General features: G+C 40.7%; 3 protein-coding genes across 5 annotated transcripts in view; 1 reads left to right on the forward strand and 2 right to left on the reverse strand.

Moving 5' to 3' along the window:
• Positions 1–227: 227 nt before the first annotated feature.
• On the reverse strand, positions 228–75,373 carry ebf1a (EBF transcription factor 1a). Of its 2 annotated transcripts, XM_044127974.1 has the most exons (17): positions 74,126–75,373; positions 73,081–73,237; positions 71,771–71,834; positions 71,064–71,119; positions 68,084–68,157; positions 66,555–66,623; positions 33,675–33,756; positions 31,835–31,976; positions 28,328–28,458; positions 26,383–26,509; positions 15,936–16,024; positions 11,432–11,497; positions 9,224–9,386; positions 7,869–8,048; positions 4,313–4,510; positions 4,076–4,144; positions 228–2,873 (listed from the first exon to the last, which is right to left on the reverse strand). In XM_044127974.1, the coding sequence occupies exons 1-16, from the start codon at positions 74,257–74,259 to the stop codon at positions 4,077–4,079; spliced, it is 1,800 nt and encodes a 599-aa protein (XP_043983909.1). In that variant the 5' UTR covers positions 74,260–75,373; the 3' UTR covers positions 228–2,873; position 4,076. The 2 variants fall into 2 exon arrangements, with proteins under 2 accessions (XP_043983909.1, XP_043983911.1); XM_044127976.1 differs by lacking the exon at positions 4,076–4,144 and having other exon boundaries at positions 229–2,873; positions 74,126–75,370.
• A 7,435-nt stretch (positions 75,374–82,808) lies between these two features.
• Positions 82,809–86,009, reverse strand: il12ba (interleukin 12Ba). Its single transcript, XM_044127977.1, has 8 exons — positions 85,947–86,009; positions 85,510–85,597; positions 84,671–84,958; positions 84,275–84,380; positions 83,802–84,043; positions 83,529–83,701; positions 83,291–83,412; positions 82,809–82,975 (listed from the first exon to the last, which is right to left on the reverse strand). Exons 2-8 carry the CDS (start codon positions 85,595–85,597, stop codon positions 82,930–82,932), a joined length of 1,065 nt encoding a protein of 354 aa, XP_043983912.1. The 5' UTR covers positions 85,947–86,009; the 3' UTR covers positions 82,809–82,929.
• A 50,533-nt stretch (positions 86,010–136,542) lies between these two features.
• adrb2a (adrenoceptor beta 2, surface a) overlaps positions 136,543–144,179 on the forward strand; it is a 13,220-nt gene continuing 5,583 nt past the window's right edge. The window contains exons 1-2 of one of the 2 annotated variants that reach the window (XR_006371781.1): positions 136,543–136,703; positions 136,976–138,301. Coding sequence is in view for 1 of the 2 variants with exons in the window: in XM_044127978.1 (XP_043983913.1) it covers positions 136,976–138,226 (1,251 nt within the window). In the remaining variant the exon portion in view is untranslated. Of the gene's footprint in view, positions 136,704–136,975; positions 141,797–144,179 lie in introns of those variants that run through there. The other variant, XM_044127978.1, reaches the window with a different exon arrangement.

Raw genomic sequence — 144,179 nt, forward strand, 5'->3', positions numbered from 1 at the left:
TGTATTTGCAGTCAAAGACAAACAGAGGAAAAAAAATAGACACCAGCTATTTGGTTTGCATCATTTTTTTGTTTTTTATGTTCTTGTTTGTTACCTAAATACAAAACTTTGTCACCCACTACTGATATTCATGTCCAGGATGGAACTTTGCTTACAAAGATGCCATTGTATGACAACAGACCTCTGTAGATTATCTGAAACAGACCAGCTCCCTCCCTCCCCCCACAAAACCCTCCCCTCCAACCTCCCCGACGTGCCCCGGCCCGGGCAGGAACATAAGCGCCTGAAAAACACTTGTCTGTCAGCAGGCGCCGCCGCTAAAACGATCCTCTCTAGTCACTTTAACAAAACCAGGCCCCTAGAAAAGAAAAGCGAAGAGAGAAAAGCCCCCATTCGCCCCCCCCCCCGAACCCCCGTCCGGCAACAGCTTGAAGACACACGGCAGAGACAAAGAGGAAATGACGGAAATGGCTGACAGGGGGCGGGGGGTGTGCTGCCGTTCTTTTTGACTTAACCATGAGGCCGGCGCAGGTCGGATATTAAAATTGTGCTGTGACAGTGCTCGTCTAAAAGTTCAAAAAGTACTACTTTGTGTTGTGAAAAGAAAAAAATAAAAGAAAATAAAAAATCACCGTAGTGCTGTCGAAATCGTTTCCCAATTGGAAAGAAAAAAAAAAAGCTACACAATTGGAAAAAAAAAAAAAAAGAGAAAAGAACCAATTTCTTTCAACGCTAATGTGCAGCAAGCATGGAGGCGTCAGTCTGCTCCGACTGCCTTTTTCAAAGCATGCCATCGCCGTAGCATTTTAGTACATCGGGGTGTGTGAGATCGTTGAGTTATGGCTCTTTGTATTCTAGTCTGGCTTCAGCACTGAACAGAGCGGGTTTGTGCTTTGTCCCCAAAGTTCTCGTGAATTCTTCTGTGGCAACACACAACTGTGGTGAAGGGTAGAAAACTGTACATGTGATTGAACGAAGAAAAAGGGTTTGCATTGTTAAGGCATCTAGACTGCTGGTAAGGATTACAGTGGCAGAAAAAAGGAGTATATAGATAGTAGATGTAAGCAGGCATAAATAACATAAAAGAAGGAACAAAGGGAGGAAGAAAGAGAACACAACAAAAGAATAAACCAAACGTTTCCTTAAGTCTCTTGGCTTCCACACGCACGCATACCAACACACACACACACACACACCCACACACACAAGGCAGTCACTCAAGAGATGAACCCATGCATATTATCAGATCAAGAACAGTATCCATCTAAAAGCCTCAAAGGTTCAAACAAAAAGATATAGATTTACAGTATATATTAATGTGTTTATATTCTTAAAAAAATCTACCTCAACCAAATACTCTGTAAAGATGCTACTTTTTTGCCGTACAATAAACATTTTCATAAGGAAAAAAAAAAAAAGAACAGATTTTTCTTTTATTAACTTACAAATAATACAAAAATAGACAATGACATGTTTTGAATGAGAGAAAAAAAAAAGTTTCTCAATGCAAAAAACCCCCAAAACACAGTCAAAAAAATCAATTAAAACAGTCACATTTAAATAGTGGGAGACAACAGTAACAAAGCAAAAGACTGTGACATATGTTCAATTACTTTCATTAAACATACACAACACAACTAAACGATGGTGAAAGTTAATGTACATACACAGGATAAATACATTATTTATAGAATATTTTACAGGACTCCCCCTTTTTTCTTCGAATCCAAATTTGTGTTTTGCAGATGAGATATTGACAACACAGAAAAAAGAAAAAAAAATCTTTTGTCTGTACTGAGAAGCTGCCATAAGACGTTTTGATGCTCACATTCCAAACTATAGCTATCGCGAAAGGAAACGAGATGCCAGATTTTTATTTATTTTTTTTTAAAAAAAGGAACAAAAGTCAACTTTTTATTTAATATATACAAAAATATATCACATATATCACGCTTGTTTTTTTTTTGTTGTTTTTTTTTTTTTTGTTAAATTTGATAATTGCTAGGCTCCTTCAGTAACAGTGCTGGCTGGACGTGCACATCCTTCGGCTTTTCAAGTCTTTACTAACGTCTCCAACCAAAAAGAAAAACAAAACAAACAAACAAGCAAAAAAAAAAAAAAACAAAGACAAAATCTTCACCTTTTCCTTCACATGATAAAGCAGAGAAAAGCATATTGCAAACAGCTCAATCCTCACAGTTTTATCAAAAAATCCATACAAACACAATGTGGAAGGGAACATAAAACACAAAAGGCAGGTTGGGGTGTTTTTAAAGGACAACTCTTTAGATTTGTGAGAGAATTAGCAGCAAATATTGAGGGTGGAATTGGTTCTCTTCTACGATTTTCTTTGCGCTTTGTGTTGCAGACCCGTGCGAGTCAAAGAGAGAACTTCATGGACGGTACAGGCCGCAAAACGGTGAGGGGTGAGGGTTGGGAGGTGTGGTTTCCATAATCAAACCCAAAGCTTCCAGCTATAAACATCAAGATAAATAAATGCTCTTTTCATGAGGTCAGTGTCACACTGTGGGCAAGCGATCAGTCTCTTTACACTCCATCCGACATGGTGTCAGAGATGCTACACTAATTCGACCAAAACAAGGTGGAAAAAAACAAAAACAAAAATAAAGAAACATCACAAAGGCTCAATATGTCCCCTTTATCTTCTTCCATATCCCATTCCGATGAAATCCCATTGGAAAGGCCTGAGTTTTATAGTCCAGCGTCTTATCTTTGCTTCCTTCACTGAAGCTCTGGAGAGCAGCAGAGGCTCGCCAGGCACCGCTACTGTCCCTTTTCCTCTCAGCGCTCTCCTCCAAAATCTGCAGCTTCCCACATCCTCTACATGGGTGGAACAATCATCCCAGGGATTGCTGCTTGGCAAGAGAGAGAGAAGGGAAAAAAAAAAATAAAGCAGGAGAAAAGTGGGGTAAAGGGAGGAAGAAAGGGAGAGAGGGGTCAGTCACATTATTGCTGGGTTTCATCTGTCATCAAAACAGTCACAAAACAGAAAGTCGCTCTGGCATCTGGCGAACAAAGAATTTTTTTTTTGCCTCATTATCTCTCCATTTCCAGGCCAAAGAATGCAAACATTTCTTTCTCCGCCGAGCCGCTAACTTGGCGTACGTCGACAACGCGGTCCGGCTATTCGCGGGCCCTTCTGAGCTGTTAGCAGCTAATCATTAGCAGTTAAATCGTGTAAGACCCCTCTGTGTTTCGGAGAGCACCATGAACATGAATGTGACTACAGAGGTGATGAAATTAAGTTTCAAGGAAAAATAATATTTGAGTTTATCAGTCTCATTCTGACACCTTCCTCTAAGTTCCCTTTCCCCATTCCTCTTCCCCCCCGCCCCCCCACACAGAAGCCATCAGAGGGAGGAATTTTTCATACAACATATTGGCTTCGTATTGATTCCCCACGCTCTCTTCAATCCACCAATTCCCTGGTTCTTCCATAAGAGTCTCTGGCTTGTTGGGATTAACAGAACTGTGTGTGTGTGTGTGTGTGCGATCAGCACGCGGTTGTCATTGGGTCTCGGGTCACTGTGGTCAGCGCTCATCAACGCTGCCAGAGGAAGCGAGGAAGTGCTTAGCTTGGGGCTCTGATAAAGATTCCCATCCATCATCTCTACCTCTCTCTCTCTCTTTCAGGATCTCAACGCTGTACAACATCCTGCCCAGACGAATAGACAGTGTGCTGCATTCAGTGGAAATGGGAGAACAGAATGACCTGCAGTGGCATTACAACCTCACCACTCTCCCCTGCCCCTCCCTTGAGAGACACCCACTGGGGGCACAGGCAGGAAGCAGGAAGCAGGAAGCGAAAACAGGAAATACAACACATATGGTGTGGCACAGTCACGAATCAAGACTGGCTAAAAAAGCAGGGGAAAAAAAAAATAAATTAAATAACGGCCATGAGACATGTTGCAAATGACCAGTTGTTGTACGTCATCATTAAAAGCACCAAATTCAAGAAATGGGAAAAATGTACACTTCTGACCAGAAATGTAAGAATGTAGAATAAAAAAAAAATATGGAGAGGAAGAAATGAAATAGAAGAATAACATACTTCAGGAGAAGGCCAGGCCCTGCAGAGAGCTGGCTGATGAGTACTTGCTAGAATCCACAAAAGACTGATCTAAAGAGGGGAGAAATAGAAGGAGGTTGCAAGAAAGGCAAAGAAAGGGACAACAAAGGGTCAAGAGGAGAAAGAAAGGAAGGGTAAGATGAAGAAGTAAAACTGTTATTAGAGATGCACAGCAAAAGGCAGTTCCTCTCTTGCTAGTGGCTTTGTTTATCAGCTTACCTTGCAGGCTGTTAGCGTTAGCGCTGGTGCAGGTAGGAGGAGGCGAGTTCTGGGGCCGAACGACGGGGGCGAAGGCGCTCTTCTGCTTGACGGCGGCGGAGACCATGTTGGCCGGAGAGAAAGAGAAAATGCCGGAGGAGCTGCTGCAGTTGGACGCCAGGCTGGTTGACGACGCCATGGTCGGGCTGGATGGGACGACTGAGAGAGGAGAAACGGGCAGGAAGGCGTGTTTATGTGGGACCGTAGAGGGGGAAGGGTGGGGAAGGGCAGACAGGATGGAGAGATGAAGACAGAGACGGGGGTTAGAGAGAAGGCCGAGGGCAGAGGACGGGCAAACGGGATGAACAGAAAGGGACTGGTCAATGGATGATGGCAGGAGGGATAACGTTATGAACTCAGATCAACTGACTCAGATTGTTTTTACCAGGCTTGTATTTTACTGTGCAGTAACTTGGGTGGTGGGATGTTTGTGTTAAACGTGACAGAAAACAACCTGGAGCTCCTTTCCTTCTCTTCTAATCAGCCTGTTTGGATGACTCATCCGCAGCTCAAAGGTTGGCATCTCCTTAACATTTACTTTTGGAGATATTCACTTTATTATCATGTTTAATCCAGAAGGTCTGTGAGATTTCCACCCAAATCCAAGAGTCAGTTTGGTTTCAGCACTTACAAAATACAAGAGAATAGCATCAGCTCCCTGGAAAAATAGATCTATTGAGACTTTTGGTATCTTTACGGCAGTTGAAGCAGAGTTATACGTGCTTTGTTTGGGTCAAGTTCTGCCCCGGTGGCCCTGGCAGCATTTCAGGTTGAAAAGTCCAAAGTTTTTGTTAAATGTTGGGATTTGCATGAGGACAACACATGCAAATCCCAACATTTGCATGTGTTGTGTTTTTTTTTTTTTGTTTGTGTTTTTTTTTGTTTGTTTATTTTCAACATTGACATTGGTTGAATGTCTTTGAATTTGTGCCAAATTTAACTCTAATAAGGTCCTGGTTGGGTTTGATAATGTAACCACTTTTTAAAACCAATTTTTTAATCTGCATGCTAGCTATTTTTATTATCCATTATGAAGCATCCTGATCTCTCCTAAAAACACAAGTTGACATCATCACTTGCAATTACATAATTGTAATGAAAACAATAGGAGACTGGAATAACATTGTGATGTGGCCAAAAAAAAAATGGATAAACCATCCTAAGTATATTTAGACACATATATAAGCCTTCATCTGTGTATCTGATTTCATTTTTAATTTCACAATTCAAACTTTGCTCCTTCAGTGGGAACTTGTATAGATGACCAAAAATATTTAGTGAGTTGGTTAGTTTTTGTTTTCAGAAATGTATATATATATATTTTTTTTTTTTCTGACTGGTCAATCAGTAGAGGCGTCATGTATGAGTGATTCATTTCCAGCTTGATTGTGGAGGTGTAAGCTGACTGCAGCTAGGAGGGACTGCTCTGTGAAGACTGGGCTGCCTGTGAGTGCTTCGGCATCTGCTGTTCAATGAGCAGAGAAAGAAAAATGACAGGTGGTTTTATGTCAGAAAAGATTACCGGGTTTGTCACTCATTGTTCTTTTGAAAATGTGTCGCTTGAAGGGTTTTATTAATCACATCAAAGTGCCTAAGATAGCAAAGCTGCTATGAAGTCCTTAAATAATTAGGAATATCAAACATTTCATTTAGCAAGAAATTTATTAACGGCTAAAAGAAAATAAGAAAATCACTTTAGAGATCATATAGTTTATATACAAATTAAAGAGCTGTCATTCATACAAAGTGTCCAAAGTTTCTGAATAGAGGTCATCAATGGAAACAAACTTCTTTGTTATTGACCAGAGTGCATTTTATTTGCTGCAAGTTAGCCAAAATTAGCAGTAATACCTTCACTACAGCTGGTTTAAACCAATTATTCAGACCTCTTTAGACTTAAACACTGACTTAAAAAAAGTCACCCATGTAATGTTTAAATACAAACTTTTTATTAGTAGACCAGGAGCCATTCAGATATCTCAGAAGTCATGTTGGTTTAATTGTAAGAAGATATAAAAAATTGAACAGCAGAGCAGGTTTGAACAAAGCTTCAAGAACTTTTGTGAAACTGGAATTAAACTGAGTTATATTTACAAGAATACCCAAACATTAGCAACAAATAAAAATACCGCCTCTACCTGCCCCATCCATTCAATTCTGCCAGGTTTGTCTTTTTGCTGCTAATACACTAAGAGCATTTTCCCCCTCAGTGATTTTACAATCAACTGAGTCGTATTTCACCTGCCCTCTGATACCTGCGTCTGCTTTTATTGTTGTTATTATCCAACACTTAGTTTTTATGGCTCTTCCTGACAAATCCTTTGCAATAAAGTCATAATCCATTTATGAAGGGGCCTAACTAATCAATTAATGAAAATTGGACCTACAAAGGCAGGCCGAGGGGCCATTGATTGAAAGTGTCTGTGTGGGGCCGATGAGCCTGTTAAAATACTTGTTAACACTCAGGAATCAAAGAGCTGAAATGGAATTGCTTCTCTAGCAATTAGTTTATTGATTTAATCAAGGGTCTTTAATGTAGGGGGTGAAAGTGTGTGCACCGAAGTGGGCCGGATATGTGTGTGTGTATTTTGAAGGGGGGGGGGGGTGCTAGGTGATATGCTCTCCTGGCCAATAAAGCAGGGATTTGTGTTTGACTCTGCTCTTAAGGAAACAGATGACCCAGCTGAACTGTAATACTTCAGAGTCAACTCTTGAGCTCACTTTTGTTTCTCAGTCTGTCTCAAAAACGTATTCTGTTATGTTGGAAATGACTGATTGGGTAGAAACCTCAATAATAATAATAATAATAATAATAATAATAATAATAAAATCCATCTTGACTCTTAGTTTTTATTAAAAAGTGGAAATGATTGAGAATCAAAAGGGGGCAGAAGGTCATGCTGGACATGGAAATTATTTTTTCCCTCTTCACTGCTTTGCTTAGTAAATACTTAAAATGGGGCAAGTTTGTATTTCTGTTGCATTACTGAAGCTTCTTGCACAATAATTTTGGGAGTCCAAAGGGCTATAACTAGCTGTACAAACATGATCAATCTTTATTTTTCTTCTGTTTCTCTTCTGTTTATGTCATACTAAAATACAAGAATTGTTTTCCCATCTCAATACTAATCTTTCTGCCACAACAATTTTGTGAGTCGGGTTTGGATTTGAATCAGACAACCATTTTGGATTCTTGTTTCTTTCCTTTTCTTGTCTTATCTTTATATATTGAATATTAAAACTCAACTCAGTATTTTATGTTGCAGTTTTTTGTTTGTTTGTTTAGTTTTTGCTACAGATTTGGGGGCTTATCCGGGATTTTTACCTATGACAGTTTTACCTAGACTTAACTAGTCAGCAGTCTAATCATGACCAGGTTGGTTTATTTTTCATTTTTAAAATAATTACTGAAGTTTTTGCCTCAACAATCTTTTGGGGGGGCAGTGAGGCGGAAGGATGGGGGTAGGTCAGTCTTTTCCCCCCTCTCTATATTGAAAGATATGATGCATTTACTCACTAGCATAGGGCGAGTTGCCTGCTGATCCATTGAGGAAGTTGGGTGAAGTGCCCAGGGTTGCCATGCCAGAATTAGCGTAGCCATTCATGCTAGTGGAGACAGAGCTGTAGCTGCCCTGCTGAGGAGTGGAGCTGGGGACATAACCATGAGGGGACACACTGCTTGTACTTCTACTGAAACCTAGGGACACGGAGAAAAAAAAAAGGAAAGACAGAAAGATTTGTGTTAGATGGTAAAGCAGATGGAGGGAAAATAGAGAAAGATTTCATGCAAGCCTGCCAAGTACTCAACTCCGTACAAGTCTGATGGATGCAGCAATATGAGCCAACAAGATTTCTTAAAAAAACAAAAAAACTCTTACACATATGGCAAAGCGAAAGCAATGAACAGAGTGGAAGAAGAATGATATTAGAAATCCGACAACTGAAACAAGAGGCCTTTAACCCCGCTGGCTCCCCTCCAGTTTTAGATGCATTGACAAGGCAATTAACACTAAAGTGCTTCCACAGCCTTGCTGTAATTTATAAAGAATGAAGCCTGTATTTCTGATAGGCTGGAGAGCTCCTTCACTTGAAGGAGTGAGTACAAGGTGGACAGTATTGTAAGGAAGACGATAAATAGACTTCTCAGGTTCAACATGCTGACGCCGGAGGAAAAACAGCTGGAAGTGAAAGTATTTTTTTCCCCCTTTTTTATTACCGTCTTTTTTTTTTTTTTCCATTGCGCTACTCTTCCATAATTAGCATCCGTTCTCCCCATTCTCACCTCACATGATACAAGCTACGGTCTACGAGATAAGCAGCCGACCTTCCTTGTTTGCCTCATACCTGCAGATGTTTCCAGATGAAGACGGAGGGCAGAAGAAGCTCTTTGGAATTATTGAGACACATTCCAGAGGCTGGTCCATCCGCTCTCCTCTCGCTCCCCTGATACATGTGATGAATCACCACTGACTGCACCCACATCTCTCTCTGTCAGACAAGGACCGACCCCAGTCTGATATACACACCCTAAGGGCCCACTCATTTTTCTCTATCGTACTCCATCCATGACTCTCTTTTTCTCCATTCCTCACTCTTTCACAGCCATTCTTTGCTCCTTTCGAGTTTTCCCCCCATCGTTCCCACTGCCACCCGCCATCCCCGCTCTCCTTCCCCTGTCCAGCATTTTAAAGGTTTTCTTCGATGCTGCACGCTCTTAAATCAACCCCCTTCTATATTTCCCACATGAAAAATAAAATTTCCATTGCACTACTCATTTTTACTATCCGTCTCAGAAAGAGGAAAATAAATTAGACTCCTGTCACTTTTCCCTCCGTGTTGGACTTTAACCATTTCCCGCTGCGCTCTGCTCACCCTGATTGGCCGTTTGTGCCACCTCCGACCCGGTGAAGGAGTTTACAGCCATCATGCCGGCGTGGACGGAGCTGCTGCCCAGACTGGCGAGCTGGTTGTGCCCCCGCGGCACTGTCGTGTAGAGGGCCTCTGCGATGTCCGCCGCTCGTTTTAGAATCATCTCCTAACCAGCAGGAAGAAAACAAGCCAGCTCTGGTTACTAATAGAAAAGGAATTAGACAATTATTATGGTGGTAATTAGAAAGTGTACCCTCTTTTAATTATAGAATCTTAAATCTCAGCGCGTAATAGAAATAAATCAGTTTCTGCCAGTATATGAAATGTTTTTAATCTAACCTCAAATGTAAAAAAAAAAAAAAAAAAAAAAAAATCACACGTCATCTATTTAAAAAAAAAACCCCACCAACTTCACTTTTGAATTTAGAATACTTTGGTATACAGCAAAATAAACCCAAATTATCACACATTCATCAGCGTGCTTAAAGGCTAGTGAGGGATATTTGTGCTGATATGTTGAGTTTCTATTTCTATAATCAGAACTGTCAGTCATACATCAACATTAGTTTTATTTGACCAATGGACATTCTTCCGGAAGTCTTTTGTTTATTAATATTCAACGTTATTTGTTTAGGCTCGTTGTGATTTTACTGTCATTAGCTTTGACAAGTGAGACATTTAGAGTTTGAGATGTAGCACTTGTGTTTTTAGCAATTTCTGCGAGCGTTCTGTGAGTTTAGGATGAATTTCCTGGAAAACTCGGCAACCGTTTTAAATGTTTTCCCACAAATCCAATACTTCTCATATTCTCATATTTCTGATGTTGAAGCTGCAACATCATGTCTAGTTTTTGCCACATGCTTTTATATTTTAGCTTGATTCTTGTTCATATTTAATGGTTCTTTATGACAGTACCGAATCTGCTGTGTGTTTCTGTGCATGCATGTTTAAATCAGCAAAAAATTTGAGCCATGTAAAGAGCAGATGATTTTTATGGAGCCCTCATACGGCATGGAAAATTCAAAGTATCAAAACAAACGGGGAAAAAAAGACAACTTTTTCACAAATTCATCATACTACCACAATAACTTGACTTTCTTGAAAGCAACAGAAAGATGAGTTTTCCTCCCTGTTTTGTAAATTTCATATTTTACTACTCCTGTCTATTTTCTCTTTCATTACTCTGCCTACCATCTAAAGTTAGTTTTCACTTTACTTCTTTTCACCTAGTCTGTGGTAAAAGAGATGAAATATTCCTATTTGCAGCGTGATATCACAGTACAATAACCTCACTATATCACAGCGTTAACACAAAATCCTTTAAAAAGTCTAACATGTTATAATAACTTCCATTGAAAACGCAAAGCAGCAACAATTTCTGTTTCTGGTAAAGTGCAACATACGGATTATTGCAGTTCTCATGCCAATACCTATAATCTTTGTTCACTGTTACTTTGTTTTCTATGCACTGACTTAAGCAAAAATAAATCAGTGCATATTTTCCACTTCAGTGGGAAAATCCCCTGAAGTGCTTGCTGTGGAGAACAATCTGCCTTCTAGCTGTATAGCAAACGGTAGTTGGTAGTTTAGTCAGGATATGTGTGTAGGTAACTAGAGCCTGCAGTTGTCTGTCTTACGGCACTGGAGTAGCAAGTCGTCCACTCTTAATAGTCCAGGCCATGACTCTCCATCAGACAGGGCAAAGAAACAGGTGGGGGAAGGGAGGGTTAGCATTTCTCTCTGCTAACCCTAAATCTCTTCAAAAGTTTCTTTGGCATCTGATTCACAGGAAATTAAACAAGAGAAACTGTGTGAATATCAACATTCTTGCAGTTTAAGGTTCTTTTAATGAACCATTAAAGTAAGGAAGAGGCTGGTGTTTTCTTTGGCTGTATGGAGTAAAGAGTAACGCAGCGCTGCCTTTTCTCCCACTGTCACTTTGCTGGCTGCGGAAGGCAACCGAATCTTTCCATGCTTCCAAGACAAACAAATTAGCACATCAGGAAATATTTTCAGTTGCGGAAAAGATGGGAATTCATGTCAAGGAAGCTGAACGAGCACCGTAATTAGATCGTATTGTATTTCAATTTTAAGTGTAAACACAAGAATGCCATGAAACCACGACACATTTCCCTTAGGTTATCATTCCATGAAAACCTCAGATCGTCGTATGGCTTCTTGTGTTTTTTGTGTTAAGTGTGGTTGTTTCACCTGGTTATTGTGAGGCATCCCATACAAGGCTTCCACCAGGTCGGCGGCTCTCTTTAAAATCACCTCCTACATTCAAACAAATAGGGAAAGAGAGAAACAGAGAGAGAGAAGGAGAGAGAGAGAGAGAGAGGAAGGGGATTGATCAGGAGCGTGACGGCTCAAAGAGTTCAGTCACTTTTATTACGTTTCACTTCTTACATTATGCTGTGAATGCAGAACAGAGAGTGGCAAAGAGAGGGGGAGGGGGAAGAAGCAGACAGAGGCAGGGTGAGGAAGAGAAATGGGCCTATCCCAGCACTTTGTTACCAGCCAGGGCAGTTTGGGAGAGGAGAGGGAAGATACTGTTATCAGTGAATAAAACATGAGCCTATATCTCTCTATCAGTCAACCATCTTCTGCATCTACACCCCTCCTTTTTTTTTTTTTTTGTCACTGATGGACCGTGACTCCGGTGCGCATGATCACGCATCAATTTCATTTAACACAACATATCATCAGGTTGACGGCTACACAACCACCCCCAGTCAGTGGCAACACTCTCGTCTCCTGGCCCGTATTAACCCCGGTAATGATCCGAGTGAATGGCCCCCACATCCACTTTGTGTGATAAATGTAGAACATCATTGCTCAGGTGAAAACCGCCGAGCGGAATTTCCCACATCAAACATTTATCCTAACGCAGTGTTACCGCTCCCCCCCCTCCACCCGCACCACCTCCAGCCCCCTTCTCTCTTCTCTCCGTCTCTATTCCTTTCCCCTCCCTGAGTGGATGAGTGCGTGACTCTAGGCAGTCGTTATATATGTGTGTGCATGTGATGGAGACACCTACAGCCCTACAAAACCCTTTTTAAAAGTTAATGTGCCGGGGCCAGGATATATGCTGGAGGTGCGACAACCAGAAAATTGCAGCCCCCGCCCCTCCGCCCTCCCCCCTCCCTCTAGTTTCTTTCTCTCCCTCTTTCTTTTCCACACACACGCTGTGCGTTATACTCTCCTGAGTGTATCCCTCGCTGTGAACAAGCCCCGAAGCATGTGTGCTCTCTGTTCCGTGACACACCGCCTTTCAATCAGACCTCATATCAAACTCCCCCTCCCCTCCACCCACCACTCCCACACACACACACACACACACACACACGCCTACGCGCAGCCACACACATGTGGAAGCTGTCGAGCACGCCCGAGACATGACGAGAGGGTCAGCAAAGCAATAAAGATTGTAGAGCGCTGTCCGAGGTGCTAAATTCACTCAATAATGGGAGCGCTGCCTCTGTGTTAACCTCCCATTACTAGCACTATCTTGGGGGGAGGCGGCAGGGTGGGGGAGGAGGGGGAGACCAGAGAGGAGGCCTGCTTCAGGTGATTGAGAGATGTAGAGGCCCTAGGAAGGTAAGTGGTTCTTTAGTATGTATGCGCCGCTCTTCGCCTTTCCTTTCTCTCTGCTTTGCCTCCACGCCACACGCCTCCCAGGGATTGCTAGATAGGTAGATGGACGGATGGAGGCGAAAGAGAGGGATGAGGCAGAGGAGAAGAAGAGGGGGAAATGAGGGAAGTGTGAGGCATTAGGACCCAACCAGATCTGCAGCTGGAGTGTTAACAGTGTTCCGGGAGGACACGTGAGCGCTCGGTCACTTAACGTCTGTGCATTCAGCCCCAACCCCTCCACCCCCCTGCGCGCCCTCCCTTCCCCACCTGTGTCTCCAAACTACTTTCTTTCGTCTCCCTCTTCTATTAATCACTCTCTCGTGGTCCTGCGCCCCGTCTGTGCCCATCAGCCTCTCGTTAGCCGGGGATCTGTCCAGTGACTAAACGCGATTAGGCCGAGCTCCAGAGTCGTTCTGATAAACAGATAAATGTGGTTAGCTCTGCCGCTGTAAGGGGAGACCATTTCCTGGGCGCAAGGGTCTCTTCCCGTAAAGTCAGGCCCACAGAGACGTCAACAGGAAGGGGAACCTGATCCAGAGCAGAGCCTGGCCCCCGTCTGGAGGGCCGGTCACTCATTAGCAACACCCAGACGCCCACAGCCTCTGCTGAACTCCATGCAGTCCAGCTACCTAGTCACTCTCACAGTCTGTCTATTACCTCCACCAGAGTCTGTGTGTATGGACCTGGTTTTTGTAAACCTGTGGGGATCTATTCTGTCTACAATGTGGGGCAGTGGGGACATTTTCTTGGTCCCCATGAGGGGAAGTGATATTTTTGGATTAGGCTTAGGGCTAAGGTGTGACTTAACTTTTGTTTAGGGTTAGGTATGTGATGGTAGGGTTGGGGTAAAAGTTAGGCTGTAGAAAATGACTGGAGTCAATGTAAAGTCCACACAAGATATGAAAACACCACTGCATGTATGTTTGTGTGCGTGTGTGTGTGGGTGTGTGTGTGAGGTGTCTGGTTGGTTGCTCCCCTTTTCACATGTTCAGAGTAAGGTTCTTCATCCATTTACAATCTGACAAAGGAGGTTTTACAAAGTAACCGTGCCTATTTATTTTAAAAAAATCTACAGATTTTAACACTTCGTACAGCTCTAATCAATGAGTGCGTTAAACAATGGGACAGTTTAGATCAAAGTATATAAATGACTCAATTTAAGTCCAAGCTTAAATGCACTTGAGAATTTGCGAAAAGACTTGAAAACTGATCTTTTAAGACACCCTGTGCACAAGAATGAACAGATCTTTTAATCGTTTTAATTAGACTAAAGTAAAAAATTTTAACTTCTATGAATACTTTGTCGAGACATCGTGACTGTATGTAGATCCAGAAGTTGCCAGCATGTTCCCCTCTCCTGCCCAACTGAGATGATTGAGGCCAACAATTGGGAGAAGTGTGGTCAACAAAGTGTTATTACCTCAATAAAGGCGCAAATCAATAGCTCTGAAATGAACAAGCGGGCCTGCCAGCTACCGCTGTTCATTTAGAAAGGAAAGAGACACCACCAAGTGAGGGAGAACGAGCCGGAGTGGGAAGAGGAGACGGATGGATACAAAGACATTTAGAGAGATATTGGGGGGTTGATAGGCTAAAGACCAGAACTCAATGGGACAAGTCGCGTATCCACCAGACACTCCGCCAGGATCAGCAAGTTCTTTATCTTCCCTCTGCATCTACCTGAGCTCTTCATCCCTATACCTCGTGGCCACTTCTCTCCACCTGGTGCACACGTGCGCGTGTGCACTTCTTTTAGTGTGCGCTGCTCCTGTGGATGTGTGCTGAAAGTAATAAAGTCCACCCGGGGTTGACTTCGATCCACTGACCCAGCAGGAGGTAGGACTGGACAGCTATGATGGATCACCTAACCTGCTTCTGCCTCAGCCTCCTTTCCTCCCTCTATTCCTCTTTTCCTCCCTGCATCTACCCCTCTTTGGCAGTTTAAATGACCTTACACTCGGTGGAAGAATAGATGGAGCTGCTTTTTATTTGTTGTTCCTGTTAATTATCTCCTTCTGCGAAAAAAATCTCCATAAACAGTGCCCGGCAAAAGCATTCAGAGCTGTTTCACTTTTTGCATTTTGTCCTGTTAGAAGTATATTATTTCCATTTTATATGACAGACTAACACTAAGTGGTTCATAGATGAGAAGTTGAAGGAAAACGATACATAGTTTTCAAAAACAAAAAAACTTACAATCAAAATCTATAAAAATATGGCCTATGATATGACCTCGACTGAAACACCTTTCTCTGAAATCACAGTTGACATTTTTGCTCACTCTTTAAACTCAGTCTGATTGGTCACCATTTGACTTAAGTCTGTACTTTGATTGGACCATTCAAACACAACCATCCATCCAATCCCACTTTTTTATTGTGGGGTTGCTGGCTCCTATCTCAAGTGGCCATTGGGCCACAGGTGATGTAAACCTCAACTAAGTGATCAGTTCATCACTGAGAAATTCAGGACAAACAACTACGCACACACAATAAGAGAAATTCATAATGACCAATTGACCCAGCAGTCACATTTCGAACTGTGGGAAGAGTTTGTTTACTAATATTCTCAGAATTTCACTGAGATTTAACAACTGGCTTTTAACTGAGAACAAATTACAAATTGGTGGGACTTTAAATATCCAAATGCTCCAAAGGGCTGTTTATTAAAAGGTCTGAGGGCGAAGTGGTCTGAACAAAAATGCATGGCATCCTTTTTAAAACTTTAGATTTCTGTGCAACCTTAACTTCTCTATGCACTACTCTGTGTTGTTCTCTCACAGAAAATCCCAATAAAATACATTTCAATTTATGAAAAAACTTCAAGGGGTAAGAATAGCTATGAAAGGAATTCCTCCATGACATCTTGTGCACTGTGTAGTCTGTCATGCAGCCTCGACTCTCTCCGAAGAACGAACTGCGCGTGAGGACACAGCGCCGTTTGCTATTTCTATGAAACTCAAGAAGTTTTCGATAGATCTCATGTCTTCCAGTTATACCACGTCAAGCTCCTGTGGAATCATTTCACTGGGCAAGCAGTAGAAGGATGGTAACACGAGAAGAGTGGAGAGGCGCCGTACCTTGGGTAATCGCTCCTGGTCTCCAGGGTGTCTGGGGATGACCTTCTGTAATCTCTGGAAGCCGTAGTCTATTGTTGGCTCGTTTAGTGCTGAAATACAAACAAAACAACAATACAGAAATAAAGCTTTACGTCTATGACTCTTGACAAGAAAAAAAAAAAAAAACACACAAGGTTAAGCCGAGAAACATGACAGGACGTTGTCCCGGACTCCTGACTTAATCGAGGGTGAACACGAAACCAAACGTGGCACAAACGTAGGTATCCTCCGTAGGCTCTGGTGTGTGTCTTTGTTAGCCTGTGATGTAATGAATCTCTCTCTGTCTCCCGCTTTGGTGGCTAATAAAAAGACTGTCAGGAATCATGCGGGGGTGAATACATTTGTGTGCAGACGTGCGTGCGCGCGTGAGAATCTTGTGGTCTTGTGTTGATCAGCGACTAATATAAGCAATTACAGAGCTTGGTTCCAATATAACAAAGGCTTGATCGCTCCGAGGAACAAGCTAAACACACACACACACGCACGCACACACAACACACACAGCGTGAGCTCATCCTGTCGGCAGGGAGAAAGCACTCTCTCTGCATGCTGTGGTCGTGCAACGGTAATTGAATATGAGAAGATTTACCATGAATATTTAAACATTAGAATAAATACAATGAAGATCTGAGGCGTACAGTACAAACACTTCAGAGGAGGACTGCTGGATAAGTGCTCTCTCCACATAATTCATTCCTAATGTACTGTCTCTGCCTTCCTCCCTGTCTCCCTGTGCTTCTGAACCATCTCCTCTCTCTCCTGATCTGCCTTGGAAGTCAACCTGAGGTCTTGACTACTTTTCAGGGGAGCGTCCCTCCCTTCGAGGTTGCTGCGTCTCCGCAGAGCGCTCCCAGTCGCCCGAGTGCGCTTGGGCTCGTATTTGTGCCAGGAGACAAAGAAAAGCTACTATTATTCGCTGGGAATTGCCTTGGTGCGTTTGTCCCATCCGTCTGTTTTCCCTGTGGGTCGCAGCTTGGATGTTTCCTGAGGGCTGATGCCTCACATCTGAGCAGCCAGGCTGACTAGGCGGCCCCAAGAAAAAAAAAAGAAAAAAAAAGGGCCCCCAGAGGGTATGAGTACAAGCTGTCCTGCTGGACCTCTAGTGATTTCACCATTGCTTCACTCCTGTACACCCACCCACACACACACACACACACACAAACACTCTTGAACCAAAGACAGGAGCAAGAGTAGGTGATGCTCTCCTTTGGCAACACAAACATATTTGGACAGCTCTCCCTGTGGACTGCTCCCAGTAATCCATAAGAGTGAATGAAAGGAAAGGTGAATAGCTAGAAGCAAAGACGCCAGAGGGAAGAAAGAGTAAAAGTCCCGGTGCCAGGGGCAGGCTCAACTTCCCAAGAAGGACGCGCATTAGAGGCTGGATGATCCGACGGATGAAACAAAACACAATGACACGATCGCATGCAACAAATACGGCGTGAATTATTGCTGGGGACAAATATTTGACATTACTTCCCCCATTGTCTGATCTCCGCAAAGCCTAAAGGAGGATTTTCCCTGGATTAGGACCCACCAGAGTCGGAGGAGAAAAGAGTGGGGGGGGGTCAGGGGGTAGGGTTGTTCCGGCAAAATCCTCTGTTTCGTCTCAAAGGCTTTTGTTTTTATGATGAATTTTTTTTATCAGTTCTGCTCAATGTGCCAAATGAGCCTCGAGTGAACAATAGCATAAAAAACCCTAGGACATACAGGATACCCCCATTACAAATAAAGACAATTTTGGTAATTGAGAGAGGAAACGATATTGTCTCTGCTCGTTTTCAAGGGCCATAAACCAGAGGAGGTGCTTGTGTGTGGGGGGGTGCGGGGGGAGCGTCGCACTTCGCTAACTACATTTGCTCCATCTCTTTAGGGATTATTTGTTGCCTCTTTTATGCCCTTACAGGTGCATCTGCATGAATTGGAATATCTTTGAAAAGTTCATTTTTCTTATGAATTTAGTTCATAGAGTGATAGTCTTTTATCAATTTGTTGCACAGAAAGTGATTTAGATCAAGTTACTATTTCTGTTCATTTTAATGGCCAAAAATTTAACTCCTCAAAATATTTGAAGATTACATTGGTTGAATAAAAACGAGTTTTAATGCTTATAACACTGCTGACTCGACCATTTTCCAGCTAGCATTTTGTAAGCACCCCTCATAAGGAAGGCATCCCTAAAAAAGGCATTGCTGAAGAAACTAGCTTTACTTCACACGCTCCTTGAACGCAAACAGAAATGTCTTGCTCATATCTTTACTGTGGCAAGCCTTTATTGACATACTCTCCCAAATAACTTCTGATTAAAATCTAAATGCTCACAGTTTCCAACCTCGATGTCTACAAGTCGCCTGTAAAACATCTGTTTCACAAACTTGAAGTTATTTATCACACGGCCTCCTGCTTTGTGACTTTTCACAGAAAAAACTATATATATCACTGGTTTCTTCCTGTACCATGAAACGCTCACTAAGAAAACTCCTTCATATATACAGTAATGACTTAATACCAATAACAATGTACTGGTTTAAGGTTTAAGTTTTTGCTTCTCAAACCCTGTACCTCATTTGGTCACTCTTCTTCACCTCCCCCTCTTAAAAATTATTCAATAAAAAAAAAAAAAAAAAATCGCCCAACAAAGCTGCACTTTTAGTTCAGCGGCTTGATTTTATTGTGTGACTTTATTTGCCGTTTACTTTAGTCTTTTCTGGTGTTTATAGTGTAAAATCGTTCTCTCTTTTGTTGTATAGTATGGCGTAATATTGTTTTTGTGCCTCTTTTCCAGCTCTTTAAATGCTAATGAGAATTGGTTCTCAATCGATCCGGTCAGATAGGTGAAAGATTTCTTTGTTTATTTTTTAATTTTTTATTATTTTGGACAATGAACTTAATTAACTTTTCAGTTATAATCTTGCAGAGATGAATGTAAAATCTATGTTCAGTATCTTACATTTAACAGCAGAAGTTAGTGCTAGAGAAATAAAAACAACTCCTATGCTTGGGGAAAAAAAAAAAAAAAAAAAGGAGTTGTGGGCTTCTGCACTCCGGGATTCAAAGCTCCCACTCTCCCGTACAGGTATATTTATAATCCTTAGCTGTCGCTCTCCAGAAGAGCAAATCAAAGCCAGTAAAACATAACTGCCATAAATAAATGAATAGATGAGCAACAGCCCTGGACTGGAGGGATTCACCTAGCAATCACCCACATCAGATCAGATCAATGCTCATGGAAATTTCATGAAGCCTAGAATCCACATCGCTTCATATTTCACTATAATAACCCACAGAGCCGCAGGGGGAGTGCGTACGAAGAGGTGAGGGTGGGAAGGGGGGGAAGGAAGGGAAGGAAATAAAGCTAGGGTGTTGGGGGTGGGGGGCGGACTGGAGAGGGAGGCATTGAGGGTGAATGTTGGGTGCGTAAGAAGAAGGTAGGAGGATAATTGAGAAATCAGAACAGTCCAGTCGTCCTGGAAGCTGAAAAGTCAGCGCCCGGCTGCCCCGTCTCCGCGGCTTGTGTCACAGCGCTGTGTGTGCCGGGAGGTGAGTGGGTAGGGTAGTTGCAGGGTTAGGTAATTGGCTCTGAGGCTTGATGTTAACACCTTAACAGGCCCTCAGACGGCAGGGTAAGGAGCTGATCATATCACAACCGTCTGTTTCTCCCTCTCTCCTCCCTCCCTCACTCCCTTCCTCTTTCTTCGCTCCCTGTCCTTCCCTCCCCTCTGCAGTCTCCCGTGCTCAGGTGTGATCTCATAAGCGCTGCTTGGCGATCGATGCCGCCAGTGGCAGGGGGTTCAATAGCCCTGAATTACGGCTTCATTTCTGCCCCTATCCCCTCCCTCCCTTCCCTCCTTTCCTCCTCCTCACACAGATGAGAGCTGCCCACTAACACCCCCATCCCACCTCCCCCTTTGCCTTCCTTCTCACTCACACACACACACACACACATAAGAAACACCCCCCACCAACTACTCACAATCCAGATCAATACCTTACAATCTAATTTTTATCCATTTTTCCATAAACCCTGAGATTGCGTTTATTTGCAGAATCCGACAAGCTAAATAAAGCATCGCTTGAACATGTCAGGGAGACTAATGCGTGGCTGGAAATTCATACAGAGAAAACAGATGAGTGGAGCTTTTCGCTCCTAAAGGAAGGGAGAGGCTGAGCCCAATGGAGAGAGAGAGAGAAAGAGGGGTTGGGTGGGGAGGTGGGAAAAAAATGGAGATTCTACAAATCAATGGAGGTGAGGACGCTGCTAGAACGTAAGCCCTAATTATCTGTTGCAAAAAGTGCATGTCGACAGTTAACAATACCTGACAGCTAGGAGCCTCACAGGGAGAATGCAAATTTTGAAAAAAAAATAAAAAATAAAAATCCAGATAGAAACTGTGCGCTTGAATTAAGACATAAGAAAAAAAAAAAAAGTAAGAAACCGTTCCCTCTGGTGAAGGCTGCTCATTTTCAGCAGGGTGTGAAATAATCTACATCCAAATTCATTTACATCATCATCATCATGGAGCAGATGTTCCCATAATAAGAAGGCAGCATGCTAAAGAGGGAAGACAAGCCACATGGTGCAGAAAATTAATCTCAATCTCAAATAGAGGTGTGAGTTTTGTTGCAGTTAGGGACCGGGAATGTATGCGGCTCCCTCGGCTGGCCCGGTTTCCAGCAGCTGTAAGACTAGGCCGGTTTAATCAACAGCAGGCATCCGCCCAAGCTCAATAAAAGGCAGCATTCTCAAATAGGAGCGGGACAAGTAATTGACCACCTCACGGTCGAACCCGGCTTTTATTGCCAGATGACATGAGCGTCGTCAATGCGCTCGTACGCGTCTGCGGGCGGCGTCGTGAGTTTATGTGCGAGTGTGTTTATCTGCGGGATGTTATCTTTAGCCATGCATAAAAAAAATAAAAAAATAAATAAACAAATAAAATCCTGCATATTTTCTGCTGGAAAAGTTGCATCGAATTAATCCCAGCTTTCCTTGGTTGGATTATAAAGTGAAACCTTGCATTAACAGTGCTTTGGAAAAGCATTCATGCCACTAGGACTTTTCCAATGTTACAATAACAAGCTTTATTATGCTTCCTTGAACTAGTTAGAGCAGGTCGCTGAGTGATACGGAACATGTTCATTATAATGTTTTCATAAAACCGTTCTCAGATAATACAATTTTAATTCTGCCTTTCGGAATTAGCTGTTTTGGGGCATCCTGTCACTTTAAATTCAAGCAAGCTGCCGCTGGCCACGCCCACTCAACATGTACATTTGCACGTTACAGCATCTTTGACCCCGAGTCGGCTCCAGGGGCAGAAGAAGAGAAGCCTCCAGGACAACAATCAGGGACGCAGCAAGTTGTTTCTGAATTGCAAATCAACAACAAAACACTTGTCTTTTCCAGCAGCCATTGTAACCGGCACACAGAAAGCTGGGTTCACCTGCGGTTTCTCGGTAATGAGACGGTGCCTGCTGATTGTGACCCAATAATCGTTCGTTCGTTTTCCAGACACCAACAAACATCTAAATATTTTACTGTTAAAATTTAGAAAATGGGAAAATGTGGCGTATATTTATATTCACCACTCTTTAATCTGATGCCACTAAATAAAACCCGGTGTAACAAATTGCCTTCAGAAGTCAGGTGGGAACAACTCTTGATAGCACAAAAGTCTTGTTTTCCAAAAGCCACATAGGTACTCAAGGATTCATCTGGTCAGACTAAAGTCAACTGTGTTTACACCGTGCCTGCAGGTAAACATGGTGATGGCAGCATCATACTGAGATGAAGCTTTTCCTCAGCAGGCAAGTGATGAGAAAAATGAAGGCGCTAAACTCATGGCAATTCTTGAAGAAATCCCATTTAAAGGCTGTAGGAAACTTGAGTCTCAGTCAGAGGTTCACTTTTAATGAGGAAAGCCGCCCTAGAAATATACCGCAAGTTACAATGGAAAGCTTAAGATCAAAGCATTTTCATGAGGTGGTGTGGCCCAGTCAAATCCTTAACCTAAATTCAGCGGAGAGTCTGTGGTAAGATTTGAAAATCTTGTCACAGACTCAATATCCAGTGAAAGGAATGTTGTGAAAGAAAAATTAGGGGGATGCATTTCATAAGCATAGGCACTACTTTGTGTTGGCCTTTCCTGTAAATTTCCAATAAAATACAGAAATGTTCGCTATTATAAGGAGACAAAATGCAGAAAAGTTCAAGGACTATGAATGCTTTCGCAAGACACTCAGACCTAGCGTGATTTCCAAGCCTCTGAGCACATCTTCATGCTTGCATCACACCCCTTGGCATTATCTGTGCTTCCCAACAGAACATGCAGTGTTCTAAAATGACAGGCAACTGACTGCCTGAGCTTCCTCTACTCCTAAAACTAATTTAGAGCTCAGAAGGCAGAAGCTCCGCAGAGACAGGGAAAGGATGTCAGCGGCAGCTGGTTTAAATTCTCTTCTTGACTTTTGTCTTTTTCCGCTCGCTGTCCCCCGCTCCTCCTGGCTGCAAGCTGACTGATGTTTCCACCACACCTAATCTGCACTCATTGCTGAAAAACCACCCCTAATGTTTGCGCGCGCGTGCGCGCGGGGACGTGCGTCACCGGCAGCCCTTAATGTGAGCCAGCAGAGCCTTTTAATATCAGCAGAAGCCGAGGTGGAAGCGGCACACAGACAAGGTTGCATACTGAGGAGGGAGGGGGATTGCCTTTTCAACGACACGGGCGATTCATCAACTCTCCCAATCTGAGGCCGGCATTCCAGCCCCGCACACAAGAACGTGTGGACATGTGGGTCCTGCTGGTGGAGCATCATCGCCTTATATTGCATGGAGAAAAGAAAAGGGAGAGCTTCCTTGATGAATGTTGTGACGACCCAGTGAAGAGGTGATACATAAGCCAATGTGGAGATGCATCCGTACCCAGAGGAGGAGGATGTAAATGGAGGCAGGGGGGGGAGGGCAAGCAATGACCTGATAATAAGAGAGGGGGATTAGGGAGAGCTCTCAGCCCCAGAGGTGGGTAAGGCAGAGGGCAGAGAGTGGAACAGAAGAGGGATAAAGGGATAAAACGATAGAGGAAGAGTAGGGATTGAAAAAAAAAACAACAACATTCTTCTATTCTTATCAGTGGATAGCTTAATTGCCTTTGATGATTCTAATTGAAGCTTTTGGAAGACTAATGACAGAGGAGTCCTCAGAGACGACAGGAAACACATTACTGTAATAGCTTCTCAGCGATTCTCCTCTGCACCCAAAGTTCCCTCAGTTGTCCCGTCTATCCAGAACGACAGTCCAATTTTTGTCCAGCTGGTGGCTCTAGCTGCGTGCTGGAGTATCGATAATCATGCAGCGGAAGGTGTGCGGCAGAGAGAAAACACAAAGAAAGGGTTATGAGGGTAGCATGTTTGCAAAGCAGCAGTAGCAGCAGTATTGGGTATGTGTTGACTTAATTAGGTCTGTGAGCTGCTCGCTTTCCTCTCCTCAGCAGAAGTTGATTAGCAATGCCAGCTGTCCCCAATGTAATTCAGAGCGTGCGTGCGCGTGGAATATACGAGTGCGTGCAAGTCTGATGCTGCTGGGCTGCGTTGATGTGTGTTTATGTGTGCGCCGTGGCTGCCAGCTGCCACACGGTGCTGCCAATCCTCTATGATTAGTACCCACTGGCAACTGGGCTCAAACTGGTGCCAAACAGACCCAGGAGGGTAACGTAGCCCACGGTAATCCTCCTCTCTCTCTCTCGTCCGCTTCTCCTCCCCTCCTTCTCTCGCATCATTTTTATTTATTTATTTTTTGTTTCTCTCACCCCGTCGACCATTTCTGGCTCTCGCTCGCGACGCTAAACGAGAGCAGGCTCCTTCTCCCCTCGTGGGAAGTGGAACAATACAGAAGGTTGGGAGGGGGAAAGGTACAAATACCAGCTGAGGATGCACAGCAGTGGCTAAAAAGGAAGTGTGAGAAAAAAAAGTGGGGCTGGGATCCATGCCTCGCCACGGTTGACTGTGCCCTTGTGAAGATGTTGTTGTTGTTGCTTGGCAAGCAGCTCTGTGGCGTCCGTGCTCGGCTCCGGGCGGATAACCTTGCAGCCTCTCACCTGTTGAGAGTCCTCTGTGAACCTCCGCGGAGGCCAAGAGGGCGCTGAGAGCGCGCAAAATGCGGGGGAAAGATGAATTCGCTCAATGACACGTTTTTCGAAAAACCGAACGCGACACTGTGATTGGACTGAAGATGGCGAGAAGCAATGCAGGATTTATCCGTTTGGAGGTGGACCAAGGAACTGGCTGTTGATCAAAAACCGGTGACCGGCTGGTCAGTGCCCAAAAATCTGATGTCTTTGATTCAGTGCATAGAGCATATGTGCCAGGTTGCACTTCTAAGCACACTCTTTAATGTGGAAGCTGATGCAGAGGTTTAACAGTATTTTCACTGTCATCAAGCTGTTTAAAAAGAACAGAGATGAAAAAGGAAACCTAATCTTCGACGACATATGGACACAAGTCTATAGATTTGTAAATATATTACACTCTTTTGGAAGTTAGGGCAACAATCTGCATCATCGAGAATCCTTTTTTACTAATGGTACTGATGCTAACTGCAGTAACCCCTAATATGAGACGATAAAGACAGTTTAAAATGTCAACGCCATAAATCATTTGCCTTTGTTTTAAAACAATAGTAACCCCCGCCCCCCACCCTTTTTTTTTTTTTTTTTTTTACAATGGCGGCTCTTTCACACACGTTGTCACCTCCACACTAGATTTATGGGAGGAGGGCTAGAGGAAAAAAAAAAAAAAAAAAAAACTCTTTAAAATGCCTATATTGTAATTCTTAAAGACAAGTATCTGCAAAAAGGAAAAACTGTACAGAAGGGTCAAAGCTTTAAAAGAAACAAGAGATCGGAAATTGGTCACAAAATTGTGATTGGATAATCTCTGGCATTTATGAGTCCCACATGCCTGGCAAACCAAAAGGCCGAAGGCGCACACAGACACTCCTGTATGCACTTCCTGTATACCCACACTGCTCTGTGTGTTTGGCAGCCTGTAAGGCAGGGGTGTCAAAGTCAAATGGACGGAGGGCCAAATAAAAAATTTAGCTACAAGCCGAGGGCCGGACTGATCGAATGTTCATTGAGATTTTTTTAAATGACGCATTTGGTCTAGTGCAGCGGACCGGGGAGTGCGCGTTGTGAGGATCGAACGGGGTGCGGCAGAGGATCGAACGGGGGCGGGTAGCGTTGTGAGGATCGAGGGTGCGCGCGTTGTGAGGATCTGTGAGGATCGAACGGGGGGGGGGGGGGGGGGGGTGGGGTGCGCGCGTTGTGAGGATCGAGGGTGCGCGCGTTGTGAGGATCGAACGGGGGGGTGCGCGGCTTGCTGCGGGCCGGTTCTAATATCATCCCAGGGGCCGTAGAAAATCTTCTCGCGGGCCGGATGTGGCCCGCGGGCCTTGACTCTGACATATGTGCTGTAAGGTGTTGGACAGCTCTGGCATGGCAAAGGCTGCACACCCATCTGCCCCCTCCCACCCGCCCCATTCTTAGTAATGCAGTTACTTTTCAGCAGGCGTGTGCCTGGAGTACATATGTGCAAAGACAGCAGAGCATCCGACAGCAGCCTTTACCATAAATCCACGTAGTTGTGACTGATGGTTGTGGATAGTTGGTGTTTTTGCTCTGTAATTAGGACACAAGATGTAGAGAAATGCATGGCCCCTCGCACGCTCTCGCTCAGTTATGATTTTGTCAGATGTTGGCAATTCCAGTTGGGGCTTAGTGCCTAAGTCTATCAGTGGTTGAGATTACAGACAGATTTATGTGATTCGCGGGCTCCCCAGAGGACCTGGGGCCTCGCACTGGTTAATCACTGCTTCACATTCGCTCCTTTCCGCCGTTCGCTTACCCGCACTGCTATATTTTTCAACGCAACACCGGAGCTTTTGGCATCCCTGCCGACAAAAAAAAAAAAAAAAACGGCGTGAAACGCTTCAGTTTTTACTGAATCCCACCTTCGACGGGGTTAATTCTTGATAATCCCACTAATCAAAAGGTTAACCCTCCCCTCTGACCTTCACTTGCTTCATAAAAGAGGGAAAATTCCTTTTCTCGTCAGATCAGCAGGCTTTTTTTTTTCTTTTCACTGACTTATCGAGTCGCGTTATTGAACTTTGAATTGTCTAGCATGCATGTTTTTTTTTCTTTCTCAGTGCATAAAATGCACAACCTCAACAGTTTCAGCAGATACGGCCAAAAGAAGTGTGTCTAAAATAAGCCAGCGTGGGAACACGGCTCATCTGATTACGCCTCGTCGTTCCGCCACGAGTTAAATCACGGATGCAGGACGTGGCGTTGGGTCGACCGCGGTGTTGCACTGCAGCTTGGTGTCGTTGACGCGAGTGCTTCAGTGGTACCTGTGTAGATGAAGCGTCCAGGTGTGCCTTTGCAGAACTGTTTGGATTTGTAGGACAGCGTGACTTCCACCACCCCTGGGATGTGCCTGGGCGGGGTTTGCACACGGATGGCGTGGGGAGTGATCAACTGCAGAGAGGGCAGAAGGGAGGCGGATTAAATGAAATGAAACTTCATATCTTACCAGCCGCTCCTGGGAGTACTCTTGGATTGTCTGAGCCCCTCTTGTTTTGCAGCTTTGACTGTTTTTTTTTTTTTTCTCGGTATAATAAGCCTGAAAATGATGTGTTAGCGCCAAAGCCCTCAGGTGGCCTTGTAGCCCAAGGCAATGTCACTGTGAAGCTTAGGATGGTTATCAGCACTGACATGGGCTATGTAATAAGGATTCAAAAGCTGTTATCTGTTTATGAATAAAACACACTTTTCCTCGGCTCGCACCTATTGAACAGCATAAGTAAGTATATGCTTGTCCCCACTGGCCCCGTCTCTGTGTCTGGCAGCTGAAGCCATCTAGCCGCCGTTAGCCACATGAAAGCACAAAAAGGCTCACTTAGTGCGGCTCGCGTCGCATGCACGTGTGCATCCTGAAGGGTCTTTTGAAGAAAAGCGGTATCATGACAAAGCGCAGATGAGACCTCATTGAGAGCTAGTTCTCTGCAGCGAGCTAGCACTCAAACGCTAGGAGCGCTCAAAAGCTATCAGTGCCGCTGCCAGCACTTTAAGTGTGTGGATGCATGTGTGCGTCGCTCTTAACTGTCCCTTTCATTCCTCACTTAGCTAGGCTTTCATTCCACCATTGTCTGCGCGCCCCTCCCCAAACTCACCCCCTCAGCGAGACAATATAGGAGCTTTTTATAGAATTATTCCTTTACCAAAGAGAAAGCTGTTTAGCTGCACTGCCTTGCTGACCTTCGGTTTTTTTTTTGCACATACACTGCATTTACATTTTAGTCATGTGGCAGATGCTCCTTACAAAGGGATTCGTCCTGCACGGCGTGCACAAGTATTTCAAGGAAGTGTTCGTTCAAACGCAGCCTAATAGATGGCAGGTAAGGAAGGAAGTGAACGGAGAGCGGCACAGATTGCTCAGATTTTAAAATGCATGTGAAAAGTACTTACGGTCTGACGTTACTTATTGCTTTTAATTACTTATTAATCATCTTGTTAGCGTTTCTTGATTGATTCTTTCAATTTCCATGTTGTCTGTGTTCGTTTTTCTCCCACATAGTCAAAGACAGCGACAAACAAAGGGTTATTTTTTTTTAGTAGTGCGTCAGCAGAATGACTGCATGTAAAATTATCACGATTAGCAAATAAAGAACTTTGACACAGCTAAAATTACTGGCTTGCAAACTCAAGCGCTCATTTAAAAATGTTTTCTGTGAAATACACCAAAACAGGGTAAACTTACTAATGCATAATGTCCATCATCTTTTTCTGCAATATTTCAAACTACTTGATTTCTATCTACTTCTTCAGGTCATATTTTGATAATCTCTTGGGATTAAGGTAAAATAGATTTGGATATTGTGGGAGCTGATTCCATGTTTGCCTATCCGCTTATTGTTTTCCTCTTAAATGAGTTAATCTCCAACTAAAGAGGGCTACAAGAAATTGTCTGGTTGAGAAATAAAAATCCATTAGCAACAAACTAATAAACAATAGAAAACCTTCCACCCCCACCCCCATTTTTAGAAGGAAGTCGTTAGTTAATATATAAATGTTTGTCAACTTAAACAGTGATGGATAAATCTCATACTTGCTATAAGATTAATCTTAACACTTTTCCTATAAAATAACTGTAAATAGCAGTCCCTAACGTGGCATGCTGCGTAAATCTGCCAAGTAAATATTCTCAAATAAAATCAAAAAAATGTTTCAGTGTGGTATTATTCAAGTGCAATCTATTTTTGTAATCACAGGTGAAGTGTGAAGTAGGTAACTCACCTCACTCCAGACAAGCATTGTTCCAAAAATGACTTGGAGGCCATCGAAGAAGTTGTCTCCGATGATGATGACCGTTGCGCCCCCCGTTGTCCAGCCTTCACTGGGACTGATGGCTTTGATGCTGGGGGTTGCTGGAATAATTAAAAAGAAATAAATAAATAAAAATCCCACATCGCAGATTAGATTCTAACCGACCGAAAATAAAAGATCAGCAAGGTTTCTGCCACCGGTGCCATGCGTTGTCCTTCTCTCTTTCGCACACGCTCAGACACACACAGATCACCCCTCGGCCCTCTCCCAGGGGTCGGGGCGTGGATGTGGAATTCTAATCAGAGTGATTATACGCGCCCCGTTATTAAACCTCACCTCTGCCCCGCGTGTGAGGGCAGCGGTGGCGCGCTTGTTTTATGACACGTGGCAAAGCGTGCAGGCGTGTAAATGTCAGGTGTGCTCAGCGTCTGATCAAAGGGCACGCGACCGGGGAGCAGAGCAGAGCCAACAGTAGCTGTGCCCCCTGCATACCTCTGCCTTCATTAACCAAACACTTAGCGCTCGCTCAGCTGTCTGTACAACATAACTGTGTGTCAGTTTCCATCTCCTGGCCTGTGGAGCCTCTCTGAACACACGCTTATGTGGGCATAAATGTTGCCGATTCGTAAGGGTGGGCGAGTTTTCCCCTCATAGGAACATGCACAAAAGTATTCAGACTTTCTCGAGCTGTGTCACATTTAGTTCTAATGAAAGTAGAAACAAATGTATTTTTATGAATATTTTAGGCACAAAGTTATGCATAATTGTAGACTGGAAGGAAAATGATACATGGTTTCACCTTTTCAGGAAAGAAAAAAAAAGAGAAAAGTTTCACCTGAATATAAGTCTAACTATGAATCTGTGGAGACCTTTGAGGTTTAAAGGAACAAAGCAGCCCTACTAAGACATGATCGTTCTGCTAAGCTAACAGGCTTAGCAACGAGAGCAACTAAGAAGCCCACGGTATCCCTGAAGGAAATTCAAATACCAACAGCACCGGAGGGAGAATTTGTTGACAGGATCACACATCCTTCAAGGAAGAATGACATGAAGAAGGCTATTGTTGAAAGAAATCCATGCAGGAGACAAAACAAACACATTACAGAAGGTACTCTGGTTAAAGTAGACCAGATGTCTTCATGTGGCGATGGCATCACGCTGTGGGACGCTTTTCTTCAGCAGGGGGACGGGAAAGCAGGAGTTGGTGGAAAAATGGCTGGAGCAAAGCACAAGGCAATGCTTTAATAAAACCTTGTAGAGAATGCAGAAGTCGTGACACTGTGGGAAAAGATTCACCTTCCAGCAAGAGAACAACTCAAAACAGGAGCCAAAGTTATCCGTTGGCAAGTCAAAGTCCAGACCTCTATTAAATTGTGTCAAGACTTAAAACAGTGGTGATCGCAGACTCGTTCAGATCCACAGAGCTTGGCATTTTGCAAAGAATATTGGGCTTTTATTTCAGCCTGTAGATCTGCAGAAACATGCAGACAAAACAGCTGCGAAATGAACTGACTGTAACCATAAGCATGCCACTCTTTTTTACTTCTGAAAACATTTCTCTTCCACTTCACAACTACGCACTAGTTGGCGTTGCTCCATCAAGTATCCCCCCCCAAAAACTGAAGTTTTTGGTTGTGACATTACAAAATGCTACATCTGCAAAGTACTGTACCGTCGCAAAAGTTTCACTAACTGCTTCTTTATTTGCTTTCGGACCTTATCTGTCCATGCTCTGGACTTGGAGATTACTGAATGTGATTGAAGAAAAGAACAGCACTGAGAGGAGGTGGAAAAAGAAAAAAAAAGCATGTTTATATAATCTAAATCTCCTCTCCTTAACAGATATGCAGCTTGTCAGACATGTTGTAATTCTGCAAAGCGGCATAATCCACTTTAGACTAGGCTGACTTTTTTTTTTTTTTTCTCCCCTCACAGCCCTGCCTTTGCTCTTTGCCTGACTCCCTGTTCTGTTGATCCTCCCCAACAAGCTGGAGTGATATTTAGCCCCCTGATACGCCCGCAGAGATCAGCGTTCGCCGAGCAGCAATCTGTGGCCGTAATCACGGCCCTGAGATGCCTCCCCTTTCACAGCCGCTGATATTATGTGCCCTCGGTGTGCATGTGTGTGTGCGATTTCTTTTTTATGTGTGTGTGCGTGGATTAACCAGATGGTGGAACGTGAATCCATGTGATAGGATTATACTTTGGGGTGTTCCTCTGTGCCATCTGTTCGACTCTATGGGCTGCTCATCTATTACCGCTCGAAATGGGCCCCAAAGTCACGGATCCGCCGCACATATGCGGCACTGGGATCGCGCCGCCTTGTAACTTTTCATCTCGTCTTTCTGATACACTCCTGCCTCTTCCTGTCATGGAAACTGCGAGCCACCTTTCCTACACCTCTCTGTTCTGTACTTTCGCTCCTTTTTCTCTTCCTTCAGACTCCTCTCAACGGGAGGAACAGGCACAAAAAAAAAACACAAGAAAAAAATAAAAAATAAATCAGAGGCGAGGTAATTCCCAAACAAATCTCTCTTAACAGAGGCGACATCTGTTACGGTGCGCATTCCGCGTTCGGTGCGAGATCCGACGCCTGCAATATGTCTCGTCTTTGTGAACTTTTCTAATCAACTGTGAGACCGGGCACGGGAGGGGGGCCAAGTGGTCCACTTTGTCTCTGGAGGACAGTCATCAGAAAGACTTAACCGTGGCATTCAATCTTAACTCAATCTACTCCAGGCGGTCATTTAAATCCCTTCTTAGTTTTGTCGTCATTATCGTCCCTGAGGTTGACTTTCCTCAAAGAAGAAGAAAAAAAAAAAAAATGTTTCTCTTATTTAATGTCTGGGAAATCGAAATGAGAAAATAACTGGATTAGGGACTTGGGAATCAGTGCAGCCTCCTAAATCATACGCACATGTCATTATGAAGTATTAAAGGTTTGGGTTTGACTGAGTGCGGGCGGGTGTGTGTGTGTGTGTGTGTGCTGGCTTTTTTTCTCTCTTTTTTTTTTTTTTTGTTATGTGTGTGCTTGCTTGAAAACCTGAGGGATGGAGAGTGATGGAGGGCTAGAGGATAAAAGCAGGTCTCCAAGGAAATAAAGCTAGTGTTGGCTTTAAGCAGAACAGACCTCATAAGACACATAGTGCTTATCTGAGGCAGAGTAGAAGGCCCAGAGGCGCAGACCTGAGGGGAGCAGGCCACATGGGAGAGACAAGAGACTCTCGCGTGTTTCCACTCGTTCCTTAGCTCCAGTTAGAAGAGAGGAAAGTGAAATCCAGGAGGAAACAGGATGAAGATAAGAAAGAAAGCACATGTTTAAGCCGTTGAGGAGACGAGAGGGGAGAAAGGGAAGTGGAAGTTGAAAGTGGAGCTAGATTTTTATTTTTTTTTTAAGGGGAGGAAGAGGATGAGAGAGGAGGAAAAGGAAAGAAAGAAGGGAAAGGCAAAGGATTTTTTTTATTTTCTTTTAAATACCGTGTTCCAGGTAGGACGGAGTTCCTTCTGAGGGGTCCAAACGTCGAGCCCGCCGACCGTGTTTGGAGTTGTTGTGCACAAACATGTTGTCAGACACGGCCAGGACGTGGCCCTCGACGCTCACCGTAGTAGACACAACCACCTGAGAGAAGGGAGGCCAAGGAAAACAAGAGAACCACTGAAAACCTTTGAAAGTAGCTCATTATAACTTTAAAATTATCTATAGGATCAATTGCAGACTGCATGAAGATTCCCCCCACCCCCTGAAATTTAGGTTTTTAAACAAGTAGTGCTAATAACCAATTAATAACAATAGAAAGGCTGTGTCCACTTCGAGCTGTCAGATGATGCATTCACGGTTAATATTTGTATCTTACTGGAACGTATTTCATTAAAAGCTCAAATATATCTTTATTTAGTTAAAACAATATATGTTTAACTTATACATAAGATAAAACAAAAAAAATGCCACCAATCATGTTGCCATTAGTTTTTTTTTGGGTATTTGGAAATCTTCTGAAGAGCCCGGCTGCCCCATCTTCACGCTGAATCCCGCTCAGCTGTGTCAACCCAAATGTTCTGGCATGATTTCCCTCAAGTTTCACATGTTTTGTCTTTCTACCTATTTATAAAAGAAAAAAACACCTAAATGTTTATCAGCCCAACTCTCTATAGACTGAAGTTATTACACCGCTTTGGGAAACAATTTATACACCTTGAAGTTTTCACGTTTGTCACATTGCAACCACTTCCACTTTTATGAGGGTTTTGATGAGATGGACAAACACAAACTAGTGGACTTGTGAAGAGGCAGGGAAATCAAACACAGTTTTCAACATTTTTACAACAAACGCTCGGAAAAGAGTGGCATGAACTAATAGTTACTTTGTCAGGCTAACTTTTGCTGCGACGTAAGCTGCATGTTTGTCATGTATTACAAGTTTTGACATGGAGAGATTGGGGTTTGCCCATTCTTATTTGCAAAATAGCTTAAAATCAGCCAGATTGGATTGAAAGACTTTATGAACATCAGTCTTCAAGTCTTACTTTAACTTTACACTTAGGTTTAAACCTGGACTTATTGGCCACTTTAACACATGAGGATGCTTTTGGATGCTGAACTCTATCAAGATTTATTCCAGTATCGTTCTGTATTTAGCTCCCTCCATCCGTCTGTCCGTCCATAACAGGACTTCTTTGGACATTCATTTTAACAAACACTTTCTTCTTGCCATTCTTCCATAAAGGTTATGTTTTTGGAGTCTATGGCAAACGGTTGTCCCGACTCGCATGTCTTATGGTTTTCATAACAATGTTCTTTCACAAATGTTCTCTGATGAATCCTCTATGGCCAAAAGAGTGCAGTTGTATTTATAACAAAACTAAATAACAATAAAACCAATAATAAAGGTTTTTTTTACTAATTGGGAGACTTTTAGCTGCAATTTGTGCTCGGGATTTCACAAAATCATGCCTGATATTTAAAATTGAAAATATTGTTTTTCTTCCACCGTGCAATATTGTCCAAAATTTAATCGATCCCACTAAAATGCACCAATGTTTCTGATTGTGAAGGGGGAAGAAAAGAAAAAGATGTAGAACCTTTCAAGGTGTATATATATATAAAAAAAGAACTTGAAAATAAGCTGTTTAAATTGTTCATCATGCATTTTGAACTTTCCTCGGAAGAGACACTTTGCATGCCTCGCTTTGCAGCCTTCTGTTGGAGGATAGTGTTTTACGGTGTTCTACAACAGGACATCAAATGCTTCTTGTGTCTGCCACACAGTCACTGTGAGGCGCGTTGCAGCTTGAGTGAGGGAAGAAAGCGGTCGGTCACCTGAAAACGCCTCATGTCTCGAGGGTTCCCTGCGTTCTTCAGGCAGTTCTGGTTGCACTTCAGGAAGAACTTGAGGAAGAACCTGCGCGGACATGAGGAGAGAGACAGAGAGAGGGGGAAAGATCAGACTACCTGCGGGTCCTTAAAGGAGATGCCACTGATAAATGACAAAACACAGATAAAACTCGAGGCAGAGGGGGCTCTCGCTCCATCTGACACTCCTCCGTCAGCTGCTGGTGACAAGCGCAGTTATTCCTCAGTAAAACCTTCGCAGAGGCAGTGACTTAGTCTCAACCTTGTGTATCAATCGCCGAGCGTCTGTCACGCCTCGCCGTAAACTCACCGGGCCAGATGTATCCCCCCCCCTCCACACACACACACACACCCCATCACCCCCACCGGTCCTCAGGCTTTGCACAGCAGTATGACGGAGGTTGAGCTGTAGCTACTCTGCAGCACACAGTGTTGCCGCTCCTGCCTCTCTCAATCTCAGTGTGAGAGACCACATCAACAGCACCTGCCATGCATTATTAGATGAGAGGAGTCTGGTGTGGAAGCAGAAACACACCAGGTGGTGTTTTGTCTTTACCATTCCCTAATGTTGAGTGACAATTCTGTAAGATTGAGATCTTGGTTAATCATTTCAGGTCTTTTTTGCACATTTTGACATTCATGATGGAAAAAAAAAAAAAAAAGAAAGAAAAAAAATAGAAAATCAAATGAACCGCAAAAATAAACAGCGCTGTGTACAAATAAACAGGAACCCTAATAAGAAGGAATAATATGTAAAACCACATTATATTTTTATCTTCTTTTTAGGTAGCTCAAAGAAGTGCTGACAGCTGAAACTGCTTACAATACAGATCTCCAGCAGCCAGAGAGAGAATCACTCCTTTGCTCAGCTTTTCTTTCATATGTCTTATTTTCTCCCCTCTGTTCATTTGTTATGGCTACGATTCTGCACTGGGCAGCGTGTTTGGAGCCAAGCTACTCAGATATAATCGAGCTGCTGCAACACACAGACACACACACACACACACCTATACGCACAACAGATTTGGAGTCACAGGACTTGGATAGGCCATCTCCAAAAAAAAAAAAAAAAAAAAAAAAAAGCAGAGTTGTCTTATTTTGAGAGGCAGGCGGTGTGCATTCAAATCAAATCACCGAAATCATGACTTTCAATTTTTAACTTGACACTTTTGGTGGTGAGTGCCTCTGTGATGGAGAAAAGGAGCAATGCTATGATGTAATAACAAAAGATTACTTAATGCTTTGTGTTTTTTCACCCCTTTTTCTTTCCTTTGGCTTTTTTTTTATTTATTTTTTTTATTATTATTATTTCTGTTGTGATTTATAATCGTACTTGCACAAGAGGCCAAATCTGAATGAGACAGAATGGGTGTTAGAGAGAAGAACACAGAAAGTGAAAGAAATCATGAAAGATAGACAGAAGGACGAAGCAGACAGTACGTGAAATCCGAAAGGAGAGACAGACCACCCTCCTGTATATTTTAGAAGCTGTGGGCCAATATCTCAATAATTCATGAAGTGGAGAGATGTTTTTTTTTTTTTTTTTTTTTTTTTTTTTCCCTCCAGCATGCTGTTAGACCCCACGGACTGAGGGTCTCCCAACTTTCTTATCTCCTCAAGGTCAGAGAGCAGCCTAACAGACAGCTGTGGACCACATCCACTTGTCAAGACATTATTTGATGTAATTATGATTCCGCTTTTTCTTGGCAATTACTCATGCTCCTATGCCCAGGCATCCATGATGGATGGAAAGATGGATAAGAAGAGGGAAGAAAGTTAGGGTCACCACAGTCAGAGGTGATGGAATCAGAGGGTTAAATTTGGAAGAGGAGTTGGGATGAGACCCATGAGAGGATAAGGAAACACACCATCAATTCAGGGTTTTTACCATCAAAGTTCTGGTATAAAAGATTGAGATCTTGGTTAATCATTTCAGGTCTTTTTTGCACATTTAATTTGACATTTATCCTGGACAATTCAACTGAAAACAAATCAGAGAGAAAACATATTAAATAGCTACTTTAGCTAGCACACATATACAATCTGTAAATCTTATCTGCCATTATTTATCTTGTATTATAAACTCACTAATACATATATGATCCATTTCCTAACATTCTTGTATAATCTGTATAATCTGTGCTTAAAGCTCCCAAATTTATATTTATATTTAGTCTTGTACACCTGTAAATAAGTATTTATATCCTGTATAGCACTTCCATAGATAAACACACTTGGTTGATAACAAAACAATAAAGAATTCTTTTACTCTGTTCTTATTCTTCAGAATGACAAATACTTAACTGATTTGTTTTATTTAATTTCAACATTAAGTCCTGAAAATACTTGTCCACGCTTTCCTGCCTTAAGAGAGAACATCACTTATTCACAACCCTTTATAGTTGTGTAAACACAGATTTTCTGTCAGATTGCCTGGACTGATGGATTAAAAAAAAAAAAAAAAAAATAACCATTCTTTTGTTTATTTTTACGTTCAAATCAAATCACCAAATCATGCTTTAATTTTAAATACACTTTGAGATCATCAGAAACGTATGGAGTCAATAAAAGCAATCTGCAAAACAAAAATTAAATATAAGGATAATATATATATATATATATATATATATATAAATACAAAAAGCGCATTTTATGCTCTTCAGTGGTAATTGTTGATTTTCACACTTTCATCAACATAACAAGGCAAATAATTAAAAAAATGAACCCCCCTGTGGTGCAAAAAGAAATATTTTACACAAAACTTTTAGAGCCAGATAAATAAACAAAAATTTTTGTTGTTAAAATTATATATAGCAGCTAAACAAGACAAGAAGTGCTGAGATTAATGTTTCTTTTCATTCACTTTCATTGCATAAATATGCTTAATTTGTTCTTCACCTCTACTTTATTTTGTTCTACACCTTAAATTAAAAGACGAAGAAAAAAAAAAAAAGAAGAATTTTGTAAACAACATTGATCTGAAAGCTAAAAAATATTTTGTAATAGTATCTGTATTCTAATTAAACTGCCCAGGATGCTAAGCTCTGTTCTTGTTATTCATTTACATCATTCCTGCACGCTCTGTTTCTTCAGCAAAACAGAACTTCAATTGATGTGTTGAGAGCCATTGTCATCATTAACTAGGCACAACAGAATAAGCAAATTAAACAGAAAATTCTGCTGAAAGCAATAAAGTCCCCCAGAATTTAGAAATCTGTTTCAGCACTCGCTGTCTGCTATATCTGGAGCTCAGCTCTCTGTGTTATTTTAATTCTTCTTTTTGCTTTCCGGCATTTGTTTCATTTTCAACGCCTGTTGCATTTCTTGTATGTAAAGTTCAGTAGTGACACTGTCTCAGCAGAAAAATATGTTTAAAACACGGAATTAACAACACAAAACACACACACACACACACACACAAATAACAGAAACACACTCGCTATATTTCAGAATGACCCATGGCTGCCTGCCTGCTCACCATATCCAAACCACTTCTTCTTTGTCTGGTCTGTCTACCCTCACACATATTACACAAAGCTGCACGCCAATGAAATAAAACCATTTGGTACCACTATAAAAGAAATAAAATAAATAAGCATTCTTCAGCTATGAAATTTGCAAAAAAAAATAAATAAAAAAAAAAAATTTTTTTTTCTATTTTCACAGAAAACTCCCACTGTCCAACTTTCATCAACATCTCTTATTTGTCTACAATTACACAAATCATGCCCTCAACCAAGAAAGCAATTATCACAATGTTTAACAATCTCAGAGATTTGAATAATTTTTCATATAAAAAATCTCACAACTTTCACAAGAGCAGTATATTTCAATAATTTTCCACATCTTCACCTACAACTCAAAAACCTAAAATATTCAACATATAGACTGAAAACATCATTTGTATTTCTCATTTTCTCCCTCAGTCTGAATGTATCTTAGGTGAAAAAAAAAAAACAGAAGAAGTAAAAAACAAACATTTCACATTTTATGCTTAACTCACACCTCTTTATTCCTCATCTATTTCAAGTGTATGTGATTTATTCAAATAGCTCTTGTTCTTCCCAGCTCAATGTGTGAATTCATTCTCATTTGTCTCATTAATCACGATTTCTCAGAAGGATGGACCCGGGGTGAGGGAGTGTCAGATCCCTGGTCTGGGAGCTCGAGAGGCTTGGGAGAAGAGAATGCCTCCCCTGCTGCTGGAGCTCCAGTCTCAGCTTGGGGACAGAAGTCCCAGAGACACTTAACCAATTGTGTTTCATCCATTTGATCCAAAAAGGATCATTCAAAGTCCCGGCGTCTTTGAGAAGCACAAAGGAAAAGAACCAGCGAGAAAAGCAGAGAGATTTGCAAAGCAACATCGAGAAAACACAACAAGAGCAGCATATAGTGTGTGTGTATGTGTACCAAAACCAACCAACTAAATAACATCAATATAACATCTTGTGTGTGTGTGTGTGTGTGCCATGTGTGTGATAGACCATGATGAAAGGTCTGGGACAGGGCAGGGTGGGCTCAGCCCTCTGACTTAATCTGATGGAGACAGAGACAAAGAGAAGGAAGGAGAGAGGCTCCAGGCCCCCAGACCACAGGAGTAATGAAGGGTCCTGGTCCCTCTCACCCCGACTCTGTCCTGCCATGCTGCGACGCGGTGCTACCCCTGTCCAGCCCCAAACTCTGCCCTCATGGGAATGACCGGTGAATAATGGCCCTGTCACCAGCCAGGTAGACAGCACTGCACAGCCGAAGGGTGTGTGTGACCGCTAGTTGTGTTCCATCCCTGCGCAGTCTTTTACCCTAACCACTCTCCTCTCTGCTTTATCTGAAGACTGATGCACTTTTATTGAATAGTGTTGATTTAAGCACATGTTAAGCTTAATGCATAATGCATCGACTATATATAGCTTGATAAAGAGCAGCGTGTCACGCCGAGACCAGCCCCATACATTGTGGGGATGAATGTGCCGCTTGCAAAAAGTTCTTTCTTTTTGTTCCATTTAAGCACCACATTAAATCATAACTGTGACTGCGACTACGCGCCGGCTCAAGGTTATGTTTCTAAATGCAGCGGGATCAGAAATCAGAAACTTAATTAGTGTGCCACGTTTGTTCTTGGCTGAAAAGTTGCTCGCCACCAAAAGGGGTCTTGAGGGACAAATATGGAAGCAAAGAGGGGAGAAAAATGTGTGACAGAAAGCGCGCGTGTGTCACAGGAAGACGGATTCTGAACGCAGGCGAATGGCTTCCTACAACGTGTGTGTGTGTGTGTGTGTGTGTGTGTGTGTGTGTATGTGGATACTTGCTCATGTGCATGTTTTGGCCCTGCATCCCTCTGTGTTTATCAAACACATTACAGCTCCTTCTAGATTCCTCACCTGCACACCCCCAGCCTGCTACATATGGCCCACCAATCACAAAATAAGGAATCATGCATACATTAGCATAGCTAATGGCCTACTCTCTCCATTTAATATGCAAATTTTCTGAAACATTACTGAATGCCTTCTGTTCTAAATGAATAAATTTGAATCGCAATTAGAATAATCCTTTATAATTAATGAAAACTGTCAATTTTGGTTCATAAGTAATTTGATTAAAGTGGTGATGGGACACTTATGAAGTTCATCGCGCCGCGAGAAGCGGGGAGTGCATTCCTGGTGGATGTGCGCGAGCCGCAAGACGACCAACAGCACGGCGGCGTTATTGATGACGATGATTAATAAAGCCTCTGAAAGTGGTTGTCACACAAACCAGACGTTCTTGTTTTTACTCCAATACAACTTCGCTCTCTTACCGCTGTGGTGGAAACAACAAATCAATCACGCCTTTCTGTCGCTTGACAGACAGAGAAAAGTGAGGAAGTGATTGAAGAGGTTTCCCGGCCTCGTGGTGCTGTGTCAGTGGCCCGTCCGTCCGGCTGGAGACACTGATGGACTGTCAAAGGGGAGAGAGCTGCACTCACACATGCCAGGTCATTACAAGGAGCTGAAACGCTGTTTTTCACCAGAACACAGGGCTAGGAGAAGGCCTTTTGTTGTTTATCTTGTCCAAAGATAATAGTTCACGCTTTTAAAAAGTGTATCAGCAGTTATTATCTTACATGCAGCAGGAAACTCCTGTCAGCCTCATTTAGTATTTATCTATCACTTAGTCTCGGAGGCTGAAGCTACTCTGAGAGGGGCCAGGATCAAATGGACTTCTACTGTCCTAGGATGTATTCACACCAGCCCTGCTTAGTCCGCTTTAATCAAACTCCAGTCTGTTTGTCTAGAAAGTCCGGTTCGTTTGGGGAGGTGTGAATGTGCAATCAAACTCTGGTAAAAACAGACTCTGGTCCACCTGAAAATCTAGGTCTTGGTTCGGTTGAACTGAGTTTGAATGCATTTGTGGATGACAAGCAGACTGGAGACCGCTCCAAAAGCAGGAGGTGAAATAGTGCGGGGCATTCTGGGTAAGTACAACCCAAAAAAAACATGCGAGAGTCTAGTAGTAGCGGGAGAAATGCACCAACAACAAAAGACGGATCCTACAACCACTAAAATCTGATGCTACTCCATTTCTGTTTACATTTTGTGAAGAAGGAAGTCGCGCACATGTCTTCTTCTGAGGTTTCCTTCAGTTGTTCCTGGTGCAGTGCCACCACAGGCGAGGAGGAGAACGGGTCTTTCAATTGGTTTGGATGGTTGGACACGGTGCAGTGTGAAGGTGAACTATACCAGCTGAAAATGTAACAATTGTTGGTCCCCAATCGGACAGAGTGTTGAGGACTATCAGGGGTGAAAACCGCCCTTAAGGCAACTTCAATTTCAAAATCATCACAGCATTTTACGCAAATGTCACTTTATAATCTTTAAGCTGTCACATTTGCTTTGGAAGGTTATTTGCACAGAAGTCGATCATGATTTACTTGGGAAACGGAAGCAGGAGGTGTACCTGTATAAATAACCACCCAATGTAAAACTGAGAACAGTCAAAGTTTGAAAAATGCCATTTGTGTTAAATGCTACAAAGTTTTGGAGACTGAAATTGCTTTAAGGCGAGAGAAGACTGTTTATACTTGCAGATAGCTTTAGTTGAACTGTATTTATAGTAGCGAAGACGAAAGGAGACTTATTTTCTATCAGTAAGATATTAAACACCTATAACCATTAGTCACTAGAAAAAAAGAGATGCAGGATGTTAGGAATACACAAACTAGTGTCATTGCTGGTCAATATTGCAATGATGACAACAATTGAGATCATTTCTTTTTCTTCAAAATCTGCATAAGGTGAGCTCATAAAAGGAAATCAAAATCGATCCGATGTAAAATATATATTTGGGAACCAGAGTCTGAATGGATGACATAGTTTAACACACCCAATATTGCCTCCAAACAGGATTGCATATGTTAAAATTACAATGACATTTCTATACAATGTGTAACTCCTCATGGACTCCCCTCACTGCTTTCAGCTTTTCACTCACATGCTGCTCTCCTGCTATGAAAGCTTACAACAGTGTCACCTAAATTAGGGTCACTCTGCTGTGTGAAATTATTGCTTTGTGCAGTGCAGGTATGAATTTGCTCAGGAGCTCCATTGTGTGCGTCTGAGAGTGTTTGCATGGCTTCAACCCAGTAATAATGGTCCACATAGTGTAGAGCCTTGCAGACTAATTAGCCAAATCACTGAGAAAATAGCAGGCTGCTAATTAATGGGTATTATGGCATTTCAGAAGTCACCGCTCTAATTGGTTGGGGGTTGGAGGGGGGGTTGATTTCAGTGCTGTATTAAAACTAACTTGTTCCGTCTGTTTTTCGGTCTGTCTACCTTTTAAACAGTTTTTATGTTTATGCAAGTGAAATAATTAGTCCATACACAAATTTTTTTTCCCACATACAGACAGTGTCAGCTTTCTGCACTTAAATAGATGGCTTGGATATTTTCGCCTGAGGTTCTGTAAGTTTAACAGAAATAGTTTGACTGTCGATACAGACGTCATATCGCAGTGAATTTGTAAAAAGTGACCCAGAATGCCAAAAAGCAAGTCGGCTAAATGGGTGTCCATGTTTTAGCAGATTTCAGGAATATGAGTTCAATTTTCATTGGTTTGATTGTTTTGTTTTGTTGGGTTTTTTTTTAATGTGGCTGTTTTCTCTGTCGAGCAACATCTGTCTGTCTCTCTACGAGAATTGATGCTGCTGGCTACCATTCACCATTCTGCTCTAACTTCACCAACAGTGGAGCAAGCTTTTGGATTTTGTGCCAGGCAGTCATTGAAGACACGCTACTTTATCTTTTGAGAAATCATAAAGCTTTGGAAAATTTGCAGCTGATAAAGCAGATTGTTGTAAATGTAGTGTTAACATTGTTACGCGTATGTTGCTTGGCTAAGCAAACAACCACAAACTTTACAACTGTCTCTGGTGAAAGTGTGGGTGAGTAAATATGTGCTGATATGGCGTTTTGTCGTCTCAGAGATTTCAGTTTGGGTCTTTTTAAATTGCTTTTACCTCTTTCACAGGCCGGAAAAAATATGAGCTCCTGAAATTACCTCCAATTACCTCTTTCGTTCAGCCAGAAGGCTAACTTTATTGCAACGTTTTCACCATTAAAGACAGACATATATTAACAATTACAGGAGGAAAAAGCATTCTGCTTCAATTGTTTTTGCAAGAACAGCTTCATAGCTTACAGTTTTTTTTTTGTTTTTTTTTTATTGTCAAATGGGTTTTAAAATGAGTTTTGAGGGCCAAACATGGAGTGTCCAACCCCATTTGACGAAGGTTTTGTCAGACAGACGAACTGAATAACACATTTTCACATTTGACCCATTACCTTTCATATTAGACTGATTAAATATCTTTATATTACTCTGAGAGGAACAAACCCCTGATGCAAGTGAATTGGTAAGTAATATAATCTGTCTGAATAATTCTCTTTTTTATTTCGCGTCCCCGTCCTGGCCCCTCCGACACACTCATACATGCATATCCCCCATAGACTCCTCTTAACCCTATCAGACGCCGAGACAATCAAAATAGATTTGCATTCAAATGCCACATGCTCGGTATCAAATATCAAATCAAGCTCGAGCCGCTGAGACAGACAGACAATTGCCTCCACCATGCAGCCTCTGCCTCCCCTCCAGAACGCCAAACCCCTCCTCCTCCTCTCTCCACCCAATGTCCAAGAGACTCCCCATTCTCTGCTACGGACGAGCTCCATCGGGGGAGTGACAAGCGGCGGCTCGGGTGCTTGATTGACAGCCTGTTGATGCTTCTTTTACACACATAAACTGCACAACGGCCTCCCTTCTGCTGGTGCGCAGTTCAGGGGTGTCTGTGATCGCCTCGGGGCTAGTGCCCTGAAGGGCCGCTCACTACTATACATACAAATCACAGTGTGTCAGCCTTGTGAATGGGCCCATTTTGACTTTGTCCTTGTAAAGTCAGGCACCCTCCCTCCCCCCCCTTGAAGCCGGGACCGTATCTGCATCCTGCCTCTTCCCCTAGTTTCCCTCTTCATTCTTGTTCTGGCAGACGTGTGAGGAAACTTCCACGGTATTCGGGAAGGCGCAGGCACACACGGGAAAGGGAAACATGGCACATTTAAACGTGGTGTGCTAATGGGCGGCGCCTCGGAGGTGGAGGATATAAATACGTCAACGGGAAGACAAGCCACGGAGATGGGTCCACACGCACCATGACGGCCCAGGGCCCTGGGCTTTAATCTCCCACACTCAGCCAGCACACCTGGTTAATGTTAAGAGGGCAGTTATAGTCAATTACATTCCCATATAATGCATAAACCTCGACCCTGCCAGTGCAGCTGGAGTAATTGAAAACAGGCGCAGAGTAAACCGGGTCCAGGCACAACAAAAAAGTCAGCTTCCCACCCTTGACTTTGCCATTTACTATATGTGTGCTGTCTTCCTCGTGTTATTATTCCAAAGTATTGGGGGGGCATATGTAAGGGAGGGAGAGGGTGTGGATGCCATTTGGATATAAGGAAGTAATAGGGCAAAAGAGGATATGGCATGTTATGAGGAAGACAAAAAGCTGCAGGATAGAGGGAGGAACGGTGAGAGAGGTTTTGTCTCTCAGGTGAGGTCCAGGGGCGGCGGCGGTGGTTTTCCATTTGGGACTGGGTGGGGGGACTTTAAGAGGTGAGGAAGAGGGGGAGGGCGGGCGGCTGGCCGTTGTAAGTAGGAGTTTGAGACTGACAGGTGACATTACCCTGCGTCATGGCTGGAGGGACAGAGGGACAGAGGGCGCGATGGTTATCCAGACAGAGAAATGTCACTGTCCAGACATGGCACACACGCAAACAAGAGCTGCACACACACCCTTACGCATTACCACACACACACACACACACACACGCAAAGATACAGGACAAAGGAGTCTGGAGTCTTTTAGAGTGAAAAAGGCTGGCTACAGCGGGCAGAGATGGAGAGATTACATCCTCCCCATTTAGATGCCAAATACAAAAGAAGAATCAAGCTGGGGAAAAAAAAAAGCCGAGAGTCACTTACAAGTCAACAACTTTACATTTTTTTCACATTGTCTCCAAGCTTTTGTTTTGTTCCTCTCCTTCCATTGCAGTTTTCATTAAAGTCATTCCTCATTTTCTTTCTTTTTTGCTTTTTTTTTTTTTTTTTGGCAAGGCTTATAAAATGTCCATATTGCAGCTCGTTTCGACCCCATTGATTTAGTGTTTGGTTAAATATTCACGACTGTGGATGCAATTAACATGCTGTTAATGAATAATTGATCGCATCTTAAGCGGCCATAAAACTCATGCATATTAATTATTGAAACAGGAAATATGAAAGAAAAAGAAGAAAACAGCCTTGCTTGTTTTGCCTCAATCAACCTTCTTTCATTTCTTTTTTTTTTTTTTTTAAGTCAAGAAGGAATGGTGAGAGTGTTTTGGTTGGGCGAGTGAGGCAGTGATGGGAATATGCAGATTTCTGACAAAAAAAAAATTTAACAACTCTTATACGCATTTAGGCTGCCATTGAGTACATCCATTACATTTATACATACATCTCCTGGTGTGTATGATTGTGCGCTGCGTCGCTCAGTGCAGCATTGTGTTGACAGCCTCAGTGTGACAGAGGTAGTAGCTGGCGGTTATGAGAGGCGAGTGTTTACCACGCGTGAACAGAACAAAAACACAAATCCGGCGAACATGGGGAGGCTTGTCAGCGAGAGACTGGAGATCAGTCAGCCAACAATGAGCTTTCCCTCTCCCACTGTGTCTCTGCCAGTTTATGCTTATGGGCTGATGTTGCCCCCGGCGCCTCCCCGGATTCTAGTGGGTGGAGAGCAATTGCCATAGAGAGGGACATGGGGGTGGGAATTATTGCTGTGGTGCACCTGTGGTCAGGTAAACAGTCAAATCCCCTTCCGTGTGTGTGTGTGTGTGTGGGTGGGTGTGTGTGTTCGTGTTTATGTATGAGGGCGAGACACGTATATCGGTGCGTGTTTGCGAATACTTTTGGGGTTAAATTCATTATCCGTACATCCTGCACTCCTAAACCACTCAAAAATCCCGTAACATGAAAAATACATCCCGGGAGCAGCCGCATGCTCCAGGAAAACACCAATTTACATCATCGCTTGTTATTTATTTAGCACACAAAAAGCTCTAGAGATATATGTGTATGCGTGTGTGTGTGTGTGCGTTAATGTGCGCTACCTCCATCTCCATCTTCCAACTACTCCGCAATGTTGCTGCCTCGGAGCTAAAAAGTGACAAGCCGTCAATTGTGTTCCAGTATTAACCCCCTTCTCAATAACTGCGTGCTCGTCTTCGTCTCTGTGATGTCAGAGTGATCAAAGAAGCGGTACTTTGGTAAAAATAACCAAAGGCAACGAGATGGAGGACACCATGCTGCTCGCAGGCTGAAGAACGACGGCCAGCCTTTCAGCAAAAACATTGTCTGAGTTTTCTTTGTCGCTCTCTTTCAGTCAGTCTCGTTGCTTTACTCTTTCCTCGTCTTCAATTGACAACATGCGGCACTGACTGCCGGGCGTAAAGTTTTAGTTTGTGGTGTAAGTACCCTGCAGTACTTTGCTAAAGTGTTAACTTCAGCGCATTTCATTGGTATTTTATGCGATAGGCCAACGCAAAGTAAAAGATAATGGTGTATTGGAAGGAAAATAGGACACAGTTCTGAAAGTTTGGAACATCTTGAAACAGCTGACACCCTGTTGATGGTTTGTATGATCTCCTTTTGCTCCAAGTACAGCTATTTTTTTTTGTCCATACCAGCTTTCCACCTTCAAACAGACAAAATTTGTGTTTATTTTTCTTTGCAAAATAACTTTTGGTTTTGCAGCAGATTTCTGTATTCTCTATTTTAACACCCAGCTATGCATTGGTCTTAACCATTCTGCTGTAGCTCCTACTACAATGTTTAGGGTCGTTGTGTTGCTGTAAGACGAACTTCTACCCTGTTGTAAAGTCTTTGGACATTTCTGACTGGTTTTTTTTTCAGAGTATTTGCAGTATTTAGCGCCACTTATCTACCCTGTTAATACTTCTTGCCACGCTTCTACAAAGGTTCGACTTGTTGAGAGAACATTGCATTGCACATTGGTGGACTCTTTGACAAATGGGCGACTGGTTGCACTGGACATTTAGGGGTCCAGTGTGTTTATTTAGGGATATCAGAGTGTAAGGGGCAAGAATACAAGCACACAACACACTTCTATTGAAGTTTGCGTTGGTTTACCAGATAAACCAACACAAATGCTGACACATTACTGTGACAAAATCCGAAGAAGCTCAACGGCTGTCATGCCCCTTACCATTTTACAGCGCAAAAGAAGTGTGATTACATTTTTTTTTTATGTGAGGAGGACTGCATATAGTATTCATTCTGCCCATGCTATTTTAAGAGGAGGGCGGGGAAGCGGTGAGCGATGAAAGTGAAAAGGCGACCACCGGAGAGAGAGAGTGAGGACGGAGAGAAGCTCCGTGTCTGATCTTATTGTTCCAGGTTCACCAGGAGGTTTTTATTCCTCAAACTACAAACTGTGCATTCAGTCATTAGGACAGTGAAAAGGGAGAGTGGGGAAGAAGAAGAAGAAGAAAAACAGAGTAAGAGCAAAGACATTGAAAGGGGGGGGGTGAAGGGGAAACTGGAGGGGCATCTCTCTGTGGCTAATTCTTCGGGTGTGGGAAAGCAGAGCACCTTACACAGGTTGGCCTGGTTTCAGTAATGAGTTTGATTCTTCTCTCTGCCTCCTCAGTCTCACTGGGGACCAGGACTGCATAATAACATCCTTCACACACACACACACACACACGCACACACAGACCCGCACCCACACACGCCCACACCCACACACACCCGCACACGCCTACCCAAACACACGCATACACACGCAGCCACAAACAGGTCTATGGGGAGCTAATTATTCTCACCTGTGTTAATTATTGCTGTAAGCCAATCAGTGGACTCTGTGCTAATTAGGCAGTGTTAGGTCTGATTAGTGTTTTGCAGCAGGCCCACTCAAACTGTTATCTACCATACTCGTCCCCTCGGGCGAAAGAGGAGAGAGAAGAACAGGTGGATGCTTGCCCTGTGTGTGTGAGCGAGAGTAAGAGAGTGTGTGTGGAATAGAGTGCTCATCCCTGACAATAAATACCTGAAGGATAACTCAAACTAGCAACAAAACAAAGTCTTATCAGATTTGTTTCAAATCCAACTTCTTGTTTTAGAAAACAATGCACACCGCCGGTGCACAGCTAGTCTCTGCCCTCTCAGTTAATTGGTCCTGGTTTGAGGTCATTTCTTTCATCTGGACAAACAGTCCCTGTGCCCTTTTAGTTAATGAGGGCTGATCCGGGATCAGTTCTGTCACTAATGACTCAGTTTTTTTGCCAGGATAACCCCTCAAAATTGATCCAAGCATCTCACATAGCGCAACCCCCCTATCCTGACCCAGGAGAGCTGCATACGTGAGCAGATAAGTGTGTGCAAAAGATGGGAAAAAAAGAAAGGGAGTGTTAAATGTATAAATGAGGGGTCTGTGGATGACCTCCCAGATGAGGAAAATGGAGGGAACAAAAAAGGGAGAAGATAGTAAGGAAGATGAGAAGAGGAGAAAGAGGAGGAGGGAAGAAAGAGGGAAAAGAAGGCTGGAGGAAACCTTCCTCTTATGACACCATTGATTTTCCTTCAGAGGCTTGAGCCTGTCACTACTGAACACTTGGTTTCCCAGTCCTACACACACACACACACACGCACACACACGCAATGACACACACACACACACACACGTACACCCACACAAACTCCGTGCCCTGACCTCCACGTGTGCCTGCTGGTCCATACTGGGTCTAATGACACCGGGGCCTCCCACAGATCAATACTAAGCTGTCACTCAGCTGGCAAGCATGCACGTTCAAGCACACACACACACATGCACACACACCGACCCACACACACACCCGTGCAATGCATGTGCACACAAAAAACATTGGCACAGATGCAGACATGCACCAACACACACACATGCTAGGTGGGTATGCGTTTGCACATTTGTGTATGCTGGAAGCGATGTTTTCTACAACCTCAGCAGATGCCCTCTTCCTCCCCCTCGTCTGACACTCCCCCACCATCCCCACCCACTCACGCACACACACACACACACACTCTCACGCACTCACCCACGCACACCCATGTGCTGGACCAAAGCCATATTCTCTCACACGCAGCCGTTTTCTTGCCCTCCTGCCACCTCACACAGAGAAGAGTCCTGATTTCATTTTGATGAATGAGGATGAAGGCCCCTGCACAAAGCGACTGGACCTTGTGATTGTAAATTATAAAGTGTCATTGATTCTACATAAACCGTCCACGCAGGCATTCATGTAAATACGCACACACAACGAACACACGCTACTTCTTGATACAGTGTCACAGGAAAGCGTTTGCTTTTGTCACTTAGGTGCAGTGTATTCGAACGTCATGTGACAGACGACACAAAAGAGCTGCAAAGTGGAAGGTGAATGGAGTGTCGTGTTACAGTTTTTAAAAATTAGGAAATCTGAACAGTGTGGAGTGCATCTCTATGTAGTGCAACCAATTTCCTATAGGAGTCAGCTAGACCCCACCTGTGTGCGGCGCTTAGTTTCAGTGTAGTTGTAGTGTTGATAACTTATCATATCGTTTATCAGTTACAATGATTTTTTTTAAATAATAATAATAAAAATTTTGATTTATCATCTCAATAAAATTCAGTTAATGTTAAAAAAACTGGTTAAAATGATAACTCCTCTGCAGCTTTTTCAACAAGAGCATCAATAAATAACAGTTAATTCAAAAATATGATCAAATCCATTTACTGAGTGCAGTTTTAGTGAAATCAATCACACTTGTTTAAGTAAGTGATGTCCTGAAGGAGCCTTTTCCAAATTGGAACGTTTTTCAAGAGCAGTCTTTGTTTTAGTGACTATGTTAACTCTGGGTCACGCAGCTACCTAAAAAGAAGCAGCAAATCTTTTTTTTGTCATCTTTTTTTCCCCCCATTATCGTGATAGTATCGCAAAACATCATTAGAAAATTTAAAGTCCGTATCGCCCACTCCTAGATGTAGCGATTCTACGAAGGCCTCGGGAATTTGTTAGAGAAGATTAGTGAACGATGTTATAAAACAATATCCCAAGCTTTGAACAGCATTTGCAATCTCTTAAAGAGAAAAGCAGCTAGCAAGCAGAACATTAGTCAGAGGAGCAGTGAAGAGTCCCATGGCAACTTTGGAGAGCAACAGAGACCCAAAGCTTAAGTGGAAGAATCTGTTAATCCGGCATTAATTAGTTATGTGCACTAATAATCTGGCCTTTATGAAATATTAGAAAGAAGTTGAATGTTGTCAGAAGAAAGCCATAGACAAAATATGGCGCTGGTAGTTGCTGTGAAAACACTAAAACGTTTAAAGTTATGAAAACTGTGAAAGCCGTTGTCCCTCAGTAAGAGGAAGTGCTTCTTCCGTCCTCATCTTTTCCTACATCATTCAGACGGCGTCTCTCCATGCATCTCTTCTTCTTCTCCCCCATTCCCTCCTCTGGTCTCCCTACACTTGCACCCTCCTTCATATTCTCTCTCCTCCTCCTCAACAATCTCAAGCACCCATCCGCTTCTCTTCATGTGCATCTCAAGTAGCCACTTAGAGAACCAGACGTGGAGCTTGAGCCAAACTCCTCTCCCTCCAACAGAGTTTGAGCGCTCTGACCGTCCGACGTGTGACTTTCTGACATCTCCAGGTCAGTGAACAAAAAAAATATAAATAAATTTAAAAAATGTTGCTTTCCTTTAATCTCTGGACAAACAAGATAATTACCTCTAACAAAAAAAATAAAAAAATCTGTTGCCTGTAAAAAAGCTCAGGCTGAAAAACATTTGTTTGTCTCTGTTAAATCACTAATTATAGCCCGGCACAACGCAGGGCAGATGTGGGGCTAATTCACCATTAGGCCGTTTGGTGTTTATTAAACTTTTATAATGTGATCACTCGGATAACGCCGCAATTGTTTCCCTGGGCGTGTGTGATTATGGTGTTGTACCCCTCTGTCCCCTTGTAATGTCTCCCGTTGAGTATGAATGCTCCTGTATAAGTGTGTAGGCGTGTAGGCGTGTGTGTGTGTGTGTGTCTTGGAGCTCTCCGAGTAGTGTTTTCCATTTCTCATTAGAGTGGCACAGACTCCTGCTGCAGGGTCAATGGAGGAGGAGGGTGGGGAGAGGGTGTGTGGGAGATTTTGTGTGTATCCGTTTGAAGGGGAGTGGGGTGGTAATGAGCGCAGGAACATAATACAACGGCGTCCATTAATGCTCTGAGGCAGTGACATTAGGCATACTTAACTAATAGAGCCAGTCTCTGCAATTACCCACTGTTATCTCTGCAGCTTTAGAGGGGAACCGGCTTTAATAAATGTTTGTAGTAATGTGATAAATGCCAGGTTTGCTCATTTGTAATCTACACTGCGGGACAAGGGGAAGCGGTTTAGGTCTAATTGTTTTCCTCCGGATTCAAGGATGCACAGGCTTTAGCAAAAGTAGCCCTGGCCCTCAGACTTTCCAATGTTTTGTCTGGACACCACTGCAAATCTGGAACAAACTTCCAGAAAACTGCAAAGATGCTGAAACACTGAGATTTTGAATCCCTGATGAGGAAAAACATCCTGGCAGCATATTACTGTTGACACCATGTTTCCCCTTTTTAAGGTATTATAAAAATGTAGGTAGATGTGTCTGCCACAAGGCGTTGTACATGTATGCAGGTGTGTTAATTTATTATCATTTTGGTCCTTCCAGAAAAACTGAGATCAAATTACAGACATAAGGACTCCATTTCCAACTTTTTAAAAACTATTTCAAAAGGTAAATGGACCAGGTTTAATTTAGCGTCCTCCCTTCCACCTCAGAAACTTGCATTACTTTTAATAATTCGTCGTAGCATGAATACTCCTGAATGTCCCTGAAGCTGAGCCGAGAGAACTTCTCCATGGAGAGAGGGGGGAAAAAGAAAAGTGTTTCCCTCCCAGGATGTATTTCTCCTGGTACCTCTCTATCTCCGTCTCTCAGTGGGATACCATCAGAACTGTCAAGCAGAGAAAAGCGGTCCGCACCTGACGCCTGCCGTCACGCCTCCCTCTTCTCCCCGTCTTCCCTTTCATCGTGGGCCCACATCAGAGGCGGCGCCGTGATTGCGTGTGTAAACATCTTGTCATGCTAACATGGGCGTCATGACAGAAGAGAGATGCGCTTCATTAGTGGCACGCTTGTAAAGTTTGTCTTTGTGTTTGAACGTGCCTTGGTGGGCTATATGTCTATTCGTGGGGGTGTGCGGAAGAGCGCGTACACTAAATTTACCAAGGTCAGCGCAGAGACGCATACGCATGGGTTCTTGGATTTTTGTACAAATTTGACACAGTTTAGGAAAACCGCCCATGCTGGATCCACACAAAAAGCGTCCCCGCGCTCCTCTGACTGAAAGAAGAACTTAGACGCTCGTTTGCTACTGAAAAACTTCGCACACCCTTCATTCTTTTGGCAGTAAATCTTCTCTGTTTGTGCAAAGACAATAACCAGAAGAAGAGGGAGGAGTGGTGTAGCGAAGCAGGGGGGTAAAAAGAAGTTACAGGGAGAGCAAGCAGCAGGGTTAATTGTTTTCCAGAGAAAGAAAATAAGGTTGCAAAGGTCTGCTCGTTTGAACTGAATGTCACCTCATGTAAATCTCGGCTCCGCCGCTGGAAGAAGCCAATAACCGGGATCATTAGTGCGACTCCCTCTGTCGAGGAAGAGCGCGCTGCAGAGGAGGTAGCATTCAAACACTGGGGAAGATTCCAAGTGTGATTAACCAGAAGAACCTCCAGAGTTAAATCTGGAGTTTCGAGTGGGAGGACCAAAGAGAAAACTAGACACAGACAGAAGGGCAGACAGAGAAGGAGACAAGAAGAAGCAGAAGAAGAAGAGGAGGAAAGAGACACATGGATGGGGAAGAAAATCAGAGACAAAAGACAAGGAAACGAGTGAACATTCCTCCGAGCGAGGTCAAGCCACTCGATAAACAAACCAACAACGTTCGCGGCGCACACATAAAGGGGGTGAAGCTGTGCAGAACAACAAAGTGTCTCAGTCGATTGCCTACGCCTTACTTTGTCTCCCCTCATGAGTTACATAAACACAAACAAAGGGCCTTTAAATTCAACGCTGGCTTTTTGAAGTGGAACAGTGACATGTGCTTGGGTCTCATTTGTTGATGCTGAATGAAAAGTAATGGGGAAAAAAAATAATATAACAGGAATGGAAGGATGTGTCATTTCTTTGATCATACAATGCTATTGACCATAATTGTCTGCCCGCCGACGTGTCCGCTTTACATTTAATTAACGCACAGATACACCCTGGAAGATGTCTTTTTGTCTCCCTAACAGCACGGCTCAAATTAGTCAAGCTCAATGCCAGAAAACTCACACATGAGAGCAGATATGAAATGGTTGGGCTCTGGGACATTGATGGTTTTCAGAATAGCTTTTAAGCATATTCTTTTCATGTTTTCAAAGAAAAATGAAAATCATCCTGAAAAACATAAAAAAAAAAAAAACATACACATAAAGGGATGGTTTAGATGTTGGGCAGCAAGTAGCTTTGCTGCCTTGCAACAAGAAGGTCCTGGGTTCGAATCCCAGCCTTGGGGTCTCCCTCTGCACAGTTTCTCCCTGTGCATGCATTGGTTCTCTCCAAGGTTCTCCGGCTCCCCAAAACATGACTGTCGGGTTAATTAGTCTCTCCAAATTGTCCTTAGGTAAGGTGTGTGTGTGTGTGTGTGTGTTCATGGTTGTTCATTCTGTGTTGCCCTGATCAAAGTCATGCATAAAATAGTGAATGTTCTCTATTCAACGGCTTCTGAGATACAACTTTTGTTGCAACAGCTTCAAGTCTTTTTGGGTATGCGTTTACCAGCTTGTTGTTCATTCTTTGAAACATTGCTCAATTCCAGTCAGACTGAGAGAAGAATGTCAGAGGACATCAACCATTAAGTTTGAGTTTTATATTATGTTATTTTCTCAACCAAACTATACTTGGAGTGTTGCTTTGACTCATGTCTGATAAATCCCTGATTCGTCTGTGGCAGCCATTCGGGGGCTGCCTGAATGCTTGCTCACACAATGCTTGCTGAATATTTACCCAAAGCTCCTCCTTGGAGCTGCAGTTTCTAGCTAATGATGTGGATTGGATGTTTTCCACTGTACGAAACACTTTGCACATAGGCCAGAAAGTTTCATCTTCATCTCATTTGACCAGAGCATCTTCTTCTACGGATTTGCTTCATCACCTACGTAGCAGATTTGTTGAGGCCACGGATAATAAAGTCTCTTTCACAGACCTCTGAGGGTTTCACAGATCGGCTGCATTTATACTGAATTTATATCACACACTGGTTTACTTTACTGGAAAATTGGGTATCTTCTAAAGGCAACAGCTGGATGTCAGTAAGAGGTAAAACGGTGTTGGGGGCGAATAGACATTTTTATTTTAAATTTAAAAAAAATAGGTAAAATATATCTTCACATTTTAAAATGGTGTGGTATTTTCTGCTCTTCTGTCACATAAAATCCCCAAAAAACACAGTAAGATCTGTGCAAAAAAACTGGAAGTGATGTGAACACTTTTGCAAGGCCGTGTAAACACCAGAACTTTGTTGCACAATCCCGCCACCACTATCACAGCACACATCTCTCCCTCCCTGGCTCCTCCAGGCTTTCCTTTCATTGTGACATGTGAAACTGAGAGCGCCGCTCACCGTGCCTGGCCCAAGCGATCCATTCTTCCTGGACAGATTTATGAAAAACAATCAACAGAGCATGCATCTCGCGCAAACCCAGCGGGTCACAAGCGCTCATCCTGGACACCTGGACTCACATCCTGGGCCGCAGAGCTGAGGCGGAGGGACAGAAAAACGGGCCAGTCCTGGAACCTGGCTGGTGAGGAAGTGAGACGCACCAGGCTGGGGAAGGGAGGAGCTGGCATAAAGCATACGGTCTGTGTTCTCACTTAGCAGAAATAATCAGTAAACAATGAATCATCGCTGAGGGCTGACATCGGGACGCTGCTCGGTGTCACACAGTCTCAGCCTGCTATGAAGGGAAAGGCCTGAGTATCCTTTGCCGAGAGGGGCTGGTGTGTCTATTCAATTAAGAGCAGCAACACAAGCAGTCATGTAGCACATTGGCTGTGAGAGAGCACTTAGTGGGCCGTGTGCTAGACTGTCCACACACATCGGAGCACTTAGACAACAAAGCCTTGCATCCTGTGCCGCGCACACACACACACACACACACTCACGCCAGCAGGCCTGCACGTCTGAATGTATACCATCACAGGGCACGCTCGCCCTCTTCACGCCTCATTTAAAAAGCAAATTGAGCACATCTTCTGGGGAGAGTCACAGACTAAATCCTGGAAAACGTCATGCTCTCCTCGCTCGCCGTACCACATGCCGTCGCACACAAGGCCTTTTCACACGGTAAATATATCTCCATTTTGTTCAGGCTCCCATTGTTTCTATGTCCCAAGCCTGTAATCTCCGACACAAAAAAAAAAAGTCCTAAATAGCTCTCTGAGAGGTAGAACACTGCTCATTTTGGTCAGCTCTGGCCAGCCTAACCCCGTCATTCTGGGAGGGAACAAACACTAAAACAAAGGCAGCGGGAAGAGCAAAGGCGAGAAGCCGAGTGTGAGTAGTGCAACGCGGACAGCTTTCAAGCTTTTCAATTGTTGTCAACAACTACAGACTTTAATGTCTTTTGTTTGCATTTACTGGCAAAAATTCTACACATTAGAGCTGCGCAATATGTCGCACATTTATTGTTTTCCCAATGTACACGACGTCACAAAGAATTGTTTGGTATTCATGTAAGTACAATGCATTCAATCGCTCTATGTGTTATGAAAAACTACAACTAAACTCTTTAATTGCCAAAACAGTAGCGTTATCCAGAACATTTTCAATAAAACCATGTTGTTGCAATGGGAAAAAGGAATTAGATATTTTACATTACAAGCTCAGACTACTCACAATGTGAGATCAACATTTGCAGTGAAACTGAATTCATTAATAATATTGCTTTAATGTCTTGCTTCTTCCATTATATAAAGTCAATGCAACAATCGTTGACATCTGCCCAGGTGTTTTCAGCATATTGATCACCCCCAATATATGTTATTGAAAATGTCCTACCAATATAAATTTTAAAAGATTAGTCTACCTTGTATTCACCCCTTTACTCTGGTACCCTGAAATTAAAATTAACTTGAACCATAGTCTACTTGTGTGTAGTTGCATTTCAGTATAAACACAGCTTTTCTACGATCAGACAGATGAGACATAAAGTATTGAAGAAGCTTACAACTAGCTCATAACCTCGGGTATTTAAAGCTGTTAGGGATCACAGCCGCCAGCAAATAACTAAAATCTGAGAGTAGCTGAGACCTCCAAAAACGCTGCCTACTTTAATGGTTCAAACACCACATATACCTTAGCATGCATTAACACTCACTGAGGAACCATCTTAGCACTACCACAGAAGCTTATTCTACAGTCAATCAGCTCTAAGAACAATAAATGGAGCCCCTGGATTGGGTGCTTTACAGATCCTAGCCAACAGAATGTCAATTAGCATTTGAAATAATTTGGAGCTATGTTCATCATAAAAATCTGAGAATGCTGAACCACCAGTAGGTGGGGATCGACTATAGTCAGAGAAGCAAAACCCTCACGACAGCCCTGGAGGAGCTGCAGAGAACAACGGCTCAGATGGGAATTAGACTATTACAATAGACAATTAGACTGTTGTAATAGTCTTTGTACCTGGTGAATAAAACTTCCCTGTCTCGCCTTCAATCTGTGACGAACGATTCAGCAAAGCTGTGGAAAACAATCTAACAGAAGAGCAGACAAAACTCTTCTTCTTGCCTCCTTCCACTGACCTGTGAACTTCAGGATTGATTTTAAAATTTTGGTTTTAGCCTTTAAGACAATCCACGGCCAGGATCCTAAATACATTCTGGACCTTTTTGAATCTTCTATCTTCATCTTCTCCTCTGAGGGCTTTGAGTCAGATGTTGCCGATTGAACCTTTTTCCTAAAAACTCTTGAGGAGCCAATGCTTTTCAGGCATTGGCTCCGAGGATTTGAAACCCCCTTCAACTCTCTCTAGGCTGCACAGACTCCACAAAAATCCTTTAAAGAAACAACTAAAAACAGTTTTATTCACACAGGCTTGGGCTTAATCTGCACCTTGTTTTATTGCTCTGCCTTCGTGGAGCATTTTGTGATGTTCAATCAAATGCATTTTTACTTTGCCACACAAATCCTGTTTAGAATCTCAACAAGCCATTTCTGGAGACACAGTAAACTTGTGGATTGCTATGTGTGGCTGGAAACCATCGCTGCACAGCACCCTGAGCTCACCTGCATCCTACCGTGGGGGTGCTCTTCTTCAGTCGGGACAGGGAAGCTGTTCAGAATCGATGGGAATATGGACAGAGCAAAATACGGAGAAATCCCTGAAGAAAAACCTAATACAGGCAACAAAATATTTGAAACTGGGGCTGAGGTTTGCTTTCCACCAGAACAACAACCCTAACATGTAATGATCAGAATCTAAACATATTTATGTGTCTGAAAGGTCCACTGTATGGTTGAGAAACTGTGGCAAGAGCTGAAATTAATGTTTATAGATGCTCCGACTCGAATGGAGCTGTGGTTTAAAGAGGAATGGGAAAATAATTCCTTCTCTCACGTCATACTACTTTGCAAGACAAAGCAGTTTTGCGGAGAAAATGCAGCTACGATGTTGGCATTTACAGTTAATAAAGAAAATGTCCACTTATCAAAAAAAAACAAAAAACTAAGAACTTTTCACTGCTACCACATTTGTAAATTATGTTTTATATGCCCTAATAAACTGCTATTTACCTGTATTCAGCTGGAAAGAATTAACTTAACCACCTATAAAGTATGAACTAACTCAGCTTACTTTATTGGGTCAACAAAAATTTAAGCATTAATAAAAAAAAAAAAGAAGAATTTTTTTTTTTCCAGAATCAAGCTTGCCACAGAGCACAGACTGTTTCAGTTAATTTTAATGTACTGGAATAGAAAAGAAACAATAAAACACAACCCAGGTACATGCTCTGGAAATTATAGGTTATTTTTTGTGGGGTGTTTAGCAAATAAAAGAGAACTAGTTGCTTGGGGTGAGAAGGCTGAATGTCCAGATGAGAAGAAGGGGGTACAAAAAAAGAAGGAAAGAAAGAAAAAAAAGAGCTGTGCTGTTTTGGAGGCTCCTCGACCTCCAAACTCACTGCTGTCAATCAGCACAGCCGTCCATCCCCCTGGGACCCGCTTTCCTCCAGCGCTGTTTGGGGGTGGGGGCAGCCGGGTGGGTAAGAGAACCATCGCAAGGGGAAGAAAAAAATAAGAACACAACCAAACAGATGCAGAAAGCTGCGGGTCAATGTGCATCTGCACGTGTGTTTGTGTGTGTGCGCACAACATTTTTCCACGACATGTGCTATATTTTTTGCTGCTCTTGTGTGTGCGAGCGTGTGTGTGTGTGTGTCTGTGTGTGTGTGAGAGAGAGAGAGAGGCAAATTTGCGAGGCAACTATAGCACCTGAGGGAGGGGAGTTCTGCCTGCATATCGATGAGCCAGCAGCTCTCCCTACTTGCCCCTGAGCCCTGCACAAACATCACAACCAGCTCAGGGCCAGTCCTTTTCAAAGCCTCCCATAAAATCTAATGCATCCGCGCCCCCCCCCCAACTTCCCACAACCTCTTGCACGGAAAATAAAATAAAATAAAAAATCAGCACATCAACAGCAACGCAAACGTCTTCCTTGGAGAGGGAAGGCTGTGGAGCTTCCAGATAAGAGAAAATAAAACAAGAAAAAAAAAAACCTGCAACAACGTGGTGTCACCCTAGGGTTGTCATGTCACTGTTTCAAGCGTTCTTTAGTTCTGGTGGGAAATGTCAAAGCTTCTGATAGGTAGTCAGAGACAGCGTGTCAAAAAAAAAAAAAAAAAAAGTGGAGCAGAGCATGAAACAAAACAGGAATGGGACAGAAAATAACGAAGACCCCGATATTCACATGTCGCCAGCTGCGGTCCGGAGAATGTAGGACGGCTGCTCTCACAGTGTGTGCTCACCTTCTCAGTATTACAGTCCTGAAAATGAAACTAAACTAGAGGGACGGATGGCGCTGCCAGTAAACCGCATTAGCATCAAATGCAAATGAGAAGGGGGCTAATGGCTGGACAGGTGCAGACTGGGCCTCTAAATGACACACACACACACACGCACACATACGTTTGCAGACTTATGTGCACGCACACATGCTTACAGACTCCTACGTGTACACGCACTCACACGCACGCACACAGACAAGATGGATGAATTAAACATGGGTGGGCTCTGCTTGGGGGGGCTGGAAGGGCTGACATAAAGTCAATGACATACATTATTCACTACTGCACGTTAGCCAGCTAAGGCAACACATGACCTCTCACCCCAGGAAGTGCGTCCAAACAAAACAACCAAAACAATAAAAAACGGGTTCCCCAAAGGAGAGATTCTGGGACAAATTGGGAGTTTGTCGCAGTGGAAAATGTTTCGAGATACATCGGGTGTAGATCTGAAAGGTGAACCAAAACCCAGTCCGCAAGTGCAAAACTTCCCACCGCGAAGCCGAGAACGAGCCTTCCTCACAGGCTCGGAGAACAGGAAACAGTCGACCATGACATCATCCTCCCCGGGAGGAGCACTTCCTGCCCGACATTCTTCACTCAAGACGATCGCACGCCTGCGCGCGCAAGCAAACACACTCATCGGGAAATGGCCTCTGTCAGCACACAAGTATGGATATCCAACCGCAGACACACGCATGTGAGGAAATGGGCAACATCAACAGACGGGCCGGGGGAGTGTGCTGAACCCAAACACATACACGCTCAGAAACAGCAATAAACGCTGTCTGGGTTGACCCCTTTTCGCCAGAGAGGGGCAGCCCATTGGTCTTGCTGGCTTAATCAGTGGATCCTTATCTTTGGTCACAGAGTCTTTCCACACCCCCTTGTCTCTGCCTGGGGGACACCCTGCAGAAGGCCAGTGGGCCCTGGATGAGCAGGAAAGGGCCACAGGACACAGGTGGTGGGAGCCAGGAGAGGACACATGGTGCTGGAGGGAGAGAAATAACCTCAAAGAGAGGATGTTAAAGCAGATTTGTGAAGCTTTTTATTAGCTTACAGACAGTGGCTTGTCATTCCCACTTTGAGATCTGTGCTGTTTTTCTAAGTGTTTATTCACAATTTAAATAAGGCTGTGTAATTCACCCACTGATTAAAAACAATCCCTGGCTCTCCATTAGCTTAGCACCCTTGAAGAGGATTCTGTTTGGGTTCTGTCAAACAGGTATTTCTGGTATTATCCGAGTCCACTTTCTTCATAGGTTTCACTCAGTTTTCTGGTTCTGGTCTACTCTGCACCCCCAGGTTCAGAGCCAAACATGGAGAAGCAGCATTCGGCTTCTGTTCTCCTCTAATCTGGAGCAAACTTCCAGAAGACAGCAAAACAGCTGAAACGCTGAATTGCTATAAATCAAGGCTAAAACCCCAGCTGCTTAGAGTTGCCTTTGATTAGCAGTAGTATAAGTAGCAATCAATAGTGATCAGCATATTTTATGTCTACTTGATTAATAATTTTGATGATGACAGTGTTTTATAACTGGTGACTGTGTGATGGTTTTATGGTGTAAAGCATTTTGTTTGCTGAAATGTGCTATACGTATGAACTTGACTTTATCCCACACAAAACGAAGCAGTTGTTTCCAGGCAATGGGATCATCTGCACAATGCTACCTTAACCTGGAGTCAGTTAATAAACCCTTTAGACTTTAAAGGGGCAATCTCCAAATATATGTTCAATCCAATGCTTAGTTGAAAACGCTTCATGATGAAAAATGGATGATGATGACTAGAACTGTTGACAAAGAGAAGCTTTGTGATTTTGCGTTGAGCACCACAAACTCAAATTGATGCATCTGATCTTCGCGCTGATGTAAAATTAAATCTCAAGGCAGCATCATTAAATGGGAGCGCACATTTAACACACGCTTTGCAGAGAGACGGGGTTGGTTGTGCATGAGCCGGCAGGCAAATGTGTTTGTGATTTGAGGCCCATCCAGGCACATGATGGACTGATCATAGCCAGTGCCTGCATATGATTAGCCCCCACGCTAACCAGGAGTGATGGAGAGGAGAGGAAACGGAGGTTTGAGGGGTTAAGGACTCCCCTCGTAATATCCTGCCACCGTTAGAGGCTGCAGCGGACCACACATACATCCCTGGGGGAAGAGATGCACGGCAGCATCTCACCTTTCAGCCGCTTCCCTTGACCGGTGTCAAGAACGGACATGGCATGTCAGCTGGAAGTCTACCTGAATTTCCAAGAGCTTGTCACCTCTCTGGTTGGATTTATAAGGGATGGCGTGAGTTGTCTTCTTCTTCTTTTTTTTTTACAGTGCTGACTGTTTGAGAAAACTTCAGAAAGGTCAACCAAAACTGCTTGCCTCTGAAGTTCACTGAAAGCAGACAAGTGTAACGGCACATTTGGTAAAGATGTGCATAAGCTTTTATTTTTTGCTTTTTTTTTTAATCGCAGTAGCACAGCACACTGGAAGAAATGTAAAAATCTAACTTTTACTGTGAGATTTACTTTGTATTTTAAGGAAAGCAATCTTATCTTAAGAAACATTTGTTTTTGATATAATCACCAGTGGTGTTATTGATGCCCCTGCTGAACAAAACTCTTCCCAGTATGATTGTACGGTGTTTTCTACAGTATTTCACAATATTGCAGCATGCAAACAGATGGAGCTCTATTTTTCTTCTATTGACCAGAGACCTGGCTCTTCTCTTATGCTCACTTCAATTGGTTTGCGTAGGATTGTTGGTCTGGGGACAAGAGAGAAGACTGATTGTGTTTGGTGAGCCATTTCTGTGTGATTCATTTTCAGTTTTTTGCCAAAGGCAGATATTTATTGAAAATGTCCTGGTATTTCAAAGAGTTTACGCTATGCAAGTTGCACTCTCACAACAACTGTGAGAGTGCAACAAGGTTGCGATGATTCACAGGGCCTGTGACAAAAAACAAAAAACAAAAAAAACTGGCCCACAGCATCACACCTCCCCCACTATCCCTAATCATTGTTTCACACCAAACGCACACAGAGTCTTAATTTTTGCCTTGTCTGACAAAAGCAAATCATACTAATGTCCAGGTAAGGTGTTTCAAAATCTACTTTTATATCTTTCAACATAAAGGTATATAATTCCTCCAAAGGTCACCGGTTGCTACGTAACTATGGAGATGCCAAGATGCCTTTTTTTGCTAAAGTACTCCAAAAATTAGCCTTAACATATCCTCCTTACTGTCTGTGCTGAAAATATAAATTTGTGTCCCTGTCCAGGACCGTGTCACATCATATTGATACCACACAGAAACATCAACGCATATTACTGATTAGCGGTTCCTGAAAACTTCTGTTACATTTTTCTTAAGGTTTTCTAAGGGATTCTAGTAACCAGTGATTTAAAAAATAAATGCTATTTCATAACTTGGCAGACTCAAACAAAAGATTAGATTCTTGAAAGCTTTTCAATGTGAGATCCATTAAGCTATTTTTTTTTCAAGGTGTTTCGCACATCTTTTCGAACAGATGTGTCTTTGCCTGCTGCTCATTTGCCCCTCGCAGTTCCAGCAAAACACTACAAATGCACAAGTGTTTCCCGCAAAGCAGGTAATAAACAGACACTCTTTCCTACAAAAGCTTAAAGCCCAAACAAAACTGTCTTTTTCATCAGGAGGGGAGATTCTCCCGGTGAGCATGTACAGTACCCAGAGCGACGCAGATTCCACAGAGCACCACATTTGTTCTCCTAACAATCAAATAAGTTTCTCATTAGCTGACTTTATTTTTCCTCGTTCCCGCGGTTTTGCTGCAGTGGCCTGTTTCTCCCGACTTAACGAGAGGGAGCTAATTAGGCAATCACACCCATTACTCTTCCAGAAGAGTTAGAACTAGCCCAGCTAATTAGGGCTGTAAAATCTAATCATCTCTGCGAAACAGCAGAGGGCTAACGAGCCCTTATTTAACGAACTAAATAACTTCAAGGGTGGAGAAGGGCTGCTGATGGTATTTCTTTATGAATTTGAAGGAGGGGAGCTCATGGTAATTGAGTCAGTAGTTTCAGCCTCGCAGTTGTTTGTTTGTTTGTGAATCCTTGATTATTACAATTGCCAAGAATATATTGGTGCTAAATGAGCAAACGAATCATCCTCCCCCCTCCTTCACGCTTAATCCCCTTCAGTCCCACCTTAAAAAAAAAACAAAAACCCAACAACAAAAAATAAAAAAAAACCTGGCGCCATCTTCAAGAGCTCTGCACTCACCTGACCTATTTTTCCTGTCCAGAAAGAAGAGTGCTCGCTGGAGAGGAAAGCTGAGATATAGCTGTTGTTTTGCCTCCCCCTGTTCTAATTTGTTGTTCGTTAACGCTGCCCTCACACCTGAGCCATCGGGCGTCAGGGGAATCCCGCCACAACACATGCTCCGTGTGGCTAAGCCGTTTCCCGGCTCGCCTGCTCCTCCGTTTGCCGCTCAGCTTGCAGAGGAGAAGTTGAGTCAGGGGGAACCGAAAAACGACAACGTGAAGAGAGAGACAGAGAGAGAGAGAGAGGGGCGAAAAAAAATCAACAAATATTCTCACGGAGAAAAGCAACAAACAAACAAAAAGAAAAAAATACAAAAATAAATGACAGAGAGTGATGGGTAAGGCGTGTAGGTCTGAGGCCACGTGGCAGGGTGCAGCTGTCTCAGGGAGCGCTGAGGTGAGGCCTTCCGCTTCAACGGAGCAGAACGAGGGTGGCGTTCACACGCACACACAAACAACGCACAGAAGTTGTGCACAAACACATATGCTCACGCAGGTAAAGAGTAGCTTTTGACGGAGCAGCAGTGAGAACAAGACAGCTGCGTTCATCAGATAGCACAGGTCACTGCCTCATTAACACTCGCCAAAAAAAAAACAACAAAAAAAAACACTCAAACGTGACAAATTCAAATCAGACAGAAAGTAGAAACTCAGACTTGTTGCAGCTCACAAAACAGGGATGCTGTACAGTGATTGTTTTTGGATAGTACTCAGAGCAGTCCTGTAGGGATTATTTCAGGTATTCTCTGTTGTACATAGTTCTCCTGCTATCTTTATTTAACACATCCAGATTTGTTTTGTATGGAGGCTAATGCTACAGCAGCTAATATGAACCGGTTAAGATGAAAATGAAGTTGAATCTATTCCAGACTCCAGAACATCAATTCAGTCGACAAGAGCGTTTTATTGTTTTGTTGGTTTTTTATGTAAGGTATAAAACCGTTATTTACACTTCAAATGGAGTTAGGAGGCCTGTAATCATAAATGTACTGAGAACAAAATAAGTGTTTCCCTCAGTGTCAACAGGCTAATTAATTTGACATACTATGATGCTCTTGATACGAGTTCCTCTTCACTGATAAAGGAACTTTTACATTTATGTAAAAGAAATTTCACATAAATGGTGGTGCACTGTCTTCTAACTCTGCTTCCCTAAGTAAATAATATCCCTCTTTGCTGTGAATACTTACACGAGACTTAAGATTCTTCAGCGTACCGATATGTTTTCAAGATTGAAGTTGCTCTAAGACTGTGGAAGTTTGGTTTGGTCTTGGTCCCACTCTGATTGGCTGTTATCTTTAACTTCTTAGACCAACTAATCTTCATTTCAACCAAATGAATATATCCAGATGGTTATCTGATGTAGATAAGATTTTTACATGTGAACCAGATTAAATGACTTTGTGTTTAGCATTAGTTGGTCCTGATGGCTGATGCTAACTGCTAGCATAATACGGCTTTCTGCTGTCTTAAAAAAAACAACTCCAGTCTCAAACAAATGACAGTAGTTTATGTCAATGCTACTTTCTAAATTGTAAAACCTTCCTTTGCCGCTTATTCATAGAAAACATGATGGCTATTTAAAGGTGGACCACAAATTATCTTCCTGAATGAAACAAGCACAGATATAAAGCAGCATAGAAAATAATCATACCAAATGTGTCAATGCTAATTCACAGATTTTGACACGTACCTTTAGGTAAAAACAGTAATATTCTGGTCTTATTAAGAGTTTCACTTAGGAAGCTGCACTGCCTCCTCCTACGTCCTACAACAATTTCCATGGGAAAAAAGAATCAGCTTATCTCTAAATATTCAATGAAAACATGTCCATATAAACCATTTTGATGTTCTAGAAATTGCCATTTTTAAGACTGTTTCATAGACCAGCTGTTGTCTTCAGCTTTGTGGTACATAATTGTTTTAGTTCCTCCTGTTAGCGTCAATCTAAGTGTTTTGATTCTTGACGCCCAAGCTAACCTCTACATTTACGGTGGCCAAGATTGATTTACCTCTCTCTTAAAACTACTCTCATTTCAAAATTATCACAACATGCAAATATCTTCTTATAAAGTTTTGTCCTGTCAATATGTTTGTACTGAGTGGTTATTTACAAAATCCAGAGATTATTTACTCGGGAATGGAGGTAAGATTCAGTGTTTTTCCTCTGGGAAGTTAACATTTAAACAGCTTGCAGTGAGAGAAAAGAACAATAAAAAAATTATGATAGATGACAAAAGTTTTTTTTTTCTTAACCAGCAAACATTTTTGTAAACTTGTTCCACTCAGACGTGTCCAGTCCAGAAATCTCTTGTCTCGTTTCGCTTCAACATATCCCGCCCAATGTGTGTTAAAGTCACCAGCTGACACATGTGGAGGTCAACTTCATTTATAAAGTACATTTTTTTAAAAACTATATTTGACCTATGTTTTCTATAGTTTAGGAAAATAACTACTGAAAGAATATGTCAGAAATCAAATATTTTAAAATACTTTAGAGCAGAGAGAAAAGAAAAAGAAAAGAATGCTCTTTGAATATTTAAAAATAATCCAAACTTGTATTAAATGTACCCAGAGGAGGAGAGTCGTCATTGACGCACATTAATGACTGACGTGCGGAACTGAAGTTCACCCAATTTGTGTCCATTAACTGTGTGGTATAAAATATAAACTGTGTAAAGGCAAAAGTATTGTAACTGTTTCAGAGAACACATTTTATGGATTTTAACACTGACTCACTGTTTTACAAGGCAGTTAATCTAACTAGAAGTGCTTTTAGATGTTTTGTTCTTGCTACCACTCACACTGCCTCCAACCTCTAGTTCTTGTGTAAATAAATATCAGCTTCTGTGCAAATAACCGCCTGATGCAAGCAGGACTAAAGCTTAAAAGTTTATGATGTTGTATGTTGATGTTATATGCTGTGATGTTTTTGACATTGTTGTGATTGCTGTTAGCCTTAGCCTCAAGCTAATCGGTAGATGCAAAGAGTTGTTTACTGAAGGCAACATATTGACTGCCTATAACTTTCTTACACAATCAAATTTCATACGTCTTAAGCTGTCCCTTCTAATCTTCAGGCTTGAACTCCAAATAAACACCTTCCATTAGAAGCACACAAGTTCTCTGCACGCACACACACTTCCAGCTCAGGCTGGACAGTAAATCTAGAGGGCTTTTCTTTTTCCTGACTGGCTTTAAATCACACAAGCCGCAGCATCGCTCAGAGCTAGTTTATGACAGCAGGAGAAAGGCACACACTTAAGTGTTTGTGTGTGTGATTGTCAAAACGCAGCTAACAATTTTCAGCCAACAGACACACTCTCGCATTCACTCCCAGACTGGATCTGTAACCCAAACTGCTCATCACTTAAGTCATCGGCACAACCAAACAAACACTGTTTGACCACACTTGAAGCCGAGCTTGACTGCTGCATGACCGCTCCTGCACTTCATCCACTCGTAGCCCTGGAATATAATTTACAGCTGCTTCACACGTTCTTTTTTTTTTTTTTTTTTTTTTTGCTTACACAGAACATTATACGGTCGCTGAAAACAAACAACAACCTGTGGCCTTCGCTTTACGAGGCTTGCGAGGTTTACGTTTTCGCAGACGAAAACACACATCAAAACCTGCTCGAATCTTGATTCTTGTGCCCTTTGTGGAACATGTTCTCTAGCCTGTGGAAGCCCCCCCGCGGCTCTTTTATCGTGGCGGGTCACAGTGTTTCATGTCAGCAGTGACGATGCGGAATCATGTCACCGGTTCGAAGGGTGAGGTTTGCTTACCTGTCGATGATGACAGGGTCTGATGGGGTTTCGTTCCTGTTGCCACAACTCTTCTTATCACAGCACCGACTGCAGGTGAGGGGGAACAGAACAGAAGAGGGGGCAGATAAGGGAGAGGGGGGAGTTAATCAGTAAAATGTGAACAATAGAGAGAACAAAAAAAAAAAACAGACACAACTCTAAGGGGAAATGTGAAGACATCTGTGGGTACAGGAAAGAGAAAATGGGGAGTAAGAGGGCGTGAGACTTTCTTTGGGGAGTTCAAAAAAGGAGACGGGATGTGGATTTCACGGTAAGACCAGGGCTCGTTCTGTGGATCAGCGGAGTGATTTTCGGCAAAGTTTAGGGGGAGCGAGCTGCAGTGGGGCTAGATACAAACTTGAATTAGCCTCCAGGGCTCAGGTTAGCTCCATTTCTGTCAGACATCACACAACCAGACATCTTATGTTCTCTATTTTTCCTCGGCTCTCATTGCCCTCCCTCTTTCCCGCCCCTCTCTTTCTCTCTCTCTCTCTCTCTCTCATTTTGTGCTCTTTCTTTCTCTCTCTCTCAGAAGTGGGTCACAGAGTGGTCCCACTGGACCTGGGGAGCAGTGCATGCTGGGTAAAAAGGGGGCTGCATACTGATGTGACGAGTCCTCTCAGAATCATTTGACTGCAGCACAGTGTAACAGTGTAACGTCAAACCCCCCCCAACCCAAACCCACCCACCCCATCCCTGAACGAAAAAGTATCACCACGACTACCTTTATTCCTCTGTGTCTGAGTGTCTGCCTGTCTGTGTCTACCTGCGCCTAACTACGTGTGTGCTTCCACTGGGAGGAGTGTGTGGGAGGAGATGGAGGAAGACAACTGAGAGGCTGACCCCCCTACCCCCCACCCACCCTCCGCACCTCATTCCTCCCTCCATGCTTTCTCCAGTCCCTCAGGACCACAGGCTTGGAGAGCCAGATCAGATTTCTGATCTCCACTGTTTCCTGCAGCATATGAAAACAAGTGGTCCAAATTGCCCCGTGTGATAACCAGGAAGCCGCTACACGCTCCGCCACCAGACGCTCCCTCTACTCACAACGCTTCCGAGCCGGACGCTAGCTTTGGGGACTCCGCGGCGGGGCTTTTGCGTGACGCTTTTCAATCGATGGCGGCTCACGACTTTTCGAGCGTGAATGCACAGCGGTGTTTCACGCAAAATCTGAGTCTGCACACAGCTCGGTGTCGGGACGAGGCAAACTGCCGAGTGTTACGCGGGGGCCCGAGGAGGATGGGTTTGAGTAATGAGCTTTTCCTTGTCCTAATTAGCTGAACATGAGAGGGATCCACACACATGCATGCACGCGCAAAACAGAAATAGGCCAGGGCCCAGCTCTCTCCAACCCACTTTGAGGCAAATGATAAGATTGCTATCATAATTTAGCCATGCGCTTTGTGTCATCTTTCTCTCTCTCTCTCTCTCTCTCTCTCTCTCTCTCTCTCTCTCTCTCTCAGTTGTGAAACGACATCAATAAAGAGCTCGGTTTCAGTTTGGCTTACCTGCACATTATCTCATGGGTTAACAGGACCCGGCACATTTCTGGATTTTTATCCTGACCCTCATAGACAATTGCCTAAAAGAGAGAAGAGGAACAATTACAAAACAAATTGCAGTTCCTACTTTTGTGGATGTTGGATGCAAGAGACACATGTAGCTCATTATTTGTTTATTAATCAGTTGCATGTATTAATATTTGTGGACAAATCTAAGGGCGTCTTTGTTGAGATGTGTAAAACCCCTAGACTAAATTCTTTCTTTTTTTTTTTTTTTTGCAGTACCATAATCTCACACTGAAAATTTTTGAGGAATCCAGCCTTTAAATTGAACGTGTTTATTAAATAAGATAACAAATCATAATTTTAGCAGAATTATCGGCGACAGTTCATCATAGCTAAACAATTCCTTTGAAATAAATGTACAATATTTATAAATGGTTATTTGTACATCCCTGTGATAAATTGATTGAAATATTAAATAATCTATATCTTTCAGTTTGTCACATCGGATCTGACATTATTCAGAACCACTGGCCTTTAGCCAGTGAAAATGGGACAACATGGTATGTCATCAAGTCTCCATAGCAACCATTTAACAACAACTATAGCACAACTAATTGCTATGGTTTATTGATGTCAGAAAAAATACCAATCTTTTGTCCTACCATCACAAATATAAACACATGGAGGCGCTAACAGAAGCTGCAAATTTAACTGGAAATGTGTGATTTGGTCGAAGACGTTTCGTCTTGGAGAGTTTGGTGTTAAAAGAAGGATAAGCAAGTAGAAAAATCCCAAATGCACACTGTTACAAAAGATTATACTGTAATGCGGTGGGTGTGTTTCTCTTTCTAAAGTCTCGTTAGCCTTTTTAGAGTGCATTCGATTATGAAACATTTAAAATACGAGTGCATTTTAAGTAAGAATCTGTTGACTTGTGTCAAAAACAAAAAAAGTTTAAAAAACGATTCAGGACGTTAAATGATTCAGGACATTTGGCCAGATCGACACAGAAATGCTTCACCAGACACAAAATCAAACGTCTTTCATCACCATCTCAGCCCTCAGACCTACATGATCTAGAATATTTGTGAAGAGAAAACAAGTCAAAGATCTCCTCTCTCTGTATGTGTGAGAGGTGGAACTTTGGAGCCGTCCCACTGGCTAAACGGTGTTCAAAAAAGCTTAATTCGCAGATGCACCACAAATAATGCGATTATTGTTTCAGGTTCCATTGCTAATGTTTCTATTTTTAGTGTGAGATTATGTTACTGCAGTAGAATATTCATATACGTTTTATCTTTGACGAAAGTTTCCAATATATGTGTTCATGTCGGTATATTTACATTGGAAGCCAATTGTGCAATTGAATAGTTTTCCTTTTTTGAATGTATTGTTGTTATCCTATCAGTGTCGTTTCCCTGCTTCCCTCCGTGCTTTTCCATTTCCTCCCATTTTATCTCTTTTTCTTTGGAAGTTTCACATCTTATCTGCCTCGTGTCTTGAACCAGATGCATTCTGTCTCGGCTTTAATTCAATGAAGCAACAGTGTAAGAAAATATTCTCTTCCTTTTTGTAGAGTAAATAGGTTCTTGACACTCTAAGGCAACCAGACCAATCATAATAATCAACCAGACCAATCCTAAGCTGCAAGGACAGAATGTGATGAAAAAAAAAAAATTAAAAAAACGATCATTGTGAATTGATGAGTTTTTTTGCATGCTGTGCTGATGAAAAGTCAACCAGGACTTCAAGCCAAATAAAAAACAGAGGGATGTGTGTGTCTTTCATTTTGGTAGAAATGTTTGTCTATCTGGCAAACGCATGTATCGTGGGAATCCAGTCCTCCCGAACAGGAACGCTGTGTTCCGACAGAGACGGTAAGAGGGAAAATTGTTTGTATGTGCACAAATGTGTGTGTGTGTGCGTGTGTGAGTGTATGTGCTGCGTATGTTTTAGTACTTGCACGTATGTGTGTTTGCTGTGTACAGTGAGCAGTTGGACTGCCAGACTGGAGTATAGTGCACCATCTGGTCCATGCAGAACGCCGTCCAAAAATCTAGTCTGGTTACCCCACCAACCCCACTCAACATGCTCTCTAGGGCTTGATCACCCCTACAACTCCCCCCCACACCCACCAATACACACACACACCAGGGCTGATAAACATGCATGCACACACATCATCTCCTCCTACTCTTTTCATTCTAAGACAAACTCTCTTCGAGCCTAATGGCACTAGAGGCGGAATTGGCAAAACAAAAGACCTGATATGAAAACAGTGTTGAGGGGGCTTTACTTTACTCCTCGCCATCTAATTCAGCCCCATGAAGAATTCCCTCAGAGTGCGCCAGCTTACATGTGAACCACTCTGTTTTTTTGTTTTGCATGCGTGTGTGTGTGTGTGTGCGTGTGTGTGATTGCATTGGCCGCAACAACAGACTCCAGGATAGTTTGTTCTGTTTCACATTGAGGAAATGAGGGTCAAGGTCCTCAAAGAGTGAGCTGGCATGCATCACTGTCTCTCTCCAACACTGACACACAACCACGTCTGCGTCTCGTGCAGATATTCACACACACACACACACGCATGCACACATATTTATACACATTAACCACCTCCTAAAAAAAATAAGCACATGCACAACATCCTCGCCTGCAGGCTGTTGTGGAGAGGAGTATGAGGACACATGTCCTCTACTTTTTCTGGGCCTCTGTAAATGTGTTCCACAGGTAAGACAGGTCGTTTATCAAGCCGACTGGGCTGTACTGAAGTTAAGGGTCTCAGACACAGGTTTTGCAGCAAGGCAGGGCAAGTGTGTGTGTGGGTGTGTTTGTGTGTGTCTGGGTGTGTGCGTGTGCATGTGTGGGCGGGGGGAGGTGAACATCCAGATCAGCAGGGCATAGAAACAAGATTTTGTTTTGTTTTTTAATTAATTTATTTTTTTCTTTCTTAAATCCTGATGCAGGATTCCCTTCCTACCTGTTTAGTCATGGAGTCAATGAGCCGAACGTATAAGTCCTGCTCTGTCCGGATTCCTTCAGAGAGAAAGAGAGAGAGAAAAGATTAAAATGGGTAAAAGTTAGACCCATTCAGACATAGTCATTCTGTTTCCTTTGCTCTTTCAAACAACAGCAACAACAACAACAAAAAAAGACACTCCAAACTGACGTTAATAACTTTCAGTTTGAGTTGCGAAACACTGAGTTTGGCCGAAACCAAAATGTTCATTTTCTAAATACAATACAAAGAACCATAGCAGAGAAGATAAAATCAAAATGATTTGGGGTTTTCTATGTTTGAAATAATTTCTTTCCTGCTTATTATTTATTACAACAACACAACAGAATTAATAGAGGGCACTTTTTTATATTTGAGTTAAATAGATGAATAATTAGGAAGCAATATATTTATTAATGAAGGCAAATAAATACAAGTCTTACCAAACAAAAAGACTAAATGTAAATTAAAACATTTATCTTTAACGTTTCACGAGTTTGTGTTCTGATTTTCTTACTTCTCTCCCTCTCTCTCTTTATATATATATATATATATATATATATATATATATATATATATATATATATATATATATATATATATATATATATATATATATATATATATATATATATATATATATGTAAATATATATATAAAGTAAAAACAAACAAACAAAATAAACTCACCGTTACTGTAGAGGAGCTGAAGCCTATAATGAATGCCATTGTTGGTCTTTTCCCCCGTCGTTTCCTATAAAAAACAGAAGCGAACACAGAGAGAGGCGGTCAGAGTAAACCCTCTCCTCCTCCTCCTCCTCCTTCTCCTCCTGGGACCCTTACAGCGGGATCACCGCCTGATATTATTTTTAGATAAAAATGGCGAGGCTCAAACTCTGATCAGGATCAAATCAGTTCGTTTTCCAAAAAACAAACACTGACAAGATTGGGAATGAATGAATGAATGAATAAATAAATAAATAAATAAACTGACATAACCTGTGGTTTGGCGGAAAGTTAATAATGCATGCAGATTTATTTGGTTATATAATTTAAAAATAAAACAAAGGAGCTCGATTCTTTTGTTGTTTTGTGTTTTGGATAAAATACATAAGCTGCAAAAATGTCTGATCTGAATTGTCTCTTTCTTTCTGTTCAAAATCAGGATTTACATTATTAAATTACATGAAATCTAAATCTACATTATTTTCTATTTTCCATGAGCCGCGGCGCAACCGTAAAGTCACTCTAAATGAGCACTAGATTTGGACCATATTAATAACATTTAAAAAACTAATAATATCTGATAATTAATAATTCACATTTTATTAATAATAATAATAATAATAATAATAATAATAATAATAATAATAATAATAATAATAATAATAATAATAATAATAATAAAAGATAATCAATTTATTGTGATCAAGGTGAAACCCGTAGTAGTCGCACCAATTAAAAACTAATTCAGATGTTTTACTGATGCCACAGTGAAGTTTAGAAAACGCTGTGACTGGAGATATCTGCAAGCTTCAAGCTGTCAGAGGAAAACAAACTAACAGAAAATCCACCATGAGCGGAAACTGAGAACCAAAGGTCCCAAACTGGACAAAACAAAAAAACAAACAAACAAAACAACAACAACAAAAAAACGATGAATACGGAATTGCTTCAAATTTTATCAAAACATAATCAGCAGTAACAAGAGATCTGCGGTGTTTTCGTAAGCCACAACTAAAAATCACATCAAGGAAGCCTTCAAGGAAGAAATTATCCCTGCTGTGTGACTCTTTCTACTTTGTTAACTCACGTCTGCTAATTTATCACTTTGACTTAACAGCTTTATATACACCGCGTCAGGAATCAGTGGCTCGGACGCGCGCGTCGTTCCTCATTTTGGTTGGTTAGTTTCTAAGCGGTTCATCCGTTATCAGTTATATTTTAATCACCTTTTTTAATAAGAGAGAGGGAGAGACAATGAGACATTCTAAACTCACCTTTTCTTTCTCCACGAAGTCGACAAATGTGGTCCGTTCTATTTCCACCGGCTGACCCTGTCTGTCGTACAAAGCCAGGACGAAGTGGAAGAAGTTGGACTTGCGGAGGTTGGAGGGCGGCTGCTTCTCGAAGTGCGCCCGAGCGAGACCCACTCCGCTGCGGACACAGGCAAAAATAAGCAAAAAATAAAAAATAAATAAATAAATAAAATAAAGCCACACGGACGGGAGTGAAAAGAAATGCATCTAATAAAAGTACCAAAATAAATAAATAAACAACATAAAAAATTAACACGCTAACTGATTCAGTTGCTTGTCCCCATGTCTGTATCTAAACTTAAAATTATTAGGTGGCACGTGCACAGTTTAATTTATTTGGCTCATTAAAATCGAACAATTTAATTGAGATGTTAAATTTGAATGCAAGCGAAAAATAAAAAAATAAAATAAAAAAAGGTTAAATATACCGAGTGCTATGACTGTCATAATTTGGACAAGACAGATTGCAGACCTGTTGTAAATAAGCACCAGAAACCTCGAGATTTTGATTGAAAACAAGCAAAAATATAGTGTTCTTGCGATGCATGCGAACTTTAAAGACCCTCGAGGAAAGCTGCTTCGTCTCAACGCAAAATAAATAAATAAAACAAATCACTGCGAACTGAGAGGTCCAAGTCAAAACTCACAGCTGACTTTTATTTTATTTTATTGTTTTACACTAAAAACTTTGGGGCCAAAGCCGCATTTAAACGCCTCGTGTTGGGAAGTCTGTCAAACAGTTCCGAAACGCGTCTGAAACAAAGTTGGATCCGAGGTGAAAAATAAATAAATAAACAACAACAACAACGACAGGGAAAAAAAAGTTGAGATGCCAGCGGGACCTGAGGTTATCCCACCACTGCGTCCTCTGGGGACGCGTTCTGCCCCCAAGTGAATCCGCCGCTCCGTCTTTAAACGCCGCATATCACAACGCGCTTTTCTCTCCACCCGCTGTGGTGCCAGCGCGGCGGAACGCGGCGCAGCGCCTCGTCCGCCTCGGGCTCACCTCTGGGCGGCTGTGTTGGCGTCCAGCACTCCGGCGCCCTGCATCCATGTCCGAACCGCGTTCATCCCGGCCACCATGGGCTCCTCTTTCATACTACTCCCACTCCTCTGGATGCTCTCGTGGATGCCAAACATCAAAACGCACCTTCACACACTCTCTCTCTCTCTCTCTCTCTCTCTCTCTCTCTCTCTCTCTCTCTCTGTCGCTATCCTCTTCTTCCCTCTCTTCTCTGCCTCCCCTCCTCGCCTCTCGGCGTCTCCCTTTGATAGCGCTGTCACGGGAGCAAAGTGGCGTGGGTCTATTCCACACGGCGTTTAGACGCGCGCGTTCCACTCAAAGTAAACAAAAGATGCGACATGTGGGGAAGAAAAAGGGGAGCTGTCAGTATCCAGGGTTAGCTGCTCCTCATGTTGAGGGAGAACGGAAGGCAGCAGCTGTGAAGAGGAGCGACGTGAGAGCGATGAAAGGGGGAAGCGCAGGATGAGAGTGCGCGCTGAGCCGGCGACAGTCCTCCCGCCTCTCCTCCTCGGATCAAGGTACAGCTGATAAAAACAAAAGCAAAACAAACAAACAAAAAAAAAGAAAAAAAAAGAAACAAGCAAAAATGTCAGTTTTTGCAACAAACAGGCCAAAGATGAAAGATGAAACAGGTTTCTCTCTTTGCTCCGTCGCTTTCAAAGCAAAAGTCCTCCTTCCGGCTCAGATGGATAAAACGGAAGATTAGCGCAATTAAGAAGGCAGTCCTGGGTATATCCGGCACTCGGCTGCGCCCGCTCTTGCTCGGGTGATTTGCGCTCTTTTCGCTTCCCCTGAGGAATCACTTCGGACCATCTCTGGGATGCCAAGCAGGAGAAACTATAGTAAGGCGAAGGAGGCGTGGTTTCTGGGAACGCCTCTTTCCCTCCTCAGCTCCGGTAATGACACGGACAATCAGCTGTCCACCAACCCGACCGGAGCGCGCCCTGTCCCCGCCTCGCTCGGGCGCAACGTCCCGCCCCAGCCACTTAAATCTCGAAGCGGTCCGCGCACGCCCCGCTGCGAGTGCGTGAGTCTCGGTGGGTGCGCATGCATGCAGTGTTTTGACTGCGCCTCTGTGCTTTGCAATTAATGTAGCTGTTCACGACAAAATCAAACACCAACTCACGGGGAGGACATCAATTTAATCCCTGCAGTTCTCACGCTGAGTCTGAAGTGAGGAGAAGACCCGGGGAGCTTGTTGGAACATCTTTTCCCTGCCACGATTTCACTTCCGCTCACATAGGGATAGACAAAAAATTATGATAATTGAACAGATGTTATTAGATGATTATTAGAAAAAAAGATATATGCATATTCCCCCCGCCCCCCCTCTTTCGTTGTTTTCTAAGCAGAAGGAAGCGCATGCCTTAACAGGAGACTTGCGACCAGATTCGATGGCGTTTAAGTGGGGATACACCAGACAAGGGCAGGATGAGAAGCTGACATCATGGATGCTTGTTCTTTGAAAAAAACAGAAACATTTCAAATTCAATGTTGAATTTTATGCTGAGCAGTCCAAGTTCTCAACTATGGCAGATTAGGAGCTTAAGAAAGTTTCCATCGTGCCAAACGCTGCGCACAGTTTACACTCTCTCTCTCTCTCTGTTTCTCAGTCGGTTGGTTTGAAATTAGCTCTTACTAGATGCACTTCAATTCTTGAGGGACTGTATGCTATAAATCCAGAATAAATACGAGGATTACATGCTAAACTGTGCTAGGCCGTGTTCAAAAAATAAGTGCTGAAAAAAAAATTTAACAAAATTTGCACGATCATGAAAGCGTAAAACTGTACAGTGGTTGACATCTTTTTGCACTGTTTTTTTGCACAGCAAAAAGCAGAGCGCAGAGAGAGGGTGTTCTCTTTGTCATCATTTCTCGCAGTTGCACTGTAAAAAGGATTTTTTATCATTTCAATTTTAATTAAACATTTCTGCTTGTAAATGTAATTCGTAATAATGGTTAAAACTCTTTGTTGTGGTACATCCTGCACAAATATTTTGATTCGTTTATCTACACAAAATGGTCTACCGTTTGTTTATGTTGTGTCCATTGAGGCTGATATACTTATATGAGTGTTATTACGGACGAATGTCAATATAATAAACATTAAGAACTAATAAAAGCCCTTATGGTTCATAAACTGTCTGTGTTGGAGCAGCGACTCAAGTTTTTATCCAGCTTTAGCTAGTTTAGCAGCAGTGCTAACGCTAATGTAAAGCTGAATTTCTGAACTCTGAGACAGTCATGGATAAAATAATGGAATATTCTAGGCGTAGATGTCAGCAATACATTCACATACAACAATACAATTTTTTTATGTAAAAAGTTTGATACTCTTTCGATATTAGCTAGACTAGCAAGGCAGCTAATGCTAGAGGCTAGCAAGATCAACATTGTAACCTCAAAGCAGCTGTTGCTTGTAGGCAAAACACAAACGTGAAAAATCTTGAAATGCCAAACTTTTAGGACAGATTTAGATCTTTTGCTATTTCTTCAAAGTTGTATCACTTAACCAGTACATTTATTTATTTATTAATATAAATATTGATTAAAATCTTTCAAATTTCACAAACCAGCTCTGTTTCTTCATAACATGACATGATCATTATATATTTTTAAGGCTTTAACTGTTTTATTAGCATTTTAGTGGCTATATTAGAATTTATTTAGGTATAATGTAGTTGCTAAACTGATGAATATCCTAAACAAAAAGTCAGAATAAAATCAACCAATATTAAAACGCCACTATTAATTAAGCTTCAACAGTTTGTTTTATTACTCCATGAAAGTCATTTCTAAATTATCAAATGAAATATTCTGGAGGTTATGCATCAGCTAAACGTTAAAAGATTAAACTAATAAGGTCTGTTTTATTAGTTCCAGATGAAAATTTGTATCAGATGAAAATTTAAAGACAAACTATTGACAGCATTCACGCTTTGCGATAAAAGACTAAAACACAGTTCAAATGCAATAAAATGCATTTTTCGGTGGGGTTCGCTTTAAAATGATGTGCTTACAACTCAAGTGATGCAGCGATATTGCGCCTTTCTTCAGACTATACCGCCGCTATTCTCTGCGGAGCCTGACAAATAAATGCCATAAACGGTCAAGGTTAGACACCAAACCCCAGCAATCATCCCATCATTGTCTAGTCTGGAGCTGTTTATTTATGTCTCCTGCTGTGGGAGGAGAAATATGAGCACCCTACCATTACACGATACAATAAATAGTGATAAATAAAAGCAACGGGGGATAAAATCTCTCTCTCTCTCTCTCTCTCTCTCTCTCATACACACGCACAAGCGCACACACACACACACATTTCCGACTCACACACATGCTGCACAAGTCCAGAGCCATCCTTCAGCACATTTGTTTGATTGCGGCCCCGGCCTTCGCCAGGATCTGTCCGCCTGGGTCGACATGGACACTGCAGGCCTCTGGGGGTGGCTTTATATTTAGATTCCCTAACATCAACACAAACACACCTACACACACACGCACACACACACCCACACACACACACACACACCTACACCCACGCACACACACACAGACACAGACACCGTTAGTCCAAACACCGCCGTGTCGGTGTCCAAAAGCGGAGATGTCAGAAGCCAGGCCCGATGTTTCAGCCATGTTAATGCAGCGATTCACTAACTGCACGGCAGCCACACACGAGCCTTGCAGAATATAGATCTGATCATTAGCTCCACGCAGATATGTGCGCACCATTTTAACCATGTGCGTAAAAGGAACACCGCGATGCGTGTTGGGTGTTTTTAAAAAGCGTTAAAACTCGAACATGTTTACAGCAATTTATGAGAAAAGGGTTGCGAGCATCAACACCCCCCTCCTCTCCTTCCTTCTGTACAGCCAGATGATGTCGTAAATCAAGTGGCTTGGTTGATATTATGCTCTGACCGAATTGAAAGCTCGAAAAATAATAACTGATTGAGAAAAAAAAAAACAGTCAAGCATGGACCTTATGTCGAACAATATACTCCCTAAGTGCCTACATAAAATACGTGGACTATATTAAGTTTTTATGTTTAACTACATTAGGCAGAAATGATGTGTGAAAAATACCCAAAACAAAAACATATTTATGTCCATATTTAACATAAAAACATATTATAACCTATATAGGTTATATATATATTCACAAATCTGCAGGACTGCAAAAGAAATCAGGGCTTCAATAGAACCTAAATATGTAGGAGAAATGTAAGAAGCATAAGCAGGAACAAAACCCGAGTGATTTTACAAGCAGAACTCACAGTGGCAAGGTGAAGTTTACAACGCTGAAATCTTACTGAAACCTTATCTTCAAGTCACTCGCGCTAACTCACTAGTAACCGATGCAATGCTGCCACCTCGTGGGCCAAAAAGGAATTACAACAACTCGGGTTATTAACTTTAAAAAAGCATAATCGATCAAAGACAGGCGTGCGCAGAGTGAGACTTCTGGGCCAACCTGTAATGACCAGCTTACAAGGTCAGTTTGGGTTCATGTGGGTTTATTACAGAGTGATAACAGAACTGGTCCTGTTGGCAACAAGCTAGGCTGTTTGCTCTCAAACATCAGTTTCAAGGTGCTTATGCTCCAGAAGTCAACCTGTAGCCTAGAAAATAAAACATTACAAAGCTAAAGACAGAACTTTACAACACATATGAATCACATGCCTGACAACCCCCCTCCCCCCCCCCCCCCACACACACACACACACACTTTAATCAACATCAGCCTAATCTGAGGGAATAACAGGTGAATATATTAGGACAAATGCATTTATCTTTCCCTTCAATCTGGCTAAAATTACACATAGGCTCAACACATCATGTACACATGATGAAAACAGCATTTTGATTTGGGTTTGCCTTAATTAAACTTTAGAGATTTGATGTGAAAGTGTATGCCTGTAGAATGAGAAAGAGGCAGCAGAAGTTTGACTCCGATGGGAGAGAAACCTTGGCTCTCTGACAACCACAAAAGCCAAAGAGATGTAGGCTCTAGTCAGGATTTCTGGAATAATTCTGTTTGAACAGACAGATCTAAAATGGAATCAGTGGTTCTTCAAGTTATAAAATAACAATAAAAAATAAAATAAAATACTATGTTTTTTTTGTTGTTATTGTTGTTGTTGTTGTTTTTTAAGAATTTTGTAAGACAAAGTATATATTGTGGATGGATTTAAACATTCTGAAATGGTCAATTATAAGGAAGACTTTGAGTATCAAAGGAATTTACCAGAAAATTTCAAGCTGTCTTGGTTTTGTTATTTGTGCTGCGAATGAATCCCCGTCTTCGTTTTGAGTCGGCTTTCTGTGCCTGAGCATAAACGCTGCGTTTTTCTTGCTCGCAGGGACAGGACTGTTCATTGTGAATTAGCTTTCATAATGACTAAAACACTAGCTTCTGTCAAAAGGATTGAAAGGACACCATTTGTGAAACTCTGTGCCAACCCTGACCTCATCTTCTCTGTGATATTTAAAATTAAGAATTCATTCCTGTTCGCAGACATATGTTTGAATACCGCATCATTTCGTCAGGCTTTTATGGAAAACAGTTATATCAAGCTTGAACGTGAATATCATGCAAATGGTGTCCAAATTTTATTCTTGCACTACTGACTTATTTTATTCAATAGAATATTACTAAACCACAATTACAGTTCTTTTATTATTATTATTATTATTATTATTATTATTATTATTATTATTATTATTATTATTATTATTATTATTATTATTATTATTATTATTATTATTTAAAGCCGTTTCATGTCAAAAACTAAAAGAAAAAATATTCGGTTTAAATAGCAAGAGAAAAATAAAATTTCAGTTTAATATTTGTTGTTTGGTTGAAAACTGAACACTAAGCTTTTCAATTAATACGATTTTTCTCCATACAGCTGTCTCAGTGCCTTACAACAATTATACATACCCCTGGAACTTTTCACATTTTGTCTCTTTAAAAACAATAAAACCATCATGGACTTTCCCCCCCACCCCCAAATAACATGTCAAGGGTGAGCCATTAAATAATGAAAAGGCCAAGGGGAATCAGAATTAGCTCCTCTTTTTGTCATCTGGCCTTAAAGGGGTGAGATCACAAGGCCTTTCCGTTTACAGATGGGGAAGTGAGGAGTGTGTTCACCACAACCTCCTGACCCACAGAGTCAATCAAAAAATGAACATTGCAGGTGCGAGGTTGTCTGTTTGGGCTTTCCTTCCATGTGAGGCGGAAAGTCGGTACAGGTCGTATCAATGTGACTGTCTAATTAGGAATTTCTCACCATCTAGGTCTGATTTTATTTCAGAACAACAAACACACGTATTGGTGTAATGTCCTTCTGTCTTCATCCATAACAAAAAGTCCCCTTGTGTTTAGGAAGGAGGCTTAAATATCACAAATTAGCTTCACTTCTCCAAACTTGTGACATCTCTAAAATGAAAGATTACAATTTAAGCAATTTTCTGTTTTCTAAGAGAAAATAAGAGTTATCATACTGATTTTTTAGAACAAAGGTTTAAACTACATAATATCAATGTGTATATATGTAGTTGGAAAGCTAGAAATGTGGAAAGGAAACTTTATTGATGTAATTGTTTTGAAGACTGCCATGAATAAATGTAGATTTTTCCTTATGTTTGAAGAACTGAGATGTTGATAATGTGTGGGAAACTCAGAATAAGAACAATATTTGTTTTGGATAAACAAAAAAAAAAAAAAAAACCAACAAAACTCTGATCTGTCAGTTAAAGTGTGTGGGGATGCTCCATTTGGACGACATATCCAGGATTACAGCAAGCAGTAAAAATTCTTTAAATCTTCCACTGTGCCTGTCACCCACTGACAATAAAATCTCAAGTCCAGCCTGAAGACCGGTGAAGTCTCGGACATCATCCAGCAGTTCGAGCTTCCTTCTCTGTTACTCCTGCTCTGAATCTTCTGCATCTCAGCTGGTTGGTGTCTTAATTTAAGCATCATTTCAGGCCTGCGAAGACCAACCCAGGCCAAAAACGTCTATGTGTTTTATTGAGATTTTATGTGACAGACCGACACCAAGATAAAATCAGAAAATTGAGGGCCTATTATGCAGCTCTCTCGGGTCAGTACTTTGTAGCGCTACTTCTCACTGCAGCTGGAAGCCTAATCTGAGGCGTCAGTCCGCAACGTGGCCGTCACGGTTTAGAGCCTTTGCTGCAAGTCTTTCCGTTCTTATTGGAACAAAAACTAAATGCCATGAGAACCGAAAAACATCTTTAAAAAGACATGGTCCTTACCGGTGAGCACATCTACAGTCTTAAACTTTGGTTCTTCTTGAAAAACTAATTCAAGCTCCGTTAAATTAGATGGATTATGCAACGTCAAATCCACAAATGCCCTTGGATTTAGGTCTGGACGGTTTCTGGGCCATTTTAACACAAAAATATTCTCTGTGTTTTTCTGTATCTTTTTCTTTTGTTTTTTTCCAGGGCCTCCCTGCATTTAGCTCCATTTACATGCGAACGACACCATCAGGCAAGGCGGGTGAAGTGTCTTGCCAGGGAGAACAAAAGACGAGGGCAGGTGGACTGGGAATCGATACCACCATCGTATATATGCTGCTCTATTCGCTCATACTGAAAAAACAGAAAATCATTTAAATATACAGAGACTTCTAGATGTATTGTGGTATTTTAGAAAAAATAGAAACCTGTCTTCTACTATGTATCTTGACAAACTCTGTATTTGCTATGCCAAAAGTCCCTCATGATTGACATCTGCACTGTTCATGGCAAAGAGTCGTCACAACTAGGCTGCTCACACATTTAGTTAACACTGCAGTGATTCAATGAACTCTGGCCTAAGCAGTCATGTTACTGGTGACCTCTGATTGGATAAAACATCAACGATTTGAGGTCACACAAAGAGTGTTACTGAAAATGTTGTCAGCAGTGATAGCCGCTGAAACATTTGGATCCATGAGTGCTTTCATTTCTTTAAAGGCCAAAGTGCTGCAGTTAGATCATCAAAGCTGCTATTGTGTTGTAGTATGAGAGCTTCCTCTCACGGGATATTTGAGGAACCATGTCTGAGCTCAGTTTTCATATTACATTACTATTGATAGAGGGAGTGTGATGTCTGCTCTATTATGTCACTGTTTCCCTCAGAGCTCTTTTTTTTTATGACAGAACCGGCAGAACAAACGGCATTTCTCATCAATGTGATTTGGTGCCATATATAGAAAGTGTTATATGAAGCTGGAAATATCTGATGCTGGTAAATGTTCAACAAATACAGTTCAAAGTGCACTGATTGTTTTTTTTTTTTTTTTTTTTTTTTTTTTTAGTTTGTCATAAAAAAGAGGGAGTGCAGTTTAAATAATAAAAATAAAAAAAATAGTCTGGCTGTGACTTATTTGGTTTGGGAAAAGGTGTAAAACCCAAAGCAGCTGACGTCATGTGCACCAATTGTCCAAACAGAAAAAGGTCTAGCTGCCTCTAAAATACAAGAATAGTGCGAATAATAATAATTAAAAAAATTCAATTCAGTTAAATAAAATAGTTATTCCTGGAAGCTGGATTACAGCAACTGTAATATTGGAAGAAATGCCACACATCAAAAGCAGTGAAGTCAGACAACTGGAAGAGAATCAAGCAACTTTGCCACCTTGTTTTATTAAATCATATATTAATAACTTATAGCTTACAAACCATGTACCATTTAATAAGTTAAAAGCGGGATAAACAGTATGAAATGTCCACTAGGATCCTCTTTCCTCAAGTCGTATCATTCATTGCTGCTGTTTCCTCTTTCTGTTCCCCATGCCCCTTTTCAATCTGTAACAGAAAGACACAATAAATTACTCACTCAACTTCAGCACACCGAAGTTTCTGCAGAAACTAAAAACAACAGCGTGAAAACCACAAAGGGACACATGTTGGCAGGTACTCAGGTACAAAAAGCAGAAGTAAGCCATCGGTAGAAGTTTTGCAGAGAATTACAGCTAATATGCAGATGTGTGCAGTTTTACTGGGAGGAAGAGAAAAGTTTGACATGCGGAGAAACTGTGATGTCAGAATGTCTCAGTTTCACAGGGGGTGTAGGGAGGGTGAATATGACACTCTCATATGTCACCACTGAGGGGCACCAACCTGACGTGGGTCCATTCGCTCCACTCTGAGTCACAGAGTGCATCCTTCGCTCGGACACACACGATCTTAATCTTTTGCTTCACTTTAAACTGGCAGATGTCAGAGGAAGACAATGTCGAGGCCTAGAAAATACACACAAAACATTAAAGATTGTGTATTGTTTCTCTCATCATTTGATCCGGTATAAATTTGGGTTTTTACTCTGTTTTAACTCATCCACTGCAGGAATTATTTCTACCTTTGAATGCTTCAGCTCTGTGCATGGGTTTTCACACTTTCTGCATTGACGGCTGACCTGTGAGATCTGGAATGTCAGGGGGAAGTAGGAGTACGGAGTGTTCCAGGAGCTCGGGTAACTCCACTCTACCAAGGTTTTGTTCACCTTGCTAATTCTCACCTTGTCTGGTTTCACTGAGGAGGCGCAAACAAAAACAATATAAATTCAGAGCATCCAAACGCATAGAGATTAGAAATCACATTCATAAGCAAGGCAAAGCGACAAACGTCTCACCTATATCCGACAAGTAAAACCGCTTAGAGTAGCTCTCCAGCAGAAACTGATCGGTCCTAACAAAGACAGTGACCTGGACCTGCTGCCTCTCCTCGGCGTATGGGCAGTGCTGCCAGTCCAGGCAGGAAATACCAGACCCGCTGTCGTCCACAGAGCAGCTGAAGTTGCTCTGAGCTGACGAGCACATCCACTGGTGGCGACTGGGCTCCACAGAGCAGTGGCTGTTCTGGCCATCAGACATGCTGAAATGGTTAAGTGAGTTTGTTCAGACCATGCAGAGAACATCAAGAACAGGTATTAACCCTTCGGAGTCTTGGGTCTAAATGGAAGTCTTTTAAATGCATGACGTCATGCCCGCCACAGGGCGGGCGTAGACCTCAAAAGGTTAATAGACGATCTCACTGTCTATAGGTAAGCAAAGTGTCAAATCTGAGAGCCAAAGACAAGCCACACCTGCAGTGATGAGAGCTTACCGTTGAGCTTTGATAAATGCAGCTTTGCCAACACGATTGCTGTGCCACGTCCAAGAACAGTGAAACTCCCCGCTGTAGTTCCGAGTGGAACACTTCAAATAATCCTCTAATGAAACAAAAAAAGATGACAGGAGGTGGTTTAGGGCAGTGGTCTCAAATGACATTCCTCAAGGGATGGTGTCCTGCAACCTTTACATGTGTCCCTTGTCCTACACACTTCATCTAAATGGCTACACTACCCCAGTAGTATGCAGTGGGGTAGTTTCTTGTAAACTACTTATAAACTACTTGTTAGAGCCCTTCAGCGCTCTAACAAGCAAATATTGAAGTGAAGAGACATCTAGAAGCTGTAAGACACCGAGACTGGTTTAGGGATAGAACTGAGTAAGACAGCACCTTGCTGGTTTTTGACAAGAATCCTCCTTCTCTTGGTTTTGTTGTGCTGGATCAGGACCTCGGTGTAATTTAGGAGCGTTCCATTCGGGCTGTGGCACGTGTAGTTGCCCCCTCCCAAGCTTTCCACTAATCGCACCAGGAACCAGTTTCCTCTCTGCGCCTCCTCTACTCCATTCTTCTTCCAAATGACATCCTGGTTGTGGTTGTCGCTCGTCACAACATTCTCTGACATCTCCAGACAACTGATCGGCTGTTGTCCCAGACTGCCATCAACTTCCAGCACCAGAACTACGGGGAGGCAATCCCACACATTTTACGAAAGAGAAAAACGTGAGAGATGCACTCACAAAAACAAAATCCTACTTGGAAGGAATTGAAGGGGTTTGAGCTTGATCACCCGAGACTATCAACCGGGTTGTAAGACACTAAAAAAACAAAAAACAAATCTGATCTTGTACCCAGGTGCTACCATACTCAAAACTAGCTATTTTTGAGGAACATGTTACTGTAAGAAATGTAAGAAAATGAATATTTTCTGCATGTTGTGAATTAGCTGTAGTTCAAGGTAAGAGATATTAAGACTAAAAGCACACAAATGGAGTACGGTTAATGCGTTCTTTTTAATCCATTTGAGCTTTCCGCCCACTGGCAATGTAACACACTGAACATTATGACATCCTTTCTGTCATCTCTATAAATAATTATCTAAATGACAGATTTTAAAGAGACAAGAGAGTCAGTCGTCAAAATTGTTATTGTTATTGTTATGTAATTGCATTTCTAGAAAATTGTGTTTACAATAAAGAACTCAGATATTTCTTTCGAAATATGAACTATACCGTTTGGCTGGAGAGTCCAGTGACTTGTTGGATTTTGGCTACTGAGCAGAGAAAATGCACACAGGATGCTGACAACAAGCAGCTTCATCTGAATCACAAAAAGGAAGAATAAAAAGCATACGAGACAACATAAATAAAAAAAACAAACAGAAAACAATTACAAAATCAAAAAAATTCAAAGAACACAATCTACCTTCCATAAAACTGATGCCAAGATTTAGAAGTGCAAGAATTTAAGTCAATGAACTGACATTTAGTTTTATCTGAAAACACAGTGACTGTTTCTTTACTTTGTATAAATTTCTTAAAACATACAAATCCAGATCAATACGCTAAACATAATTCTTGCATGTAGCAGGGATTCACAATTACATAAGAATCAGATTTTTTTATTCTACATAAGACTATTATTACAAGACATTCTGAAGTCTGCTTACCTTATTTTCAAGCCCCAGGTTTGACAGCTCTCCTGCCTTCCTCTCAGTTTTATAAGGTTCTGTTATTTTCATTTCCCTTTTTGCGAGGAATTGGAAAAAGTCCAACTTCACTTTCTATGCTTCTGGATTGGGAGGAAAATGATCGATAATTTTGTTACTCACTTCCACTAAAGTGTTTCACTGGGTGACTCTTTAAAGAGAAGTATTCTCGGGTTTTTGTACCCTCCAGTTTTCATGTGACCCGATGGATGATTGCCTACAGCAACTCCACTTGGTGCAGTCCCTCCTTGTTTACTGTCAGGTTGCAAGGATGTTTATTTTTTCTTCCATTTTCAGTTTGTTCAAAATGAAAAAATAGAGCCATTTGTTTAGTTCACAGCCAAACCGGAGCAAGTATACCGCACTGGTATACTTGAACAAATGAATGAGCGCACCATATTTTAAACATATTGCGTACCGAATCTGTTCAATACGGGACGCAAAATTTAACAGCCAATTAAGGGACAATTCCGTATTTTACGGGACGGGTGGCAACCCTAATTGAACTTGTTGGAAGCAGCGATGATGAAAAAGCTTATCAGCAACAACATGTAGAAGATGGTTAATCACAAAAAGGTCTTCAGGTGCGTCTCATGCATGTTAGTGCCATGATAATAAGAGAGCTGAAGGTGCTGCTAAGCCACACTTTACAGAACGAGTACCCTGTTCTGAAATTGCATCGTGAACAAAGTTGGGCTTTATGAATGTTTGGTCAGGAAAAAAAAAGAAGACCTTATAGAAAAAGCAGCATTACGCCATAGGGGTTTTCTTTCTTACCAGTAAGGAAGGGAAGTTAGCAATGGGGGGAATAAGAATAACGCTGAACTGTCACATTGTCTTGAGCAAAACATTTAAGTTAAACATTTTTATTTCAAAGTTTATGTTCTTGTAACGCTGAATTCTTTCACACAACAAAATTTGTTTGTGAGCCAGTAGAGCAGGGGTCCCCAAACTCGGTCCTCGAGGGCCGGCCTCCTGCATGTTTTAGTTCTCTCCTTGGTTTAACGCACCTGAATCAGATGATGGCTCGTTAGAAGGCCTAAGATGAACATTGACATGCTGAAAAGGTTGTTGGTGCCACCTGGGAGAGAACTGAAACGTGCTGGATGCCGGCCCTCGAGGACCGAATTTGGTGAATCCTGCAGTGGAGCCTAGCCTGGTGGAAAATGCGTCAGCTGTGGGCATAAATCCAAATGTGTTCAGCTGAAAGGCAGCCCAAATAAGGTATGCAACGTTAACCGATGATGTTTACTTGTTTCCCAACTGCAAATACTTAAATAAGAACTAAAAGGAATGTTGTGTTAATAATCCAACACATACCACGGTAAATCTGTGTTTTGCAGTCATTCCCATGCTCTTTTTGATTATTTAGCCTCTCTAGAAGCTTGAAAACAATCACACCCGTTCAGTGCACCATCTCCCATTTACCATCTCATCACTTATTAATTCTGCTCAGTAAGTGTTTATAAGGAGGTAACTTCGGAAGACTAACTAGAGTGTAAGTCAAGATGCTTCGAAAATCTAGAGTCAAAGCACAAAATTTGCGTGTAATAGTGACTTACATTTCAAAAGTTGTAACTATTTTACTAAATCTGTTTTTAGCATTTGAAAAATATCAAAAAATTACATTTTCTGTCAAAGAATGTTCCTGAAAATCTAATTCATGCATTAGATGCAGGACACCGTTCCTCGAGGTCTGGATTTGAAAACCATTGATCTATTCTATCTGTGAAAACACAAAAATGCTAAATATTTCTTTGCACCATGACCAGCGTGGAAAGAGAGAGGGGAAAAAAAAACAAAAACGGTTTTATTTGGACCTTAACTGTTTTTTAAAAACAGTTTGTGATTGATTAAGCCTATTTAGATAAAAGCAAAGCAAAATTTAAGTTGGGGAGGGAAACGAGGGGCAAGAGTCTTCTGTTTTATCCTTCCGAGTCCAATTTAGTTTTTTTTTTTTTTTTCATGAGCTGGATGTATTGTTACACCTCCATTTTTATTAGGTATGCCAGTGATGTCATGTTGTCCACTTCTGAATGGACTCAGAGCTGTTTATTTGGCCTGTCGTTTGTTTTCTGCTCTTTTTTTATGCTGTCACCAAAATAATGCTAATTGTCTGCAGAATTGCCGCAGATTAATACGCTGTATTAATGTATGTAAATGACCATTGTTATAATCAGATATTCAAGGCTGGAAAACCAATAAAACAACAGCGGCATTTTTTTAAATCCTGTTTAACAATAACAAATAACAAATGGAAATGGTTTCTCATCGCTGCGGTTAGTCAGAGTAATTGGGTGTTTCATTGCATTTTGAGTCAGATCCTCTTTCGCCCAACTTTCTGATGCCAAAGCTTTGTGACGTGTTGTATCCTATAAATGTAGTGAAAAAGAATGTACAAAAATCCATTTTAAATCGTTATTTTTATTCAAAAGTGCATTTAAAAATACTGTTACAGGACTTATAATTGCATAATGATAACCTAATCCAGACATGTTATTACAATCCAGCTGTCTGTCAAACTATGAATAGTCTCAGGAAATTTGTGCACAATGATGCATCTGGTAACAAAATTCCACTGGAAAAGGTTGTGACATCACAAAATGGAAAGGATGCAAGAGATACATTTAATTCAGGGTCATTGAAGAACTAAAAACGAAAACTGTCAGGACGTTTTCCTGACAGTAAAGATTAGCTTGTAAAACACACAGTAGGTGGATACATATTTTTTTCGACAGAGTAAAGATTTTCCCCACATTAGAAATACATATTGCTAAATATTTTTGTCACAAAATTTGCAATGGAGTTTCCTTTGAAGACTCCCCCACAGGAATACCTGAATTTTGAGGAAAAAGGAAGGACTAAAATTTGAACAAACAGGTATATGGAGAATTAAAATGAAACTATGAACTGTATAGAAAAGGAAAACCGGGCAAGTTTACAAAAAAGGAAAAAAAAATATCAATGTGAAAGTAAATGGGCAAAGCAATCATTACCAATCCAACATGCAGAACTACATTAACCACTTTTCTTCCCCATAAAGCCGTCATAAAATAATCACAGTGTTTGTCGTCATAAAAAACTGGCAGATGACGACGAGGGGAAAAAAAAAACAAACAAAAAAAATGTGTTCTCAGTTTCATGATATACTGATACACATGATACTTTTGTGGTTAGTCTGACTTTATGGAATAAAACTGTTCTTTGTTTCCCCTAGTTGCGCTGTGTTCTGAGTGTTGACTGGACTTTGTGGTTTGCAGACCTTTTGCAGTCATTACGCTCCACTCTTTCCCAGTGTCTGAATGAAAAGCATGGCAAGACCCTGAATATTTCTTCACTACTCAATAGCCACAATATTTATTGGTAGAATTCACCTGTGAGTAATTTAATGTCAGTCTAAATACAGTTGTTTTGTGAGTTCAATCTGGAGAGACTCACACAGAGAAGAAAATAGCAGTTAAAAGATTTAATGGTAGATGTTCTTTGGCGCCCGGACCCGACGGAAGGCCGTGAGCCGAGGATCGCCGTGAGCAGGCGGTCTGCTCGGCGAGCTCGGGATACTCTTCCCCCCGGGGACCGAAACTGGTTGTGGACCTGGAGATGGGAGAGCACAGGGGAATCCTGGAGGATGTCCATCATGATGAAGGTGGACATGAGGAGGACGTGGGTCAAAGCACGGCTGAAAAGCAGGAAGGTTTTAGACGACGATTGGCTGGAGCGGCGTGGAGCTCCGGTCCGGGTTGGTTGCGGCCAGGCGTGGTTATTGGAGGATGAGGAGAAGCTGGGTGGAGTCTCCCAGCTGTAGAAACAAAAATAAATTAGATATTAGAAATTTGCTGCAAAAATCGTTTGAGGATGTAGTGTTCAGCAGCATTTTTAGTTTTCTTAGGAGGGCAGGTATTATGGGAAGATTATAGTGGTTTTACATCTGGTTCATACTCCAGTCTGGAAGGAGGCGGTAATGCACCTTTAAGTTGTTTGCCAACCACCATAAAAACAAAAAGAAGAAGAGTCTCCTACTTCTGAATTTTCGCCAAGACTCCATTACAGTAGGCAAGTCAGCAATAAAGCTGGGGAGGAGTTTAAAAGAGAGTTTGTAGAACAGTATCCCAAAGTTTTGGGCATCTGATCGACCTCTAAAACAGAGGTGAGAGGAGGATGAATGCAACTAAATACAGTCAAATTAGGAAAAATGTTTTTTTGTTGTGTTTTTTTTGTCCCACACAATTTGACACTGCAATTTTCTGAGGTTAAAGAACCAAGAACATTTCAAAGGTTGATCTACCAGCAGGACAACTACACTAAATGTAGAGCCAGAGCTGCAATTGAAACCTGTACATTCTCCATCTAGTACCATAGAGAATGTAATGGAGATGTTTTGCAACAGAAAATTAATAAAAGATTTCAGAAGTGAAAAGTTGAGACACATACAATATTTTAAAAATTTTCTTTTGTTCATAAAAATAAACAATGTAACATTTTCTTTGGCTTTTATACAACCTCACAATACGGTTTTATGACTGTTATGACAAATTAGCCTTTATGTAGCGTCCCAGGCTTACCACTAGAGGGCCTCAGATGGCAACAAATCTTTTGCATGAGATTAACAGCTTCCTTATGAGATGAAAAGCCACTTAGTAGTTTGAAGCCATATTCATTAGTGCTCCTAATTAAGTGTTTGTAGTTGGGCTAGTTATGCCATCAGCACAGTTCAAGCAATAATATTAAATCACTCTTGCTGCTGCACAAGAGCCCTCCCCGTCAACATAAGTTAAAATTTAATTGAGCGGGCCTGGTGTTCTTTCTCAAGTGTCATAACTCACTGTTATGCAGCTGTTAGGAATTGCACAGCTGGATGAGAAGCTGTGTACAGACTTGTGATCTGTGTCTGTGCACTGGAGTGCCTCCCACATGGCCTCGAACCACAACAACTGGAATGAAATCAGCGAAGTGATCTCATTTTATGGACTGGAAGGTAGAAAAACAAAGGGAAATGAGAATGCTGTGGTGATGTAATGTTTCAAGGAGCACACACACACGCACACATGTGATAGAGGGATACATGTGTGATACATACAGGAGTGGACAGAAGAAAGTCACATGTGCGTAAGTGTTAAAATTGGCCACCCGTGCTCTGCTTTTGATGACTCTCTTTGAAAATCTCAGATGTCAGATTTGTAGTCCAGTAACTCACTGAACTTCACTGAGATCCATTTACTTCGTGAGCCTTTTTGACATTTTCATTCAGGTTTTTACGCTGCACACGCTGCAGTTCTTCAGTGGATGTTCTCTTAAACCAGCTTGTCAGTTTAGGTGGGCAGACATGTTTGGTTGTTGCATGACAAGAAATCTTTAGCAAGTCGCTGCATATGGAAATAACGTGTAGAGAAGAACCTAAGACTATACTCTTCTTGTTTAAAAGAGGTGTTTTAGGTAAAGTCAACTTTGAAGAGCTTTATATCATATTAGACGTTATTCCCTCATCAAAAACATACCTGGAGTGTTGCTTTGATTCTTTGAGAAATCCTTGCATGTCCTATGACAGCCATTTGGGGGTGCCTAAACGCTTGCTCTCACAAAGCAGAAGGCTCCTCCATGGAACCATGGATGCTGACGTTTGCGTTGGGGATGTCTGTGCTTGCTGCAACATGTTTTGCTGTGAGATCGTATTTTAGGCTTGAATAGCTTCGAAGATAGGCCAACTGCTTACCGCACCCACTTGCACACAACAATGGTCTTTTCCAGCATCACATCAGATTATTTTCTCTGTTGTTTTTTTTGCTTATTTTAACAAAAATCTACCACTGTAATTAACTAATTTACCACCTCTGTAAAATTTACAGTAGTTAAATTTTTAGCCAAAGTTTGAAAAAAGAAAAAATGTCATGGAATAAACACAGTTTGCATCAAAACCTTTCTGATCCTTGATGCAGTTCTTTGCAAGAATGAAAACATGACGGAGGCTTTGTAGAAAGATAACAAATGGCACGGACAAAAATACGTTATACAATGATGATTTAAAGGGAATGTTTGTTTTGCTTCATATTTAATTTCTTTTTGGCTCAATTAGAACCTTTTCCAAATGAAAATGTGTCACTCTGACCATGAATTCCTCTGTTTAGGCCTCTGAGTTACATCTGCTTTGAACACGTGGAGCTTGAGTTGACTGCTGAATGAAAGCCATCAGGTAAACTCCGATTAGGAAATTTTCTGAAAACCCAGTATCCTTTTTCTGACACATCTCACTAATATTGTGTTTAGTGTTGGGCTATCACATAAAATCACAATACATTGAATATATGGCTGTGATGTAACAAAATGTAAAAGAAAAAAGGAAAAAAAAAAGTTTAAGTTCTATGAATACTCTTACAAAGCCCTGCATAAATAATGTAACATCCAATCGAACACATATTGTTACATGAATTTGACTACCATTGATTAATAATTATTGTAAACTTGCAAAGTTACTATACAGAGAACTTTGAATAATTGTGTCTAAAATCAGACTTCAGGGGCCTGTGTCTTGCATATTTTAGTTCTTTCCCTGGTTCAACACAGTAAAATCCAATGACAGCTCAAGAGCAGACCTGTGCAGAACCTTGACATGCTGAGGAGATAGTTGGACCTTTTCAGTCAGCTGCGTTGAAGCAGAGTCGCATCTAAAAGTGGCAGAACACGGCGGCCCTTTAGGGCTGGGCCTGGACTTCCCTGACTTAAGCAAAGTAGATGCCAAACTCTTTCGCATTTGAGGAGTTCATTGAGTTGAGCAAGTTTTTAAACAAGACTTACTGGGGATGAGAATTTTAAAAATGAAAATTGTTTCTCCCAGAGACACGGTCCCTATCGGCCCCTCTCAGTGGGAATGCAGGCAGGTGTCATGCAGTTTATCATCCTTGCTCAGAAAAACGGGGTCAGTGAGGCGTAGCCTGCTGGAGAGAAAGGGTAGGTACAAAAAGTTTCCCCTGGAGTTGTATCGCATTTCTCCAGACTGCCTATAAAGTTTTTCCTCAGACAAATCACTTTAACTCTCCTGTTATGTTCGTTTCAAGGGTGCAGCAAAAATGTTTGTGGGTCAATTTGACCCGGGGAGTGTTTAATCATGCAATAGCGTCAGAAACCAAAGAAATCATCCAAAACATTTTTGTATCTGATTATTAACTCCAGTACTAACCATTTCAATCAAGATTTTGGCAAGGATGTTTTATTATTTCTCAGAAATCAAGGATCAATGACGACAACCTGCTCATTTACTCATTTGGACATAAAAAATGGAATTTACATTTTTAATGTCCACTGAAAAAAAAACTTAGACACAAAAAAACAATAATTTCCTTGAAATTGATCTTTGGTAAAATTTTTTATATTACACTATTTATTTTTTTTCAATGGGTGATCTTTATAATTGAACTTGAGACACACATACTGTTCAGGGTCAAATTGACCCGATAATTAAAATCAAGATAAATGAATCCAGAGAGTATTTATATTTTCCTCCACTTCTGCTGAGTGTCACACAGTGTGGCTGGAGTTTGTCCACAGGAACAGAAAACGTTCCCGTCAAAAATTGAATGAACACCTGCTTTGTCGCAGTTTCCTAGTGAAGTAAAGAGAATAGTGAGAAAGTGGGTTCATGTGCGTGTGCATGTATGTGTGTGCTGAAATATGGTTCATAGCTGCAAGGAAACATGCAGAATTGGACATTTTTACATTTTTTCCCACTTTAACTTGACTGCTGGGTCAAATTGACCCGAACAGTATCTATGTAAAAAGTAGACCCAAGGGGTGGTACAAATGTGTGAAATGAATACATTTTTAATTTATTTGTAGAATGAACCTATTAAGACAAATAGAAAAATTTTCATGCAAAAAAAAAAAAAAAAAAAATTCTTCCAACTATTTTTAAAAAAATGTAAAACTTTAAAATGGGTCAATTTGACCTGGAACATAACAGGAGGGTTAAGTTTCTGGCTGAATTTCTCAATCAGCCAAATATATTTTGTTAGAGTAGGAGGTAAGAACAAACCTGCCTGGAGACTTAAATTTATCAAGAGGTCTTTTTTTATAGCAGGAACAAGAATGAAGGGACATCCAACTAAGAGGATACTCTTCTTCTAAACAGCATTATTTCCAGAAAACTTTATTGTTTCACAGCCAGTTTTGAGTGATGATGAATATACAACATTGCCAAAGATGTCAGTCAGCTCCTTGTAACTGAATTGTGTTGTTCAGTTAGTTAAATTAAATTCAATTCAAAAATTACAAGTTAATTGTTGTTGCTACTCATTATCCAAGTATATTCAAAGAGTTGTTGTGGATGCTGACACTGTAGGCAGGCGTTGGAGTCAGGGAATTGAACTTTTCCTGTTTGGATCGATGGAAGACACATCTTGAACTTCCTCCTCCCTGCCTGGTCTTTGGTTCTGCTCCACATCCAAGAAGCATCGTTTTCAACTTTTCTGGGGTTACAGTTCAGGTATTACTAGCTCTTAAAATGCTAATCAGCTACTTCAAGTTATTTAAACAGTGCCTTATTGCCATCATTGCACACCATAAGAGCTGGTAAAAAAGAAAAAAAAAAAAATCTATATTTCCGGCTGTCGAGCATCCAAAACCAGAGGGAATAGTTGTCTAAACATGCAACGTCCCAATAAAAAAGTCTGGAACAGATCAACTTTGACCTTCTGACACCACGAGCGTCACAATCCTAGACTCTCTAGAAAGGAAGATGAGATTTGAATATTCCAATTTGCTTTGTTTTACAGTTGCTTGAACAAGTTTTCATATCCTTTAAACTTTTTTAAGTTTTCTCCTGTACAGCCTTTAACGTCAGTGCATCCTACCGGGGTTTTATATGGTGGCAGAACATAGACTACTGGGAGGCGGAACAAAAATAATTTATTTTCTTTTCTCCATTTCGACACAGTAACTTCACTACTTTTCCAAGGCAAATTTGGTATAAATAATTGTCAAAGTGCTGTAAAACTCACTCAAATATTGAAAGCCTTTTTTCTTTTTTTCCAGTGAAAGAGTAAAGTTTTTTTTTTTCCTCCTTTGCTTTTATAAACACATTACATGAAGCTTTAACCATTTCCCTCTGAATCTGTGGGTGGTACAGAAGGAAAGAAACGAGAGCTGGTCAATGCTCAAGATGTTGTTGTTTCTGTCTGACAACTTTATCAGTCTGTCTCATGAGGTCCCATGAGGTCAGTGACGTAGTTGCCTCAGTTTGTGTGCGCGCACAAAGTGCCAACATTTACGGCAAATGAGGACAAATATGCTAAGTGACTCGCTGATTACTTCCCGATAAAGATTCTTTTTCAAACACCCGCCTGTGGCAGAAACTTCATGCGTCCAAGTTGATATACTGGTTTTGCTCAGAACAATTGATCCTTTGGTCTTGCCGTTATCTCTAAAATGCTGGGCATGACGCTGAACCTTGCGTGGATTTTGGTTTTCCTGTCTTCACCGTCCCCTCATCCTGCAGGAACTGCGTGTTGTGTCACAGCGGATACATATCTGAACTTCTTCTTCGGGAGGGTTTTGGGAAGTGTAAAGTTCCCACTCAAGTTTATACTTGAGTGGGGAGTGTAAACTGTGGGACAAGATGGACTAATCCAGCCGTGTGCAAGTAGCCCACAGTGCATGACAACCTTGACATAGCACCATCATTTTCATTACATGCATGGGTGGGATAATGAAATCCCACCCATGTTGCCGCATGTCTGTTTTCAGTTTTTGCAAATTATTTGTACAAAAAAGTACAATGAATTAGCGGTTAAAGGTAAAGGTAATCTGTCTCAAAATATGCGTTAAATTGTTTTGCCTTCAAATTGATTTTGCTAAATAATTGTTCAATAGGTAAGTTTGCATTCATTTTACCTTAGTTTGACTCCAACTCAAATTTAGGCCTGGTGGGCTGGTGTCCCACCACTTTAAATGTGAGCTTTTAATTGTTCTGGTGAGCTTCCTTTGAGGTTAAGAGGATTGAAGTTAAAATATGCGTACTGGGTAAATTTACAGGGACATAATTATGATCACCCAACTAAGGCTGTGCTGCAGGACTGTTGGGAACATCATAAATCTGATTGTAATAGTTTTGGATGGACTGAGGACATAAAAGCTCAGAATTTTGGCCTGACTCAGTTCCAGTATAGTTTTATGGCCCCACAGTCCGCCATGGTTATTTATCACTCCAGAAGTTGATCTTCAATTGAGGGAATTTCTTACGAAGGGAAAGACTCCAGAATGGGTTAGAGTGAATAATTATTTTTGGAAGATTTAAAGATAGTATAATTACATATACAGATGGATCTAAAGATCCAAATAGTGGTAGAACAGGAGCAGCTGTGAATATTTCACAACATAGAGTCATGATTAAAAGGAGAACTACAGATCATCTAGCAGTTTTTACAGTTGCATTATCTGCCATTATGTTAGCTTTAGAATGGTTGCTTGATGATAATAGTATGTGTCTGTATGCATGTGCATATAGAAACATACACATATGTATGAGTGTGTGTGATTGTGAATTTGCACATTCGTGCATATCATTGAGGCGTGAATTATTAAATTCCCTCTGAGATCATTGATGACCACACTCCAGTCTGGTAGGTGGCGGTAAATGCACCTTAAGTTGGTTGCCATCTGCCAATAAAAAACAAAAGAAGAAGAAGAAGAAGGGTTTTACCAGAGTCCTGCGAATGACCTCATTATTTGACGGAGGTTCACATCAAAAAGTTGAGAACTGGGCTTGAGGATCTTTTTGAGCTTTTCTTCCTCACTTTGTCAAGTTGCAAGATTTTTCTTTTGTTGTAGACAGACCAAAGCAAATACTTAGTAGGTCTCTGGTGTAAGTCTCTACCAACATTGTACATCTAGAGACTTATTTTTGCTCATTCCTTTTGGCAAAAAAAAAAAAAAAACAACAAAAAAACTCAAGCTCACATAAACAAGTTGGAAAGCGAACAAACAATTCCTTCACAGATGAGTTGAATCTATATAGAGATAAACTTGAACACAGGTGGACTCTATTTGCTGGTTGGAGGACTTCTGAAGGTAGTTTATTTTATTATAAGTAAAGTGAAGAGGAATTCATGCCACATATTTGAGATTTTATCTGTGAAAAAAAAAAATCATGAATACTTTTGCAAGGCACTGTACATGCAAGTGGTTAGGTTGGGAAGATTATTAATTTATTTATTCATTTAATTTGCTGTTTAAACCTTATAAGACATGTTTTTCATGTGGACAAAGTCCTTGCTTTGGAGCGATTACTTTAACAGCCACAAGCTGAGGCAGATCTCGATGAACTTCTGGATGTTATTCCTGTCAGTCAGACCTGTTGAGTGATGCTGAGCAGCATGGTTGCATTTCTGCAGAGGCACGGTTTGTTAAAGAATGATTGACGGAATCGTAAAAAGGACTCTATATGCATTACTCAGTAGTTTGCATATTTCATCCAGGCAAATATGATCCTTATCTCCGATGTATCTGATGTATTCTTGGACCAAAGACAGCTGCGTAATTAGCGCCGGCGTGCTCAGCTACAATCAGTGCAGTGGACTATCTTGGTGTGGTGACAATATTATCTGAGCCAAAACGGCTGCTATGTGAAGAAGCTGACCTGTGATGCAGTGCCAGTGGCATGTCAAATGCTCAGCAAGGCTCATTTAAAGTCACGCTCATTCCACGGCATTGTACTTTCTTTCTCCAGCCGCAGCTTGAGTGGACAGATGGAAAACAGAGGAGTGTTGGTGGATGGTGCCTGAAATGCCAGGCTACTTTCCAGGAAAAGAAAATGCCAGTATATCAGTGACTAATGTCACCAGACAATATCAAATGTACAGCCTCCTGTACGGCTTTCTCCTGCCTACTGTTGAAAGTGTTATCTTAAACTAAAACACGTTTAGTTTTGCATGTCGAAACTAAACCCAAAGGGCAGACGAGGTTCTCCATGCAAATCTTTCCAAAACAACTAGATTACTGTTGTCAGAAGACCTGCTAAAATGGAGTCTTTCCTCTCCACCGTCTCCTCATATTTGCTCAGGAGGCTCATTTAAATCCCAGTGACTCCTACAAAATGGGAATACATGATAAGCTGAATTGCATTTTGTTGTATTACAATAATTAAGACTGAATTTGACTTAATGCAATTGGATCTCAACCTAACTATGTGACTGGACTGATTCTAACTGAATTTGTACTCCTTTTGTTTTCTTGCCAGGTGTCTTAAAATTATATATATATAATATTTTTTACCGCTCAAGTGTAATCAAGAATGTTATCTTTGGCTCAATGTAAATGAGTGCTGAGCGTTTTGACACTATTCTGTGTAGAAACTGGCTGTAAGGACAATTTATGTAATCTCATATTTTCGGCCTTTACACAGAAGTTATCTGCAGACTAAACAGATGATTGTTTGTCACATGGACAAGTGGCACATTGTTCACCAAGAAACACATGAACACCCCCCACCCCCCACACACACACACATAACATGTCTTTCTATCTTCACAAGGACTTTGCATTGACTTTCATTCATTTTTCATTTGTTTCTATAGCCTAGCCATTACCCTTACTTTTAAACCCAACTATTACTAGTATGTGCTTAACCCTAAAACCTTACCTGATCTCACTTCACACTCTAGACCTAAACCTAACCCACAACACAAAAATGGCACTTCTTCCTCTGGGAAGGAGCAGTGGCTCTTTGCAACATTAGGTATTTGTGGGAATAAAACGGGCCTTACAAAGTGATAAATGCTAAAACACACACACTCACACACAAACTTATGCAATAAGTTTTCCATGAATAACATGTTGATGTCAAATGATACCAAATACAAACAATGTTCTCATGGCCTTAACTCTTGCAGGGTCTGGTGAATATATTTTCCTGTCTTACATAAGTTTATTTGCTGATTCAGCTAATTTCCATCTTAATATTTGTTTTCTCTGACCCTTGATAAATATATATATATTTTTTTCCTGTTTACTCACTGCTAGGCTGGGCAGTGAATTGACTCTGCAATATACTGTAAAGTTCTGAACACAGCGTCTGATTGAATTAATTGGTCGGTGACTTTGGAATCGAACTAGTCCATGCGCATATACAGATGCTTTAAGAATTCATTCTATTATTTAATCGGTAACAGCTTCATCTGAGCTCACCTCACTCAGATTTGTTATTTATTTTTGTTTCCTGGCCCAAGATCTACATTTTGGCTCTTCTTGCACTGTTATTTTCAGAACACACATTCTCCAGGCAGGTGTTGCCCTCAAACGTTCCATCAGAGCCGGACGAGTGTGTATTCTGGCTTCATGACAGCACATGAGGTATTTTATAGAATGCTTTTCTTTGAAAAGACTGAATCAGTTTCAAACAGTTTTGTAAGGAGCAGACAGAAGAAGAAGAAGAAGAAAAGCTGTTTCGAATACATATTACTGTACTTGAGCCAATTTATTTGTCATTGTCAGAAAATAAATCAAAAGGGTTAGTAAAGGGCACTGCTGTGGCCTCGTCAGGGTTGGTCATAGGTTGGAAAAATGTCAGGGTTGATGATAACTATCTAAGTGAATGCTGGGATTCAAGTTTGCCAGCAGAGTGGAAAACTGTTTCTAATCTTATCAGTGGTCACACTATCACGGTTAATTACTAATCAATTTACGATTAAATTTATCAGTTTTTTTTTTTTCGTTTTTTTTTAATGTGCCCAATATCTTGAGGGTTCAGGCCACGAAGATATACTGAGCTTTTGTTTCAAGTCAATTTGATACTGATTGATTTTTCAGAGCGTCTGTACGTTGATATGTCTGTATGATGCTCGAACAATTAAAAATAAATTCAAAATAAACAGGCCGTATCATCTTGAAGCAATTCCAGTTGTGTTCATTTAAACAAGCATTCACTGGTTAGTCAGATCACTTTTAGCAGTTCTAAAGCATAAATATGTCGGCCACAATCAAAATAATAATAATAATAAAAAAACATTCAAACTAAATCCCATGTTTTTACATTAGTATAGACTTAGGTCTACGTTTTACCCAAAAGGTTTTCTGTTTATTTATTTTTTAAAAACCCAACTTTGCAAACTGGTGTTTTTGCAAGGTGTCTTGAGGCTGTGCTCCTGGAGGGACCACCAGGAGACCGCCGTCCTGTTGCCTACATCAGCCGTAGGTTGTTACCAAGGGAGGGGCAAACGTGGAAAAGGAAGCTTTGGCTTTTAAATGGATCCTTGACTCTTTTGTGGATCACTTGATTGGAAAAGAGTTCCTCCTTCAAACTGACCACAAAACCTTCCAGTGGCTGGAAAGAATGACAGACACTGACGGGAGAATCACCAGATGCCGTCTTGCTGTGCAGCAATACCAGTTCAAGGCTCATTACAGTCCTGTTTCCAATTACTAATTACTTCTCTCCCTCCCAAAGTGCAGACGGAGAGAGTGTGCTTTGACTGCAGATTTGCTAAAGCGAAAGATAGCATTTCTCAACATGGGAGTTTTGTCATTTTATCATTTATTTTACACACCTACTCCAGGGTAAGTGTAAGTGCAAAAGGCGTCTTAATCAAACTGATGCTTTTTTCCCCCCCACTTATTATTTGTCTTTACAAAATACATCTTTAGATTAGTTAAATCAATGTGTTATTTTTGTGATCAAAAATATTACTTTCTTATGAATTAATATAGATCAAGATAAGGCAATCTGGATAGGCATTTATAGGTTAGTTAGTTAATTAATAATATGGCTCTGCCCACCATGGATAATGCAACGTGTGGGATCTTTGGGTGATTTTTGCTGCTATAGCAACTGCTGAGAGAAATAAAAGAGAATGGTGTCTGATAAAATTGGTGCTTCAAAAACATAGAAAAGAAAATAAGCAGATTTTAAAGTCCCAAACTACATGCTTTTTATACTTAGTATTTGTCATGTTTTCCCCATTTTTCCAAATTCTAAAAAGAAAAAAAAAAGAAAATAAGGTGTTGCACAAACAAATCCTAGGGTTCCATTTTCAAAATTGCCTCGGTGATTATACAGACGGTTATATGAATTACCGGTCTATCATGACACACAGTGTTCCTTTTCAATGAAAACTTGCAAGAAAGAAAAAAAACAAAAAAACAAAAACTGCCTCCCTGGAACATTCTACCTATTATGATTTTTCTCAACTTCTCCCGGATGCAGTTTTGTCTCTGCTGAATATTCCCATTTATATGCAGGTGAGCGAACAGCTGGATGTCGATCAATTATCCTTTTGATTCCTATTTCGTAAACAACACGTCAGAGATGATGGCGGAGACGGGGAGCAATCATATTTTATAATTAAATTCCCCCTCTACTGGAACACAAAGCTAATATTAGAGACTCTGCTAATGCGTCTTTCCGTTAAAATTCTGAATTAAAAAGCTTCATTATTCATCACCTGCAATCTTGGCACAAAACCTGTGTGGGGAAAAAAGACAAACCTATCATGTTCTGCTTAATAGGAGCCATTTGTCTTAAGTGAAGTGGACTTAATGCCCCTTTTTGAGTACAGAAGAATAAAAGCGTAACTAAATTAACTTTAAACACTTACAAATTCTCCATAAAGGTCTGTGATTGATGAAAAGAACGTTGAAGAAATGTCTTATATTAAAGTAATTAGTCAAAAAAGATGTCAGCTTTGATTTTGCTAATGGTGCATGCATAAATAGATTCAGGCTAAAAGAGAACCCACCTCACTTTTAAAGGTTCATCTAAGAACAGGAAAAGTGCTATGCAAAATTGTGGGAGGTTTTGACACATTTTAACATATCCTGACTCTGACTCCTGCATTCACAAAGATAGAAAACCCCACAGGTTACAGTAGACGTCAAAGTTAGTTTTTGTTTTTGTTTGATTTGTGCAAGTGAGTGATGTTTTGTCAGCAGAACTTGCATTCGCAGCCTGAACAGCCCAAAAACATGCCCAACTCATGTCCAACTCACACTCAAATAGCCAAGTATGCACGGTATTTGGAAGCACTTTCCGGTTGTCACTGAACATTTGAACGCAGGCACTATGATCAACTCATAAAACGTAATATATAATTTTGCTACAGTTCACTTCCTCTTTCAGATTTTGCCTGGTAAATGGAAGGAGTTTGCCTTTTAATCAGAGGGTTGCCAGTTTGATCCTTGCGCCCTTTGTTGTGTCCTGGGGCAAAGCACTTCACCCGCCTCGCCTGTTGGTGGCGGTCAGTGGGTCTCCTCTGTTGTTGTGTCTCAGGGAGGCCGTGGATACAGTCCAGTAGTTCTCCACCATCAGTGTGTGTGGATGGGAGTATACATGAATGTAATGGGGAGTGATCTGGACTTGATTAAAGTTCTGTGCCAGCGCAGGCTATTTACCATTTCTACGGCAGGAACATCCCCTCAGAACCTGTTCTAAAAACGAACATTTAAAAATACTGTGTTGGAGCAAGGGAAGAAAAGAGCAAGGGAGAATGTTGATTGTGTCTTTTAACAGATAATTGTTGCATCATTTTCTACTAAAACATGTGTTAAAACACACAAGTAAGTTAGCTTGTTGCTCAACACATCTACATGTCAGTAGTCTGGCATTGCTCCAGTCAGATCTCTGTTTAAACAAACTCTTCTTATAGACCTAAAGTTGTCAACTTGACAAAACATCATAGGAAGGAAAGGCAGCAAAAGGTGAATCCTGCTTTAAACATGGAGGTTGTGGAGGAAAATCTCCCTGAAATAGAATTACTTAAACAAATCACATGCAGTACAACGCTGACTCTCCGTCACCATTCACACACGATGGAAGTCCCCCACTAAACACATCAAGATGTTAACATGCTGTTCTTGCCAGTCCACTGCCATCAGAGAGGAAATGACTACAATTCCCAGAGGCATCGCCGATCTGACCCAAATTTCTCATGATGCATGCTTCTCAACTGTGTTAAAGATTTTATGTTATATGTCTTCTACGTACACATTCCAGACGTATGTCTGCTCCAAGGGATTGAATGCTCCTTGTGACTATATTGTGACTCAGTCACAAAGTAGGCCAGAGTTTTACAAAACAAGGGTGCTTTGTCTTCCAGCTTTAGTTTAACATTGTATATCCTGATTAAAAGATATCAAGTGTATAATAGAATGGCATTGGAAGGTGGTAATTTCAATTTCTTTATTTACCTGAAATTGTGAATTTCCTCCAACATCTTCTTTTTGCAATGAGAAGAAAAAAAGTCCCATAAACATTGTGGAAAATACGTTAGCGACTGGTGTACAAATTAGCCTCTATTTCAAAACAACGGCACACCCTGCAGAAGAGAGGAATGGAATGGAGTGGAGCCACTTTTCGACATTATTAGACCAACTGCTGTGAAAAGAGCCGTTACTCATGCTTAGAAGGAGTGTTATGATCTGTGGCATTTGAACAAAAGGATGTCACGGATGCCTTGTTGTGACCTCAAGCAACAGTGAAAAAGAACCTGCACATCCTGTCGGAACTGACTTCAGCTTTACAGCAGAAAAAAACCCCAAGCTTTCTTTAAATTCTGTACAATAAATTAATAGTTTGATTTTATGAGCAGACAGCAGAAACAAAGACAATTGTTCAGTCTAAAAATAGTCTTGTGTAGAGCATTGATGGGAAATAATAAGCGTTAACACCAAAGCGTGCGTACTTTGCATTCGTTTGTTTCTGGAAACAGATGTCTCTGTAAACGTCTATAAATGACATTTGTGATCTACAAACAATGTAAGCTTTTAAAGGAATCGCATTAGTCCATTCCTCCTGAAGTGGAAAATACCACTAAAATTTGCAAGATCTGTTGTAACCTGCAGAAAAAGCTAAATACTTCATTAACACGTCATGAAAGAGGAATTTTCACGGCATTCAAGGGTAAACAGAGATGTCGGAAAACAATATAGGTTAATATCACAGGTCATGTCACAAGAAAAACCACATGGTAAACGTTCCACGTACGCTGCAGTTCAGTCCAGTTTTGGAACTCTTAATCTGCATCTTAAATTCAGATGAATGCAACATAAATTCAACTAATTAATGCACCGCAATGCCATGCATGCAAACTTTGCAGGAGATGGTCTGAAAGGTTGTAGGTTTTGTTTATCGTGAGAACATTTTTTGCATGACAGCAGCTTATTTGCATGCCAATTTGAGTCAGCATCGAGGTCAACTCTGTGGCAGAAGGGGGTTTTATCTTGTGGTTTGATCTTTGGTACACAGCACGAGGAAGAACACTCTGCTCTCGTGTTGTATTTTCTGTTGGAGAGACAGAACTCTAAGACAAATATCAGAATTTTGCAAATATGTTGCAATGATTCGTTTGCATGTCGTCAGAAAGAAAATGACACAGCAGGATTGGATTGCGATTAAGTTTTATTTTTCGGGAACCTCTGACAGATTCGGTCTTCTCGTTACCTGCAGCAGCAAAGATGTCAAAACCGACGACATGAAAGCCACTTTGTTCTTTCACTCTGTGGCCTGTTTATATGTGGGAATTGTAAAAAAACGAAAAACAAAGCTTGCCGATGGAAAGTTCTCTCAGTCACTGCATACAATGACTGAGAGAACTTAAGCTTTTTTGATGAGACCGCTGTTACATTTTTCACATGGACTACAATCGTATTAGAATTGTGTTTCCTACAAACGCCAAAATGTCCTGAATGGGATGGCAACTGTGTTCACACCAATGGGACACAGTAGCTGCAGGTTTTGTAGCACCCTTACAGATTTGGATATTTGGTTCAAATACATGGAGAATCCCACAAACGTTTACACTTTCTCTTTGGTTCACTTTTGCAGAACTACCAGGCTTTCACTTTTTAAAGAGAACCAAGCTTCCTTGAGCAGGTGCAGGTCTAGATGCCGATTATCTTGATGATCTGCTGCTGCCTGCCACTGAATGGTAACAGCAATGGGAGACACTTGGAAAGTGCATTTATTGCATTTCAATTCAAAATGTATGTATATCATACTGCATCTTAGCTTGGGAAACTGGTCAGGCATCTGTCTGTGAATCATAAACATATCCCTCCTTTTAGCTTCAGCAGGCTCTGTCTCACAGTCGATCGCATGTGGCTCATTACCTGATTCCGTCTCTGGACCAAAGCTGAGAGTTTCTCAGTTTCAGAGCATTAGGAGTGATTTATGAATGAACACCTTCATGTTTTTCTTTGAAAAGGTTTACCTGCAGAAAGCATACCCCAAGTACACAATCTGAAAATGTTGATGACAGGTGTTGCTCTTTACAGTCAGTTTCATGGAAAACTCTGATCATAATCTCCCATGGAGCAGCAAATCAGCGTGACTGACGGTGATGACCTGCCCAGGTTAAAAGACACATCTGTGTGGCATCAAAACCTCTGGCTGTAAGACCACCGTATCTAATTTATTTTCTGCTCTTTCCGCTGTTCAGTTTATTTGCTTTCATCTCTTATTTCAAAGGCAGAAACATATATATATATATATATATATATATATATATATATATATATATATATATATATATATATGTAAATCAAAGATTGTTCCGCTAATTTGTGTGCATCCTGCCTTTCTTTATCATGCAAGTTGTTAATGTTATTTGTTTTTTGCCATTATATATTCTCTGATTTAGCATTTTCGGTTTTTCATTCTCTGTTCTCTTGAAGCGGCTCGGTTGTTTTCATGATAAATTTCGATAAATGTCTCAGCTTCTTTCTCTGCAAAGAATGGCACGACTCCAAAGAAAAACAAAAATCTTTAAGTGCATTTTCATTACGCCGGGAACCGTGGAGCCTTTCAGAGCTTTGACATGGACTGACAATTGAGGTCACTTTGATCATCCCGATAAAACATAACAGGAGCTACAGGGAAGAGCTGCCAGTTGTTTCCAAACACCGTGTCTCTTCATTGGACCGTCAGAATAAAACCTCCTTCTCATGTTGTTCTCCCAAGCTTTCGCCTCGGTTGTGGCATACACGCTTTTACAGCTACCATGCTCAACTGAGTCCAAACGACTCTACAAAAACAAAACAAAAAGCACATATATTTTTAATTAAAAAAAAAGAAGGAGAAATGTTTGATTTCATTTTTTTTTTTTTTTTTTTTGGTACCCAGGCCTGAAATGATTCTTCTTTGAGATTCTGTTTATATATTTAAAAATGATTATAATACGGGGCACACAACTTTTCTGCAACTTTTTTTTCTTCTTCAACAAATTAGTACAATTGCCAGATTATCTATCCTAGAAATACGTGGATCACTTATGGAAGTTTGTGAGAGATGTGGGAATATGTGGAAAACCTTGAAAGAATCTGGGAAATGCATTTTTTAAATTTTTTTATTTTTTACCATAAAACATTCAACATTCACATGTACGTGTGGATTTTTATGTGACTCACTGCACTTCGCTGATGGTGCATGGTTTTCACTTGAGAAATACATAAGACCTTTTTGTAAGTGTATTTGTTAGCCCAATTTCTTTACAAAATACACATTCAAATAAACTACTGCACCAATATTTTCTCAGAAGTAGATTTTCAAGCAGGACGCCCCCATTTCGGCAAACATTAAAGAATACTATTAGCCTGATGTGGTTTTGCGCCTAATAGTTGTTTTGATTGTTTTCTAAGGCTTGATCAGATCCCATGATCTCAGGTCTGACCAGATTTAATCTTATTTTTTCCCCCTTTCGGTGGTTCTCGTGTTTTAAGGTTTACAGTAGTGTGACTGGCCCTCGGGACGCGGAGAGGACGCAACTAGACAAGCAGGTTAACAGTGAGATTTCTGAAAGCTGTTTTCCTTAAAGGAATTCTACAACATGAGAAGAGCGTATCCAGCTGTAAATCTATTTTCTTTTCTATTGAAAAAAACAAAAACAAAACAAAGAAGTCCTATTAGAGATGAGGAAATCAGATGATTAATCCTTTGGTTGCCCAAAGGATTCTGATTACTGGAAGTGAACACACTGAGGTCCTCAGCCCGTGATTCATTTAAAGTGCCATAAAAATAAGACTTTTCTTTTCTATTCTCATTTACACATTTCAAATAAGACAAATTTTACTATATAACTAAGTTAACTTGAAATAATTTAAAAAACTAGTTTTAAATGATCATTTCATTTACTAAAGGAAAAAGGTTAACCAATCCAACCCCCTCAATAGATCATAAATTAACAACCATCAACCGAATTTCTTTGGTTCAGTCTCATTAACCTCAACCAGCCCTGAGGGGATAAACCCAGAAAACCAAATAATAATTTCAGAACCTGCTTGACACCATGCAATGGGCTCAGAAGATCTCAAAAAGGCAACAAATCCTTCCCTAATCTGAAGAATCCATGGGAGAATTCAACAGTGAAGAACCTCACAACCCGACTGGCTGATACTCCTCAAAGAAAAGCAACAAAAAAATATTTAGTAGATGAACTCAAACAGAATGACACAGAGCTTGTGGGGTGCCAGGTCTCGAAATAAAATTTGATGTTTTAAAATGTTATTTATTCGAATTATGGATCTGTGGGCATGCAGGTTCTCAATCTTTTCTCTTTGTTTTTGAATCCGAGTGCATGGATTTTGTTTCTGTGGTTTGCAGAAATCGTGGTTACGGTTTTCGCACATTGCTCTCAGAGAATATAAACTGTAGTCCAGTGAGCCAACCATAACTGTCTTCCTGATGTCTGTTTTTTTTTTCCCCCATCATGTGGGAATGAGGAGTGTCTCAGGTGTGACAGTAAAATACACAGAGGTGTGCCTCCAATTCATTCAAATGTGTCAGTTAACCTATCAGAAGTTTACAAAGCCATGACATCATCATCAGGGCTTTCCCTCATGAAAGAGAAAGTAACCATTCTCTAGGGGAACTTCTGATTATGAAGCTATTAGTAGACAAATCCCTGACATATTCTTTAGCACATTATTTTGGCATTTAGCAAGTCAAAACAAGAGAAGTTTTGCCTGATTTAACTTCAGACAGCGAGAAAACAAAAAGATTTGTATTTTTATTCTGTGTATTTAAACATTTGGTTTGAACTATGTTAAACTAAACTTGGAAACAAAAAATCATATTGATGTTTTAAATTTATTTTACTTTTGGGAATAATTTAAATGGCCTTTCTATGCGATTTTGCTTGGTTCTTATCTCCCTTGCCTGCTCTGTCTGGACTTTCTCCCATTCGGTTGGATTTCTGTCCCAACTTGCTGAGATTAAAGAGTCTTTCCTAAATTGTTACTAAATATTACTATGTTGAAGGTATTCTTTTCACTCTTTTAAAAATACGTTGTGTCACGTTATTTAAGAAGAAAGAGACTATTTGCTGTTTTTTTCATGTTTGACAGCTTGGATGATTAGCTTGTTAGAGTTCTGATGGTTCACATATTCTAGTGGCAGCTTTAACAAAATGGTACAAAAAGCATTAAAAAAAGACTGCAGGGGTAATGCGAAGGAAATGTGGCCACAAAAATCTCAGAAATTAAAGATTTTTCCAGGTAGTTTGAATCAATATTTTCCATCAGCTGACTTGTTTTAACTTAAAAGGGAAGAACACACTGTGGGCACTAAAGTAAATGTTTTTTTTTTTGTTTTTGTTTTTTCTTAAATTGCGTCCTTAGAATAGCAAAAGGTACTTCTAAACATTTAAAACTCGACTTCTTTTTTCTGTATTTTCTTGAAAGTATTAATGTAGTTTTCTGTGGAGCTCATCTGGTAGCCTTAACAAGTTAATAGCCTCCGGCTCTATGTGGGTCTGATTGTCTTTAGCGCAGAGTCGGCACCACATGTTCTCACAAGGCAGCCAATGTTCTGTGTCTGCTCCTGGAATAGAGCGTCTGTTAACTGCTGCCGTCCTGGGATATTACTTGTAAATCAATCTTTGTCTTAATTATATTTTGGGCGAAAAAAGAAAATCTATTTCTCATTTATTATGCTTTTCTCACAGTGGTCTGTTTCAGCTGCTATTCAGTGCTTTTTGGGGGCAATTAAGAGAGTAGAACGAGGAACAACCTTGTGCCTTTTACCCTGCTAATGGCGGTATTTAAAAGATTATTTCCTTTAAAGAAAAGGCAGACAGGAGATTTGTGCTTGTTTTCTGTCTTCACTCTGCTCTGCCCAGGGAGTCTTTAATTGTTACTCTTTTGTCATTTGGCTCTTCTAGTCGCCCCTTAAGTAAAACGACGAAAAGAGCAGAGCTTGCCTTTACCTAACCCTCTGCTCTCCGTGTATCCACGTGGGCATGGCAACCAGGCGAAACAGCAATAAAGATGGGAGAAAAAGGAAAAAAAAAAAAGTGGTGAGTCACCGCCATTTCAAACAAAATGTCCGAATCAATTCAAAGAACAAAAAAAAATCTTTGGAACATGTTTTGCCTGAAGCCACAAGAAGTGGACCCGGTCCTGCTCTAGTACCTATGTAGCCAATAATTGTGGTGTGATTATGTGAAATAATAATAATAATAATAATAATAATAATAATAATAATAATAATAATAATAATAATAATAATAATAATAATAATAATAATAATAATAATAAAAGAGGGACTCTTTCATAGTGCAACTGGAGTCTGTCCAAATCATATGATGATCATTGTATGTAGTACAGAGGAGTTAAACATACATTAAAGTGTATAAATTTATCAGTCTAATTATATCTCAAAAGTATCTAAGTATACAACATCAACAGAGAAATTATTTAAAACGTATTAAATTTATTAGGAATCAACCAATTTCTGCTCAATAATCAATCTGGCCATTATACCACTAACAAAATAACATACAAACAAAAAAAAAAAAGTAGTAATTCTGATCTACATGCTAATGATTAAATATCTAATAACTCAGTGAATTACAGCTGATCAAAAAAAAAAAATAAATAAATAAATAAGTACCCACAATTCCTTGTCATCCTGAAGATTAAAATTGTGCATTGTGATTTTATGGCCTATAGTTCTAAATTTCAGTGGCTAACTTTGCTCTTAAAGAGAACATCTAGTGAAGGGGGAAGAACTCAAGGTCTCATGTGATGAGCCAGCTGTCCTGGCACCAGATACCGAATGAATGAAGTGTCTTACTAAAGGTCCAAATCGTTTCTGCTTTACTAGCTTTTATGCAGAGATTTTGGAGTCATTTCTCAGCTTGTTTCCGGAGTTGATTAAAATACAGCTGTCAGATAGCGCTGAGGTCACTTTAAGAAAGAAAGCTGTTTCTGCTCGGGATCCAGACCGATGCCGTTGTTTCTTACTCATTCTGCTGCATGTTGGCGCGCAAGACGTAACCGACAGCATCCGGTTTAGGATTTTCAAAATAAAAGCTCCTCCAGACTCAATGCATACAACGGACATATTTAATTATTTCTTGTGCGGCCCGGTGGTTGGGGACCACTGAACTAAAACATCTACTTGGTGAAATTGGCAATCAGCTTCTGGCCCAGACAGAAGCAGATTGCATGTAGCATGTGGTGGGTGGGGTTTCCATTTAGTCTGGTAGCATTTGTTTAACCAGTTAGACATTAACCGGGGAAACTATCAAGAGATGCTTGTAAGCACCAATAAAAGAATAAAGGTAAATTTACTTTAGGTATAAAGGAAACCTCAGAATCTACACATATGACTGAATCATGAAATTGATAAGTCTCATCTAAAGAAAAACTAAAAAAAAACAACTAAAACTTTTACATGTCGTGGTCTTTTAGATAACAGTGGCAAGAACCAGAAAGCACACTAAGCTAGTTGTGTTTTTTAGTATTTTGTGCCATGAGCTTGCTTTGACTAACCCTGTTATCCAACCAGGCCTTTTGGAGAGAGAGACAAAAACGAGTTGTGCCAGTTAAAGTTTGGCTCTGGGCGTGTGCTTCGTTACAGCAGATGATACATCATTTCCAGATGTTCGCACATGTGCTCTAGGGCACATTGCTTAGGATGAAAGTTCACATGTACCGGTAATCCGCAAATTTCTGAAAAAGAAATGCTATGTGATGCATCCAGTCATCTTTTGTTGACAAAGTCATACCGAATGCTATTATTTCCCTCTTCTCATTCTGAAGCCTTCTTGGTGCTGCTTGTTATGGAAGAAAAGTTGTTGAATTTTGGGGCCTTTTCAGATACCTCGCTCAACACCTGCAGGAAGTAAGATAGCGCGTGCGGTAAAAGAACATCTCTCCAAGGCAATTACCGGAGTGCTCTCCAATTTAGGAGCCTCGCTCAGGCACAAGTATCTAGCAGGCTTCATTAAAGCCAGCTTTTCCTATGCTCACATTTCCTTTAAATTGGGGCTGCAGCTGTTTCCAGTTGTGTTGTTTTTGTTGATGGCCATTTGTCTTTTGCATATGTTATGGATTTCAAATATGTGCAGTAGTGTGGATGGATGCAGTGCCCTTCATGAGATTTCGGAGGCACCTAAAAGCTTTAGTAGCGGTACTTCACAGAAACGTAGCAGACCAGTCAGACCTGTTTCATATCTTTCTGTTCTTGGCGCCTGGATAATCACATATTGTTCTTGGTCAAAAATATTTAAGGAGGTGGTGACTGACGGTTATATTTTTGTCTCCATAACATAGATTAAAGACTGAGAAAAACATTTCATTTGGGAGCTGCGTAAACGTGGCACAGAATTTTACTTTCAAGAACTGGAAACAATGTGGAAATATCGTTCCCAACCTAAAACGGAGCCAGATTTCTGACCAACTTTTATTCTGTTTGATTCTGCATCCCGGGGTCTGTCCATTTTCAATTTCAATGCACATTTTGAATTAGAAAGAGTGAAAAGTTTCTGAATTCTTAGGAAAGAAAAGCTACTCTCAGTAACAGAAGGTTGACCGCTTGTTTCCGTCTTGCTGCAAATTTCCACCTTCTGGACTAATCCTTCAAAAAGAGTGACTGTGTTTCACAAGGTGAGTTTTGAAGTAATGTCAGAAAATCCCTTTTCCCTCTGCATAAATATTACTGCGTTGCTACTTGCGCTGTAAAACAGGATCCCCCCCTCTACCAGGCTATGTCCAGACTTTAAACTCGGTGACTGTGTTTTCTCAAGTAGCGTCATGTGATAAGGAAAAGTCCTTGGTATAAATAGTATGTTTGTCTCACAGTAATGTTGGCCCCATCCTGTCCAAGCTCTGAGCTGCCGGCGATCAGAGGCTCTGGGTGTTACAAGGTTTCATTCAGTGGAAACACATACGGCGTCTGCCTGGAAGAGACTACTGTCATGTGTTGAGAGAAGAGTCAGATAACTCACTACCCAGCACTCAAATGCAAAGCACCAAAAACATACCACCACCTCCCACGTGCACGATGGCCCACCTGTAGGTTCGTAAGTGTGAGTGAAAAGCACATCCACTTCTGCTGGTTATTCAGATGCAGCGCTCGCCTCCAGCCTTGCCGCGTGTGTCAAAGCCTCCAATAAGCAGCCCCATGTGATGACAAAAAGTCACTTTCTCTTTTTATGCAGCCATCTGAAGAGTTCAGAAGCATCAAGCATGTAGCTTTCGTTAGTCAGGGCTGCAGAAAAGCTCTCAGAGGTGGGATTTTGAAAGAGGAATGATTTGCAGGCGTAGGTTCGTACATGTTGAAATGAATTATCACCTCCCAGTGAAGAGCAATGTGTTTTGTGTATGATGATTTAAAGCGTTATGTTAAATTTGGATGTTCACGTTAGCTTTACGTGATCTACGTGTTGCACTATGAATTTTCTGCTTCAGAAGCCTTTTTGGATATGGACAAGAATTTCTAGTGGGGGTGTAATGAGCTGCTGCTACATTACAGCTCTGTGATGTTTCTTGTCAAAATAAATTTGCCTGATATAATATAATATGAAGTTAGATACTCAATGGTGTCTATTTTTGAGATTCTCATTGTGAGGTGGGATTGTAAACTGCATTTGAATTGTTGATCAGCTGTATACTGGAGCCACCTGACATGATTGCAAATTCAACAAGAATGCCATTACTGACACTTAGCAGCTAAGGTTAGCATCGATTTTGTACCTTCGTATTGGGGACAAACGTAAAGAGTTTCAGTCTTTTGTGGAATATGTTGTCTGACTGTTTTTAGTTTAGAATCTGAAATACTAAAATAAATAATCCAAAATAGCCTGATGATACCTGAAGTGGATAAAACCGTACATGTTTACATGTTACAAAGTGGGTTTAAACCTTAATTACTTGTCCAAAAGTCAAAAAAGAGCCTCTTCGACTCAGGATGACTACTTCTCAAACACGGTTTGAAATCTGTGACACCTTTGTTACTGAACAGAAAGAAATGCATTTTTGCGAACTCCTTCATATCTCAAGTAACAAGTCAAGCAGGTTCTGTTTTTTTAAAAAAAAGGACGAACACGTATGTACAAGCTTCCTTCTGAACAGTCAGATAGTATCTTCTTTTCTGTTTGCCTTCAGGAAATGAATGTCTTTGCATCTATTTCCTTTTTTTGCTCAACTGTTTTTTTTTCACTGCTGTGGTACAGTGCTTTCTCACATTAGTCAAGGTCCAAATAAATCTCACAATTAAAGAATTTGCAGAACAAAATTCATGATCCAACCATCGAATATCAAAATATCAGGTGCCAAACAACCTGAGTGTGGCTTTTTTTGCATTATTTACGTGCATCAGACCAGTAACAAACACATAGTTATCGCTATTGTTCCACACTTAATACTTCACTAGTTTAGTTCAATACCTATTTATTAAAACAGAAGCCATTCATGAAGCAATGCTCAACACAGCATTTAGACTTCCAGTTAAAAATGTCATGAGAAAAAAAAAAAATCTTTACAGACACGTGGCACATTATCGTTCAAATTCTTCTCTTTTGATGCTCTCTGCGTTGGCTTTAGCAATTAACTTGACAACAGCTCCACTAGTGTGTCAAGAGTCAACACCAGAAAACTGGCAACTGTTTCTCACACAAAGAAAATAACATTCAGTTCATCAGAGTATTATGTTTTCAGGCTTGATATTCATTCTGCATTGTATTAATAAGTGATTGCCTAAACACGGTGGTGGTTGATTTGGTAGTTTAAGCACCTGTTCCAATTATGATGTGTCAGAGTGTTGGTGTGTGGGTTGCATTTCTTTTTTCAAATGAACCAAATACTGCAGCATATTTACATGTTAAGGTCGCCAAAGTCATGCTAGCATAACTAACCTACTTTAACTGAAACCTTTTAGTCACTTTTCAAATGTGACACCTTTGGATCTTGTTATTGAGTTGTTGTAGTGGTGAATATTAGCAGCAAAGCACTGTGTCCTTTTATGTTTTATACACACGTTTAATATTTAGCACATTATGTTGACAATTTGACAGCTAAAGCTAAAGATAGTCATCATCAGCTGGCGCCAGAGAATCTTGCATGACATAACATAGCAATGTGTGTACAACCACAAAAAAAAAATTGTAGATGATGTCATTTAAATTTTTCCATAATTTTTTTTATTTTAGCTTTCTTTTTGTGAGGGGTTGTAATTACTTTTAAAAGAAGCATAAGCGATATTACATGTGTGAGAAAGTAATCGGTGCAAAGCATGACTTCACTTGTGCAGCTAGCATTACTAAAATAGCACATATTTAAGACTCATATCAACATCTAGAGGGCTGCACAGTGGAACAGTGGATAGAGCTATTGCTTTGCAGCAAGGAGGTCCTGGGTTCGATTCCCGGCACAAAGTTTGCATGTTCTCCCTGTGCATGGTGGGTTCTCTCCGGGTTCTCCAGCTTCTTCCCACAGTCCAAAAACTTGACTGTCAGGTTAATTGGTCTCTCTAAATTCTCCCTAGGTGTGAGTGTGTGTGCGTGTGTGGGCGTGTGTCTGTCTCTGTGTTGCTCTGTGACAGACTGGCAACCTGTCCAGGATGAACCCCGCCTCTCACCCAGAACATTAGCTGTAGATCGCCACCAGCACTTGTCTTGTCTAAGGGAAAAGGGTGTAAGTGGATGGATGGATCAACATCTCACAAATCAAGTTTTTGGTGGCAAACTATTATTCAAAATGATCTCTCTCTAATCTTCTGTGACGCTTTTGTTATGGCCATACACTTTCTCTGACCATGAGAAGATTATTATTTATTTAACTTTAACTGCGTTGTATTGTGTCGTGCTGACAGGATGCATGTATCACAATAACTTTGATCAGAAACCCACATTTCTTGAAGACGATAAAAAAAATAAAGAAAGAATATGTCCACATAAAAACTGTCCAATAAAAGAACAGAATATTAAAAGCAGCGTGATTTGCTAATTTGAGCACACCCCGATCAGCTGCAATGTGGGATGAATATTATCCCAGGTCTGGGTCACTTACGGTACAGATATTAGTGGGAGCCACATGTTTTGTTTTTTTGTTCTCTCTTCCTGTTCAAAGTTTGTGTAGCTGTTGCAATGAGAAACCCACGTCACGGAGGGACCTGGCAGGCTTTTCAGAGGTCAGATGGACACTACCACTAACAACCAGGGCTGCTTTGGTAATTGTCTATCCAGCAGGGGGGGGGCAATCTGGAAAGGTTATTTCCATCTGTTGAAAGACAAGTGGGTGGACTTCCTTTTGGCTGTCATCGAGAAAAAAGTTCAGGGACAGAAAGTTACAGAGTGGACAGGTTTTATAACGACATAGTTAAAACATAGCAAATCCAGACAGTCAGATAAAGAAAAATTGTTTCACTGGGGCATCCAAAGCATTCCAGGAGCTCTTTTGCAGTATGATATAAATTAAATGTATGCAGCAGTTTCATCTTTATTTCATATGTTCATAACATAGTTTTTCTTCCTTTCTTGCCACATGGTAGTATTAAGAATCCCCTGACCGGAACTATGAATAGCGGACAGATTGCAGCTCTGCACAGCAAATAGCTCAGCCAGGCTAAATTACTAGCTTCACAATTACTATTGGGTAGAGTTGGACTCGGACGACCCAGTTGATAACCCTGTGCAGCATAGTGTGAGGAAATAACCATACTCACGTTTCATCTCATCCAATCGAATGTTTTTCAAATGTGTTTTGTTTTCATAGGAACATCTAAGGCATTAAAAGACATTAAACTGTCTGAAATAGTCACGTCAATATCAGTCAAACATTTCTCATAGCTGTCAAAAGGGAGTTTTCATCTGCCTCCATTTGGGATTCAAATGCGTACTTTTTTTTTTTTTTTTTTTTTTCCTGCGGTCAGAAAGCTTCCTTGGCATCACTGCTGTTTAGTTCCATCCACAGATTCTCTTTGGGAATCAGATCTGGAGTACATTAAGATCTCGCTGGAAAACATCAGGCAGTTAGCAGAAATTATTCGCCTTGGGGAGCCTTGGCTCTTCCAACTGGACAATTATCAGAAACACACAACCAAAGTTCTCACAAAACGGTTCACAGAAAAAAAAACAACCAGAAGTTTGTCACAGAAGAGGAGAGGCTGAAAATATCATTGAGACAAACAAAAAAGCTTGTTAACAATCGCAGATTACTGAGAAAGGGTAGACCATAATACCCCTGAGTTTACCCGGGGCACATTTTAGCATGAGTATGTCTGATTTTGGGCTTAGCAAAATTTGAAAATTTCAATCACTGATTGCTTGGGCATACTTCCAATTGGAGCTGTGCCTGCTTGGTTTTACAATATGGAAACGCGTCCCTGAAAAAAAGTCATTTGTTCCTCTTGTGCATAATTGGGGCACAGTTTAAAATGCATCTGAATATGTTCATGTGACACAAACTCATTTGTTTCAAGAGTGTTGAACCAAGTGTGTTCCTGTCAAATATTTTGATGTCGATTTTGGGCAGTGTCACAAAAACAAAAGTCATGCATTACTTTAATAGCGTCACTTCAGAATTCAATGATTTCTGAGCACTCCAAGTTGTTACAGCGGTTATTGGGGGAGGGGGGGGAAAAAAGTTCAGTATTGACTGTGTTTCTGTTATTGTTGTGAATCTTCAGGCAGTGACATTTGCTGTGTAACCATTGAAAAGGTTAATGATATATACAACAAATTGTACTGTTCTGTATGAGGTGAGAGGGTGATCTTTTGTTTCTCTGATGGACAAATGCAATTAGTAGGCTGGATTCTGAAAGGTGAGTTGATGATCATGAGATTTGAATGAGCATAAAAAAACAAGAAATGTGTCAAGTTGCAGTTGGGATGTGAGGAACAATTTTTCAATTAACAAATAAGAAACACTTTGTCCGAGGTAATTACTTAATAGAAGGGATGCGGCTTCCAAGTTTTCCTAACTAAAAACACAAGTTTTAAGTTTTGGTTTGTTGAGGGTTTATTGTTTTCTCATACTGCACTATCCACTTTTCATGTTTTTCCTTTTCTTTTCTTTTTTCGCCTGCATGAGGCTGCAAATACATTGATTGCATTCAAGGGTGTACAGAGTACAGTGGGTAAATTCTGACTTTTGATGATGAGTGCCTCTGTAGTTTTGCAGTTTCTTCAGTTTTAAATGTCCAATTTCAATATGGAGACTAAGAAACGCTCCCTCTTATGTCGCTTTTAGAACCTTAAAAAACTGAATTTTAATTTAAAAATCAAAGAGCATAAAATTCAAGCGAACTTCTGTATTTTTTCCTGCTTGGCTCGACGCCGACTACAGAAGCAACTGCAACTCTGCAGAGTGGTTGCTAATGGGAGATTAGTAAAGCTGTCCCTCCTGAGGAATGCCCGGCCGTTAAACATGCACAGCAATTAATTTGATACTCTATATAATGAATGAACACAAAGCCCAACACATTTATTTATACTTCTGGTGATGATGTGAGAAATTAATCCTTCACTGCAGCAGCAGGAAGCCTCAACAAATATTTTTTTCTACAAACCTAACCTTAATTTATGCGGTTTTATCAATCAGTGAATAAACATCCCACTTTAAGAAATAAATCTTCTTTACAAACTCACTGGCGCCACAATCAGACATTCCTGACGGTTCCTACGAATAATAGTTGCTGCAACATTTGGTCTACTCTCCTTAAGTTGATCAGAGTCTCAGATATTCTAAGAAGAGATCCAAAATGTTCTCTTGTTTTATTGATATGATATGATACTGAGGTCGACTAAAAAGACAGGAAAGGTGACATTCAGTAAAGACCGATGTATGTCAGCCTTCATGTCTCACATAAACTTGCTCTAAGAGCGACATTTAATACTTAGAAAAAATCTGGAACTGTGAGCAGAAAGACTCCATGAGGAACCAGTGTTACTTTACCACCAAAGGAGGAACTTTATTCACCAGTTTCGATAAAAACCCCCCAACTGAGCATTTCTAAGACAGAAACTTTTATATGTACACTAGTGGAACAACACACTAAATAGCTAATTAACACAGTCAGCCTAAGGTATGAGAGAACTCTGCAACCATCTAAGGTCCGCTGCAGACGTGGGAATGAAAAAAAAAAAATTTATTGAGATTGTTGTTTGAAAAAAGTTATATTTTAATGCAACAGTGCTGCCTACTGTGTCACTGTGAAGCTTCCCTGGAACATTTTTCAGATAAAGAGTAACATCTACTTGTTATTGGTCAAAGTTCTGAATCAATGTCTTTACAACTGATAGACAACAGAGAGGGTATTGATTAATATTTGTATCCTTGTAATCAAGAGCCCATATATAGACCACTCTCAAGCCAGAAGGATTTGCCAGGCTCTAAGTTGGTTTGCATGCAGCAAAATAAATTAACAACTAAACTGAGCACGCTCATCAAAATAGTTACTTTTTTCCAGAATTTGCAATGAACCCCGATTTTTATTATTTAATATGCTTTTCTCATGTGACAGATGGCATTTCATTTGTTCAGGGTCATTTTAGGGTTTCACAACACAGGAGACAAGTAGAATCTCAGTCAATACTGAGTTTAAAATGAATTACAGACTCGCCATGTTCACCAGTATGGCCTTATTACATCAGCTGATGAGCTATTTGTTCTAGCTCAAGACGCAACCCCCCCGAAGGCTTCAGAAATCCCACAGCTTAAGCTTTCTACTGTGTTGAAAGGCTTAAAATGTCTCCTTAGTACCACCAAACCACTCATTTCAAAATACAAATTGCTAAGGATGAATCTTGTGGCTTTGAGTGATCTTCCTCGCATTGGAGACGGCACAAGCCCAATTTGATTCATGAATGTCTGATGGGAAGATATTCATGCACAGATGTTACAGCCAATGGGTATTTGACTCTGTCAGCTTGTTTGTACTTCTGAAAGCTTGGTTGTTCTCGGTCGTGTTGAGGCATAAAATGATCCTAATTAGTCAGTCAGAGTGTATGAAGCCTGAAGCAGCAGTGAAATCCCAGAGGAGTTAGCGCTGTCTCACTTGGACTAAATATGTCTAACTCAACTGGTTACATATGCACAGATGGAAATTAAATTTATACCATATGAATACTCTTTAAGTCTATTACATCTCTTGCCTTGCAAACCTGTTAATAAATATTAAGCAGCTTTTCTATGTGTAAAATTAAAAACCTCAATGTATTTTTATGGAATTTCACAGAATAGAAAATACAGAATAAAGCTACGTGGAAGAAAAATAACATGTTGTTGTTTTTACTGAATAAAAATCTGAAAAATGCTCTTATAGTCATCTCCCTGAATGTCTCCACAAGCATTGATGCCTTTGGTTCACCCTTCTTTTTAAAACTGCTCAATGTGTCCAATTTCATGGAGAGGTTTTGTGTTTTACTACAAAGGGTACTAATTTCAGGGTTCAGTTTCTAGTTAAATGATTTGCTAATTTTCCATTACATACAGGGATTTGCATGTAGATCAAAATGTTCAATTTCGGTTTCACATTAAAACAGAAATGTCTCAAACTGAAAGCTAGCCTTACAATGGCTTTCTTCCATAGAGAAAAAAAATGTGTGATATATGCAGATAATTGTCATCTGTGTTCCTGATTAATGCTTTCATTGGCCAGTCAGGTCAGGTGGAAAACAATGTCCAGTAGGTAAATCAGGGATAAAGCTTCACAACTTCATCCCTGACGTTTGTTGTGTGTTTCTTGGTCTTCACGATGCTGTTTGTTCACTGCGGTTCTGCGACTTTCAAAGAGCAGCTGTAATTGTCCCACTTAACCTTCCTCTGGTGTTAGCTTTCTGCTGCCATCTGTAGTGTTAGCGGGTCATTTTGGACCCGTGTATTAAATTAGCCATAAAATACCCTAAAAACAATCTTTTATCATCCAATGTTTTTCTTAACTCTTGTTTAGCTGGTTGGGCTCCCTTATCCATAAAAAGATTGGTTTTAATATTTTTTTGTGGCCCCCTGGGCCTTTGTTTTAACAGCATACCCCTCGTTTTCAATGTCTAAAAAGTGGTCAAATGAACCTTAAGAGAAGAAGGAAACAAAATAATCAGTTGTTTTGTTACCTGAGTGTAACTGAGAGATATTAAAACACATTTCTTAAATGTTCAACAAAAAAAAGATTTTAATTGTAATATTATCAAATCGAGGACTACACGTTTTCCTTGGTTTTTTTCAGGGTTGCCGCTTGCAGATTTGCCTGTGTAAATCTGTAGGTTCCATGCATAGCTTGTTTTAGCATCACAGGCTGCCCAGATTTTTATGCCATATTTGCCTGGCTTGCTGGGCATGTATTGCCAGAACGGGCATCTTCCTCGGAAAGGGAGAAAACGTTCATCCACTGTCACCTCTGGCCCTGGGTTGAACATCAGTGGAAGGAGTTGCACCCATCTCTCCCAAACATCCCGGATGGGAGCAAGCTTGTCAGATTTTGCTCTGGTGTCTCGATTGTCAAATCTGAGGACTCTTGAGATCATCTGAAAGGTCCGAAGAGACATTGTTGCCCGGAAAATATTTCTGCCCGTTGATGCATCTCTTAGACTCTCAGTTGCCTCATTGCTGGATCTGTAAACTCCAGCAAGGAGAACACCAATGTAGGCATCCAGGTACGTCTCATCAATGTCTTTCCATGTGTTGCCATGGATTTTTTTCCCCTCAAGGTTTGTCATAGCAATTTTGACTGTTTTTTTAGTGACAATGGCAAAAAAAGATCAAACCACGTCTTGATGTCACTTACTCTTCTCACAGCAAACCTCCTGACCCCAGGGGTCATTTTGATGATGTTTGCAGCTGCTGTCCTTCCATGCACATCAGGAGGAACTGTACTCCAACGGATGTTGCCACGTTTGGATTGGAATGATTCAAAATAATCAAAAATTTTAACCGGGTCACAAATGACCCGAACACCACAAAAGTCATTTTTTTCACTAGAGCACTTTATAATTTATTAAAAAACAAAAAATTGATTTTACTTTGTTTAAATGGAAGTCCCTGACAAAGTCAAAAAGTTTCAACGCAAAAAACAAATGTATGAAGTACTTTTATGCATGCTAAAACTCAAAACGGGTCCGTAGGGACCCTAACACCATAGGAAGGTTAAATACTGTACAAGTGGTCTCCACCTAAGGCGACCTGTTGCAACAAGAGTTTATTTACAGGGATGAGCGTAAGAGGTCTGAAGACACATACGAGGAAAAAAACTTTTATTGATTTCATTTTAGAACATTCGGAAAACTAATTAGTCCTTTCCTTTCAAATCACAAATATATCATGCACTTTGTGCACCAAAACGTCTATTTCTTGCTTTGACCCAACTACATGTGGTAGACAGAGTGAGTGCAGCATTTAGTTCCCATGCGTATCATAGCAGATCCTGTCTGTGTTTGAGCAGACAGGAATTGTCGGGCTTGGGTGTGCAGAGGGTAAAGGTCACAATACCAGAGAAAAAGGGTGGGTGAGGGAACATGCTACCAGTCTACAGGAAACAGGAAAATATTATTAGTAAACTGGGAGTTTCACAGGATGGTGAAGATAGCTGTAAGCGCTATTAGCATATGACGCAGACAATGGCGAACATATTCAGATGTTGTCCTTTTGCGTGGCATTGATGGATACAAGATATGGTATTGGCCAAACAGGGTTATTGTGATATTATTTGTATATCTGTCTGAACGAGTTTTTGCATAATTCAAAAGGAGGTTTTCCAACAAATCGGTTCTAATGTTAAGCTGGTGTTGCTGCATGCGTAGAGCAGCATCTCTCCTTAGGATTTCCACCCATTCTCACACAAAGAACTAGTTGCTCTGACAGCAATCAACTAGATCTTTGTCAGTACTAAATCTGACCCATGCCAGTAGAAAGCTCTGCTTTCATTATGGGGCTGCTGGAGGCCAACAACCAATCAAAACATCATGACAGCAATGTCTAAAACCCAGGCATGGGTTTCATTATTGACCTGTCAAACATAGGACAAAAAAAAAAAAACATTCAAAAGAAAGTTTTTGCACAAGTGTGAATAGTAGTGGAATAACATGAGGTCACTATTTTTTGCTTTCCGTCTGTTTTTTATATCATCCATCTGACAGTTTAAGTAGGTCAGTGCACTACATACAGCTGCACTCGCTGCTGAAACTCCCAACTTTGTGTAGATCCTCTATTATCAGCAGGTTGTGTTTACAAATCCTGCTTTAAATCTGTTTAGAACCTTTCAAAGATCTTTAAATCGTTTTCCAACACTGATTGTAACAATCGCACAATAATCAGCTTCTTGGAATTACACACTTTCATTTTTAAGATGAGTGGACTCCATCTGCAGGAGTCCCATCATCCTTTAGATGGGACTCTGCAGGACTACTGACATTAACGATATAATTTGCTAAGTTAAGCTATCTCTTGACACTCTGATCCTCCACAAAATGAAACAGGAGAAAAATAAAACATTTACTGGATGAGGCATTATAGCTATGCAATGACATCTCTTCAAGTTGACACTCATAGAACTGGATAAAACCTGGCCCTTGCATTGGCATTGATGTAACCTAAATTACTTAATTTTGGATAAGGAAACCTTATTAAGTCTAATAAGCACTTTGGATTGATACTGGCCACCCTGGTGTTTTGGAGGTGTTCTGACTCACACATCAAGTTATAACATTTTGAATATCCAGTACATCAACGTTGAGGACACAATGTTCACTTGCTGCTTTGTACTGTTTGCAAAGATCAGTGCAAAGATTACAGCAAACCCAGTATCATTCACTGGAGGTGGTTGTAAAGTCCCCAGATACTCAGGCTTACTTGACTCCCTGGACGTCCACATGCGCTTGAAGAAGTCTGAAAGCAGACGTTCCCCGGATACGTGCACAAAGGTACATTATTACGGCCGCATAAAAAATGACAGAGTTGGCGTAAACTGCACTGTGGGAAACAGTGTTCTCATTGCACTGCTTTGTATGTGACTCCAAGCTGATAAGGTTGAGAGTTTGTGCAACCAGTAGCAAGGACGCGCATCAGCCAGACTGCCACTGACAGGAGTGCTGTGGCTGCTCTGGATTAGGGGAAATGAAGGAATTTTGTCACGGAAAATGGTGTGCAATCTGTAAGCTTGACTATGAAATCTCAACTGTCTGCAGACAGAGTTCACATGGCTCACAAATTATGCCCAGTAAACCCAAGTATGTGGGAGCCTTTAAAGTATTTAACCACAAGGACTTTCTTTTGCCAAATGTTCTTTGTTATGTCATTTTCACTTATCTGTAGCTATAAACTGCCCACACAGACATTGTATCAGTCTTACACCACTAACAAATTGCATTAAATATAAAAAACATATAAAATCACACAGACTTTTCATACCTCTTTAACAAGCAGCTAATTTGTAAGATGTTCAGTTATGATTAGGATCGATGATCTAGCCATTTGCTAAAAAGGCCCAACTCATGCTTGTGCTGCTTGTAATGAGGAGAGATGATTTGTGTGATAGATATAGGAGGGATAAAAGGCCAAGGTATCTGATACATGAGCTGGATTTGTGTTAAACCTTTGTCTCACTGAGCCGTATTGATCATCTCAGCACATAACCAAAGGGCTTCCACTGTTCCTTGCGAGATTGTCTGAGCAACAACATGGTCTCGCCATGCACAGACCAAGGTCAGAGGGACCAAAACAACAACAACAACAAAAGCCGACAAACAGAAGGTTGCAGCAAAGTTCTGTGTAATTTGACCTCAGTTTGTTTGGCCTTGGTCTGCAGAGACTGCAGAGTGATTTCTCTTTGTGCAAATTAGATTCTTGTAATCCCAAATCATCGGGGAGCCACATATCATAGTGCAGTCTCCTGGCACCGCAGGATATTTAGAGTGCAGAGGAGAACTGCTCAAAGGAAAATAGTGTCTTCCAGTAGAAACATCTAAACTTAACGACCTACTTATTTAAACGGAGTATTGCTGAATTGCTCGAAAGGAACCAGCAAATGCAGCAGTATGGCTTATTAGAAAGTTCTGCAGCTTAATTACACTAACTCTACTGCATAAAGTGTCACCTATATTTTATTTTAAAATGGGCACGTAATAGTAATGTGTGCAACAAATTGCTACATGAAGTGTACAAACATTTTAAGTCTGCTTGCGATACAGGGTGATGTGACAGTTTATCAGGCAAGCTGAAAGTGTGTTTTTATTTTTCTTAACTCATTGTAACTTATAGTTTAAGAATGGAGCTGACTCTTAATACTGACAATGGATGTTAAGAAATGCCTCTAAAGTCATTAACATGATACACTACAGGGCAAGCAATGTCAATACAACTATTACAGAAGTATATTTACCATGTAGAACCAACTGAGTGTGCCTGTGTCTTGTAAGCACTATTTATTACACGTTTTAGCAGGACTCCCTGCATGCTGCTCCTTATAAATTTGAATAAATTTGCTGTGATCTGAACAATTACATCTTTGGCTGCAAAGTACACCGACATTTGTTGTTCTGCTGGAAGGTGAAACCGCACTCCGATCTAAAGTCTTTCACAACCCCTGCAAGATCTTCCAAGATCTGCCCAATATTTAGGTTCATCTATCTTCTCATCGAGTCTCACATGCTTCCCTGTTCCTGCTGATGAAATGTCACCACTGCATGATACGGCCACAAAGCTTAGCAGTGGAGTTGGGATGTTCATACAGGACAAAAAGCTGCATTTTCAAGTCTTCAGACCGGATCTCTTTCTTTGCCATGTCCCCCATATGACTTGTACCAAACTGCAGCGGGGCCTTCTAAGGGCCTTTCTTTAATTTTGGCTTCTTCTCTTCACTATTCACTTCAGGCCATATTTCTGGAGTGCCAAATAATTGCACTGTCAGTAGATTCTCCTAGAGTTACCATGGGCCTCTTGGTTGTATCCTTAAAATATACTGCTCTCTCATCTCTCAGTTTTGATCCATGGTTGTGTCCTGATACTCTCTGTGGCTCTGTGACGAACTGAGCTGAATATTGTTTTACCCTCATTTCACCCTAACTATATTCTTCACTGGCCGGGTTTGTTCCTGGGTCATTATAGTGTTGTTTGTTGACTAACGCTCCCTAACAAATTACAAACAAGGGGACTCTTATTTGCATGTGATTTTTTGCAGAAAATCGGTTTCCCTGGATTTTATTTATGGACAAACAAGAAAGGGCAATAAATGCATACAAATGGCAATGTTTTTTTTTAAAATGTATTTATTGTGTTGAAAACCATCCATGAGTTTTTACACTTCACACTTATGTAACACTTTGTGTTGGTCTGTTGCAGTAAAATGCATTACAGCTCCTTAAGGTTTTGGCTCCAGTGAGACTTTCAGTGTGTACCTGAAACCATTCCATCAATCTAAAGCAGGTGATGCCCTTGATGTTGAAGTCAATAGCAATAGAAGGGAGTTTCATTGCAGAAACTAGCATCAGAAGGCTGAAGCACAGTTTAAAGAGTTCCCATATTCCAGCATGCAATTAGCATTTCATCCTTTTCCCAACGGAGAAACGAGCAAACACAAACTTGGGTCCATCCATCTTGGTGCTGAAATCTGACATGATTTGAATCTTTTCTTCTGTGGCTTTATTTTTTATTAAACCAGCAACTGCAATCTGGGATCACAAGTGTATGGTTTTGTGCACTCAGGGTGAGTTTAGCTAAACTCTTTTGGAGCTGTTACAGACCAAATTATTTGCATGTTACAGCCAAGAATTTATAGAGGCTTGTGTTTTATTATTATTATTTTTTTTTTTTGCTGTGGTTGCATATTTACTTTACTACACACGCCCTCCGTGGGTTTCCACTTTTAGGCAGATGTCAGATATTTAGTTTCACAGGTTGACTTCATCCATCAATGCACAAACCTTTAAAAAAAATACAAACATAAACGAGGGTTACTGACACCAGCTGAGCTTCTTGACCTCATGCATGACAAGAAGAAGTACACAGTGTAGCCCAGAAGAAAAGGGGAAGTAGAATTGAGGACAAGGCAGAACCTTCAAATTGCATTATTTGGCGGCTTAAAATTAGCAGCCAGTACTTCCTCTTTCCACCGCTTTGTTGAACTAACTAGACACGCAAAACCAGACAGGCTAACACAGTGTTCCTACTGAAGCTGCACTGTCACTGAACCCTCCGCTATGCGTGTGCCATTGTCGTCTCTGCTTCAAGTAGGAAGAGATACGTTTACGGGATGATGTGATGTTTCACACATATACACCTTTACACACTGACTGGCACACAGTGAAATATGGCTGACTAAAAGTAACGTGTAAAATAAAAATATTTCTAGGCGCTACCGTGTGTCAGCATAATCGACCTGCAGCAACTGAACATTTTTTGGTCACCCTTACTTGCACGGTCTCTGACGCCGATGTTGTAGCTGCGTCGCTCTTTTCTCCAACTTTATTTAAATTCCTTGTTTTTTTATATCGATCTCAGGCCTTTCTCCCATGCTGAGCCGAACCGCAAGATTTACTCCCGTTGTCTTTTGCTGGACAGCTTTACAGAAAAATCTAACTTTCATCGGTTCCACCGTAATAAAAACTCTGACTGAATACAATCTAACAGAATTTTTTATATATTTTTTTTCACTGATGGCCATCAGCTACATTTACAGAAAAAAAAAATCCATTCTGTGACCCACAGAGAAAATACCAATAGCATCCATTGGATCAGAATGACCATAGGAGCTGTTAGAACAATACCTATAAGAACTGACCAGAGCGGATTGCTTTAATTGTTTGCAAACCTCAAATAAAACTACATATATTTTTTTTATTGTTTTTTTTATTTTTTTTATCAGATCTCCAGTTTTAACAAAATAAAAATCCATATATTGGACAGGCTTTGGTACATAACGTACAATGACTACCAATAGTATTTATAGCCTCTGATTATGTTTTTATATTTTGCCATGTTATTATTGCAACCTGCAATGCTTTTGCAGCGAACACACAAAACAATCCATGGATATGTGTGTAAGCATCGCAAGTAGGCAGGGATCCATTGTACTGGGATGTTGTATGACAGACCAATATAAACTGGTAGATGAAAACAGAACAGAAAGAAAACAGCACATGGTTTTCGAAGATGTTAAGAAAAATCTAAACTGAAAGCTGAATTTATTTGTATTGAGATCTGGACAGCTTCTTCAGTGGAGGAGCAGCAGCAGATGGGCTCGATGAATTTAACCGTGACCAAAGGTAATCCGTTCATAATGAGCTTCGTCTATAAGATGTTCCAATGTGTGGTCAACGTTATAATTTGACTCCTACATGTGAAGGTATCCAAGACAAGCAGACATGTCATCAGGACTCGGACACTTCAGCTCAACATGCAATCGAGTGAACGTGTCAAATTTATTTATGTGTATTTGTCAGATTTGAGGAAATGGGTCAAGGATGAATTGATTACGGAAGAGAACGTACTGCTAGGTTTTAAATGAATAGTCATAAAGTGGACATAAAATAGACTTCTTTGTCAGGCACGGGGCATTAACATACATTTACCAGAAGAGTTCATCTCACTCATGTTTTTTCTTTATCTTTTTTTCCCCTCTTCTTTTTTTATTGCAATTGCAAGGCTCTCTCATTGTGCCATGAAGTCCTTATTGTGAGAATTGCCTGTAATTAGCATCAACCAGTAGATGTATCTCTTCCTACTTGAAGCCGAGATAACAATGGCTCATCACTGGCAGAGCAGATTACTTGCATTTATCTCCACAGAGTTGCTAAGACAGATCCTCCAACTCCGCTTAACAATATCCTCCAAACCAATGGGAGGTTGCTGACCTCCAGAGATAGGGTCGTGGTACTTGCTCTGTTGATTCTCATGCCTAATGTACTTTGAGCATGACAGTACATGGATGCCGTCAGCAAAACGCACAGGCAATCAACAAGGAAAAAAAACAATAACAAGACGTGATCCTCTGTTAAATCACAAAATAAACACAGCCTGAGCCATGTAAACCAGATCAGATTATTTCTGCTGACAGCTCTTTTGTTTTACATGACAGTAAGCCAAATGTTTCAATATGTCACTGAGCGGCTAACTTCATGTTACAACTTTGCTTTCTGCATTACAGCTGATGTGTGCTGTTAGGTTTATGGTAATCATTTCTGCTGTTGTTGTTTAAATTGATGTAAATGTGTGTTCTTTTTCCCCTTCTTCCTCTGCTCCAGATAATTCAAAGCTTCTTTATCTATTATAACTCCAACCTTTGAGTTTCTCGGATTCAAATAAAAACATACTGAGTTTTCCCATTACTTTCTGCATGTAAAGGTTTATGACATTTGGTTCATCTTTCAACAAAACTGTCACCCAGAGATGATTTGAGAGGTGCTGATATTTTGTTTAGTTTTTTGGGTTTTTTTTTCAAAGTACAATATTTTCAGTATTTAGCAATTAATTTGTTATCGGAAAAACGGTGAAATTGGCAAATTTCAATCTTTTGGAGTTGCCCTTTGTTCTGTCGCCTGGTGAAGAAAACCCTCCAACCAGCATCATGCTGGCGCCTACATGTGAGCTCAAAACATTATACAACTTAAAACAGTTATAGGTCACTGAGTACAATAAGACAATAAAATATTGTTAAACTTGCCATTGCATAACTGTAGCTATTTGGTTTTCAGTAGGTAACATAATTTTCAGTATTTAGCACAAAATGAAGAAAAAAGAGTAGGGATGCCAAGAATGTGAACTATTGAGGTGCTGCAACTTTAAGTAGACCCAAAATACCTTTCAATCGTTAATATCCCTTCATAGTTTTTTTTTAATGTAGCCTTTGTAAAACAGACACAAAACCACAATGTTTTAGGACAATTATGCAAAGTTAGATTAAAGAACTTTTTCTGTTCTGTCTTTCTAATCTTTTAAGCACTAAGGTTGCACCTTTCTGAAATTTTGCTGTTTTGTCTTAAAAAGTAGTTCAAAAATATTCTGTATAGTCCATTAGTTCAACACCATTACATTTTAAGATGTTGTGTAAGCATGGCCTGCTGACACAAAAATATTTTACGAAACAGAGAAAAACCCAAAGCATCCAGAACGTCAGACAGACAACAGATTGATTGATTGAGCAATTGATCTACAAATCCCTTCATCTTTGTAGTTTATTAAAACCTTAAAGGTCTTTGAATTTCTTCAGTAATCAAACAAAAAGGGTAAAATCTAAAAACCACATAAAAAAGTACTCTTGAGTAATTTAGACAAATAAAATATTAAAATTCAAATGTCAGTGGCTGTTTTCTTCAGAGTTTAATGATTTTAAAAATTATTATTTTGAGCTGTTGAGGTGACAAACTCTGCTTTTTAATTTGTTAGTTTTTATTGTTGCTGTGTGTTAGCATCCACAGTTTGGTGGCCATAATGACTTTATCAGAATGTTGCTCAAACTCTTCAGAGCTGAACAAACTTTCTCCCTTTCTGCAAAAATTGCATCATTAAAAACGTTTTCCTTTCTTCAAAGTGAGAGCTCTTATTGAAGCAACAACGCATAAATTCAACATGACCAGATGCTAAACTATTTCCACTTTGTTTTTTGTTTCTAATAGAAAACAACCTCATTTTTATTTTGTGGTAAACTTTTCAAATTAATAAAATTCAAACTAATTCAAAATATTACACATTTTTCATTACAAAATGGAAATGTTCTGAAAGTAACTATAATAAGTACGTATTTAAATGTTCAACCTTCACATCCTGCTCTATAAAAAGTGGATGTTTAAGATTATATCTTAATGTTGTACTTGATTTTCTTCAATCGAGACTCGAGCAGAGGTCAAGGTAAACATGACACATCAAATCCACATTTAAATGACTGTCAGCCCTTTCGATTACGTTTTGGGTGTGTATTTTAGTACTTCTCGCATTGTAAGACCAATTTTTCTAACAAATACTAAGATGCTGTTGAAGGAATGCTGTTTTTTGGATAAAGGTCAGGGTCCAGCTGCAGAAAACAAAGGAAAGTAAATTTAAGCTCCTTGTGAATGTGCGTCTGTGTGTGTCCCACCTAGCGGGATAGTTCCAGAGAGGCCAACAGGAAGGGATCCCCACCAGAATCCGGCAGCTGTTGGTCCGAAACAACCCAGCAAACCGCAGAGCAGCCAGGAACCCACTGAGCGAGAGACCGGTGCAGTGACCAGTGCTTAGCATATCGAAGTAAAAGTGTAAAACTGTTTTGATTTAAACCTGCCTGTCACTTGGAACATTTTTCAGTGAAGGCTGAATGTTCGGTACCTGGGCTCTGCAGATTCCTCTCGCACTTCAAAGCCACAAAGCTTTAGGTTAAGTGCTTTGCCTGTAGGTGTGGATTTGAAGTTGAAAGGTTGTCTGTCTCTAAGACCCACCGAGACCAATTCGAACGCCTCGGGATTTGCAAGTATGTTTAATGCTAAGAATACATCAAGCTATCCGCTTACCTGATCCTTCTGTTATGATAGAGTTTCCTTTATGAAACAGCGTTAGCACTAGCATAACAATCTCAAAGACAAAACTGTCAGAGACGGATTAAATAATTTGACCAACAACTAAAATAACTATATGTTCTTTAGTGCAACACTTCCCTATCTTTCCATTAAAGTCATGAATAATTCTTCGTTTGAAAGAAAAGAGAGGAGCCAACAGTCTCTGCTCAATTTCATGCTTCACTGAAATGAACTCCAAAAAAATCATAGGCACTGATCATTTTTAAATATAATTGCACAAAATCATATTTTAAAGTTCCCTTAAATATGTAACCAAGGGGAATCTCTCTGTTAGAGTTTATTTTTTGCCCACTGATGCAAAGAAATAATCACTTTCATACTTTCATACTTGGACCTTTTTGGAAAAATTGAGCTCCCACTTTTCTGAAGGTGTTGTTAAGAATATGAAAACAGTGAATGTATATAAATATACATATTTGTTTTTATAACATTTATTCTAAATATTTATAGAGTTACTTCAAACTTAAAACACATCACACACGGCTAAAATCTGGCATTGGTTTTTATTTAACTTGGTGCTTACTAAAACCAGCACTGGAAAAAAATCTTGCTGGTCCAAATGAAGTTTAATGAAAAATCAACTAAATTCAACATAATCTACATAAATGAATTCAGTTTACTTATATAGCATCAATTCACAAAACTGTTGTCTCAAGGTACTTTAATGCACAAAAATGTAATTAAAAATATAAACCTGGTGAATCTGAAGCACAATCTAATGAGGTAACAAATAGGTCCAACATTATAGAGCTTGTATTTCCTTATTCCATGTGACCATTTGCAGTTTAGAGACTGCTGAGAAAAAAGGAAGCGTTGTCGTTTAACCATAATTGCCCTGCCCCATTTTCACATCCTTGCTGAAGTGAAGCTTTGAGGTTGGCACAAAAACACAAAGAGTTATTGGAGGATGAAGCTGCTTCCTTTTGGGGAAGAAGAAAAAAAAAACCCTTCACCAGCAGCTTGCTTATCAGCACATTAATCATTCCCGACATGGGAAGAACAAAAGATTGGTATTCCATGGGTCCAGCCCAATCTCACTTGTCTCCCTTGTTTGGGTTTGAACGATGCCGGACATAATGTGCACTCATTGCTCTCAATGTAGCAAACAATCAGAAGCTTCCAGCAGAATATTTGAACACCGTTTGTCACTGTGAGTTAGGAATGATACATTTTTCACACTTTACAATGGAAATAAGTAGGATAAAATATTGCAGTGTGAGTATATTCAGCACCTATGAGCTTAGGCTTTAGTAACTGGGATAATTGAGAGACAATTTAGCACATGCATAGAGACTATAAGGACATATTTTATACGGGTTAATGAGATGAGATGAAGGGACAACAGAGGAACAGAATTCACTCATAGTATGGAAATAAAGTTGCTCTTTAATAAATAATATTTATGGACTGTCATGAGGAACAGTAGGAGGTCATCAGAGCCTTTGGGGGGGAACTGTTGGCTAGATTAGCCACCATGTGACTGTGGGCTTGATTCCAGCTTTCTCTGGCCACCTTTCTACCCCCCTCATAACACCTATGAAAAAAAAATGGGACAGGTCAGACAGCTGGACAGAGCTCTGCCGCTCTATGACTTCATGGACTCCAATTGTGACTCCTGCATGTAAACCATCTCAAATAATGTAAACTATTCATCAGTTGTTGTTAAGAGAATCTATCAAATAAGGACTCTCAAAGCATTTACTGCTCAATAACTCCAAATTTATACTTTACTGCAGAAGTGCAGACCTAGAGTAACGGGTCACCAGGTGTTTCCCATCATTAAAACCTTAACCCTCTTCGACAAGAGTCAAATATGCATTGTGAGTATTTCCTTTTGTGTGTCCAGATCAATAAGACGGTCAAAACCGGTGGTTCCCATGAGACTGGTCTTTTTTTTATTTTTTCTTCCGGGCATAGAAAGGGGAACACAACTTTCCTTTCAGCATCGACTACAGTAGAGTTTCTTGTTGAGTTAGGATATTATGATGATTATGATTATGAAATATTCATTAATGCCACTTGGAGCATCTTGTGTGGATGAAACAAACTCAGCCCACTTACATGTATGCAATCAAACACAGTTGAATATTTTATATGCGCACAGCGAAACCCGGCAGGAACATGTGATATATACATCACGACATTCAGACTCCTATACGGACATTGTTGTTTATGCTTGGAGCTCTGTCTTTAGGTCACAGGTCAACATTTGTTAAATGATGCAGTAAAATGTTTTTTACAGCCTTTTCCTCTGTCTATACTTTATCAGTGCAAAAATGACTAAACAATGACTTGTAAACCGAGGCAGTGGTTCCAGAGCCTTTATATGGTCTGCTCCACTCAAAAGACATACAAAGCAGTTTTTGTCCTTCTGCTTTTGTTTTTCAGAGCTGTCTTGGATTCCTTCCAGCGCCAACAAAATACGCTTTGCTACTATATTTACTTGGAAGTGCAAACATATTTGAAATGTCTTGCTTTTATGGACATACGCCCGTGTGTTGTTGGCTGGAGCACGCCCACAGTTCCCAAAGGGCGTTTAGCTCAGGACGGATGGATAAGAAAAAAGAAAAAAGAAAAAAAAAAAAAGAAACCTGGTTGGTCATCAGAAATGAAATTCCTTTTTTTTGTTTTTACTCACACCAGAAAACTCATTCTTTGTATGAACCTCAAACATTTGTAAACCCACAGCTTTTTTTGAAGTTTCTCAAGTCTTCAAACGGTTTCTTATTTGACTTCAACGAATATGATCGGATGTGAAAATTGGACAACACAGTATTGGTTTTAAGTAATTTAAGCAAAACGAAGGACAATGACATGATCTGCTGAAGTTTGCATTTTTACTTTATACCCTATATTTCTGTGAATTCTCTCTTGCTTTGTGTTTCTCATTATTCCCGTGTTTACTTACAGCTTTATTCTGTTTTTATCAGTTTCTTCTCATGTATTATTTACCAGTCATACTAACTTTATTTGTGTAGCTCAGGGTCTCTATCTGGCATGTATCAGGTAAACAGATTTGAGTCCTCGTCCCAGTAGTTCACCATTTCTGCATTTTTATTCAGGCATTTGTTGTTGGACTCTTGAATTTCCCTCCAAGGTCTCAGCCAGTTTGTGGTTGAGACCTTAATACCTTAATATTGGCATAATATTTAGTGTTTAGCTGTACATAGTTGATAGTGATAGATTTAAGCATAAACAATTAAATGTATCTCCAGTTAGACAAAAAAAACTTTTACTGCTGGTTGCATGTGGGAGTTGGTGATTAAACTCTGACTTATCAGCAGTGAAGCTTAGTGTGAGGGGCTTGCCATGCATGTTGTGTACAAGATAAGCTCAAAGAGGTAACCAAAACCCAGAGAGAAACTGCGACGACTAATGGGCTCAGCACTTAACTTGAATCTCAATATTACCTCTTTTACTCAAGATGAAAAATCAAGAGTTCAGTGCCGGCCTCAGAGCAGTATATGTATAAATCTGGGATTTTTCTTGGATGCAAGTGGAAATTTCTACAAAATGGCAGAGTGAGTGAATCCTGCAGGTCAGGCCATCCAAACATTCTGGGTACATGTGTAATGATGTTCCTGGAAAACTGCCAGCGCAAGTTCAACACGACAAAAGACCCAACGGTTAAAAGCAGAAATAAAAAGCACAACGGGGAGGCCACGCACGGCGCTCTGACATTTTTCTGTTTAAGCAAAGTCTCAGAATGTAATTTGTTGCATCTGTCTGAGTGATGAGCATAGGATACAAACATTTGAATTTGATGATACAATTTGCTCTTGCGTCATCAGTCGAATGGAGTTTTGACAAAGCTCATTGTTGAGCACAGAGTTGAGGACCAGAGCCTGTGGTGTCTGCATGCATCAAAGGTCAGAAATCTGGAAATCATCAATCCGTCCCTTTGTGAGATTAGCAAAATCCTGCTCCGACAAACACAATTTCAAGCAAGCATGGAGAGCATTAAGCCTGAATACCTGCTTGTAATTCATGTTCCATCACGTTGCATGATGGTTGTGCAATGGAAAAAAAAAAAAAAAAAAAAAAAAAACATTCTCAACCTCACACTCTGCAGCATTTCAGCTGACTTACCGAATTTCTTGGTGTTTTTTTGTTTTTTTTGGGAAATCAACACTGCAGCACTTGTAAGATAACAGAAGATGTATGAATATATATGCCTATTCTTGTTGAGTATCTTAAGATAACATCTGCTGATATGGTTTCATTTTATAGCACAATCAAATAACAATGTCACTTTAAGTCGTCATAAAAAAGCTGCTCATGTCAAATATGACTTGAAAGAACTTTGGAATTTAATACCTTGAAATTGGGCCTCTGTCTCTTTAAGAAACCCCACCTTCAGGAAGTCATCACAACATCGCTCCTCTGTTATCCCTTTAGCAACATTTTTACCAGGATTATGCAGAGAAACAAATGCACGGTTACATCTGCTTGCTAACTGCAGGTATTTGCTAATTGCCACTGGCTAGTTTTAAGGATGCATCCAACAGTTGCAGGACAGCATCTATCAACTATTTGTCTTATGCTTCGTATTTTCGATGTGTGCATTGTACAAAAGAAAATGGACCCACTAAAATTCATCTGTCTTTGACCATCAACGACAATTATTAGGTGAGGGGCACCTGCACAGGTTGCCAGCCAACCTCAGGACAGCACAGAGAGACAGCCATACCTGAGAACAATTTAGAGAGATTAATTTACCAAACAGGAAGCCATGGTACCTGGAAAGAACCCAGACACTCTGACTGGAGTTTGAATTATGCAAACTCAAGTCAGACACACCCCAGGCTGGGATTTGAACCTCGCACCTTCATGTTGCGTTATCAAGAGTGCTACAAATTGGACCACTATTCCCATCTAAAATACAATCCATTCAGTCACAGTTTTCTTTCACTTATACTACATTTAGAGACTTTTTTTTTTTTTTTTTTTTGCTTGCTTGCTTTTTTTTGGTTGAAAAACCTTTTGGTTTTATCACAAAACTCTGTGTTTGCTTGTTTAATACAAAGGTGAAATTCATAATTGATCGGTATTTGAATACCTGCGTGTGAGTCTTTGCATAGTCCTATTTATAGACTTGTCAGCATGGAATGCAAATTTCTGGTGACTCCAAAATGGTTTTTACTGGGAAAGCATAGCATGAGCGTTAGTACTGAGGTAACTACACTCTGTAGCCTGTCACTATGGAGTCATATTAATAAGACCAGGTGTCATTTCATGGGTTGTGGCTGAAACCTTGTCAGACATATTTCCAAATTGAAAAAGTTGAACGCTGCGCCAAACACACACTCACTCAACAACATTCCCAGGTTGTGTCGCGACAAGAAGTCTGAGAAAACTCAACGGTTGATAACTCGTAAATAAAGTAGATCCAGTCATTTCTAGTTTGACCTTCCAGGTAAATCTGCTGTAAATCTACCATGATTGTACAAACAGTCCCATAAAGAGGGTCACCTATTTTTAATGGGATCCAAACAAATAAACAAACAAAGACGTATGAAATCTCTCCTCGGTCCTGGAGTGTACCACAGAACTGAATATTTTGACACCACTGTAAACATAGGGTTCATTCTGGAACATATTTGCAACCTCTTTAAATATGTAAATTTTTTACCCTTAGACCGTGTTGCTGCTTTACTTCTCTCTCTCTCGCTTTCTCTTTCTCTCTTTTGCAGCCCTGCAACTGCAACCACAGGGACAGTGTGTTCAAACTCCTGAGAGCTCTCAGCACCCTGCGCAGCCTGGCTGTCTGATTGGCTGAGGGCTGACCATGATGTCATCACAGCATGCTATAAGGGCTCTGACAAATAGCCTGGGAGACACATTAGCAGAAACACTGCTCAACTGACGGAGTCAGGAGTGAGACAAGCTAAGATTAAAAAGTGGAACGGGCATGTGATACTCTACAGGAGTTATCCGCGCTCTGGCATCTTTACAGTGCAAGGCAAGCAGGACTCAACAACTACCTGTTGAGGTTGGTAATGTGTTTTATCTTTTTTATGTTTTCTTGCAACATGTCTTTGAAGCTTCTTGGCACAGATGTTGATATTTGTGTTCTATAAGTGTGCAGCTTCACCACTGAAATATTATTTTCTTCTGTTGTTTGTAAGAGTTGTAAAATTACATTCAAAATCTTAGTACTGAAAGTTTTGCTTTCTTTTCAATTTAAGTAATTTAATCTTTTTCTTGTGTGTATGTCTGTCTTTGTGGTGTGTGTGTGTGTCTGTCCACCTATGGTCTCTTCAGATGGAAAATACAACGCTCTCTAGCAAAGTAAACACCTCCACCACAGCAATCTCACCAGAAGAGAATAAGGAATTCAGTGGAACAGTCAAGATCTTCCTGGGAATAATCATGTCTCTACTTGTTTTGTTAATTGTCTGTGGAAACATCCTTGTCATCACTGCCATCGCCCGCTTCCAACGACTGCAGAACGTGACCAACTGCTTCATCACGTCCCTGGCCTGTGCTGACCTGGTTATGGGTGTTATTGTTATTCCTTTTGGTGCCTGTAACATCATTTTGCACAATTGGAGATTTGGTGTATTTTGGTGTAGATTCTGGACTGCTACTGATATCCTCTGTGTGACCGCCAGCATCGAGACACTGTGTGTCATAGCCCTAGATCGGTATTTGGCCATTACTTCACCCTTTCGTTACCAGTCAATGTTGACAAAGTGCAGAGCTCGAGTTTTGATTGTTCTTGTGTGGGCGATTGCTGCGTTGATATCCTACTTTCCCATCCACACGGAGCTGGCATATGCAAAAAAAAATGACACACATGAGAAAAGCAAAGTCAATGATGACTCTAACTTTATTTGTGACTTTGATGTCTCTCTGGAATATGCCATCGCCTCCTCTATCATCTCGTTCTACATTCCTTTGGTCATCATGATTTTTGTGTACAGCCGTGTTTTCCAGGAAGCCAGGCAACAACTGAAAAAGATCGACCAAAGTGTTGGACGCTTTCAGAACACCAATAACAGTGACTCGAAGTCTCTAGAATCTACAAACGGATGGGGACTAAAAAAGGCAAAGTTTTGCCTTCGAGAACATAAAGCCTTAAAAACTCTGGGTATAATCATGGGGGTGTTCACCCTTTGTTGGCTGCCATTCTTTTTGCTCAATATAGTGGTGACCATAACAAAAAGTGACCTCAAAATCCCCTTTCAAGTGCTCAACTGGATAGGTTACTCGAACTCTGCCTTCAATCCAATGATTTACAGCAGGAGTCCTGAGTTCAGGCACGCTTTCAAAGATATCCTCTGCCTGAAGAGGAACCACCTCAGCAACCCGGGACCAGTCAATGGATACGTCCACAGCCGCAACAGCTGGCAGAGTGAACGACAGGGACGCAGTAAGGGCAGCTTAGATGATAGCGATGCCAATGAAAGGTGTCTGGGGAAGGTGTCAGAGGTCTGTGGAGGGGAGGACAAAACCACGGACTCTAATGGAAACTGCAACAAAACCCTGCCGACAGTGACAACAAGCCTGTAGACTTGGAACTGTGAGGCTTCACCCAGATGATTATCACTGCCTTCATGAACGTTTTTCCTCAATGGTCTGTTGAAGGTAAGGCCAGCCACGGTGGCCGGCTGACTGCAATGATCCCTTTGAGTTGAGGAACGTATTTATTTTCCCATCATTTCCACATTTAATACTCTAGGAGGTTTTTTTTTTTTTTGTTTTTTTTACATACAAGATTCCTTTAAGCTACCTCAGACCTGCTTTACAATATATATATTTTTGTGTTAACTGTCTTTGACATTGCACCCGCTTTAGTTAAACTATGGTGGTAACTCAGATGTTTTTTTGTTGTTGTTTTTTAACATTGTAACATGCTTTGTGAAAGGCATAATTACAAATCGTCAACTTCTGCATTTTCTGCTTTAAGCTCCTAGGGAAAGATGACTTTCTTTCTAAATCAAATCAGTTTCATTTGATATGCCTGGATGGCAGAAAAAAAACAAGGAACATATTTCTGTCAACGGTTTGCAGGCTGATGGGTTGCACCGCGTTGGTGTTACAAGTACATTCCGATTTGCTGAGATCACAATCTGCCGTATTTCTGTCTTTATTTGCCTCTGATTGTGGTTTCATTAGAGATCAGCACCATGTGAAACTGTAGACACACGTCTCCTGTTCTTGCTTTTGACGTGCTGTCGCATTAGAGTCTGCTGTCAGCAGAACGATTCAGAGATATGCTCTAACGCTCGGAGATTTAGAGCTTCCTGTTTAGAAGAACAACGCCTGTAGAATTACGCTCTGCGAAAGCTGTGATAAAACTTGAAAACGTGCGTCTAAGTTTTGAACTCCTAAAGATATCTGATATCTTTTGGGTGGAGAGTAGTCGATATTATCGCAATACATTGGGCTGCCCTCAAATGCATATAGATTTTTAAAAGTCAGTAAATTTTTAAAAAATATAGATATTTTATTTATTTTTTATAACTGATTTGAAAGTTTCCTTCTGGACAGTCGAAAATAAAATTGTTCATTCTCTCAGCTGGCTTCAATGTACAGCATAAAAGTCATAAAAAACTATTATCACTTTCTATCCTCTCTGTGAAACAGAAGCTCTGTTCTTTATCAGCCCTTGTTCTTTTTCTTATAAATTAGTGGTTGCTGTGTTTCAGTATTTTCAGTGTTTATTGCAACCAGAGAGGCCACTTTCTCATCATGCAAGGTACAAACCACACATGATAATAATAATAAACAGGGTGACAACAGTTCCAGGACCGAGACACAGTGCTAGTCACTGCATTCAAATAAACATAGGATTAAAATAAAACAGCTCTTGCTCCTATATAGCGCAGCCTTGCCTCAGCCTTGTGACATTTCCCAGATTGTTCTCAGTGTGGAAGGCTGTGTGTTTACGCCTGAAATCAATGGAACATTTGGAAAAGGCATTCGGGGGTCCACGCAGCCGCGTCTCAGCTGCTCCAGTTGTTTTGGTCAGTTTCTGTCAGTCTTCTCTCAACGGCTCTAGATGTGCAGTCCCCAGGAAATGCCTCAATCCAGCTGAGCCTGGCACCAGTAAACATGAATAAACACATTATCTTTGTTGCTTAGTATGACAGTTAAATGATTCAGCAACCACCCCACCCTCCCAAATGGAAAAAAAAAACTGTTGGGGATTCTAGTTTGCAGGTTAGGATAATATCCAAAATATCATCCTCAAATAATACATGTCTTAAGACTGCTTTCTTATGTGTCTTATCTTGACTTTTGTTAGGTTTAATGGACATTAAGCACTTAGAAAAAAGGATCTTAATTTAGGAATTCATCTTCTTTCCTTCAGATCAAATTGCTTCACAGATCATTAGGCTAGATAGAGATAGAAGAGGTCTATCTTAAACCGTTTCCCAGGTCAGTTAGGCTAAAGTTAGCTTCTGAAGATGGGGAAGAGGAGCCGGGATTCTCAGCCAGTCTGAATCAGTGCCAGCGACTGATCTTGTAGTGCATGCAGTCCAGCCTCTGTGTGGAGTTGGATCAGCTGACACTGTCAAAAACATTGAACTTTGTTCCCTCAGAGGAAATCTTTATGTACTGTATCGCAAGGTTCGGTCAGTGCTCTTATCACCGATCCCTGGTCGAAGACATAAATACGCAGTCGTTGTACGTCAGCGTGTGCCATGTGAAAAACAAGCTTTCCAGAACGTGGATCCTTTTCTTGGTAATATTTTTGTGCAGATTTACAGCTAAATAAATGCAGGGGTTGAATGTCAGAACACAGGTTCTTGAGGAAAACGTTCCCAACATTTTCACTGTAAGGCATGCTGAAATCACAAATCAGCTCAAAGTAGTAGATCAAGTCTTGAAGATGATTATTTTATTTTCTCTTTTTTTTTTTTTAAGTCTTGATAGTTTGATTGTGGGCTGGCTCTAAGCTATTAGAGAGTCCTGCTTTCTTATTGTCTTAGACATGCATTTTTTGGAAGCACTGTGCAAGTGATAGTTTGCATGTCTGTTATATATTCGTGGTGTCATATTTGTGGATTCCTGCTAGCTCGCTTTGCAAGCGAACCTGTTTCAGCCCGAGCTCCGTGGGCTTTTCAGCTAAAATTCCACACTGCTCCCTCCTGGCAGTGGCCTATCTTTGCACCTCAGCTGTTTCTCAATTATAAATGGTTACTGTTTTATCGATACTCCCGTATAATAAGGAATGTAATTCATGCCTTCGCGTCCTCGGTGCTTGAGGATGCGACACTGTTATGTGCAATGAGTCTTGAATAATGAGCTGACACTACAACATTCCAAGCACAGCTGCTGTTTTATATCATGCTAACGACCCACATTCAGCTCCCCCCTGCCAGTGACCTGTCTCCGATTACCCACCGATGCACCAACGCCGGCTCGGCTTAGACAAAAGGATTCTGTTTTGAAAGGATTACAGGTTACAGGTCAGACCAGTCTTACAGCTTGTATTACCATTTGGACCTCAAGTTTTAATATCCAGCATGTTTCAGTGTAATAGGCTACAGTGTGTATGATAGATTGACATCTTAATGTGGTCCAAGCGTAGGTGGGGTAACTCAAATGTTATCCTCAAGAAATCACGTTTATTTTCAATGAATGAGTCCCTTTGTTCGACAAGAACTCCAATTATGATTTAAGAAAAGTCATTTCCCAGTCTAAAGCGGCACTGTATAGCACTTTTAAATATGTTGAAACATATTTCAGGTCACAGAAAAAAAAAATAATAATAAGTGTTCCCATTGGCATGTATGATAATGTTTCTACTTTTAAATAAAATATATAAAAAAGTCACTAGAGTAACAATAGAATTGTGAATTTTCTATAAAATAAAACTTCTATAAAAGAGCAAACCTGTTACATGTGAACGTTTTTCTTTTTTTTTTTTTTAAGTGGTCAGAGTGAGAATATAATCACTCGGTGGAATGTTTACTAAATGTTTGCAAGCTATTTTCGCACAATTTTCTTGTCATTGTATGTTCAGGTCTTGGAACTTGTTGCATTATGTGGTTCCCTGTGGTATTTATTTAAAAAGAAAAGTTTGTGATGTAACGTTTTTATAGAAATAAATTATGTACATGTTTCATGTGATGTTCTGTGATGTGTTTTTTTCTGACCGCTAAAGATTATATTCCTCTTTTTTATTTGCTCTTTAGGTTTCGTACAGCACTTACAGTACATTGTAAAACGTCTTCATATCCCATTGAACCTTGTCACTCTATCATGCTACATCCATAAATGTTAACATTTCAATGAGACCTACACATGTGATCCTGAAGTGGGACAAAAATGCTAAATATTTTTCAAAATATTTTTACGTAAATATCTAAAATGTGAGCCATGCAGCAGTGATATCCAGTGCAACTAAATGCATTTGAGAGTCACTTTGTTTGTTTGCAAATAATTGAATTTCAGTATTAATGCAGCTGTTCTGTTGAGGCCTCAGAGATTGCAGGTCCTCTAGGATAGGTCTCCAGTTTTTTTCTCTCAGTTGAGTTTATTTCTGAACTTTTACTTTGCAATTCTAACTCTCATAAATATGCTTTAACCTAATCCACCGTTTTTGTAGCTCTGGTTGTAAATTTAAGCTTGCGGTTTAGTTTCAACTCTATTTTCGTAGCTCTGAAGAACTGGCCCCACCAACCACTCTTTTTACTGCTCTTATTGCTTCTTTACTGATGCTCTCTTACAAACATCAGTAAGCACCTGTGATTTATTTCATTAGTTAGCTGTTAAGAACAAATAGTTGCACTGGACTTTATTTAGGAATATCAGAATAAAGTGGTCTGAAGATAAATGTATGCCTCCCATTTCAGATTTTTGTTTGTAAAAAAGAAAAAAGGAAAATTGAATCATGTATTGTTTTTCTTCTACTCCAGAATTATCCTGTAATTTGTGTTGATCCACCTCATGAAAACAGCAAAAATCATTTGACGTTTATGATTGCTGTGTGACCAAATCTTAGGAGGTTTAAGTTAATTACTTTAGCAAGACAATGTCAGCAGCCGCATTTTACAGTAACACTTTATTTTGCAAATAATCACACTTTAATGCAATATTGGCACATTTAATGGACGTCCAATGCAACTTTTAAGGCAACTTTGCAATAGAAGTGTCATTGTTTACCAAATAACACTTCATGACAATTGTAAACATTCATAAAGACTCCTTCATGCTCATAACAGGTGTTAAATCCTGGTTATGACAGTCTCGTGTCAGTCTTATGCACACCCCGTCAAATAAAGTGTTACCCATTTTACTAAACCGGTAATTTGTGCCAAATGACACAGAGCAGAAATAAAGTTAAAGCAAGAGTACATGACTGCCCTTTGCTCTATGCCAGGGGTCTCAAACTCCAGTCCTCAAGGGCCGCAGTCCTGCAACTTTTAGATGTGCTTCTGCTGCACCTCACCTGAACAGAATAATTAGGTAATTAGCAAGACTCTGGAGGACTGATCTACACAAGGAGGAGGTAATTAAACCATTTCATTCCAGTGTTTTGTACCTGTGGCACATCTAAAAACTACAGCGACCCCTTGAGGACTGGACTTTGACACATGCGCAGTAAGCGATCAAAGATCGTACAGAAGTCCTGGATCTAATCAAATTGAGCTGCACGGTAAAACTAGTAGCTTCTTAGATGTAAGACTGAGAGAGTGGAACCAAAGAAGTCTCAGAATTTGAAACAAAGTTATTGTTTAAAATGTGTTTCAGTTTTCTCCTGTGAGTAATTGTGAGTGAACATAAAAAACGGGATTCCTAAGTGGTTGTCATGACTCCAAATGACGTTTGATGGAAGGCTGTATACTAAATGTAACCCTGTGGAGTCGAGGACGAAACGCCACATAATTTATGACTAATAGATGTTTTTATATATAGGGTCAACAGAACACAGATAGTCATCCCTACTTGACATGAATGAGCTTGTAGCAACATTCAAGGTGATAAAAATGCTGCCTTATCAAATCACCTACTGTACGGCACAGTCTGTTTCACAGCAACTCATTCCCGTCTGTCTTGTCCGATGGTTGATACACAAATATTCTCAGCAGTACAAAGGGTCAAAGTGGATTCAGTGCTGTTTAAAGTTCTGCAAATGATAAAAATGTGTTTAAAGCCATAAATCAGCCCTTAATATATTTTGATGCTTTCTTCAAAGCATATTTGCAATATGTTTCTTATTCACACACGCACGCTGGGGAGGAATGTTGAGTTCAAAGTCCTGCCTAGAAGCACACTGCACCATTGAGGAAAAAGAAATCGAGCCAGTAATCAGGCGACTGAATCAAAAGTAAAATATTCACTTTACAACAAGAGTTAAATCCAAAGTAAAAGTGGCTCTTAGATGAACTTTACAAAATCTTCACGGAGTTGTTAAATTTCTGAGTTGATATTTTACATTTCTTTCCTAAAAAAAATTTAAATCAATATTTAATAATGATAATTTTTTGTTATGGAACAGAATAGCTGCTTT

The sequence above is a fragment of the Gambusia affinis genome, linkage group LG09, assembly GCF_019740435.1.
Source record: "Gambusia affinis linkage group LG09, SWU_Gaff_1.0, whole genome shotgun sequence".
NCBI classification, from domain to species: domain Eukaryota; kingdom Metazoa; phylum Chordata; class Actinopteri; order Cyprinodontiformes; family Poeciliidae; genus Gambusia; species Gambusia affinis.

Excerpts from the sequence above, each read along its gene's own strand:
- ebf1a (XM_044127974.1), bottom strand. The coding sequence starts at position 74,259 with ATGTTTGGCATCCACGAGAGCATCCAGAGGAGTGGGAGTAGTATGAAA. Across the intron at positions 71,120-71,770 it reads TCAGCTCCTCTACAGTAACG|GAATCCGGACAGAGCAGGAC; the intron begins GTGAGTTTATTT and ends TTCTCTCTGAAG. Across the intron at positions 9,387-11,431 it reads GGATGCCTCACAATAACCAG|GAGATGATTCTAAAACGAGC; the intron begins GTGAAACAACCA and ends CCTGCTGGTTAG.
- il12ba (XM_044127977.1), bottom strand. The coding sequence starts at position 85,597 with ATGAAGCTGCTTGTTGTCAGCATCCTGTGTGCATTTTCTCTGCTCAGT. Across the intron at positions 84,959-85,509 it reads CTGGACTCTCCAGCCAAACG|TTCTGGTGCTGGAAGTTGAT; the intron begins GTATAGTTCATA and ends GCCTCCCCGTAG. Across the intron at positions 83,413-83,528 it reads CAGAGCTGAAGCATTCAAAG|GCCTCGACATTGTCTTCCTC; the intron begins GTAGAAATAATT and ends TGTATTTTCTAG.